We start from the raw sequence: 144,179 nt of genomic DNA on the forward strand, positions 1-144,179 counted from the left end.
CTTATTCATATACCCATCCAGATACCAGCCTCCATCACTTCATCTGGCAACTCATTCCACACACACACACCACCCTCTGCATGAAAAGGTTGCCCTTTAGGTCTCTTTTATATCTTTCCGCTCTCACCCTATACCCTCTAGTTTTGGACTCTTCGATCCCAGGGAATAGACCTTGTCTATTTATCCTATCCATGCCCCTCATGATTTTATAAACCTCTATAAGGTCATCTCTCAGCCTGTAATGCTCTGGGGAAAATTGGAGGAGAAAGTGAGGACTGCAGATGCTGGAGATTCCTGAAGAAGGGCTCATGCCCGAAACATCGATTCTCCTGTTCCTTGGATGCTGCCTGACCTGCTGCGCTTTTCTAGCAACACATTTTCAGCTCTGGGGAAAATAGCCCTAGCCTATTCAACCTCTCCCTCTAGCTCAAATCCTCCAACCCTGGCAATCTCCTTGTAAATCTTTTCTGAACTCTTTTAAGTTTCAAAACATCCTTCCAATAGGAAGGAGACCAGAATTGCATGCAAAAGTGGCCAAACCAATGTTCTGTACGGCTTCAACATGACCTCTCAACTCCTGCACTCAATACTCTGACCAATAAAGGGAATCATACCAAAGGCCGTTTTCACTATCCTATCTACCTGCGACTCTACTAACTGATGATAAAAGAGCGTTAACAAAGGTCTGAAGGTCGCTCAATGATCCTCCGGTCAGTTAAGAGGAAAAGGATGACAGACCTGACACAAGATGTGGAGGAGCCGTTAAAAATCACACAACGCCACGCTATAGTCCTGGCACAGACTGCAAAATTTGCAACAGTGATGGATAACAAAAAGGTTAAAAGTTAATGATTTTCTTGTATTTATTCATAGAATGAAGGTGCCAAGATGAACATCTATTGTCCTTCTCTCAATGCCTTTACTAAGATAACATGGTTTGAACCAATTCTGTGTTTGCAAAGACACCCTCACAGTTTTGTTAGATAGGGATTTGCAGCTGTATTTTTATTATGATTGTTATAAATAAAATGTGACAGTCCTTCTTGTGACACCACATATTTTTCACGTGAATTGAGCTTATCTTACACATGATGAACACCAATATCATGCTGGAGAAATCAGATGCAGACATTGTATCACATGTTTCCTTTTATTGTGATATCAAGTTCATAATATTTTTCATTAAGGGTGAGGAAATATTGAGATATTGTGAAACTTATGTTTATGTAAGACGGATCATGCACCATCATATCCTGGGTGGATCTTGCTGAAGGAATCACACAGCTAATAAACCTCACAGAACATCTACTCAATCTGTAATCAGAGTCTCTAACCACACAGTGGATATACTTGTAACAAACTGGATATACTTGTAATTTTGCTATGCATGAGATTGGTTAGATGGGCAACATTATCTTCCCCACATACTGCCACACTCTATTCTTCTGCTTCCCTCAACAGCTCATGGGCTCTGTGATTTTTCACATGCAGAATTTCACAATTTTGTTGTGCAATCTATTTCTTATATGTTAGCCGAAGAAAGAAACTGTTGGAAGTAATTTGCGATGTAGAGCTAATAGAAGCCAGCTGAACTTGGATGACATAGAATAACCTTATATTATCTACAAACATGGAGAAATTGTGACGCAGATACAGTCTCTTTGATCCATGGTCAACTTTCAAGCTCAATGCAAGCCTCTTCCCCTATCTCTTCATGTTTCACCCAGCTTGCTCTTTAAATGTACCTGTAATATTTGCTTCAACTGCCTCTCGTATTAGCAAGTTCTACATTCTAATGTTTGAGAAGTTTGTGTCTTCATGTTTACGCATGTGATATGCCATGATGTGACAATATAGGATATCCTGTGAATTCCTGCATATTTTGAAGATTTGCAGGCTGAGCACTGCAAACTTGCATTATTCGTTCTAACCTAAGTTGCAAAAATCAAGTTGAAACAAATTCAGGAGTAAGGAAGCTAGTGCCGAGAGTGAACACTGGCCAAAGACCAACTGAGTTTAATGCTCTTGCTCTTTGTTTAAATCCAAAGCAATTCTATAAAACTTGCCGTTTGTTAACATACTCTCCTGTGCTGTTGCAGCCATTATAATAAATTACTGTGAAGAATAATTGATTGTTTAGCCTGCTGTACTACAGCCAATGTTTACTAAATCTGTGGTGCTTATTGCATTTGTGAATCTGTATGTTTAAGTGCTATTTACAAATTTCTGTTGTGACTCACTTTAAATTCAGCAGACCTCTGAATTTAAACTGTTAGAAAACAAACCAAGGAGCATTAATGTCTGTAAAATAAATTTTTTTGATGCAAGTTCAATGCTCTGTATGTGTTGTATTATTCTCAGACTTTCATATAGCACACATTTATAGTAGGGTTCATGGCACAGTCAAACAATAATGCACTTTACTGCAAATGGTGCGATGTGGTACACATTGCATCCTGGTGTACCTGCACTGGAGTTTTTCTTCAGACTCCTCAGTGAGATAAAGAATTTTCCTTAGGTCAATATTGCAAACGTATCTGTGCAGATTTGCTGCTCTAAAAAGATTACTTATTCTCAGACCATGTTGGCAGGGGCATTGGGCAAAGGTGAGATGTGTGGAGGGAGAACTGCGATGCAAGTCAACTTGCATCTGGTTCAAGAAATGTAATAGCAAAATGGAATGTTGTCTCAAGTGAGAATTGGAAACAAGAAATAAATGACATCTGGAATCCACAGTATCAAATGATTAACTAAATGTTCTATGGGCAATCTGTCTCTAATCTGGGAACAAAACACTTTCTGTATTAATTTGACTGTTCCAGGTTCCAAACTGGTAAATACAAACTTACTGATAAATTCAAGTGAGTCACTAGGCTTGATCTCTGCCCTTTATGGAGAAGTGGTATTGCTCTTAAATTTCTGTGGGAAGATTGTGGATTTCAGTTCACCCCAGAAACCTAGGCACAAAATCTGCGGCAACCCTCCTTCATGAGAAGCAACATTGCATTACCTGTTGTCTGTCATATTAGACATTAAATCAAGGCCTTTGCCAGTCCCTCTGGTGGATGAGAAGTGTCTAAAACACTCTTTTGAAATAAAACAGGAAAGTTCTCCCTTGTTCCCTGCCCAGTCTTTACCTTTCAGTCAATATTGTTAAAGTGCCTTAAATTATTGGTAGGTTGTTTCTTGCGGGACCTGTCTTGCTCCAATTGGTTACATTTTATAATTGTGATTAAACTTCAGAGCACTTCAAACCATGTGAGGGTAGGTGAAATGGTTCTCTGTATTTTAACTGCGCTCATTTAGCTTGCAACAATGATTTAAACTTATTTTTAGATGCAGCTATATTTTGCCCTACTAAAAATCTAGTTATAGAGTCATAGAGATGTACAGCATGGAAACAGACCCTTTGGTCCAACCTGTCCATGCCGACCAGATATCCCAACCCAATCTAGTCCCACCTGCTGGTACCCGGCCCGTATCCCTCCTAACCCTTCCTATTCATATACCCATCCAAATGCCTCTTAAATGTTGCAATTGTACCAGCCTCCACCACTTCCTCTGACAGCTCATTCCATACACATACCACCCTCTGCGTGAAAAAGATGCCCCCTAGGTCTCTTTTATATCTTTCCCCTCTCACACTAAACCTATGCCCTCTAGTTCTGGACTCCCCAACCCCACAGAAAAGACTTTGCCTATTTACCCTATCCACGCCCCTCATAATTTTGTAAACTTCTATAATGTCACCCCTCAGCCTCTGACACTCCAGGGAAAACAGCCCCAGCCTGTTTGGCCTCTCCCTATAGCTCAAATCCTCCAACTCTGGCAACATCCTTGTAAATCTTTTCTGAACTCTTTCAAGTTTCACAACATCTTTCCGATAGGAAGGAGACCAGAATTGCATGCAATATTCCAACAGTGGCCTAACCAATGTCCTGTACAGCCGCAACATGACCTCCCAACTCCTGTACTCAATACTCTGGCCAATAAAGGAAAGCATACCAAACGCCTTCTTCACTATCCTATCCACCTGTGACTCCACTTTCAAGGAGCTATGAACCTGCACTTCAAGGTCTCTTTGTTTAGCAACACTCCCTAGGACCTCACCATTAAGTGTATAAGTCCTGCTAAGATTTGCTTTCCCAAAATGCAGCACCGCACATTTATCTGAATTAAACTCCTTCTGCCACGTCTCAGCCCATTGGCCTACCTGGTCAAGATCCTGTTGTAATCTGAGATAATCCTCTTCGCTGTCCACGACACCTCCAATTTTGGTGTCATCTGCAAACTTACTAACTGTACTTCTTATGCTCACATCCAAATCATTTATGTAAATGACAAAAAGTAGAGGACCCAGCACCGATCCTTGTGGCACTCCATTGGTCACAGGCCTCCAGTCTGAAAAACAACCCTCCACCACCCTCTGTCTTCTACCTTCGAGCCAGTCCTGTATCCAAATGGCTAGCTCTCCTTGTATTCCATGAGATCTAACCTTGCTAATTAGTCTCCCACTGCGAACCTTGTCGAACGCCTTACTGAAGTCTATATAGATCACATCTACTGCTCTGCCCTCATCAATCCTCTTTGTTACTTCTTCAAAAAATTCAGTCAAGTTTGTGAAGCATGATTTCTCATGCACAAAGCCATGTTGACTATCCTTGATCAGTCTTTGTCTTTCCAAATACATGTACATCCTCTCCCTCAGGATTCCCTCCAACAACTTGCCCACCACCGTCAGGCTCACCGGTTGGAATCAAAAATGTAATCTATTACAATGATATCCCTAGTTGAAAGAAAAATCAATTTTATTACTTTCTTACCACAAGAAAAATAATATGAATGTAATATCAAATACAGATAGAAACACAGATGTAAAGTTTAAAAGGGGTCAGTGTGCCTAGTACTAAAAGGAAGATAAAAGTTATGCAGCTAAAATTCTTAGAGTGTCCTTGAGGTGTTAGGTTTATAACCTGACACCATGGTTGTTAGGATTGTCTTGTATCTTCAACGCCAGTGCATATTGCAGAAGCCTATCAGTTCTTGGTGAACCTTCATTCTCTAGTAAAGGAAAGAGACTTTAGAGGAAACAAAGAGACAGAGGAAGCCTTCTTCAGTTCCAGTTATCACTTCTGCTGCTTGCCAAAACAGCTGCATGAAATACAGCACATTCAAGTGTTCCTATTTCTAGACTCGTTGTTTTGAGAGCAGGATAATTTACAAGTGACTCATCTCCAACATGTGCAATTTATCCAAAGATGTGCAAAACAAATGGGAGATACAGATCTAAATTTCAATGCCTTTTGGAAATATAAGTTTTAGCCTAGACCACCTTTGTTTGGTAAAAACAATGACTGCAGATGCTGGAAACCAAATACTGGATTAGTAGTGCTGGAAGAGCACAGCAGTTCAGGCAGCATCCAACGAGCAGCGAAATCGACGTTTCGGGCAAAAGCCCTTCATCAGGAATAAAGGCAGTGAGCCTGAAGCGTGGAGAGATAAGCTAGAGGAGGGTGGGGGTGGGGAGAGAGTAGCATAGCGTACAATTGGTGAGTGGGGGAGGAGATGAAGGTGATAGGTCAAGGAGGAGAGGGTGGAGTGGATAGGTGGAAAAGAAGATAGGCAGGTCGGACAAGTCCGGAGAAGTCAAGGAGACAGTTACTGAGCTGGTGCACATTAGTTCCATGAATTTGGGCTGAACTGTGGTTAGGTTCTGATGAAAGGTTCTGACCTGAAATATTGACTCCCCCGCTCTTCTGAAGCTGTTTGACCTGCTGTGATTTTTCCAGCTCCACACTTTGTCGACTCTGACCTGTGGTTAGCTGATAATTGCAACCATTTTCACTCAGTGCATTCCTTTACTAAAATAATTTGAGTCCACAAAGCCCCAGGTACTAAAAGGAGATGATGAAGGTTTAAATTTGATAGTCCATACCTTATCGCCATTATGATGTATTGAAATATTAATGCAACATTTATAGAATCATAGAGCCATAGAGGTTTACAGCATGAAAACAGGCCCTTTAGCCCAATGTTTCCATGTTGCCCAGTTTTCACAATTAATCTAGTCCCATTTGCCAGCATTTAGTCCATATCCCTTTATACTAATCCCCTCCATGTACCTGTCCAAGTGTTTCTTAAATGATAAAGTTGTACTCACCTCCATCACTCCCTCTGGCAGCCCATTCCAGACATTTACCACCCTCTGAGTAAAAGAATTGCCCCCGAACCCTTTTGTATCTCTTCCCTCTCACTTTCAAGCTATGCCCTCTAGTTTTAGATTTCCCTACCATGGGGAAACGCTATTGGCTACCTACCTTATCTGTGCCTCTCATGATTTCATGAACTTCCATAAGGTTTCCCCAAAACCGCCAACAAAGTTTATACCTTGAATAAACTCAACATAGAGTAGATGCTGGGGATCTGAAGTAAAAATAGAAAACACTGGGAAAAGTCAGCAGGTTTCATAACATCTGTGGAGAGAAAAATAGAGATTATGTTTCAAGTATTGCAAAGAAGAGTCACATTGGACTCAGAATGTTAACTATATTAATTTCTCCACAGGTGCTGCCAGACCTTTTGAATTTCTCCAACACTTTTTTTTCTAAATTTAAGCATATAGTTCAGGATGCAGCTCCAGTAACACTCAAGAAGGTTGACACCATCCAGGCCAAAGCAGCCCATTTGATTGGCACCACATCCACAAACGTTCAACCGATAACGACCAGTAGCAGTAGGGTGTACTATCTGCAAGATGCACTGTGGGAATTTACCTAGGATCCTTAAACAGCACTTTCCAAAACCACAACCACTCCCATATACAGAGAAATGTTACCATTTGCAAGTTCCCCGCCAAGCCACTCATAATCCTGACTCGGAAATATATTGTTTCTTCAGTGTCGCTGGATCAAAATCCTTGAACCCTCTCCCTAATGGTATTGCACATGGACTGCAGTGGTTCAAGAATGCAGCTCACCAACACCTTTTCAAGGGCATCTAAGGATGGGCGATAAACACTGGGTCAGTCTGAATCCTGTGAATGAATTTTTAAAAACTGGGATTATTAAAGGCCCCTCACCTCACATTGACCTTTGGTGTGAAAGCATGGCAACCAAATTTACTACTGTTTAGATCTCGAAACGGATACCTTTAGTTTCAGTGTCATTTTCCTACTCATTCCACATATCCATGGAATTTCTGCGAGACCTGAAATCTGTCTAAAATGTTTTCAACAATGGATCAGTAATCATAGCCCTCTGGGGCAGAGCATTTCTTGGATTCACACTTTGAGTGAAGTAATTTCTCCTCAAACTCAGTCCTAAATGATCAAGCTCCTTATTCTCAGCCTGCGCCCTCATGTTTTCGATATCTAACAAGCAGAAACAATCTCCCAGCATCGAAACTATCAGTTCCATGCAGAATCTTGTATGTCTAAATGAGATCACCAGTGATTATAGGACAATGTCCTCACCCATGGACCAATTTAGTAAACTTTTTCTGCACATTCCAATGCAGGTATATATTTTTGTAAATGTGGAGACCAAGATTGTACACACTACTTCAGACACGGTCTCACCAAGTGTCACACCAATTTAAAAAAATCTGCTTTACTATTCTTGCAATCAAAGGGTATAACTTCATATTTCATTGTGTTACGTTCCCTCTGAGATCAGGTCTGGCACTCACTAAACCTATCTCTACATCTTTGCAAACTCTCTGTGACCTCTCCATAGCTCACACTAACTAGTGTGTCATCAATAAACTGAGATACATTACTCTCTGTCTGTTCACCTGAGTCATTAACATAGATTCTGACTAGCTTAGGCCTTAACTATATTCCTTGTAAGACTTCATGATTCATAGCTGAATTCAAAATGGCTTTACGTATACCAACTCTCTCTGTAACGAATATATGAAATCAGCACCATTTACTTTATGTACTCAGTGGTTCACATTTTTAACATTCATTAAGCAAAGAAATGTCTCTTGAATGCCATGCTAGATATTTTAATGTTATCATAATCAAGAGTTTGGTGGTTCATATTAACATTGCAGGTTGTTATTTTAGTTTTGGGAGAATGACATTTATAAGGGTAAGGTAATGAAAATGCTAGATTTTAGAATTTTCCAAATCTCAAAAGATAGACTCTACTTATTTGATGAGGTGTTAATCAGAATGCAGAAAACTATGAATTTGAACAACGCATGACTCATTCTTGAGTTTTTGGTACACGCAGAAGGCCTACACCCACTTTAATAAATTATTTGTGTAATTCCCAGAAGAAAAAGAGCTAAAATCTATTCATAAGAGAGATTTCTAGGTGTGACCAGCAAGTCTGGAAAATGGCCATTAATTTTATCAGACATAAATCATTCATATGAATCACAGAATCGAAGGAGCTGTTTTGAAAGTTTAAAAAAAATGTTAATTTAAATTTCTACTTAGAGCATCCTAGACATATCACGTTGCCATGCACATAGTTTGAAGTAAACTATGCCATGCACATAGTTTGTGGGCGGCACGGTGGCACAGTGGTTAGCACTGCTGCCTCACAGCGCCAGAGACCCGGGTTCAATTCCTGCCTCAGGCGACTCTCTGTGTGGAGTTTGCACGTTCTCCCCGTGTCTGTGTGGGTTTCCTCCGGGTGCTCCGGTTTCCTCCCACATTCCAAAGATGTGCAGGTCAGGTGAATTGGCCATGCTAAATTGCCCGTAGTGTTAGGTTAGGGGTATGGGTGGGTTGCGCTTCGGCGGGGCGGTGTGGACTTGTTGGGCCGAAGGGCCTGTTTCCACACTGTAAGTAATCTAATCTAAGTAATCTAATCTAATCTAATCTAAACCGTCTTTTCTTGGAGTGTTTAGAACATAGAACAATACAATGCAGAACAGGCCCTTCAGCCCTCAATGTTGCGCCAACCTGTGAACTATTCTCAGCTTGTCCCCCTACACTATCCCATCATCATCCATGTGCTTATCCAAGGATTGTTTAAACCTCCCTAATGTGGCTGAGTTGACTACATTGGCAGGCAGGGCATTCCATGCCCTTACCACTCTCTGAGTAAAGAACCTGCCTCTGATATTTGTCTTAAATCTATCACCCCTCAATTTGTAGTCATGCCCCCTAGTACAAGCTGACGTCATCATCCTAGGAAAAAGACTTTCACTGTCTACCCTATCTAATCCTCTGATCATCTTGCATGTCTCTACCAAATCCCCTCTTAACCTTCTTCTTTCCAATGAGAACAGACCCAAGTCTCTCAGCCTTTCCTCATAAGGCCTTCCCTCCAGACCAGGCAACATCCTGGTAAATCTCCTCTGCACCTTTTCCAGTGCTTCCACATCTTTCCCGAAATATGACGACCAGAAATGTGCACAATATTCCAAGTGTGGCCGCACTAGCGTTTTGTATAGCTGCAGCATGATATTGCGGCTCCAGAACTCAATCCCTCTACCAATGAAACCTAACACACTGTATGCCTTCTTAACAGCACTATCAACCTGGGTGGCAACTTTCAGGGATCTATGTACATGGACTCAAAGATCCCTCTGCACATCCACCCTACCATGCATCTTTCCATTGACCCAGTACTCTGCCGCTTTGTTATTCTTCCCAAAGTGCATCACCTCACATTTAGCTGCATTGAACTTCATTTGCCACCTCTCAGCCCAATTCTGCAGTTTATCCAAGTCCCCCTGCAATTTGTAACATTCTTCCAAACTGTCCACAACTCAACCAACTTTAGTGTCATCTGCAAATTTATTAATCTATCCACCTATGCCTGCGTCTAAGTCATTTATAAAAATGACAAACAGCAGTGGTCCCAAAACAAATCCTTGTGGCACACCACTAGTAACCAGACTCCAGATTGAATATTTTCCATCAACCACCACTGGCTGCCTTCTTTCAGAAAGCCAGTTTCTAATCCAAACTGCTAAATCACCCTCAATTCCATGCCTCTGCATTTTCTCCCATAGCCTACCATGTGGAACCTTATCAAAGGCTTTACTGAAGTCCATGTATACCACGTCAACTGCCTGACCCTCATCTACATGCTTGGTCACCTTCTCAAAAAACTCAACAAAACCACGTTGACTATCTGAAATCAAATTATTGCCTGCTGGATGATTATAAATCTTATCTCTTATAATCCTTTCCAAAACCTTTCCTACAACAGAAGTAAGGCTCACTGGTCTATAATTACCTGGGTCATCTCTACTGCCCTTCTTGAACAAGGGCACAACATTTGCAACCCTCCAGTCCTCTGGTACTAAACTTGTAGACAATGATGACTCAAATAATAAGGCCAAAGGCTTTGGTCTTTCCTCCCTAGCTTCCCAGAGAACCTTCAGATAAATCCCATCTGGCCCAGGGGACTTGTCTACTTTCACTCCTTCCAGAATTGATAACACCTGTTCGGAACTAACCTTGAACCTTTCTAGTCTAATATCTCTTACCTCATTCTTCCCCTCTACAATATTCTCCTTTTCCTGAGTGAAAACCGATGAGAAATATTTGTTTAGCACCTCTCCGATCTCCACAGGGTCTACACTCAACTTCCCACTTCTGTCTTTGACTTTGTGTCCTCTCTTTGCTCTTCTTAACTCTCTCTTTAAATCCTTCCTAGAGGATCTGTAACTCTCCATCGCCTCATCTGAACCAACTTGCCTCATCAACACATAAGCCTCCTTCTTCTGCTTAACAAGAGATGCCATTTCTGTAGTAAACCACAGTTCCCTTACCTATCACTTCCTCCCTGCCTCATAGGGACATATCTACCATACCTATCATACCATGCAATATCTGTTTACCTTTGGTTTGACTCACAGACACAAGGGGTTCAGCTTTGGCACAAGCAGAGAGAAAGAGCTGTAAGGCAGTTGTAGACCAAAAGCAAAAAGAAATCTCTGAAACCAGCAGTATTTCTGAAATGGTGGAACTTCACATAAGTGTAATGATGCCCATGTGTCAACTTCAGTGTCTGTAATTGTGGTGGAGGGTCACTTGGCTAGAGGATGGTCAAGGAATCCCAAGAAAACTCAAATCACTGAGGAGGATCAGACTGAATTCCTGAGAACGGTGTCACCTTTTCACAGCAAGTGAAGGGAACCTCCAAGACAATGATAAGCTGCTCAACACTTTCCAGGGGGGCGGGGGGAGCTTACATAAACTCACACACCAAGGTGATAAGGGAAAGATTTAAAAGGAACCTAAGGGGCAACCTTTTCACACAGAAGGTGGTGTGTGAATGGAATGAGCTGCCAAGGAAGTGGTGGAGGTTGGTACAATTACAACATTTAAAAGGTATCTGGATGGGTATGGTCCAAATGCTGGCAAATAGGATTAGATGTATTTAGGCTATCTGGTTGGCATGGATGAATTGGACCAAAGGGTCTGTTTCCATGTTGGATAAGTCTATGACTCTATGATGTCCATCTGTCACCTCTGAGCCCATCTCTTCCTCAGAGAGAAAACAGCTCCATCTAGTTCAGCCTTATCCTCTTAAAAATAACTTCAGCTCTGACATTAAAATTTTAGTTGACTGACTCATTTCTACTCAGGATAACATATCCACGGGATCCTTCCTTCAGGCATTTTCTTTCTAACTGGAGTAATATGCTCACATTTCATAGTTTCTCATGAAGTCTGCACATATATCCAAGATCTCCTTCTCAATATGAAGTGCACTCAACATAAAATCCCAAGGTTGCTACATCAACATATTTTAGCATACTTCAGCAAAATATTCACAAATAATGTAAACAATATTCAATAACCAACTAAGTGGCTTTTTAGTTAAGAAAGAAGTTGTCCACTGACCTATTTTACATACACTTTAGAGTGTAGGAAAATTGCATTTTAACCTGTACTTTTTATACATTTGGTGGCTTAAGGATGAATCAAATCACAATCTCTTGACACATTTTGAAGATATACAACACAGAGCGTGTAGTAAATTTGAAAACAGTACAGAAAGGATGAAACAACTGCACTTATTCAGCTGGCCACCTACTTTCAAAATGAATGGGCATATCTACATTCATCCAAAGCAGTATATAATGTTGCTGTCCTGACATATGACCTATTAAATATGCCGATTAAAAAGCATCCAAGAGGTATAAAGCAATGCTTACACTGCCCTAGGATGTGACTGTTTGCCTAAGAGGTGCACGTCCGATTTCACATTCCCGTCTCGGACACATGTTGAACTTGTTCTCATTTGACCCCATATATATAAGGAGAATGCATTCACTTTGCCACCTGATCCTGATCCACATGTGGGGTTGACACTTACCAGGCCCTAGACAATGGTTTGAAATGTGCAAAATCTGGATGAAATGTCAAGTGAGACCCTTCTTGATATCAAGACAAAAAAGTCAGATTTTCCACCAATCCCAGCTGTTGAAATGGAATTCTTAACCAGTAACTTGCAAGAAGCCTCCTAACAGGGATTATAGCTCATTATCACCTTACAGCTACCTCATCTCCCCAGTTTAATATACTATCTCCTATTCCCACATCCACTACATTTCAACATGTCCCAGTGTGAAAGGTCGAGCAGGTACTTGGTGACTCCAACTCTCCTCTGAATCTTCTATTTGGACACCAGTAACCTGCATCTCAGGAGACACTTCATGACAGTGGCTTCATTCAGCCTATGTCCACAGATGTCAGCATTCATCATATACCAAAATCACTGCATCATCATGGCACATCTCTGAACCACTTACAGTGTGCTCCTCCATGTTCATGCTGCACTTTGGAGTGAACCAGCACCTTGCACTGTGATGTGGCTGCAAGGGCACTCTGTATCCTGGGTCAGGCAGCCTGCTGTCGGACTGGACCAGAGAAAATCTCAGGGCCACTCGCTGGCTTTCTTAGTGCTCACTCATTTACTTGGATACTCACAGCCTTTCTGTCTTGTCTTACATTTAAGTACTTTGCCCTCTCAACCAGAATTTAAAGACTCATAGTCGTTCTATCGTAACTTCCTGTTCAGTGCAGACAGACAGCCAGACAGCTTGTCATGGCTGTCAGCTGACAAGGGAGTTGATAACTTGCTGCACTTCACTGCCCTACACTGCAGAAAAAGGCTATTCGGCCCATTGAGCCCACGCTGACCCTCTGAGGATCCCTAGATGCTACACACATTTTAGTATGGCCAATCCATCTAACCTGCACATCTTCAGACTGTGGGAGGAATCCGCAGCAATCAGTGGAAGACCCACACAGACACAGAAAGAATGTGCAAACTCCACACAGTCAGTCACCCAAGGTGGGAATCAAAACTGGATCCCTGGCACCGTGAGGCAGCAGTGCTAACACCCTTGCTGTCCCTGAACAATGGCATGCAGCAGCAGACAAATGCACTGAGTGTGCACCAACCAAATGGCCACGTCTGAAAGTCAAAGAGGACTAGCCCTCAGTAGGTGCAGGGAGACTGCTGTCAGTCAGGATTTTCCCAAATAATCAGTCAAGGACATATTCCGCTACCAGTCCAGGGGCTTGACTGCAGTCGGTTGGCAACGTGGTTAGGATTCTCTCCTTGTAAGGGCTGAGGAGGTGAATGTCAGGCACCCCACCACTCGTTTTGGCTCCCTCTACCGTATAATGGACCAGTTTTCTTTGGAACGAGACAAAGGCAGGGACTGAATGAAACAAAGGAGACTGGGGAATTGCTGGGGAATTGGCGCACGTTCAGGAGAGGCAGTGAATTATCCCAACTGAGAGAGGGGGAGACACAGAGACTGTATTGTGGGTCAGTATTGTGAGGGAACTGGGGGGGGGGGGGGGGGGGTTGAGGCTCAATCAGGGGCCTGAGACAGTGAGATTGGTCCATGGTGAAAGGTTGGTATGGTAGCAGAAACAGCTTGAGTTAGAGGTAGCAGGGAGAAAATGGTGGCCATTCACCCTGGTGACAGTAGCTTTCTTACAGCATTGCTGTGTATTCCACTGGATGGTTAAGATTGCCATGGACTGCGATGGTAGCAGGGTCTGATTAGAATAGCAGGATCTTGATGCTGTGGTCGCCTTTGCCAGTCCTGGAGTATAACGATGGTCTTTCTCTGCACTGCCTCATTCACCAAGGTCCCAGTCAGTAAAGCAGGACACACGTTTCCCCTTAGCTACCATATCTGGGGCAAATATCTCCTCACAATTGAGCAAGTGCTGAAGTTCTCCTGGCCATTTTCTTGAACAACATTCAACCTTCACCTAAACTCCTCACTTTAAAAAACCACAGTCCTTTAATAATTCTCAGTTTGTTTTTTGATCTGGTTTGAGCATAAATGAGAACAATATGAGTAATGATTGATTAGTAATGATTAATAATATTGGGCAGCCTGCCTGACTATATGGTGAAGCAGACTTTCTTTTATCAGTATATTTTGTTCTTTGGATCAGAGATTTATCTTTATGCAGCAAGATTGTTCCTGATTTTGGTTTCACCCACAAGGATGAGAATAAAGTTTGGCAGAAATCAGGAGATTTATCATTTCTTTTCCCAATATTATGAGGGGCATGAACCCAGTAATGGACCAGAGTAAAAATATTTCATAGCAAGGAACTAGGACCATTTTGCATTTGTTGCTTTTCATTTTGCTCTCCTCAGAAAAGAAAGAATTTTTAAAATGTGTTCACTAGTTGTGGGTATCTCTGATTTGACCAGTGTTTATTGCCCAATCTTAATTGTCTAGGGGGCAATTAAGAGTCAATCACATTGCCGGATTCAAACATAGTTAGAGCCTCCTGCCTGTTTATTTTGGAGTCAAATGTCGGCAGGCCAGCTTAGGAGGCCTGATTTTTCCCAGAGACTTTTCCCCAGGGCAGGATTGACTGGTACGAGGAGTCATAGTTTGAAGATATTAGGAGGAAGGTATAAAGGAGACGTCAGAGGTAGGTTCTTTATGCAGAGAGTTGTGAATGCATTGCCAGCTGTGGTAGTGGAAGCAGAGTCATTGGGGACATTTAAGCAACTGCTGGACATACACATTGATAGCAAGGAGTTGAGGGGTGCGTAGGTTAAGTTACGATATTTTACATTAGGAATAAATCTCAGCTCAACATCATGGGCCAAAGAGCCTGTTCTGTGCTGTACTTTTCTATGTTCTATTTCCTTCCATAAAGGACATTAGTGAGCCACATAGGTTTTTACAACAATCACCAATGGTGACATGGTCTCTTTAAGGTACCTTTATCTATCAATATCCCGTGAAACAGAATCCCTAAGATGATGAGAAGAAGACAGAGGAAAATGCAGAGGACACTCAGCAAGCTGACTGGTTTTGAAACATGTTTTTGTTTGGTTATTTGTATTCGGGATTTTTTCGGACCTGCATTGTAGAAGGGAAACTAAAAAGTAGGTTAGAGAAAGTAGTTGTAACTAGTTGTTAGTTAATTATTCTCTGTTAGACTTTAAAAAATAAAGCTGTTAATTTTTACTTTAAATAGTGACTCTTGAATTTTCACAGATTACAGCACGGGGTGAATCTTTTCTGTGTAGCTGGTTTAACTTAGCAGGGGAGGTTTACCCCGTGTCGTAACAGTCTGGGGGCTTTTGTCTGAGATTTGAACAGTTTTAGACAGATTTGAATAGATTTGGGGCATGAAAAAGCCCAGTAGATCTAAACACTTGTAGGTTAGTGTCCTAGATATTTTAATAAAATGTAGGTGAGGCAATTTGTTTAATTTCAGTGATTTGTGGTTGATTAAATTAAAAGTGAGAGAAATGGCTCTTACAATTGCTAAACAGGTTCGGGGATTTGAAGTTGATTGTCAAATTTGCCAAGAAAGTTTAGAAAGAAAGAAAAAGGCCATACTTTTAGAATGAACAAAGAAGTTAGATTTGGATTTAACCAAGGATAAAAGTAAAGCTGAAATTGTCAGGGAATTACTCAAAAACTTACGTGTGTCACAGAAACAGAAAGTGCAGTAGAGGTAGAAAAACATAACTTATAATTGAGGAAAATGGAGTTAGAAGATAAACAAAGAGAGAGAGAAGAAAAGAGAGAGAGAGAGAGAGAAGGATCTTAGCTGAGCAAAGAGAGAGAAAAGAAAGGGAGAGACAAAGAGAGAGAGAATTTGAACTTGAGAAGTTGCGACTTAGTCAGCAAGGTCAAGTGAACAGGATGGAGATTAAAAGAGAAGGTAGTGATATATACAATTATGTCAAAACTCTGCCACATTTTGATGAGAAAGCTGTTGAAGCCTTCTTTATTTCATTTGAAAAATTGGCTAGGTAGGTGGAGTGGTCTGAGGATTTATGGGTAATGCTAGTTCAGACTAAACTGATAGACAGAGCTAGTGAAGTATTTGCCGCACTGTCAGATAAGGGATTAAGAGATTATGAAGAGGTTAAACAGGCTATTTTAAGTGCTTATAAATTGGCACCAGAAGCATATAGACAGTGGTTCAGAAACACAAAGAAGGAAACAGGTCAGACTTATATTGAGTTTGAAAGAATTAAACATAGTCATTTTGATAAATGAGTGCGTGCTTTAAAAATAGATAGGACCTTTGAGGCTCAAAGAGAGATTATTCTGCTGGAGAAATTTAAAAACTCACTTCCAGAGATGATAAGAATTCACGTGGAGGAACAGAAAGTTTAGGAAGTGAGAAGGGCAGCAGAATTAGCAGATGAGGACGCGCTGGTGCATAAGACAAGCTTCCGGCCAGAACTTCATCCAGTGAGGGACAGAAGTTGGGTGAAGGAGAGATCCTACACTATGAAAGAAAGAGTAGAGAACACTGGCAAGAATTTACCACAGGTTAAAAAGGAAGCCCAAGAGGGTGGAAAGGAGGTGAAAGGCCTCAGGCATTTCCACTGTGGTAAAGTAGGACAAGTAAAATCACAGTGCTGGTCGTTAAAGAAAGGTGCTGTGGGAAAAGATGTGGTAAAAGAAACTAAGCCAATGGCATTAGTCAAGGTAGTAAAGGAGACCACAAGAAGAGCTGAGGAGCTGCAGGACAGTGCATAGCATAGGCAGGGGCTGGGTATGGAGTTCTTACCTTATCTCTACAAAGAATGTGCCTCTGTGGGTAAAGTTTACTCAGAAATTCACAGGGGGAGAAGGACAAGAAGTTATGATTTTGAGATATACAGGATCTAACCAGTCACTGATATTAAGAGATGAGTGAATCTGCACTCTTTCTGATCTATTACCCAAGGATGTGGTAATTTGTGGGCTAGATGGAGAGAAATTTAGAGTTCCCCTGTGTAAGATCAGGTTGGAGTGCCAACTCAAGACTGGGGAAGTAACAGTGGGAGTAATTGACAGAGTGTTAGTTTCAGGAATTCAGTTTGTTCTTGGGAATGATTTGGCAGGATCCAAGGTGGGAGTGACACCGCTTGTTGTGGAGAAGCCCAAGGAAAACCATGAAACTGGGAGTTAAAACAGAAATATCCTGGTATTTTCCCAGGCGGTGTGGCAACCAGATCCCAATATCCTAAGTTACAGCATGAAGCAAAAACTAAAGAAAGAGATGAAGGAGTTTAAGTTCAGATAGCGGATGCCCTGTTTGACATAATAGTGCAGGAAAAACCTGAACAGGCACAAGGTCAGACAGAAGTGCTTAGTCCTCAAAGGCTAAGAGACTTGCAATGACAAGGCAAGACAATAAAAGATATATATGTGGATGCGTACTCCGAGAAGGAAACAGAAAATATTCCTGAGGGTTGTTATTTAAAGGATAGAATCCTAAGATAGAACTGGAGACCACAGAAGGTTAGTGCAGAGGAGAAATGGACTGAAAGTGCACCAGGTTGTGTTGCCGGTAGCATACAGATAGGAAGTGTTACGGGTAGCACATGAGCTATCCGTAGGAGGCCACCTAAGGATACGAAAGACTCAGGCTAAGGAACAAAAACATTTTTATTGACCTGGAATGCACAAGGATATGGCCAACTTTTGCCATACATGTCATTCATGCCAAATAGTAGGTAAGCCACAGGCAGTCATAAAACCAGGACATTTGTTGCCAATTCTCTCATTTGAAGAACCTTTCATGTGGGTTATAACTGATTGTGTAGGTCCCCTACCGAAAACTAAAAGTGGGAACCAATACTTGTTAACCATAATGGATGTGTCTGCCCGATTGCCGGAGGCAATTCCATTACGGAGTATCAAGGCAAAAAAGGTGGTTGAGGACTTAATAACTTTCTTTACACGGTATGGGCTATCCAGAAAGATTTAGTCAGACCAAGAGTCAAATTTTACTGCTAGACTGTTTGAGGAGGTTATGGATAGCTTAGGTAAACAGCACTTTAAATCCAGTGCTTTTCATTCTACATCCCAGGGAGCTTTAGAAAGGTGACATCAGACCCTGAAGACCACGTTGAGAGCATACTGTCAGGATTACCTGAATGATTGAGATAAAGATATCCCATTTGTATTGTTTGCCATTAGAGATGCCCCAAAGGAATCTACTCAGTTCACTCCCTTTGAGTTAATACTTGGGTATAAAGTGAGAGGTCCTTTGAAACTAATTAAAGAAAAATTGACAGGACCAAAATCAGAGATCTCACACTTAGATTATGTATTGGAGGTGAGGGAGAGATTAAATTAGATTAGATTACTTACAGTGTGGAAACAGGCCCTTCGGCCCAACAAGTCCACACTGCCCCGCCGAAGCACAACCCACCCATACCCTTCACTTACCCCTTACCTAACACTACGGACAATTTAGCATGGCCAATTCACCTGACCTGGCCGTCTTTGGAATGTGGGAGGAAACCGGAGCACCCGGAGGAAACCCACGCAGACACGGAGAGAACGTGCAATTGAGTAGGTGAGTTAGCTAAACAGCACCTGAAGAGGGTACAGTATGTAATGAGGCAGATTTTTTTTTTAATTTCAAAAATATACTTTATTCATAAAATACTTTAATGGTCTGTACAGTTGGACATGCCATACATATGTAAACATTCCATTTGTTTGCATACCGAAAACAGAGTAATCATTCCTATTTACAGGTCTGTATGCTTCCATTTTTAGCTGAGGCGTCAGCAGAGCCCAAATGACTGCGCGGATCCCCTGTTCTTCTTTAGGCAGGCAGATGTTACACGGTGGTCTTTCCCCACCGCGCTTTGGTGGCAGCTGCCCCAAGCTTCAGCGCGTCCCTCAACACGTAGTCCTGGACCTTGGAATGTGCCAGTCTGCAACACTCAGTTGGGGTCAACTCCTTCAGCTGGAAGATCAACAGGTTTCGGACCGCCCAGAGAGCGTCCTTCACTGAGTTGATGATCCTCCAGGCACAGTTGATGTTCGTCTCGATGTGCATCCCGGGGAACAGGCTGTAGAGCACGGAGTCCCGCGTCACGGCGCTGCTCGGGACGAACCTCGACAAACACCACTGCATTCCTCTCCAGACTTCTTCTGCGTAGGCATATTCCAGAAGGAGGTGTGTGATAGTCTCGTTCCCCCCCACAGCCGCTTCGAGGGCAGCGTGCGGTGCGGCAGAGAGTCTGGGCGTGCATAAAGGATCTCACAGGCAGAGCCCTTCTCACCACCAGCCAAGCCATGTCTTGGTGCTTGTTGGAAAGTTCTGGCGATGAAACATTCTGCCAAATGGCTTTGACAGTCTGCTCAGGGAACCGCTCAACAGGATCCGCCTCTCCTTTTCCCGAAGGGTCTCAAGGACACTACGTGCTGACCACTTCCTGATGGACTTGTGGTCAAAGGTGTTTTACTTCATAAACTTCTCCACGAAGGACAGGTGATACGGAACGGTCCTACTACTCAGAGTGTTCCGCGGCAGTGAGGCCAGGCCCATCCTTCGCAATATCAGGGACAGGTAGAACCTCAGTACGTAGTGACACTTGGTGTTTGCGTACCTGGGATCCACACACAGCTTGATGCAGGCACACACAAAGGTGGCCATCAGGGTGAGGGTGGCATTGGGTGTATTTTTTCCCCCGTTGCCCAGATCTTTGTACAGTGAATCCCGTCGGACTCGGTCCATCTTTGACCTCCATATCCACTGGAAGATGGCCCAGGTGACTGCAGCGGCACAGGCTCTGGGAATAGGCCAGACTTGCGCCACGTATAATAGCAATGACAGTGCCTCACACCTGATGACCAGGTTTTTTCCCGCGATGGAGAGCGACCGTAGCTTCCATCTGCCCAGTTTCTGCCTCACTTTGCTGATACACTCCTCCCAAGACTTGGCGCACGCCCCAGCTCCTCCGAAACAAATACCCAGCACCTTCAGGTGGTCAGTCCTGACGGTGAAGGGAATCGAGGATTGGTCGGCCCAGTTCCCGAAGAGCATGGCCTCGCTCTTGCCTCGGTTTACCTTGGCCCCCGAGGCCCGTTCGAACTGGTCACATATTCACATGAGTTTGCGCACGGACAGTGGATCTGGGCAGAAAACGGTGACATCAGGGAGGCCTTATGAGGCAGGTGGTAGATAAAAGCTCTGAGACTTAGACATTTTCCCGAGGGGATGACATGTTAGTACTGTTACCAGTGATATGAGATCCCTTCAAAGCTAGGTTTAGTGGTCCCTATTAAATTGAGCAGTGTTTACCCTTTGTTGTAACAAAGGTCCTTTCAGAAGTGGAAACTAATAAATCATCATGCACATTGATCTGTGCAGAATCTCTCAGGGTGCACAGTTTTGCTGGAACGTTCAATATCACTTCCAATTAGAAGCAGCCAAGACTCAATAGGTTCCGGATGTGAAGGGTATCTTAAGAAGAAAGATTGAGCAAAATACGTTTATGAGTTGAAAGAGGTGATATTTTTGGATATCACGTAAGATTCTGAACAGAGTTTGGCAGGGTTGGTGCCGAAAGGATGCTTCCTATTGTGGGAGGGACTGGAATTCGGGGATCCCAATTATAGAGTCATAGAGATTCCATACACACACCACCCTCTGCATGAAAAATTTGCCCTTAGGTCCCTGTTAAATTTTTCCCCTTTCACCTTAAATCCATGCTGTCTAGTTCCGTATACCCCACCCCAAGGAAGAGACTTAATCTATTTACCGTATCCATGGCCCTCATGATTTTAGAAACCTTTATAAAGTCACCCCTCTGCCTCCGACACTCCAGGGAAAACAGCACTAGTCTATTCAGCCTCTCCCTATAGCTCAAATCCTCCAACCCTGGCAACACACTTGTAAACCTTTTCTGAACACTTTCAAATTTCACAACATCCTTCTGATAGGAGGGAGACTAGAGTTGCACACAATCTCCAAAAGTGGCCTAACCAATGTCCTATACAGCTGCAACATGACCTTCCAACTCTTGTACTCTATGTTGTGACCAATATAGGAAAACATACCAAATGCTTTCTTCACTATTCTATGCACCTAAAAACTTCACCTGAAAGGAACAATGAACCTGCATTCCAAGGACTCTTTTTTCAGCAACACTCCACAACTTTACCATTAAGTATATAAGTTCTGCTCTGATTTGCTTTCCAAAATGTAGCAGCTCACATTTATCTAAATTAAACTGCATCTGCCACTTCTCAGCACATTGGCTCATCTGATCAAGAACTCATTGTACTGTGAGGTAACCTTCGTCGCTGTCCACTACACCTTCAACTTTGGTGTTATCTGTAACTAACTAACTATATTCACATCCTTATTGTTTATATAAGTGATGAAAAGCAGTGGACCCAGCACTGATCCTTGTGGCACTCCACTGGTCACAGGCCTCCAGTCTGAAAGACAACCCTCCACCACCACCTTCTGTCTTCTACCTTTGAGCCAGTTCTGTATCCAAATGGCTAGCTCTCCCTGTATTCCATATGATCTAATATTGCTAACCAATCTACCATGAGGAACCTTGTCAAATGCCTTGCTGGAATCCATATAGATCGCATCCACCACTCTGTCCTCATCAATCTTCTTCATTATGTCTTCAAAAAGCTCCATCAAGTTATGTTCTTATGGGCTATGGGACAGTCTACTTAAACAAAGATGTTTCCACGGAACATTTTAAAAGGAAGTTAGATAGGTATTTGAAAGTTATAATCTTCAGAGTTCTGGAGAGGGATGTGAGACAATGTGTAACTGCAATCTCAATAAGCCCGACACAGACTCAGTTATTAGCCTCCTTCATGCTTCAAGGTTCTGTGGTTACGCTGAGCTAGTCAGACCAATACAAGCATACTATGGGTTAAATAATTGCATGATATATATCAACAGAAATGGAAACTCAGTTGATGTGCATGATGGAAAGAAACATTGAACTTTGAAATACTTAATGGTAATTGAAACTGAAAAAAAGACAGTAAAAGTTCATAAGCTCCTGCCATTCTGTTAGTTTTGCATACTTGTAATAACTCGATAAATCAACCCTGATGAAGGGCTTTTGCCCAAAACATCAATTCGCCTGCTGCCTGACCTTCTGTGCTTTTCCAGCACCATACTCTCAACAGATAAATCAATGCAGTCAAGAAGAAAAAAACTTATTAAAAATAGGACTGTTTGTGGTTTGCAAAGCAAAGTTGGATGGTTCAAATATTGATCTGGTTACTTGGCTGAACCGGATGATGCATTTTACTTTCTGTGGGGGACATCTCAAAATGTAAATGAATTTACTTGCTCAATAAATCAAATACCTTGAACAAGCAACCCAACACAGACCAGTGGAAAATGTTTAACGTTGGCAACTGTAAAATGAATGGGCCTTTTACTTTACGTGATGTAGGTTTGTATCTGATGACCCAGTTATTGGTATTTCTGGATAATCTGATAGACTGGAGGCCAGAAAGAGTCATTATTTCACCCCCTATCAAATATGCTTGAGTTCAAGCAAGATCAGATACTTTATCATTCAGACACCTAACTTTACTCATCATCCGTGATGACTTATCAGACATGTATCTCTGCTTGATCAGTTCTGACGCTAGTACTTTTGATGTTTTCTGAACTCTTCTGTTGTATCATGTGAATTCTGTGAGATGTGTTTTTAGCAATTGAACACTGCTTTCCTGATGATTGCTTTGTATCTGGGAACTGTGAAATGAGGTGAAGTTTAATGTGCAAACCCCAAAGGAAAGTCCTCAAACCAACCTCTCCCACACCAGAGGCCAAGCAGACTGAAAAACTGGACATGGTCCAAAAATAGCTGGGGGTGGTGAAATTCACTTGCTGCCTGTCGATGTGAATTCTATGATGGAATAGGCTACACTCCTCAACAGGGGCCCATGTTTGTGAATCCAACACCTCTTAAAGTGAGTTACTGTAAATTATAAAGGGGACGTTTTTATTTTGCTGGTCACATAGGGTGTGTACCAATGTTCCCTCTGTCTACCTTTCAGGATAAGGCAGACATAAAAGAGAACTCAACAATCGCCTTCTTCAGTGGGTTTAACAGACCCCTGTCCTGTCAAACAGAGCTTAAAGCACTGGGAGCAATATGCATTGCAATCAAACAATGGATGAAATGCAGCAAAAATCTTTCAGGAGGAGAAATAGTTGAGGTGAATGCATATTCAAGTGTCATAACCTTACAGATCTTGGCATCAACACACTGCTCGAAGTGTGATACAGCTTGTTAATATACTCTCCCCAAAGCAACCTCAATATTGAATATTCATGATGTTTAGCTCACCTCAACTACCGAGCACAACTGCTGGCCTTACATTCACACCTTACAGTTTGCACACAATCACAAGAGCACACCACCTGAACAGATAGCACAATATTCAATGATGCATGTCACTGTCTCTCATGGGAAAAGATGGGCCACACCCACAGCCAACAACACCTAACTGGGAGTAACAATCTAGACTGCATACTCTCTCTACTCAGTGGGAGAGACTGGATTCCCCAGCATTGAAGCAGCCAGAGTGAGGTCATGACCCTGGTGGAGTTGAAACCCAAATCCCACTTTCCCACCGGCTCGTCCCACCATCTCTTCTGACACATAAACTGTAGATGGTCAGGCTTCTTTTTTTTTATCCAATCATGGAACCTGGATATCACTGGCTGGTCCAGCATTTATTACTTGTCCCTAGCTGTCCTTGAGAAGGTGGTAGTGAGCTTCCTTCATGAACCACTGCAGTCCATGTGCTTTGGGGAGACCCAGAATGCCATTAGGGCAGCAATTTCAGGATTTTGACCCAGTGGCAAATAAGTAATGGTGATATATTTCCAAATCAGGGTGGTGAGTAGTTCAGAGGAAAACTTACAGGTGGTGATGTTCTCATGTACCTGCAGCCCTGGTACTTCTAAATGGTAGTGGTCATGGGCTGGGAAGATATTGTTTAAGGAGCCTTGGTGACATGCTGGCTCAGTGGTTAGCACTGCTGCCTCAAAGCACTAGAGAAGTGGGTTCAATTCCAGTCTTGGGTGACTGTGTGGAGTTTGCACTTCCTCCCTGTGTCTGCATGGATTTGCTCCCAGTGCTCCACTTCCCTCCCATTGTCCAAAGCTGTGCAGGTTAGGTGGATTAGCCATGTTAAATTATACTATAGTGTCCAGGGATGTGTAGATTAGCCATGGTAAATGCAGGTTTCCCAAGAAAGGGTAGTTCTGGGTGGGATGTTCTTTGGAGGGTTAGTGCTCCAATGAGGTGAAGTTTAATGTGAAAACCCCAAAGAAAAGTCCTCAAACCAACCTCTCCCACACCAGAGTCCAAGCTGATTGAAAAACTGGACATGGTCCAAAAATAGCTGGGGGTGGTGAAATTCACTTGCTGCCTGTCGATGTGAATTCTATGATGGAATAGGCTACACTCCTCAACAAGGGTCCATGTTTGTGAATCCAACACCTCTTAAAGTGAGTTACTGTAAATTATAAAGGGGACGTTTTTATTTTGCTGGAGCAGATCTTAGAGCTGGTCACATAGAATGTGTACCAATGTTCCCTCTGTCTACCTTTCAGGATAAGGCAGACATAAAAGAGAACTCAACAATCGCCTTCTTCAGTGGGTTTAACAGACCCCTGTCCTGTCAAACAGAGCTAAAGACTTGTCAGACCATAGGACATCTTCCTGCATGGTATGTATTCTATGAGTTTCCACATGATACATGAGCATCAGTGATTGAGGGATTGGGTGCTTGTGGATGTGGTGACAATCATGCAGGCTGCTTTTTGGATGATCTCAGATTTCTTGAGTGTTGCACTCATCAAGGCATGTGAGGAGTATTCCTACACATTCTTGCCATGTACCTTACAGATGATGGACAGGTTTTGGTGAGTGAGGAGGAGTCATTTACCGCAACATTCCTAGTCTCTGACCTGGTGCTCTAGCCACTATATTTATATGGCTGACCCAGGTTCAGGTTCTGGTCAGCAGCAAACTCCAGATGTTGATAGTTGGCGATTCTGTGATGGTAATGCCCCTAAACATCACATGGTGATTATTCAGTTGTTTCTTGTCGGAAAATGTAATTGGTAGGTAATTATGTGGTGTGAATGCTATGAAGCAAAGGTATTAAGGGAGGTATGTGGAGTTAATCCACAGATCTTATTGAATTGAAGAACATGTTCAAGGGTCTGAATGGTCTGCTTCTGTTACTATGTTCCTATACCTCTGTATATATCTTCAGATCTAAGCTGTAACACTGCAGGACAAATAGTGAACCCGATGTGTATACCTTACTACTTGTCAGCTCAAGTCTGGATATTGTACATTTGGACTGTTTCTGCATCTGAAGAATCACAAATTGTGCTGAACATTGTGTAATCATCAACAAACATCCTCACTTCTTACTTCATAAGGAGTCATCATTCATGAAGCAGCTGAAGACGTTTGAGTCTCAGACACTACCTTGAGGGTCTCCTGCAGAGATGCCCTGGAGCTGGGATTATTGGCCTCCAACAACCACAACAGCTTTTCTTGGTGATAAGTATGATTCCAACCAGTTGAGAGTTTTCCCCCGATTCCCATTTACTTGAGTTTTTCCAAGATTCCCAGATGCCACACTAGATCAAACATGGCCTCAAGGTCTCCCTTCATTCCCTTGCATCTGCCTTCTCATCACCACAACCCTATCCATGCATTTCCTCTTCCAGATATCCAAGAATTGCCACAAAATAGGCATTGTATGACCAAATATTGAAATCATGCAATGCTTGTTTCTGAATCTAAAGTCTTGCTCAACCACAGACAGAAGGTGAGAAATGGGATGACTGGTTATTGGATCTCACCACATGGGTACTTGTATCGCAGGGACCCAAGGACTGCAAGACTTTATTGGAGTACTGTCTGCACATCATAAGCCAAATGCCATGGCTTGGCATCATCCATAAGTCCCTGGAGAACAAAGTGATACTTGTGGGCACCATGCTTAAAGTCCGATAAGGTCAGCGCTTTTTTTTTTATGCAGCACAGAAACAAGAAGGAAAGGACTCCGTGGTTAGAACCTGTAAGCTAATTCACCTGACAGACTTGGTAGTAAACCACTAAGCTTTAATCTATATCGTCTGTGCAGAAAGGCAGTTGGAGGGAGTAATTTCCTCCAATCTATCACGCACCGAAAAAAGTATCAAAATTACTCTTAATAAGGGAGGTCAATAGAGTCTCAAGAGGGACTGTCATTATAGTACGCAGCTTTCAGATAATTTCAAGATAAGGGGAAAGAGAAAAATTGATATCTTAAGCAGCAATTTATTTTAAGCATCTGAAATGTACTGCCTTAAAGATGTGGAAGCAGATTTGGTGGCAATTTTCAACCAAGAGATGGTTACATACTTCAAAAGGAAAATATTGTCAAACTATAAGAAATTGGTTGGAGAGTAGAAATAAATTGATAGCATTTTCAAGCCAAATAATCTTCGATTGTGCTCCATTCTGCAATTTAAAATTTTACGTTTATTAGAAATATGCATAGCACTAATTGCACTAAATATTATCTGTGATAATCATGCAACTGACAGATTGTCATATTGTCTGCGGTTGTCTGAATATTGTTTATGTGCCCTGTGTTAGTTTTTAAAACACATAGGTGAAAATGCCCATCATCTATGATACTACCCAAAGTGTGAAGTTGGTGAGAGTAGAAACAAAATGACAAAGTAAGTGATAGATTGCAGGGATAGATAAGGGAAGGTTGCTAGTTTTGAAATCCAGGGCATTTCAACAGAAGCAGAAGACAGAGCAACGAGCACTGATTTCTGCATCAAAGAAACATGAGCAAGGGGAAAGTAGAAAAGGTTGGTGTTTTGGCAGCTTACGATGTCAAGAGTATTACAAATTTCTGTGCACCATTTTGCAATGAGTCATTTAACAACATATATTTTGGTGAAGCACTGGCCAGTTAAAAGTATCACATTCAGCTGGCCTCGCAGCTGGATCTTATATTACACACAGTCCTTTTGCTTTTATAATCAGAGGGATTTAAAACAAAAGATGCCAATGTGGCACGGATGCATCGCTGGACCTCAGCACTTTAATGTGTTCAACTAGTTGTAAAGCCGAGTGTTACTTTTCATTGAAAGGGGATTTTGTTTTCGTGATTGTGGAACATATGTGGGTCTGTAGAAAATCAGTTAAAGGTTCAGATAAGCCACAAGAATCGAAGGAGCATTATCAAGGTAGGACTGTGGTGCAAAATTAAAAAACAAAAAGTTCTTTCCAAGGATAGAATATAAAATAAATTGGTTTAAACTGAAAGCAAGTTTTTGCATGTCAAGTTCAAGATTTAAGACAAGTAAAGTATATGTTCAAGGATTGATTCATACTGAACTTTTTAAAATAATCACGTTTTAATTCAAATGTAAAATTTCTAAACATATCAGCAATGATTGAGAGTAAGGAAATACAAATCCATACAAGCGACAGTCCTTACTCTGCACGCTGTTGATTCTTACAAGAAATGGTTTCATTTTTACCTTCAGATTTTAAAAAATCTGCTTTGTGCTTTTGCAGCCTACATGTTGTCTATAGTTGGCATTTTCAGGTTTGGTATGACCATCAATAGTCATTTTAAATCCCAGAGTCGTCGACTGGTTAGTTGTTTTTTTCAACTATTTTTATCATTATGTATCAGTTAGATTCACACAAGTTATTAAAAATATCATCAACTCATCTACCCTTGTTTTGCCATGCCATAAATATTTGGGAATTTTAGTTTTAAATCAAATGGTGAGGGGCTAGAACTTGGCAGGATTATCAAAGAGTCAGTCCAGGAATCATTTCGAAATGAGTTTAAAATAAAGATGCTTCTCTTCCCTTTGGTCATAGGATTCAGCTCCTCTTAGTTTGATCCAACATCTGAATTCTCTAGAGTTTAGAAGAATGCGAGGTGACCTCAGTGAAGTTGACAAAACTCATACGGGATTCGAGAGAGAATGTGCAAAAAGGATAGTTTCCCTGGCTGGCATGTCCAGAAACAATTGTCGTGGTAAAAAATTCAGGGGTGGATCATTTAGGATTGATTTGAGGAGGAATTTCTTTATTTAGAGAATGGTGAATCTTTGGAACTGTCTATCCCAGAGGTTTGTGGAAACTCCATCATTGAGTATGTCCATGGCAAATATTGATAGACTTCTACAAATTAAAGACATCAAAGGATTATGCAGGAAAATGATGTTGAGGTAAGAGAACAGTCATCTTCTAGTTGAATGGTGGAGCAGGCTCGATGAGCTGAACAGACTACTACTTCTCCTATTTCCTATGTTCTTATCTGTTACTTTATGGGGAGGCAAATGCCTAGTGGCATTATTGTTTACTGTTAATCTGGAAACCCAGATAATGCTCTGGGGGACTCAGATTCGAATCCAGCTCCAGCAGATTTTGAATTCAATTAAAACATTCTGGAAATTAAGAGTCTCCTAACTTCCATGAATCGATTTTCTGAAAAGCCCATCTGCTTACTAATGTCCTTTCAGGAAGGAAACTTTACTTGTTCTGGCCTTACTTGGTCTGGCCAACATGTGACTCCAGACCCACAGCAATGTGATTGACTCTTAACCACCCTCTGGGCAATTAGGGATGGGAAATAAATGCTGGTTTAGCCAGTGACACCCACATCCTGTGAATAAATAAAGAAAAAATTATCTTGAAGGTTTTCTTTGGTTCTGAGAATACAATAGAGTCCCTACTGTGTGGAGACAGGCCAAATGACCCAACAAGTCCACACCGAGTCTCTGAAGAGCGTCTGATCCAGGCTCATCCCCCTACCCTATCCCTGTAACCTTGCATTTCACATGGCCAACACACTTAACCCATACTTCTCGAAACACTACAGGGTAATTCAACAGGGCCAATCCACCTAACTTGCACAACTTTGGACTGTGGGAGGAAACCCATGCAGACACAGAGAGAACATGCAAACTTCACACAGGCAGTCGCCTGAGGGTGGAAATGAACCCAGGTCCCTGGCACTATGAGGCAGCAGTGCTAACCACTGAGCCAACATGCTGCCGCGCTCTGTAAAGCTCCTTGTACACAGAGTAAGCATTGTTCTCCTGTAAGATCCTGTGTCCTCCAAACATTTCAGATTGACTATTGAGTTTGTGTAAATGATTCATAGGTAAACGTAGCATTTTGCCAGCTCAACATTTAACTGCTTTCTTTCTGAATTTGTCATTTTTGTATAATGTTGTTGTATTGGCTGCTGTTCAAGTTCTGTTATGTTTCTGAAAAAGAGAAGGCACAAAGGGTAAAGGGAAACTTGTGAGAATTAGACAGACTGCTGGCAAGGGACACAGAACTGCAAACCATGGAAGAAATAGAGTATAGAAGCCATTTACAAGAATGGTCCCAGGGAATGAGAAATTTCAGTTACAAATATAGATTGAAGAAGTTGAGTTGCTGTCCTTGGAGAGAAAATGCAAAGAGGAGATTTGATCAAGGTCTTTAAAATCATAAGAGTACTGGACAGAGTAGGTAAGAATAAGCTTTTTATCAGAGCAAGAAACTGAGGCTTCTATCGGACTAAACAAAAGCGAAGCGAGGAGGAACAACAAGTAAATTTTAGCATGTTGATTCCTATTATGAAGCAGCAGTTAATGTAGTGACTGACGAGAGAACAGGATTTTAAAAATCAAAAAGTAAAAGGCAAGAAAGTTGAAAAGAAGTAGTCGCAAAAGTCTTCCGTCAAAAAAATCTGAGTGAGCATGTCCCTCCATTCAAATCATACACATGGCAGTTTATGATGACAGATGTAGTTTAGTTCAGCTGTGGAAAACATTTACATGCAAATATGTGTCACACACATCTTTAATTACATTGAATTAACAACAGAAAAATGGACTTCCTCACCCATTAGATTAACTTAATTTCTTTTTCCCATCAGCAAATCCTTCCTTCCTGACTTTGTCTTGTTAACCTACCTTCTCTTTCAATATATATCTACTCATCACTTCATTTCACATGGTAGCGAGATCCACATTCTAACCAGTATCTGGGTAAAGAAAGTTTTCTTGAATTCTACATTGAATGCATTATTAAATGTCTACCCTAACAGTGGAAAAATGTCTTCACACCAATGCCTTTCATCACCTTAAAGAGCTCTCATCAATTATTTATCAAACTTCTCTTTGCCTGTTGAAAATATCAGCAGGGAAAAACAATTTAGGTTATGCCTTGTTGAAATTTGTAATAGGTTTTAATTCACCACAGACAACATTGAGTTTTCATATCAGAATTATATACAATCCTAACTAATGTACACAGTCTAAGAAGCACAATGTGCTGTTGTGGTGTGTCTCATATCTCAGTCGTTTTTAAGAAATGATCAACAGTAATACAATGCAACCCCAATTATCTGAACATCAAATATCCGAATTTTGGATTATCCAAACAGGATATCAAGGCCCCGTAAAAATGGCACTATGTAACTCAGCATTCGGTTATCAGTTAAACGGCATTATGGTGTGCACTTCTGGATAACCGAGGCATGTTCAGATAACCGGCACTCAGAAATTACGGCTTGGTAATGATCAGATCAGTTACCGAAGAATCAGTTATCCGAACAAAATACTCCCCGCCCATCTCGCTTGGATAATCAAGGTCATTCTGCATCTGCTAATCTCTTTTATTCCTATAGAAACATACAATGGGTTCTTTAGTTCCTGTGAAGCCATGCAATAATTTGTTAGGACAGGCTGTGAAGGTACCATATGAGTAAAGGAGAAAAATGTGACTTTCTCTTGGGAAATAAGGCAGGGCAAGTGACTGAGGTGTCCGTGGGGGAGCACTTTATAGGCAGTGATCATAATTCTGTTTTAAACTAGCTATGGAAAAGGATTGACCTAATCTAAATGTTAAAACTCTAAATTGGTGTAAGATAAATTTTGACAGTACTGAGCAAGAACTTTCCAAAGTTGATTGGGAGAAGTTATTCACAAGTAAAGGGGTTTTTGGAAAGTGGGAGGCCTTCAAAGATGAGATAGTGAGAATCCAGAGGCAGTATGTTCCAATTACTGTGAAGGGAAAGGCTGGTTGGTGCAGGGAATGCTGGATGACTAGAAAAATTGAGGCTCTGGCCAAGAAAAAGAAAGAAGCACATAGCATGTATAGACAGCTGGGATCAAATGTGTCCCTCAAGGAGTATAAAGGCACTAGACGTATTCTCAAGAAGGCAAAAAGGAGGCATGGAATAGCCTTGGTAAATAGGGTTAAGGAGAATCTAAAGAGATTCCACAAATGCACATTAAGGGCCAAAGTGTAACTGGGGAGAGAATAGTGCCCCTTAAAGATCAATGAGGCCACCTATGTGTGGAACCGTAGGCAATGGGTGAGATGTTAAATGAGTATTTCACATCAGCTTTACTATGAAGAAGGATATGGAAGCTAGAGAACTTAGAGAATTAAACAATGATAACTGGAAGTGTGTCCATTTTGCAGAGGAGGTGATGCTGAACATCTTAAAATGCATAAAGGTGGATAAATCCTTGGAAACTAGTTAGGTGCATACTAGAACTTTGTGGAACGCTAAGGAAGTGATTTTTGGGCCCTTTGTTGAGATATTTGTAATATCGATAGCCATGGGTGAGATGCAGGAAGACAGGAGGTTGGCTAATGTAGTGCCATTATTTCAGAAAGGTAGTAAGGAAAAGCCAAGGAACTATAGACTGGTGAGCCTGATGTCAGTGGTGGGTAAATTGTTGGAGGGGATTCTGAGGGACAGGATTTACATGTATTTGGAAAGGTAAGGACTGTTTAGGGATAGTCATCATGGCTTTATGTGTGGGAAATCCTGTCTCATTAACGTGGTTGAGTTTTTTGAACAAGTGACTAAGAAGTTTGATGAAGGCAGAGCACTGAACATTGTCTAAAGGAACTCCGAGAAGGCATTCAAAAAGGTTTCTCATGGAAGACTGGTTAGCAAGGTTAGATCACATGGAATCCAGGGAGAACTAGCCATTGGATACAAAATTGGCTTGAAGAAAGTAGACAGAGGGTGATGGTAGAGGGTTATTTTTTGGACTGGAAGCCTATGACCAGTGGTGTCCCACAAAGACTGGCGCTGCGTCTACTGCTTTTTGTCATTTCCATAAGTGATTTGGATGAGAAAATATGAGGAATAATTAGTAAGTTTGAAGATGATACATCAATTGGTGGTGTAGTGGACCCTCCAACCACACAGCATCAATGTGGATTTCACTAGTTTCCTCATTTCCCCTCCCCCCACCTTATCCCAGATCCAACCTTCCAACTTGGCTCTGCCCTCATGCCCTGTCCTACCTGTCCATCTTTCTTCCCATCCATCTGCTCCACCCTCTTCTCTGACCGATCACCATCAACCCCACCTCCATCCACCTATCGCACCCTCAGCTACCTCACCCCCAACCCCAACCCCTTCCATTTATCTCTCCACCCTCTTGGCTCCCAAGCTCGTTCCTGATGAAGGACTTTTGCCCAAAACGTCAATTCTCCTGCTCCTTGGATGCTGCCTGACCTGCTGTGCTTTGCTAGCACCATACTCGTGACTCTAATCTGCAGTCCTCACTTTTTCCCAGTGAAGAAAGGTATCTCAGAATACAATGGGACCTTGATCAGTTGGGCTGATGAGCTGAGGAGTGACAGATGGAGTTTAATTAAGATAAATGTGAGGTGCTGAATTTTGCTAAGAGAAAACAGGGCAGGATTTATACACTTAATGGGAAGGTCCTGGGGACTGTTGCTGAACAAGGAGACCTTTGGTGCAGGTTCATCGTTGCTTGAAAGTGGAGCTGCAGGTAGACAGGGTAATGAAGAAGGTGCTTAGTACACTTGCTTTTATTGGTCAGTGCACTGAATGTGGAAGTTGGAACATCATGTTGCAATTGTACAGAGCATTAGTGAGGCCATTCTTTGAATATTGTGTTCAGTTCTGACCTGTAGGAAAGATGTTGTTAAACTTGGAAGTGTGCAGAAAATATTTACAAGGACGTTGCGGGGTTTGAAGGGTTTGTCCGACAGAGAGAGGCTAAATAGGCTGGGGCTATTTTCCCTGGAGAGTCGGAAGCTGAGAGGTGAACTCCTGAAGGTTTATAAAATCACGAGGGGGATGGATAGGGTGAATAGTCAAGGTCTTTTTTCCCCCGAGTAGGGGTGTACAAAACTAGGGGGTACAGGTTCAAGGTGAGAGGGGAAAGTTTTAAAAGAGACCTAAGTAGCAATGTTTTCAAGCAGATAGTGGTGCGTGTACAAAATAAGCTGTCAGAGGAAGTGGTGGAGGCTGGTACAATTACAAAATTTAAAAGGCATCAGGATGGGTACATGAATAGGAAGGGTTTAGAGAGATATGGGCCAAATGTTGGCAAATGGGACTAGATTAATTTAGGATATCTGGTCAGCATGGATGGGTTGTACTCTATGACTTTATTTGCCTGAAAGCAGACAGTTAGAAATGAATAAAGTTCAATTTTTAGGCCAATAAATCCTAAAAAAATTTATCCTGTAGATTTATTTTCTAAAATACTTTGTACAGACTAATTTGTGCTGTTGAATTTGTATGGTAAATGTACCATCATAACTTATAAATTGAACCAAAATCCAACTTGTACAATATGTATGATTGCACTGTCATCATTTTCCAAATATATCACACACTTTAATTTGATACTCATAATTTATAATTCTAAAACAGTGTATTATTATCCTGTTCACTGACTGTGCATACGATTAAAATATAGTATACATGTCTGTGCAGACATTATGTTGTCCAATCGAGTTGCTATTTTTCATACGTTCATGATTCATCATTTTGCATTTGTATATTTTTGTATAGTGCAAATGATCTGTCTTTTTAATACTATATGGTTCATGGTTCATATTTTTGAAAATGTATAACTTGCATATTTCCTGTTTCAAGATATATATTTCACAATGTGCAATTCCTGTTCCTTCATGAGATTTTTATGCTGTGCAGTGCAGTGTGCAAATAGTGACAAAAGATTATGATTTTTAATTATGGTTAGCCCAATATTGCATAACCTATTCATTTGAAAGTGTTCTTAAATGTACAATGTATTATCTTGATTGAGTACTTTAAGCAGTTCAATTTGTGCTGCTGAATGCCTGTGATAACCCACAATTCTTGTTTCTGAATATGTATATTTTTGTTATGCACATTTTATTTCCATGTATCTAATTCACAGAATCACAAAATTATTATGGTTCAGTAATTGGCCATTTGGCTCAGGATGTCAACATTGGTTCTCATAATGGTCTTTGTGACTTAATGTCATACGCCCACTCTTTCCCCATAATCCCACGTATTGGGTCTATTTAAATGATTATGCAAAGTCATTTTAAATGCCTCCATTGAAACTGCCCCCACACACATTGACATAGTGTATTCCACACTATAATGACTTGTTGCATGAAAATATTTCTTCATGCAGCCAATTTGCTTCTTTTGAAAATCACTTGAAATCTGAACACTTTTGGTCTTGAACCATTTACAAATGGGAACAGTTTCTGCCTGTCTCCTCCTAACCTCTCAAGAGTTAGAAAACTTTAGTCAAATCTCTACTTTGGTCTCTCCTCTCCAATCGATTGTCTTATTTGAAGTTTCTCATCCTTGGAACCATTCTTGTAGATATCTTCTGCAGTCTTTCCAACCTCACAGGCTTTCTGAAGTGTGGAACCCAAAACCTTGTACAATACTCCAGGTGAGGTCTTACTGGTATCTTATATGCATTCAGAATAACCTCTGATGCTAGAATTAATAAAAGCTAGGATACTGTACATACTAGTAACTGCACTCAACCTTCTGTTAGATAATTGTTTTTGTTTTTAATTACAACATTTGAGTTGCTATGTCTATAACATTGTATGTTGCGGTTGTTATCTTTCTCCATTTTTATTTTTATATTGTGCAATGCATGTTTCAAGACTGTTACATTGTACATCTCATTTTGGTATTGTGTTTACACAATTGCACAGTTATTGTTTTTCAATACTTCCCTGTATCGTTTTGAATTTGTATTTCTGAATATGATTTTGATATTGTATACTTAATTATAATTTACTATTGTATGTGTTTTTGGCACTTACTGAATGACAGACATTTCCCACAAGTTATATTTTATTGTAGAGGTGAAGTTCCACTGCTGGTGATAATGTGTTGAAAAGCAATTTATGATTTCCTATGCTGTAAATGCTGCAATTTAAATCATTCAATTGAAATCTAGATTCCTCAAAGTCTCAAGACTTATTACAAAGTCCATATATCAAACATAATTGGTTCAAAACAAATTTAAGTTTACTGCCATTTCTATTTTCTTTTGATAATTAGAAGTAATGCCACTAGAAAATAAGTTTGCATGAACAAATCTACTAATCATATGCAAATATGCAATAAATCCACAAACTTAAACAAAGAAAATATTTTGCAATTTCTGTTTAAAATGCACAACTAATATATTTTTTGAAAAGTAAATTAATCGTAGCACTGTTTTTTTTAAGCTTAAATTATTCCCAAAATTTAAATGAAAAAAAGATCAAGTTTTTATTAGTATCTGCATAACATTGACTGAGTTTTGCTGAGCTGTTAACAGCCTGATCTTAGTCTCTTCTCTGAAATTGGCTGCATAATCTATTTTGACATCGCTCTAACGTAATGAAGCTGAGGGAGAGTTGTTTTAGAGCGATAGAGTCAGACCGCACAGAATCAGGTCCTTCGGTCCATGCCAACTATAATCCCAAACTAAACTAGCTCCACCCTCCACCCCACCACCTCCCCCCCCCCCCCCGCCCCCCTCCACCCCACTCCGACTTGGCCCATATCCCTCCAAACCTTTCCAATGGATATTTATACCAATGGAATAAATTTTATTAATTGTTTATGGTAACATATAGTATACATTATACATGCAATATGCTATATATTATTCTCTATCCTCTTGTGGAAAAAGTTGAAGTGTCAATCAGACTCATAACCTCCTAAGTGTTGAGCTCATGCTTGCTTTAACACTATGCGACTGTGGATGCTGCTGTCTGTAATCAAATTCTCTATTCTTTACTAAACCTCTAACTACTTGTACTATCCCTCGTTAGCCATGACAGTGTTCAGCATTGCTACTTTGTGGGAAAGGGAGTTGTAAAAATCTTGGCTGCGTTTGCCAAGTTGTGGTGGTTCCATGGTAATGTGACTGGACTAGTAATCCTGGTTTCCCCAGCCCATGTTCTGGGAACAATGAGTTTGCAGTCCACCACAGCAGATGCTGCACTTTGGGTTTAATATTTTGAAAATTGGAACTAAACTTAACTATTGGCAACCAAATTGTCACCATGTTGATTGTGGTATTAAAAGAAAACCCAACAGGTTTGGCTCATGCTTTGTTAGAGAATGAATATCTGCCAACCTTGTCTGGTTTAACCCTATTCCAGGGCACAAGTGTAGGAATTAAGACTGACACTTCAGTGCAATACCGAAGGAACGCTACATTGCCAGAGGTGCTATTCTTTAAGATGAGATGTAAAAACAAGGTCACATCCTACATGGATGAATATAAAAATTCCCACAGCACAACTTTGAAGAAGAATAGAAAGGGATCTTGACTAATGTGGCAATGGGCTGAAAAATGGCAGACTGAGTTCAATCTTGATAAATGTGAGGTACTGCATTTTGGTACAACAAACAAGGATAGGATTAATACAGTAAGGCCTTGGGTAGTGTTGTAGAACAGAGACACCTAGGGGTTCAGATACATACTTTTTGAAGTTTGCTGTGGGATTTTTTACATACTATTGTGTCCAGTTCTGGTGGCCCAGTTATAGAAAGGAAATTACTAAGCTAAGAGGGTTCAGAAGAGATTTACTTGATGTCCTAAATTAATGGACAATAGGCGCAGGAGTAGGCCATTCTGCCCTTTGAGCCAGCACCACCATTCATTATGATCATGGCTGATCATTCTCAATCAGTATCCTGTTCCTGCCTTATCCCCATAACCTTTGATTCCACTAACCTTAAGAGCTCTATCCAACTCTTTCTTGAAAGTATCCAGAGACTTGGCCTCCACATCCTTCTGGGGCAGAGCATTCCATACACCCACCGCTCTCTGGGTGAAGAACTTTCTCCTCAACTCTGTGCTAAGTGGCCTACCCCTTATTTTTAAACTGTGTCCTCTGGTTTGGGACTCACCCATCAGCGGAAACATGCTTCCTGCCTCCAGAGTGTCCAATCCTTTAATAATCTTATACGTCTCAATCAGATCTCCTCTCAGCCTTCTAAGCTCAAGCGTGTACAAGCCCAGTCACTCCAATCTTTCAGCATAAGATAGTCCTGCCATTCCGGGAATTGACTTCATGAACCTACGCTGCACTCCCTCAATAGCCAGAATGTCTTTCCTCAAATTTGGAGACCAAAACTGCACACAATATTCCAGGTGCGGTCTCACCAGGGCCCTGTTCAGCTGCAGAAGGACCTCTTTGCTTCTATACTCAATCCCTCTTTTTATGAAGGCCAGCATGCTATTAGCTTTCTTCACTGCCTGCTGTACCTGCCTGCTTGCTTTCATTGACTGATGTACAAGAACACCTATATCTCGTTGTACTGCCCCTTTACCTAACTTGACTCCATTTAGGTAGTAATCTGCCTTCCTGTTCTTGCCATCAAAGTGGATAACCACACATTTATCCACATTAAACTGCATCTGCCATGCATTCGTCCACTCACCTAGCCTGTCCAGGTCACCCTGTATTCTCCTAACATCCTCCTCACATTTCACCCTGCCACCCAGCTTTGTGTCATCAGCAAATTTGCTAATATTACTTTTAATACCTTCATCTATATCACTAATGTACATTGTAAAAAGCTGCGGTCCCAGCATTGATCCCTGCAGCACACCACTGGTCACCGCCTGCCATTCCGAAAGGGAACCGTTTATCACTACACTTTGCTTCCTGTCAGCCAACCAATTTTCAATCCATGTCAGTATTTTGCCCCTAATACCATGTGCCCTAATTTTGCTCACTAACATCCTATGTGGGACTTTATCAAAGGCTTTCTGAAAGTCCAGGTATACTACATCCACTGGATCTCCCTTGTCCATCTTCAGAGTTACATACTCAAAGAATTCCAGAAGATTAGTCAAGCATGATTTCCCCTTCATAAATCCATGCTGACTTTGACCTACCCTGTTACTGCTATCCAGTTGTGTCATAATTTCGTCCTTTATAATTGACTCCAGCATTTTTCCCACCACTGAGGTCAGACTAACTGGTCCATAACTCTCTGTTTACTCTCTCCCTCCTTTCTTAAAAAGTTGGACAACATTAGCCACCCTCCGATCCACAGGAACTGATCCTGAATCTATAGAACATTGGAAAATGATCACCAACGCATCCATGATTTCTAGAGCCACCTCCTTCAGTACCCTGGGATGCAGACCATCAGGTCCCGGGGACTTATCAACTTTCAGACCTAACAGTCTCTCCAACACCATTTCCTGCCTAATATAAATTCTCTTCAGTTCAGGTCCTTCAGCCATTATTACATCTGGGAGATTGCTTGTGTCTTCCCCAGTGAAGACAGATCTAAAGTACCAATTCAACTTTTCTGCCATTTCTTTGTTCCCCATAATAAATTCACCCGTTTATATCTTCAAGGGCCCAATTTTAGTCTTAACCTTTTTTTTCTTTTCACTTACCGAAAAAAGCCTTTACTATCCTTCTTTATATTTTTGGCCAGTTTACCTTTGTACCTTATTTTTTCTTTGCGTATTTCCTTTTTAGTTATCTTCTGTTGTTCGTTAAAAGCTTCCCAGTCCTCCGAATTCCCACTCATCTTTGCTATGTTATACCCATTCAGATGCCTTTTAAATGTTGTAGGTGTACCAGCCTCCACTATGCCCTCTGGCAGCTCATTCCATACATGCACCACCTTCTGCTTGAAAAGGTTGTTCCTTAGGTCCCTTTTATATCTTTTGTCTCTCAGCTTAATCCTATTCCCTTTAGTTTTGAACTCCCCTACCCCTGGAAACAGACCATGGTTATTCAAGCTATCATGCACCTTGTGATTTTATAAAACTCTCTAAAGTCACCCCTCAGCCTCTGGTGCACCAGGGAAATAGTCCCAGCCTGGCAGCATCTGTAAGGAGAGAAAAGAGCAGACGTTTTGAGTCTAAGTGACCCTTTGTCAAAGCTGACAAAGGGTCAGTTAGACTCGAAATGTCAGCTCTTTTCTCTCCTTACAGATGCTGCCAGATCTGCTTGGATTTTCCAGCATTTTCTCTTTTGGTTTGAGATTCCAGCATCCGCAGTAATTTGCTTTTATTTTAATAGTCCCAGCCTATTCAGCCTCTCCTTGTAACGCAAACCCTCCAAATCCAGCAACATCCTTGTGAATCTTTTCTGTACCCTTTCAAGTTGGGTGAGCTTCATTCACAGCAACTCACTTGAGATTATATTGTCTTTGAACCTGTGTTCAATCTCTTTTTGAACATGTATCAACTTTAGAGGGTTAAATCTGTAAGGATGTTACTTAATTTGAATGGCATTTCCTATATTGCCATCATGCACAATTAGATTAGCACTTCACAACTTATTCCCACATATTTCCCCATGTGATTGTCATCACATTTTCAGATCAGTTTGATTTTCCTCTGGAAGGTAACTCAATAATTTATCCCAATTTTTGAGAACTTCTCATTGTCCAATTTAATTTGAGGAATATCCAATTCAGAATCATCTGAACTCGATTCTTCACCCTCTGTTGTCACCAGTGACACATTCGCCTTTTGCTTTCCTTCCCCATCAAACTTTTCAGTGTATTCAAATGATACTCAGTGTGAAATCTTACTTGATCTGGCATTCTTATTAAATATTTCATCTCGCTCAATTTCCTTTCGATTTGATAAGGCCCACTGAAAGTAACACAAACACTTTATATCTCCATTGGCAAAATATTGAACTTTTGATCTCTTGTCTGCTTCCTGTTTCATCACATGCTGTACAACTTTTAAATGCTGTCAAGCCAACTCTCCTGCTCGACTTAAGATTCCCCTAAAATTTGACACGTAGTCCAAATGTATGGTCTCTGAAATCTGACTCACCAATTTCTCCTCAATTAATTTCAGTGGTCCTCTCACCTCATGCCCAACGACTAATTCAAATGAAATTAATTTAGTTGATTCAATAGGTGCATCCATAAAGATTACAAGTGGAATTCCTTTATCACAATCCTCTGGATAGTCTTGACTGTAAGCCTCATCATGGTCTTTAAAGTTCAATGCCATCATTCTTATGCTCCCTGTGATTCTGGATTGTAAGTAGTGGATTTGAATTGTTCTATTCCTAAACTATCCATAACATTCTTGAATAACTTTGATGTAAAATTTGATGTTTGATCTGGCTGATCCATATCTAGTAAAAAAGTTTGAGTAACTCTACGACAATCCTTTTAGCTGTGAAGTTATGTAAATGAATGGCCTCTGTAAATCAAGTAGACATGTCTATTATGTTCCTAGGGTGGAAATGTCAAAGACTAGGAGGTAAAGGTTTCAGGTGAAAGGGGGATGTGCGAGGAAAGTTTTTTACACAAAGGGTTATAGGTACCTGGAACACGCTGGCAGGGGAGCTGGTTGAAGCAAATACATTAGGAAAGTTTAAGAGGCATTTAGAAAGACACACGAACAGGCAGCGAATACTGTGATACGAATCATGTGCAGGCAGATGGGATTAGTTTAGAATGGCATCATGGCCAGAACAGGCATTGTGGGCCGAAGGGCCTAATTCTGTGCTGGATAGTTCTATGTGCTAAAAATGCCCAGCAAACAGATTCTGAGAGAACCTCCAAAAAACCTGGTTGTACCTTTCGTTTCACTTTTCTCATCATTGTTTCTGAAGTTCTATTAACCAATCCTTTTGAGCATTTAGTATGTCATTTTATTTACTAATAAATCTCTTTATAACTTGAGCATAGCTTTTGTTTCAGCTCACTTGAGGGACATGGTTGCATTGGCAAGGCCAACATTTAATGCCTGCCCCTAATTTTCCGGGAGGGCAGTTAAGAGTAAATGACTTTGCTATGGGTCTGGAGTCACATGTAGAGCTAAAGGACAACACTCACCCAAATGAGTGTGCCCCCTGACAATCAGTAATATGGTTATCATTAGATGCTTAGTTCCCATGGGCCATGATGGGATTTGAACCCAGGTCCCCAGGATCTTTAGCCTCTTAGTTAGAACACCACTGGGCCTTCATCTTCCCTTGCTGGCAAGATTGATAATAATGTTATTTACAGAAAGTAAAACTTACAAAGACATGGGGTGGCACAGTGACTCAGTGGTTAGCACTGCTGCCTCACAGCACCAGGGACACAGGTTCAATTCCCACCTCGGGCAACTGTCTGTGTGAAGTTTGCACATTGTCTGCGTGGGTTTCCTCTGGGTGCTCCAGTTTCCTCCCACAGTCTAAAGATGTGCAGGTTAAGTGAATTTGCCATTCTAAATTGCCCATAGTGTTAGATGCGTTAGTCAGGGGTAAATGTAGGGTCAGTGTGGACTTGTTGCCAAAGGACATGTTTTCACACTATAGGGGAATCTGCCCAGCACCAATAAAAGGCTTGAGTGCTGTCTAGCTGTCAGCTGATAAATATCTCTTGCAATAAACTAACCAGTGAGATTAGAATGAGAAATTACTTTTTAGATTTCATAGAATGACAAAGTGCAGAGGTCATTCAGCCCATCATGACTGTGCCAGCACGTTGCTAGAGCTGTCCAGTTAGTCCTGGTCTTTTTACATTGCTCTGTGATATTTTCCCTTCAAGTATTTATCCAACTCCCTGTTGTAAACTGCCATCGAATCTGCTTCCACCATCCCTTCAGGCAGTACATTGCAGATGTGCTTCAGTTCAATGATTTGTGTGTGACCACAGGATCAAGGCAGCAATTAAACTGGCTCCTCCTAACAGATGTCTGTACAGTTTAAATGTCCTGCAGCAGTTTAATGACAGTCGTTCAATATTCAGGATCAGGAATTACACATGAACTGGAACATGCTATCCTGATTTGTAGTGTATTACCATCATAGATTAATGCTTCCTGAAGATAACAATTTGGTGGCTATTAAACAGTTACAGCATAGAGTTATAGAGATGTACCTTTCGGTCCAACTTGTTCATGCCTACCAGATATCTGTGATAAATCTAGTCTCATTTGCAGGCATTTAGTCCTTATCCCTCTAAACATTTCCTATTCATATATCCATCCAGATGCCTTTTGAGTGCTGTAACTGTACCAGTCTCCACCACTTCATCTGGCAGCTCATTCCATACAAGCATCACCCGATGCATGGAAAAAGTTGCTGCTTAGATCCCTTTGAAGTCTTGCTGCTCTCACCTTAACCAATATCTTCTAGTTTTGGACTCCCCCAACCTGGGAGAAAGACCTTGGCTAGTCACCTTATCCATGCCCCTCATGATTTTATAATGGTGAGGAGTTCAATCCATTAAACTTGGTGTTGGTTCAGGGGTGTAAAATCACGCTGTTCTTTTCTGGGTTCACCCAGACAGTTTTGAGGACAAGCAGGAACCCCCCTGGAGTTGTCAAGCAGAGTGTTCAAATCTATCATTATGCTGTGTTCTAACATATCATTATGTTGTGTTATAAGGATCTGTTCGCCGAGCTGGGAATTTGTCTTGCAAACGTTTCGTCCCCTGTCTAGGTGACATCCTCAGTGTTTGGGAGCCTCCTGTGAAGCGCTTTTTTGTGCTTCACAGGAGGCTCCCAAGCACTGAGGATGTCACCTAGACAGGGGACGAAACGTTTGCAAGACCAATTCCCAGCTCAGCGAACAGAACCACAACAACGAGCACCCGAGCTACAAATCTTCTCCCAAATTTTGTGTTATAAGGATTCTGCTTTTCACAGCAGTGACTCCCATGTCCTGTGCTATGTAGAACTTGAGTAAAGGGGAAAACAGCTTTTATGGAGCATGAAAGGGAGATACGAGTGTAAGAGTGAACTTAGCTGAGGGTAGGTAAGTGTTAGTTTAGACCAGCAATATAGGGAATGTGAAGTACCTCAAGTGAGGGAAATGGACAGAGCAACATGGTATTTAGTTAGGACCAGTGCTTTGTGGGATAATTCTGGAAATGTCAGTAAGTGGGGCTCAGCACCTGAAATTACTAAAGCATCTACTAGTGCTGCCATCCTGAGATCCCAGATGCTCAATTTCAATGTCTTTTTTCCAAGCAGGATGGCTCATCTCGGCCAGCTTTCAATTCCCTGCTGCCCAAATCCTTACTCTAGAAAAGGCAGCAGCATTCTTGGTGAAGGAGCTAAACCAGTTTCACTTGGTTAAGGGTTACATTTTCGATCATATTGTAAAAGCAAATGGCAGGCTCAGAGTTCAGGAGCTGCTCAGGAGCCAGATTGAACTGGCCTTGTGTGAAACCATGACAATGCCTGTGAAAAATGTGGGAAAACAGGAGATAATATAAAATGTATGTCATCATGTTTATTTTATATAAAGCTTGGAGCTGTTTGCCACATGGCACTGGAGAAAGCACAGCAGGTCAGGCAGCATCCGAGGAGCAAGAGAGTCAATGTTTTGAGCAGGACCCTTCTTCAGGACTGAGTCCTGATGAAGATCTCACACCCGAAATGTTGACTCTCTTGCTCCTCTGATGCTCCCTGACTTGCTGTGCAGTTTCCAGCTCCACGCTTTATCAACTCTGACTTTCCAGCATCTGCAGTTCTCACTTTTTTCCTGGATTGTCACACACCAGAGTTAGTTTTACACTTCACTGTGATATGAAATAAATGGTCATACAACTGATTCCTGACTCCTCGTATCAATTTGACCAGTTGTCCAATAACCGAGGTCACTGATTTCTCAGTGCTTGCTCCTACATTACTGTCTGGAGTCAAGGTCCAGTGCTGACTGGAGGTTAGGTTTCAGTTGGAAGGACTGATGTTCTGAACTTTTTAATTCTCTATTTTCTAATTTATTCCTATCATGTGTAATGCTGGACTTTTTATTTATTTATTTTTCTAAATTTATTTCCCCACAGAGCTAGTACTGAAGAATCTGTTCCAAGGTACCTTGTATCTAAAATAGCACTGTCAGTGGCGACCTGTAAACTTTCCACTGTACTCATTTGAGTGCATATGACAATAAAACTAACTCAGTTCATTAGTTCATTCTGGATTCTAAGTACTAAGATCAGAGGCGATTATTCAGTACTTCATGTTCATGGTGACTTTTAGAGAGTAATTCAGTCAGTCCCTATTTGTGTATCATACCCAATTAAGCACCAATGCAGAAAAGAAGTTTTTATTTATTAATTGATCACAAATTAGAATTGGTTCTAGATTCACATAAACATTTCATGTCCTTGAATTAAGCTGCATGAATATGTGCTTAGGAAATCATCACTATAAAGAGGCAAAGGTCTCACATAAAATGATGGGGAATTAGTAGAACAGACAGACCACTGGCTGCAATCTTCAAGGGATTACAATCACTAGCAAATTGTCACTCCACTGTTAAGCTCCACATTTCAAGATGAGATTCCTGATTGTAGCTACTTCTGAAATGCAGTGTAACTTCAATCAAAATCCTTCCTCATAGCATTGGACCATTATTGAGAAGCCAAACCACTCCCCTTTTTTTATTCCAATAACTGATTACTCACTACCACGAGGAAGCTTTTGGGCATTTTACACAACTTTTCAGTGCTATCCAGACAAATCATACCTTACAATATAAGTACATCAGGATAATGGAACAAAATGAAGGTGTGGGGGGGGGGGGGGGGGGTGAGGAGGGAGAGGTGCGTAAAGGGTGGCACTGGAAAAACTCAGCAGTTCAGGCAGCATCCAAGGAGCAGGACAGTCAACATTTTGGGCATAAACCCTTCATCAGGAATCAAGAACAGAATGCAGAATATAGTGTTACAGCTGTAGAGAAGGTGCAGAAAAAGATCAACTCTAATACATGATAAATCCATTCAAAAGTCTGATAACAGCATGGAAGAAGCTGTTCTTGAATCAGTTGGTACGAGTTTTCAAAATTTTGTATCTTCTGGCCAATGGAAGAGGATAGAAGAGAATATAACTAGGGTAGGAGGGGTCTTTGATTATGTTGACTGCTTTCCTGAGGCAGTGGGAAACATAGATGGAATCAATTGAAGGAAGGCTGGTTTTTGTGATGGACTGGGCTGTGTTCACAACTCTCTAGTTTCTTGTGGTCTTCAGCAGACCAGCTGCCTTATCACATTGCGATGCATCCGGATAGAATGTTTTCTGTGGTGCATCTATAAAAATAGGTAAGAGTCCTTGTGGACATGCTGAATTTCCTTAGCCTTCTGAGGAAGTAGAAGAGTTGGTGTCTTTTCACTGTCAATGTGGATGGACGAGGATAGATGGTTGGTGATATTTACTCCTAAGGTGTAGAGGATATGGTGGGTGAGTTAAATAGGTAAAGGGGTACAGTGAGTGAGATAATTAGCAAATGGGGTTGGGTTAGTGAGGTAATTAGCAAATTGGTTAGTGTGGGTAACATAAACAGGTAAAGAGGTGGGTTGGGTGAGGCAAATAGGAAAGAGGGTGGGGTGGCAGTGAATAGGGTGGGAAGTGGGAAGGGTGGCAGTTTTTGCGGTGGGTGGTCACATTGTGTGGGAAGCAGACTTTGTGGGGGGGTGGGCGATGTCAGAAGGTGGGTGGAATCAGGTGGTAGGGTCTAGTCAGATAAGGTTAGGGAGGAGTTAAGTATTCAGGGGGACTGGGAACTGTCTCAGTGATTGATTTTAGGTTATGGGAGCAAGGCAGATTGGGTCAAGTTGAGGGGGCTAATCAGAAAATCAGGGAGGAGTCTAGTGGTGGAAGCCACTCAGGTTGGATCAGGGGAATGCCAAGCTGAGTACAGGGGCATGGGGACAGTCAGGTGGGGGTATCAGGACAGGTGCTAGGAGGGTTAGTTGTATGGTTACCTAGGAATTAGACATGGTTACAATCAAAACATAGGACCATTGAGATTTACAGCACAGAAAAACGTCCTTTGGCCTTCCAAGTCTGTGCCAGTCAAAAACAACCACCTGATAATATTCCATGCCTTTTCCAACACTTAGCCCACAGCCTTGTATGCCTTGGCTTCGCAAATGTACACCTTGTTAATTGTTATCAGGATTTCTGCCTCTACCACGCTGACAGGCAGTAAGTTCAGTCATGATCTTATTGAATGATAGAGAAGGCTAAAGGGGTTGAATGGCCTTCTCATGCTCTTTATTTGTATATTTGTATGTGTTTTCAATAATGCAAAACATGATTTGAAATATGATAGTCATCCTGCTGCTGATGCTAATCTTGTGCAAATGTCGATGTGTGGGGGATGTGTAGCAAGAACAAAACAGTAGGCCAGACGGAGATTCAGCAAAGCAGGTGCTTCGCTTCTTTTCCTTTTGACATTTTTTATTAGCCCTGCTGTATTTATTTTCACGGTTTTTTTCTTAAGAGAAATTACACCTAAGGATGTTTCAATTGCCCTGCAACTTCAGCTGCCTGATTCAGAAATGACTCATGCACACCTCTCCCAGGTCACTGATCTGCTCAGCTCTGGAATCTAGTACTCATTTTTTAACCAGCATTGGTATGGTGAATTTTTTTAGAAGGACCCTTTTCTGCACTGCCTCAAATCTTATCTGACGCTTTTATTTTAAAATGGCTTTCATGTTTGCCTCATTACCATTTTTTAAGACAAATCACCACTGCTGAGCATGTTGTGTTTCTTAATGTAGATATACCACCCATACGGTAGATTAGATTAGATTCCCTACCATGTGGGAACAGACCCTTCGGCCCAACAAGTCGACATCAATCCTCTGAAGAGACCCATTTCCCTCTGACTAATGCATCTAGCATTATGGGTAATTTAACATGGCCAATTCACCTGACGAGCATGTTGTTGGACTGTGGGAGGAAACCAGAGCACCTGCGGAAACCCACACAGACTGTCACCCAAGGCTGGAATTGAACCTTGATCCCAAGTGCTGTGAGGTAGCAGTGTTAACCACTGAGCCATTGTGGTTCTCAACCTAAGCCAATGATTATCATGAATGGTGAAGTGATTGGAAAGGCCGAATGGCTTACTCCTGCTCCTATTTCCTATGTTTTAATTCTTTAACAAGCTTTGGGTTGTTGAGCTCCCATGATGGCATTGAGCAGGGTCACCACAATTTTAAGGCAGTGGCAATATATCTGCAACAGGATGGCATTCAATTTGGTCGAGAACTTGATACTGATGTTGAGCCCATGACACTGCAGCTCTTATCTTTGCAGAAGCCATTGTGGGGACCAGAGCCCTGTCAAAATAACCCTGATAAGTTGTTGTAGCGTATCCTGTTGATAAAGCATTATCTAGCCACAGTAACCAGCTAATCAATCATTAGCAAAGGGGAAACATAAAAACTAACACATTGGGCTTGAAATGTGCATTTCTGCTGAATCACAGGATTAGGAACAGTATGAATGTTAAATTCATCAATGAAGAAAATAATTTAAAAATTGCATAGTTACTACCTATCACGTTCTTCGAAAACACTTTATTCAGATATTAAATACGCTTCTTTTGGAGTATAAAGTTTTGTTCTTCAGCTTCTCTCCCTCCATAATGCTCTGCAATATATTGGAGGTCAGTTCCAACTATCACACCATCCAGGATCTTGCCCAAGTGACAGTCTTTCTTGAGGGTAAAAGTTAACCAGGAAAAGAAGGCAGATGAACTACAAGTCTGTAAATATCTGTTTGGTTTTGCCACCTGAGAAGAATTTCTCAACCCAGGTATTACCTTTGACGGAGGCTGTTACAGGTTAGCAAATCACAGGAGATTCAAAACCGAGCTTGATCTTATTCATTGCCAACTATAATGGCACCTCCTTCACATCTGAATCACAAAGTTCTGCATTCATGTTCCAACTCAGCAAATGAGCACAAAGGTTCAATGCAGCGTTGAGGGAGTGCTGCACGGTTGGAGGTGATGACCTTTTTGACTTATGAAATATTAAATCCATTCTGCCTTGCTCAGGTGATCTAAAAGGTTGACTGGCACTGTTCTGAAGAAAGGTAGGACAGTTATCCCTTGTGATCTGGCCAATTAGCAACACCAAACCATGTTCTAAAATTTGTGAGAAGATTGGTAGCTCGGGTGCTCGTTGTTGTGGTTCTGTTCGGCAAGCTGGGAATTTGTGTTGCAGATGTTTCGTCCCTTGTCTAGGTGACATCCTCAGTGCTAGGGAGCCTCCTGTGAAGTGCTTCTGTGATGTTTCCTCAAGCATTTATAGTGGTTTGCCTCTGCCGCTTCCGGATGTCAGTTCCAGCTGTCCGCTGCAGTGGCCGGTATATTGGGTCCAGGTCGATGTGTTTGTTGATTGAATCTGTGGATGAGTGCCATGCCTCTAGGAATTCCCTGGCTGTTCTCTGTTTGCTTGTCCTATAATAGTAGTGTTGTCCCAGTCGAACTCATGTTGCTTGTCATCTGCGTGTGTGGCTACTAAGAATAGCTGGTCGTGTCGTTTCGTGGCTAGTTGGTGTTCATGGATACGGATCATTAGCTGTCTTCCTGTTTGTCCGATGTAGCATTTTTTGCAGTCCTTGCATGGGATTTTTGTACACTACATTGGTTTTACTCATGCTGGGTATCGGGTCCTTCGTTCTGGTGAGTTGTTGTCTGAGAGTGGTTGTTGGTTTGTGTGCTGTTATGAGTCCTAGTGGTCGCAGTAGTCTGGCTGTCAGTTCAGAAATGCTCCTGATGTATGGTAGTGTGGCTAGTCCTTTGGGTTGTGGCATGACCTTGTTCCGTTGTCTTTCCCTTAGGCATCTGTTGATGAAATTGCGCGGGTATCCATTTTTGGCAAATACATTGTATAAGTGTTCCTCTTCCTCTTTTTGCAGTTCTGGTGTACTGCAGTGTGTTGTGGCCCTTTTGAACAGTGTCTTGGTGCAACTTCTTTTGTGTGCATTGGGGTGGTTGCTTTCATAGTTCAGGACTCGGTCTGTGTGTGTGGCTTTCCTGTAAACCTTTGTGGTGAATTCTCCATTAGGTGTTCTCTGTACCATCACGTCTAGGAATGGGAGTTGGTTGTCCTTTTCTTCCTCTCTAGTGAATCAGATTCCTGTGAGTGTGGCATTGATGATCCGGTGTGTGTTCTCTATTTCTGTGTTTTTAATGATTACAAAGGACAAACAGGAAGACAGCTAACGATCTGCATCCATGAACACCAACTAGCCACGAAACGACATGACCAGCTATTCTTAGTAGCCACACATGCAGATAACAAGCAACATGAGTTCGACTGGGATAACACTACTATTATAGGACAAGCCAAACAGAGAACAGCCAGGGAATTCCTAGAGGCATGGCACTCATCCACAGATTCAATCAATAAGCGCATCGACCTGGACCCAATATACCGACCACTGCAACGGACAGCTGGAACTGACAACCAGAAGTGGCAGAGACAAACCACTCTAAATGCCGGAGGACACATCACAGAAGCACTTCACAGGAGGCTTCCAAGCACTGAGGATGTCACCTAGACAGGGGACGAAACGTCTGCAACACAAATTCCCAGCTCGACGAACAGAACCACAACACCAAACCAGGTTATGTGGTCAGTATTACATTGATGTTTGTGACGATCTGCTGTGTGCATGTGAATACCAACAGAACATAATCTCAGGCTGAGAAGCAGACCATTTAAGACTGAGATGAGGAAGTTAAAAATCATGCAACACTAGGTTATAATCCAACAGGTTTATTTTGAAGTACTAGCTTTCGGAGTGTTTTGGAAGAATTTCTTCATTCAGAAGGTGGTGAATCTGTGGAATTCCTGAGCGGTGTGGGGACATTTGATTATTATGCAAGTTCAAGACAGAAATTGATCGATTTCTAAAGACTTATGTCTCTAAGAGATCTGGAAATACTGCGTAAAAGTGCTATTGAGCCCCTGATCAGACATGACGTAAAATGGTAAGGCAGGCTTGATCGGCTTAATGGCCTACTCCCGTTCCTAGAATCCCTACAAGATTGATCACCACATTTCCCATATGACAACAGTGACTACACTACAAAATTACTTCAGAGACCTGGTCATGAAAGATATGTAAATGCAAGTTTCCTCTATCTTTGCCTGATTGTCAATATAATTCAGGTTAAGGATATGGCGTTGGTTGGGTGGTTACTTAAGCACAAGTTAAGAGACACTAATATTATATTTCCTTTGAACAATTGAATTTTGTTACAGTGCCCATGAAGAGGGTGGTATTTTTAAATTTAGCTTCACAAAGTTTAATTTGGCTTACTTTAAAGAAACACCAACCCAGGTAGAAGATATATACCCATTATCTGTGAATAAATCTCCTATCTTTCTTCACCAGCTGGCTATCAAATGTTCCACAGTTCATAGAACATGTATTCATTTTGCAAGGATAATGAGGTACTGAAAGATGAGAACCATTGTTGATTTATATGTGCTTAACACAGTCACTCCATGCAATAAGTAACATTCCTATTGCCAAAATTAACAAGATTAATTAAAAAGAGTAAAATAAGGGAGTTAACTGTAATGATGATGGATAATCGAAAATTTTTCATAGATAATGTTACTTTCAGTGCTTTAAATACGTTGTTTTCCAAAGGATGACAGTTGCAGAAAAACTGTGGAATTAAATTCAGCGACTGTCTAGCAAAGTCCTGTCTGCTTGCTCGAAACCAATGGAATAACACTGGTGTAAAGTGCCAGGGAAATTTCAAACAGACAGACATTGAACAAAAAAAATGACAACAGGAGAACTAACTATACTATACTAACAACTCAGCAAAAAGCCACCTCTTGTAGACATGTGTCTTTCAACCTCCATGAAAACACGTAGACAGGGAATCAAAGCCAATTTCAATCTACTGGAGTGCACTAGTGGGACCAAACACTTTTATGTATACCATCGTGGGTTAGCATCATTGTGAAAGTTACTGTTGAAGAACCATAATCTAGTTGCCCTTGTGTTGCAGGTAAAGACAAAATCTTTCAAAATCAAGCATCTCAAGAAACAAACTGCTCAACCGACGTCAACCAATGATAACCTGCATTACAACAGCTGCAGTTTTCAAATATCAGCTCTTTGTAAACATTTCATACTAAGTACATCTTTGTTACCTTTAATATTTTTGGAAATAACTTGTACATCTCATATGATTACAGGTGTTTTGTTACTATTCCTTCATGTGTTTACTTAACTATTAAACTCACCCTTTTTGTTAATTCAAGCGAGCCTGGTAAAATTGCCTCCTTTTAGATTAGATTACTTACAGTGTGGAAACAGGCCCTTCGGCCCAACAAGTCTACACCGACCCGGTAAAGCGCGACCCACCCAAGACCCATTCCCCTACATTTACCCCTTTGCCTAACACTACGGACAATTTAGCATGGCCAATTCGCCTAAGCTGCACATTTTTTTTTGGACTGTAGGAGGCAACCGGTGCACCTGGAGGAAACCCACGCAGACACGGGGAGAATGTGCAAACTCCACACAGTCAGTCGCCTGAGGCGGGAATTGAACGCCGGTCTCTGGCGCTGTCAGGCAGCAGTGCGAACCACTGTGCCACCGTGCCACCCTTTTGAAACACAAGTCCATTTGGATTTGGGAGAAAGGGATCCTTTTCAAATTAAAAATATTACAAACAACTCAGTGGGTGGATGAATAAGCAAGAGGAGCCAGTTCAGCCCTCAGCAGCTTTACAGTGTGAGGTATCTTATATCTAGGGGACTGGAGTTCAAGGATGCAGCAGTTATGTTGCAGTTGTATAAAACACTGGTTAGATCTCACTTGGACTACTATGAGCAGATTTGGGCACAACACCCTAAGAAGGATACATTGAAGGAATACAAACACCTGATGAAGAAGCAGTGCTTCAAAAGCTAGTGCTTCCAATTAAGCCTGTTGGACTATAACCTGGTGTTGTGTGATTTTTAACTTTGTCCACCCCAATCCAACATCGGCATCTCCTAATCATTACAACAATTATATTGGACTTCAGGGGTTATGAGGAGAGATTACAAATTAGGTCTTTTTTCTCTAGGTTTAGAAGATTAAGGAATGATCTGATCAATGTCTTCAAGATATGAACATAAAAATACAGGGTAGACAAAGATAAGCAGTTTCCACTAGTTAGGCATTCTAGAACCAGGGGGCATAGTCTGAGAATTAGGGCCGACCTATTCAAGAAAGTTGATTGGATGCACATCTACACATAGAGGGTGGTAGAGACTTGGATTCAGCTTCCACAAAATGACAACAGATGCGGGATCAATTGTTAATTTTAAATCTGAGCGATTTTCTTTAAGTGAAGATGTTAAATGATATAGGCTACTTAATGGAAGTACTAAATGTATTTAATGGAAATGAACCTTCCAGCTCAGTGAGCAAACCTACATCCAGGACCTCAACCTGAACTCCAAATCTTGTCAAAACTCACAAGTATTTAAATTAGGTCACAGATCAACCCATGAGCCCATTGACTGGAGGAACAAGTTTGAGGGGCTGAATGGCCTGCTTCTGTTCCAATGTATCATGCCTGGAACCACAACAAATTAAAGAACATTACCCATGATCTGGTCATGATAATATCTACTAGGCAGAAGTGGGTATCGCAGATGCTGGAGATTAGAGTCAAGATTAGAGTGGTGTTGGAAAAGCACAGCAGGTCAGGCAGCATCTGAGGAGCAGGAGAATCAATGTTTCGGGCAATTCCTGATGAAGGGTTTTTGCCCGAAATATCGACTTTCCTGCTCCTCAGATGCTGCCTGACCTGCTGTGTTTTTCCAGCACCCCTCTAATCTTGACATGATAATATCTATTTGTAATGCTCAACTACTCTCTGGAGAAATGTGTTGAACCATAAGGAGAGTCATTTATTCTTTGAAAAAGCTGTTTTCTCCTGTAGAGAAAGTTAGGGTGTGGAAAGCCTTTCCATTTTGCATTTCCAATATAACTAACAGAAAATCAGACTATAAGAATTTGCCACAACAATCACAGTTAGAGCTCAATAGAGTTCTTTCTCTTTTTCCCCAAATAATTTACCTTCATCCTAATTTATATGAATGGCATCCTAATTGACTTTTACAAAAGCCTTGACTTTTGAGTGTGAAGTTGAAATAACTTCACAATGCCTGGTATTCCGTCACTAAGTCACCTTTTATTTACACGAGCACAGTGCATGGACTCTGACCACCTAGCTTGAGATCCAGTCCTCAGAGTGAGGAGACTCTCTGAGACTCCTGTTTATATCTGTCAGCCAGGATTCCATGCTTAGCCCAGTTCTGCAGCCCAATCAAGGACCTCATATTCAATGGATCCACCTGGCCAACTTCATTCCAATCACTACAGAGGTACAATGTCTTGCTAATGGAGTGTCATTTGTTATATTCCACTAACTTCATACACAACGATCATAACATTATTTGATCCAACATGACAGTCAATCAACTGGTGTCAAAGACATAGAAATTCTACATCCTTGCATCTTTCTCTTGGATGAATGGTCAATGGGAGGATAAATTTGAGGACACAGTGCCTGACATTTCATGTTAATCTGGCAGCTACCACACACACACATACACACAAACAATTGACCAATTGTTCCGGAATTTTAGCTGCTTAGTCCACAGTTGTTAAAGGTATTACAAGTGGATGTCCACAACAAACTAGGAAAATGTTTATTGCATTTCATTTATGTAGAACCAGAAGTAGCAAAAAAGCTCCTCTTCTGGCTCCATACAAATGCAGCAGGATGTTGCTATGACAAGGTTTGCCTCTTCCTTCTGGTGTTGCAGCCCATGCAAGATCTACTTCCCAGCTTGCTGAATGTCTGACTTCCTGTTAGTAACATGTATGCTAGTCATTGCAGCTCAGTTAGTGCACTTTCATCATAGTCCTCCTCCCTCCTACGACTTCATTGGATTCAATGCTTTTATTATATTCATTCTGTGGTATTCTTCACTTCTCTCTGCCTTCTCCTTCAACAATATTAATTGGTATTTCAGGTAGTAAAGTTCATGCAGGAATTATCAAGCAGCATTTGACACTGAGTCACATAAGGACATATTATTGCTAAGTGACCCAAAGCTTGTCAAATGGATTTGTTTCACAGAGCATCTAAATGGAGGGAAAAGAGGCAGAAAGGTTTAAGGATAAGTCAGCCAGAGTGTGAGATCACCCAAAGTTTGGGTGCAGCATCATTCCCAGGATGACTGGACATTTTGTGGTAACATGGTGTTTGAACATATTTCATGACATTATCACTGATGCTGGCATTGACACTAATGCACACACATAGAAAATTAAACAGATACTAGCACACACACAGGCGCATACACACAGATGTTGACCCAGTCACTGAAACATACACATAAAGGCAAAAATTAGGGCATATCATACTGCAAAGGTTAGTGACACTCTGGAGCACTGTGAGAACTTTAAACATCAACAAAACATTGTGAGAAATATAATCAAAAGAGCTAAGATGAACTATGGAAAGAAACTATCAGCAAACATAAGCACAGATACCAAAAGCTTCTATAAGTATATTAAAAAAGTTGAGAATAGTGAAAGTAAATGTCAGCCCTTTAGATGACGAAAGCAGCGAGACAATAGTGGGAAACTCAAATGGCAGAGGCACTGAAACAATATTTTGTCTTTGTCTTCGTTTCACATTGGAAGATGATTTATTTTACTCAAAAAAATTGCAGTTGCTACAGAGGAATTTGGTGAAATTACTATGTCTGGGGAGAAGACATTAAGTAAACTGATGAGATTAAAGACATGATGTGGAGCTGTTAGTGTTGGACTGGGGTGGACAAGGTAAAAACATTAGACAACACTAGATTATAGACCAGTTTTATTTGAAATTATAAACTTTTGGAGCACTACCCCTTGGTCAGGTGAAGTGCAGGGAGGCAAATCTACACAGAATTTATAGCAGAGAGATCAAAAGTTTGTACAAGTAGTGTGAATCATAAGACAGATAAGTCCCCAGTGCCTGATGGCTTGCAGGTGAAGAGGAGGCAGCAGAGATAGTGGATACATTAGTCAAGAAAACACAACTAGGTCTCTACTTCCTCAGGAGGCTAATGAATTTTGGCATGTCTGCAAGGACTCTTACCAATTTTTATAGATGTACCACAGAAAGCATTCTATCTGGATGCATCACAGTGTGGTATGGTAACTGCTACTCCACAAGAAATTACAAAAAGTTGCGTACACAAAAGTCCATTACAAAAACAAAGGTTCATTGACATCATCTATACTTCCCGTTGCTTCGGCAAAGCAACCAACATAATCAAAGACCCCTCCTACCCCAGTTATACTCTTTTCCATCCTCTTCTGTCAGACAGAAGATATTGAAGTTTGTATACACGCATGAACAGATTCAAGAATGGCTTCTTCCCTGCTATTATTGGACTTCTGAATGCACGCTCTCAAACTTCAAATTTAATGTTGATCTCGGTCTTTTCGAACCTTCTCTGCACCCGTAATATTGTATTCTTTGCAGTGATCTATTATCCTTATGAACTTTGTATGGTACGATCTGCCTGGACTACATGCAAAATTAAACTTGTCACTGTACCTAGGTACATATGATGATGATAAATCAACTCAGATTAAATTAAATCAAATATTTCAAAATTCCCTGGATTCTGGAAAGGTTCCAGTGGATTGGAAACAGGCTAAATCCTAAATCAAAATGGAGTTAGGCTAAAAATAATGAACTATAGACCAGCTAGTTTGATCTCTGTAGTGGGAAGTTGCTGGAGACAAAATTAAATGAGGAGATAACTGAACACTTAGAAAAACAAAGCTCAACTCAGCAGTGTCAGCACAGTTTCATGAAGGGCAAGTCATGCTTGTCAAGCTTCCTGGGGTTCTTTGAAGATGTAACCAGCATGGTGGATAATGAGGATCTAGTGGATGTTGTATATCTTGACTTCCAGAAGGCATTGACAAGGTGTTGCATAAAAAAACGGATCCAGAAGGTTAAATGCTGGGGGTTAGGGGTAGAGTACTGTCTTGGATAGAGGATTGGCTGACTGACAGAAAACAGTGGGGGTCAAGGTAAGGGGTCAATTCTCTGGATGGTGAACCGTAAAAAGTGGGTTGCTGCAGGTTTCAGTCTCGGCTCAACCATTTACAACCTATATAAATGATTTGCAAACAAAGACTGTTCACACCTGATGTAGAAATAGATGGGAAAACAGGCTGTGATGTGTGGTGTGAAGCTGGGCAGGATGCTCTTCAGAGGCTCGGTATGGACTCGATGGGTTGAATGGCCTGCTTCTGCACTGTAGGGATTCTATGATGAAGCGTTCACAGTGGATATTTTAAGGTCAGGAGAATGGGGCAGGATCTAGCAGATGGTGTTTAATATAGATAAGAGCAGGGTTATCTATTTTGACTACAAAAATAAAAAGGCAAGTTATTATCGCAATGGGAAGCAAATTCAAAGAGCATTGGTACAGAGGGATCTGGGTGCCTTTGTGTGTGAATTGCAAAAAGTGGGTGTACAGGTGAGCAAATAACAAGAAGGCAAATGAAAGCCTGGCATTTATTGTAAAAGGAGGAGAAAGTGAGGACTGCAGATGCTGGAGATCAGAGCTGAAAATGTATTGCTGGAAAAGCACAGCAGGTCAGGCAGCATCCAAGGAGCAGGAGAATCTTTCCTGAAGAAGGGCTCATGCCCGAAACGTCGATTCTCCTGCTCTTTGGATGCTGCCTGACCTGCTGCGCTTTTCCAGCAACACATTTTCAGCATTTATTGTAAAAGGACAGGATTATAAAATAAATTTTGTTATCATTATATAAGGTAAGATCGCAAGGTCCCGATGCTCGACTAAACCATATTATCCGGCATTCAATTATCTGGAATTTGATTAACCGAACGAAATACTGCCTGTGTCCTTCAGATAATCGAGGCTCCTCTGTAAAATACGAAAGGGATCTTTAGTAAGTTGGATGTTGCACAGATGCTCCCCCTTGTGGAATAGTCTCAAATAAAAGGTCAGCAATTTCGAGGGAAGGTAGGTTCAAAGTTGAGATGAGGATAAACTACTTCTCTCAGAGGGATGTGAATCTGTGGAACTCACTGCCCCAGAGCATAGTAGAGGCAGAATCAATCAACATGTTCAGAAAAAAATAGTTATGTTTCCGATGAAAGGTGGGATAAAGAGTTATGGAGAGCAGGCTCGAAAGTGGAGTTGAGAACCAAAGATCACTTTGGAGATGCCAGTGGTGGTCTGTGGTATACAAAGTTAAAAATTGCACAACACCAGGTTATAGTCCAACAGGTTTATTTGGAAGCACTAGCCTTTCGGAGTGCTGATCCTTCATCAGGTGGTTCAGACCAGCCATGATTATGTTAAATGGGCTCAAAGGGCTGAATTGCCTACTCCCACTCCTAACTCCTATGTTCCTCACGCACTTGCGGATAACACAGTCACTGTCAACTCTATAGATTGTAGGGTACTCAACTTTGACATTATTGTCTCCTGACAGAAGAGAACTGCATGCATAAGTTACAAAATAAGAATTTTAGCAGAAGCTACTACAATTCGAATTGAACTAAAATTATAATTAGAATTGAAAAATTCCTGCAAAGGAGTACACCAACTTAGCTTTCACATTTCATCAACATTTGTTTTGAAAGTTGGCTTCGAGACTAGAACATCTGTGGCACACAAAGTTTGCTATTACATCCTTCAGTAAACTCCTAAACCTGCATGAAAGAACATAGAAATGATTCCGCCAATTTGCTAATCAATATCACGATGACAATTTAGCTCAGAAGTGGTCAATGCACAAATTGGCTGCACAATCCTGCATTTTTCATTTTGGTGTCTTTAAGTTTTGACAAAGACAAACAAGATCTAAGTTTCGATTTCCTAACGCTATGGAGTTGCTAAAACACAATCATCAAATCATTGAACTCTAGGACGGTAGCATTAGGCCGAACTAACTCAGTCAGTTAATTCTAACTTCTGTTTGCTCCTTGTCAATATATGACAGTGCAAAGTACAAGACAGTGTAAGAATCCAGTAACTGTCCTTGCACAAAATGTCGGACAAATCCCCAGAACTGCGGGGAAGGTTTAATCACAATTATCTCAGCTATCTGCTGCTGAAACACTGCAGCAAATTTTCCTCCTGACTATTCCCAACATTACTTGCATATTGTTTGCAATTCAAAGAAATATTATCAGACGAAAATTGGCATAAGCAAGTGTAAGGGCAAACGCTTGGTCATTAAGGCAGGGTAGAAGTATCATCATAAAAGGAGAAAGATGGTGATATGTCAAAGCCTTCTTCCTCTTCTAAAGGTACTGATTGCCTCACGTCAGTTTCACAGGTACTAGGATTTCTTAGATAATTCACACAAGTGGTGGCTAATGTGTAAGCCTATTTGTGATTGCCAATAAACCCACCTGACCTTGTTTCCCAGCTGTCCTCTGATCAGAGACATTTTCCGTGGAGATCGATATGGGATTTCTGAGGTATTAGGCAGAATCCTTTTGATTTAGCACCAATCCTCATTTGCAGAAGTAAGTTCCTATACTTTTTCTGTAAACTCAAGATGGCACGTGCATTACATAACATCAACTTGACCAACATTATTCCTTATTTGCTTCTGACATATAATTGCAGATGTGTGAATATTTTATTTATTCATTCATTGGATGTGACGGGTTATTTGTTGAGGCACCATTTATTTCCAGTAATTATGGGAGAGAAGCTTAGCCAGTCTTCCATATCCAACACTTCTAACGTACCATTCTACTTGTCCTCGAGTCCCCAAGCCTGTTCCACCTTTTAATGTGATCACAGCTGATCTGTGAACTTTCTCCACTTAGCCACCTTCATTCATTTATCATAAAAAAGTTTGATTGATAAAAATCTCAATACACAATCTCAGTTTAACATTAACACTTAGAATCATAAAGATGTACAGCATGGAAACAGACCCTTCTGTCCAATTCGTCCATGCCAACCAGATATCCTAATAAATCTAGTCCCATTTGTCAGCATTTGGCCCATATCCCTCTATGCCCTTCCTATTCATATACCCATCCAGATGCTTTTAAAATTAACTGACTGAGTTAGTTTGGCCTAATGCTACCGTCCTAGAGTTCAGCCTCCACTACTTATACTGAAGCCAAACAGCAAAGGCAGCATCTGTCCAAGTTACTGTTGGGTCAAACAGCAGTGCAGGGTTCTTTCTCCATTTGAATCACTTCCTAGGTGCTCTTTACCTTTGTCTTTCTTTTTTTAAAAGTGCCTCTGCGTGAAAAAAATTGTCCTGTAGGTCTCTTTTATATCTTTCCCCTCTCATCCTAAACCTATGCCCTACAGTTCTGGACTCCTGTACCCCAGGAAAGAGACTTTGTCTATTTATCCTATCCATGCCCCTCATGACTTTATAAACCTCTCTAAGGTCACTCCTCAGCCATCGACACTCCAGGGAAAACAACCCCAGCCTATTCAACCTCTCCCTATAGCACAAATCCTGCAACCCTGGCAACGTCATTGTAAATCTTTTCTGAACCCTTTCACATTTCACAACATCTTCCTGATAGGAAGGGGACCAGAATTGCACACAATATTCCAAAAGGATCACTGGACCCAAAACATTAACTCTGCTTTCCCTTCACAGATACTGTGATTTTTGTTTCTGAATTCCAGCACGCATATTGTTAATTTTTTTTTGGGGGGGGGGGGGAGTGGGATTATTTTGAATTTCATATTCAGGTTCAAATACAATCAACTCTGAATTCAGAGCAAACTTTCTGAAGCCCACCGAAGCTGGACTCCCTTTAAGCCCCATGTCCTTCCCCATTGATCCAAACAGGACCCCCTCCCAGACCCAGGTCTTTGCCCAGGCGCCTGCGTAGTGTAGACACAAACCGCGCAGGCGCCCTTGTGGTGCCGTGGCAGGAAACGCATGCGCAGTGCGGGTTCGATGTTGCGCATGCGTCACGTGTTCCTACTTGAATCGTTTCACTTCCAGTCAGAACAGGTAAGGGAGAAGGGGGTGAAAAGGGAAAGGACAGTGGATAGGGATATAGACAGACAGACAAAGAAAGGAAAAGAAAAGTGACTAATGGAAGGGGGTAGTGGGAGGTGAGAGTGGGTTGGGGGGGGAAATGAGAGATGGAGAAGGTGAGAGTTGGGGTCAGAGAGGAAGGGATAGTGAGTTGGATGGTGAGATTGGGAGGACACTGAGGTACGAGGGGCTGAGGGTGAGATTGGAAGTGTGGGAGAGAGGGAGAGCTGGAAAAGATGAAAATATGGTCCATCTGTGTGGATTGGTGCATGTGAGAGTGAGAGAGAGAGAGAGAGAGAGACTTGTGATGGGGAGGGGGCTGCACATAATTGTGTGACTGTGAGATAGAGTCATTGGGGACTAACTGTGTGCAAGGGAATGCGATTCTGGATTAGAGTGGTGCTGGAAAAGCACAGCAGTTCAGGCAGCAACCAAGGAGCAGTAAAATCGATTTTTCGGGCAAAAGCCCTTCATCAGGAATAGCTTTTGCCCGAAACGTCGATTTTTCCTGCTCCTCGGATGCTGCCTGAACTACTGTGCTTTTCCAGCACCACTAATCCAGAATCTGGTTTCCAGCATCTGCAGTCATTGTTTTTACCTAAGAGAGTGAGTGTCAGTGGACTGTGTGTGAGAGACAGACAGTGTGTCTTGGTGATCATGTGGGACCGTTGTGTCTGTCTGTCTCTGCAGAATGATGCTTGCCTACAAACATTCATCCCCATCACTGCGATAGTCCAGTACCTACAAAATGCAATGCTGAAATTCACCAAGTTCCTTGGAAATCGCCTTCTAAACCCATGACCACTACTATCTTGGGCAGCAGTGCAGAGAACTTGAAAGTCACTCATCATCCTGACTTAAAAATATGTCACAGTTTCTTCATTATTGCTGGGTCAAATTCTGAAACTTCCTAACAGCATTGTGGGTATACCAACCACAAACAGACCGCAGTGAGTCAAGAAGATAGCTCACCATTACCTTCTCAGTGTTCACTTAAGATTGGTAATTGACAATAAGTGCTGGCTTAGCCGTGGTACCCATTGAATTTTTTTTTAAATCGTGGGTCATTATTTGAAAATCAGATAATTGCTTTAGAAGCGGTTCAGCAAAGATTCACTTGACTCATTCCTGAGATTAATAAAGGTTAAATGTTTTAGGTGATCTTATTGAAGCATGTAAGATCTCATCTCCAAACTCAGAGACCTAGGACTCTGCTCCTCACTTTGCAACTCGAGGAGGTGACAACACCTCCTCCACACCAGTGGTCCGCAAGGTTGCTCAGCCACTTACTATACTCTGTATACACTCAGACAGTGCAGCCGAATTCAGCGCTAACTCCCTTTACAAGTTTGCTGATGACACCAGCATTGTGGATTGGATCTCAAACTGATAAGGTGGAATAGATGAAAGAGATCGACAGCTTAGTGGCAACAATTTCTTCCTCAGTGTCAGTAAAATGATGGAGCTGGTCATTGACATCAAGGGAGCAGTGTGGAGGACACACCCCTGTTTGTATCAGTGGAAGTGGTCATAGAGATGTTCAGCTCAGAAACAGACCCTTCAGCCCCATTCGCCCGTGTTGACCAGAAATCCTAACATAATCTAGTCCCATTTGTCAGTACTTGGCCCATATCCCTCTAAACCTTTCCTATTCATATATCCACCCAGATGTATTTTAAATGTTGTAATTATACTAGCCTCTGCCACTTCCTCTGACACTGGATTAGTGGTGCTGGAAGAGCACAACAGTTCAGGCAGCATCCAATGAGCAGCGAAATCGACGTTTTGGGCAAAAGCCCTTCATCATTCCTGATGAAGGGCTTTTGCCCGAAACGTCAATTTCACTGCTCGTTGGATGCTGCCTGAACTGCTGTGCTCTTCCAGCACCACTAATCCAGTATTTGGTTTTCAGCATCTGCAATCATTGTTTTTACCTAGTTGATTTTCACTTCCTCTGATAGCTCATTCTCTACATGCACCACCCTCTGTATGAAACAGTTGCCCCTTAGGTCCCTTTTAAATTTTAACCTCTCACCCTAAACCTATGTCCTTCTGTTCTGGATTCTCCCACCCCAGGGAAAAGACCATGTCTATTTACTCTATCTATACCCCTCATGATTTTATACACTTCTATAAGGTCATCCCTCAGCCTCTGATGCTCCAGGGAAAACAGCCCCGAGCCGATTCATCCTCTCCTTATAGTTCAAATCTTTCAACTCTGGCAACATTCTTGTAAATCTTTTCTGAACCCTTTCAAGTTTCACAACATCCTTACAATAGGAGAGAGACCAGAATTGCACACAGTATTCCAAAAGTGGCTGAACCAATGTCCTGTACAGTTGCAAAATGACCTCCGAACTCCTCTACTCAATGGTTTGACCAATGAAGGAAAACATACCTTGTGGGCGGCACGGTGGCACAGTGGTTAGCACTGCTGCCTCACAGCGCCAGAGACCCGGGTTCAATTCCCGCCTCAGGCGACTGACTGTGTGGAGTTTGCACATTCTCCCCGTGTCTGCGTGGGTTTCCTCCGGGTGCTCCGGTTTCCTCCCACAGTCCAAAGATGTGCAGGTCAGGTGAATTGGCCATGCTAAATTGCCCATAGTGTTAGATTAGGGGAATGGGTGGGTTGCGCTTCGGTGGGTCGGTGTGGATTTGTTGGGCCGAAGGGCCTGTTTCCACACTGTAAGTAATCTAATCTAATCTAATGTAAGTAATCTAATCTAATACCAAACATCTTCTTCACTATCCAATCTAGTTGTGACTCTATTTTAAATTAGTTATGAATCTGCACGTCAAGGTCTCTCTGTTCAGCAACAGTCCCCAGGACTTTCAAGAGCTTCAAGTTCCTTGGGGTAAATATCATCAACAATCTCTCCTAGTCCGTCCACGTCGATGTTGCAGTCAAGAAAGCACACCAATGCCTCTATGGAAAATTTCCATAATGACTCTTACAAAATTTGATAGCTGCACTGTGGAAAGCATCCTATCTGGATGCAATTAGCTTGAAATGACATCTGCTTTACCAAGACCACAAGAAATTACAGAGTTGTGAACGCAGCCCAGTCCATCACGAAAGCCAGCCATTCTTCCATTGACTCTGACTACATTTCCCACTGCATTGGGAAAGCAGCCAACATAAACAAAGCCCCCTTTGATTATTTGCAGGAGGAGGTTATTCATCCCTTTGAGCCTGCTCTGCCATTTATCATGATTCTAGCTGATCATCCAGCTCAATAACCTAATCCTGCTTTCTCCCCATAACCTTTAATCCCATTTGCCTCAAGTGCTATATCTCGCCGCCTCTTGAACACATTGATTCAATGTCTTGGTCTCAACTACTTCCTGAGGTAATGAATTCCACAGGCTCACCAGTCTGGATGAAAAAAATGACTCTTCTTCATCCTCCATGGTCTATCCTGAATCCTCAGGTCATGTCCCGATGGTTCTGGACATACTCACCATTGGGTACATCCTCCTTGCATCTACACTGTCTAGTCCTAATAGATTAGAGGTTTTGAAAAGATTTGTAGCTCGGCTTGTGGGTAGGGTGATGGATTTGTTCGCCAAGCTGATGAGTTTTTCTGCAGGCATTTCATCACCTTGCTAGATGACATCATCAGTATGTCTCCAGTGAAGCGTTGGTGGTCAGTCCCATCTGCTATTTACGTGTCTCTGTTTTTTAGTTTTGTATCTGCGTGATTTCTATATGGGATCTATTTCAAAGTGTTTATTTATTGAGTAGTGGATAGAATGCCAGGTTTCAAGGAATTCTCTCGCATGCCTCTGTTTTGCCTGTGCTAAGATGGTTACGTTGTGCCAGTTGAATTTGCATCCTTCATTGTCAATGTGGGTGGAAATGAGAGTGTGCTGGTCGCGTCTGGCGGTGGCGAGATGCTGTTCATGCACTCGTACGGTCAGTTTTCTTCCTGTTTCCTGTTTAACATTTTTCACAGTCCTCACAGGGTAGCTTGTGGATTACTAGGAGAAAGAAGGGACTGTAGATGCTGGAGATCAGAGTCAAGAGTGTGGTGCTGGAAAAGAACAGCAGGTCAGGCAGCAGGAGAATTGATGTTTCGAGCATAAGCCTGATGAAGGGCTTATGCCCGAACCGTAGATTTGCATAATTCTCGAATACTGTCCGACCTACTGTGATTTTCCAGCACCATACTCTCATCTGGTAGATTACGTTCGTCCTGTTGGCTGTGGGTGTCAGATCTTTAACTTTTGTGAGGACCTGATGAAAGTTGTTTACTGGTTTGTGGGCTGCTACGATTCCTAGGGGTCTGAGTAGTTGGGTAGTCATTTCTGATATGTCGTTGACATACAGTATGGTTGCTATCATGTCTGGTCATGTAGTGTTTTCCTATTTAGGTTTGTTGCATGTGTACCAGAAGATGGTGCTCTTGGGGTACCCATTCCGTTTAAATTTCTTGAATAGGTGGTCCTGTTCTACTCTTTGGAGTTCTGGTTTGCCTATTTAAATAGTATCCTAATGCAGCTTTGTTTGTGAGTATTGGGGTGATTGCTATTATAGTTCAGTAGCTGGTCTGCACATAGGTTCATCCTATACACACTGGTCCGGAGTTCACTGGTAGGTGTGCATTCCACTTATACAACCAGGTGGGTTTTTACCCCGTTTTAACCAGGCAGGGGAGTCTGCTGTTCTCCTAATTAGTGAACTTTATTTGGTGAGGATGTTATTGATGTGGTAATGAGCTTCTTCCAGTTGTGTACGTTTAATAACGGCAAAGATATCACCTGCGTAACAGTTACCGAGTTTCGGTTGGATGGTAGGGACGGCTGTCCGTTCCGAACGTTGCATTACTGGTTCTGCTATCAGTCTTGATGTTGGGGACTCCATTGCTGTGCCATTGATTTGTCTGTATATTTGTCCATTAAATGTAAAGTGAGTTGTGAGACACAGTTCCAGTAATTTTAACATGATGTTCTTGTTGGTGCTGCTGGTGTCCAAATATCTGCTTCATTGCCCAATAATGTGGCAATGGTATTATTGGCTTGGTCAGTCTTTATAGGTGTAAAGTCCTGTTAGAATTTTATAAATCTCTGAGATTCCCCCGTCATTTGTCTGAACACCAGTGAAAACAATCCTAACCTAATCAATCTCTCCTCACAGGTCATCCCTGGAACCAACCTGGTAAACCTTTGTTATATTCCCTCGAGAGCAAAAGCATCCTTCCTCAGAAAAGGAGACCAAACCTGCACACAATATTCTAGATGTGGCCTCACCATGGCCCTGTAGAACTGCAACAACACATCCCTGCTCCTGTACTCAACACCTCTCACAGTGAAGGCCAACATACCATTTGTCTTCTTTATCATAGCTTACCTCTAGCAACTGGTACACAAGGATACCCAGGTCCTGCTACACACTCCCCTCTCCCAATTTACAACCATTCAGGTAGTAATCTGCCACCTTGTGTTTGCTTCAAAACTGAATAACCTCACATTTGTCCATATTATACTGCGTCTGCCATTCATTTGCCCACTCACCCAACCTGTCCAGATCATGCTGAAGGATCTCTGCATCCTCAACACAGTTCACTTGGTATCATTGCAAACTTTGAGATGTTACATTTTGTTCTCTCATCTGTATCCTTAATATGTATTGTGAAAAGCTGAGGTCTCAGTACTGATCCACATGGCACCCCACTAGTTACTTACTGCCAATTTGAAAAGGGCCCGTTCATTCCTACTCTTTGTTTCCTCTCTGCCAACCAGTTTTCAATCCATCTCAATACACTTCTCCAGTCCCATGTGCTTTAATCTTGCACAATAATCTGTTATGCGGGACTTTGTCAAACACTTTCTGAAAGTCCAAATATATCACATTGACTGGCTCCTCCTTGTCAACTCTACCAGTTACATCCTTATAGAATTCCAACATATTTGTCAAGCATGATTTCCCCTTCATAAATCCATTCTGACTCTATCTGATTCTGTTACTGCTTTTGAAATGCTCCACTATGAAGTCCTTGATAATGGATTCAAGAATTTTCCCCCTACCGATGTTAAGGCTTACTATTCTATAATTCCCTGTTTTCTCCCTACCTTCCTTTTTGAATATTGGAGTAAGATTAGCTACCCTCCAATCTGCAGGGACTGTTCCAGAGTCTCTAGAATCCTGGAAGATGAACACTAATATATCCACTATTTCTGGAGCCACTTCCTTAAGTCCTCCGGGATGTTGATTATCAGGTATTAGGGTTTTATCTGCCTTTGTTCCCATCAATTTTTCCAGCACCATTTCTCTACTAATATTGATCTCCCTCAGTTCTTCTCTCTCACTACATCTTGCATTCTCCAACATTTATGGTATGTGATTTGTTCCTCCTTTGTGAAGACAGAACCTTGTGGAACAAACTAAAACTAAGGGGCATACTTGAAGCATAATGTGCTTCTCTTTTAAGAGTGTTTTTATCTTGAAGGGTCATTAGTTTGGAATTTTCTTCTGCACAGGAGGCTGACTTTATTCAAGGCTGAGTTATATTTTTGCTTTATAAGGGAGGCAAGAGTTAGCTGGAGGTCAGGTGGCAAACTGGAAAGTGGAGATGAGACAGCAACTCCACGGCGGCATGGTGGCACAGTGTTTAGCACTGCTGCCTCACAGCGCCAGAGACCCGGGTTCAATTCCCGCCTCAGGCGACTGACTGTGGAGTTTGCACGTTCTCCCCGTGTCTGTGTGGGTTTCCTCCGGGTGCTCCGGTTTCCTCCCACAGTCCAAAGATGTGCAGGTCAGGTGAATTGGCCATGCTAAATTGCCCGTAGTGTTAGGTAAGGGGTAAATGTAGGGGTAAGGGTGGGTTGTGCTTCGGCGGGGCGGTGTGGACTTGTTGGGCCGAAGGGCCTGTTTCCACACTGTAAGTAATCTAATCTAATCGAAATAGATCAGTCGTGATTTTATTGAGTAACAGAGCAGGTTTCTTAGATCAAATGACATTGCCTTGCTCCTAAGTCCCGCATTTCTAATGTTCTCTTTTAATTTCTCGTAGGTAAAAGTGAGCAAATTGTAAAGTAAAATTACCTAACAATCACCATGGTGCTGAATCCAGTTATTTCCAAACTTAATGGAAAATGTGTGGTCCTAGCTAGTGCTTCTCCACGCAGGAGGGAAATTCTGAACAACGTTGTAAGTACTGGTTTAAATTATACAACAAGTCACTTGTGACTGCGCTTTATGGGCAAATAAATGAAATTTAAAGGCCTTATATTACAATATTGCTGAGAGAAATTAGAAGACTTTCACCGTGCAGTAGCACCGTAGTCATTTGCAGATACATTAATTTGACGGTGCTTTTCCAATTTGTTAGATGATTCTTTTGCTAGATTGCTTTGTTGGTCAGACATTAAATATGCTTGTTTTCAAATGAGAAATTTCGTTTTCTCTCAGGATTCGAGTTTTTGGAACTCTCTTCCCCAGAGAGTGGTGTAAGCAGGTTCATTGCACTAATTTAAAGCAGGAGTAGATTGAATCCCTCCTTAGACAACAATATGGATATTGGGGGTCGGCAGTAGTCAGGAATGTGAAGTTGAGGCCGCAATCAAATCAGCCATGATGCCATTGAATGGTAAGACAGGTTAATGGGACTGAGTGCTGTGCTGATTCCTGATGAAGGGCTCCAGCAAGAAGCACCAATTTTCCTGCTCCTCAGATGCTGCTTGACCTGCTGTGCTTTTCCAGCAACTCACATTCAACTGCTGTGCTGTTCCCAGTTCCTGCTTATATGTACAATTATATGTTCATCTTCAAAGGTCCTGAGCCAGTTTTGGGGAACCTGCGGCTTTAAGGCCGCATGCGGCCTTTTAGGACATTGTGTGTGGCCTTTTGAACGAATCCAAATTTTGCAGAACAAATCTTTTATTTTTTATTAATATGTTTTTTTCGTCCTTTATTATTTTTGTTTTAATCTTAAAATGAATGTATTTAAAATACCAGAGAGTAAAAGAAAATTCAACGAAATAATCTTATTGCCACGAATCTACATTCTCCTACTTAACCAAAATCAAGACACCCTTAAGGTGACGAATGATGGTTACCCATCCAGAGGATCAGCTAAAACTGCAGACCTCCATGCTGCAACCAAATATTCAAATGCTTTCCTGCAAAAAGCAGTCACAACAAAGTCATTAAAAGGTTAGTTAACTTTAGAATTAACATTTTTTTCATTTTTTTTAGTTAGTTAGTACATAGTAGTTAAATTTTTACAAAATAATGTGAATTTTGAAGACTGTATAATTGAAGTTTCTTGGATGTGGCCTTATTAGATTACAACTAACATAATGCAGCCTTCCAACATGAAAAGGTTCCCCACCTCTGTCCTAAGCTCCAGAATTCCCTCGGTGTACACCTCCACCTCTCTTTCTTCCTTTTAAGAAACTCCTTAAAATTTAGCCCTTTGATCAAGTGTGTGGTTGCCAGTCCGAACATGTGGCTGGGTGTGATATTTTACATTACGATGCTTCTGTGAGGAGCTATGGAAAATTTCATTAGGTTACAAGCACTCTATAAATCCAAATTGTTGATCGTCTGCATCATTAATTTGCTTGATTTGTCCATTTTTTGTACAGCTACTTTTACTTGTGATGAAACAGCCTGTGTATATTTTAATGAAATGACTTTATTTTTTTCTTTGAAACGACTTAGCTTCTGGTTTATAAAAGACACTTATCCAAATGTACAATTAAATGCAATAAGGAACATTATCAACATTTAAGAACAAAAAACAATTATCATTTTTACACCACACTTTAGGAAGGGTATATTGGCCTTGGAGGGAGTACAATGTCGATTTACAAGAATAACATTTGGACTTCAGGGATAAAGTTATGAGGAAAGACCATGCATATTTGGCCTCTTTTTCCCTAAACTTTAGAAGGTTCGTTGGTGGTCTGATCGAAGTCTTCAAGATATTAACAGAATAAAGCAGAGTAGATAAACTATTTCGACTGGTTGGGGATTCTAGAACTCGATTGCTGATAGTCAAAGAATTAGTTCAGACCATTCAGGAGAGATGTTAGGAAGTGTTTCTTCACACAAAGGGTGGATGTTTGGAATTCTCTTCCATAAATGGGTGCTGGATCAGTTTATTTAAAGTCAGAAATAGATAATATTTTTTGAAGGAAAGGTATTAAAGGATGTGGGCTAAAGGCAAGTATATGTAGTTAGGCAACAGATCAGCCTTGATCTCAATGAATAGTTGAACAGATTCAAAGGATTGAATGGACTACTTCTATTACATGAAGAGTTTTTAAAAGCCTGCATGAGAGACTGAAGTAGGATACAAATCCCTGAAAACTCTGGTAGTCCAGGTCGCCCAGACAGACTCAATATTTCCAGCTGTTTCTGCCCCACATAACTTTTTTTTTCCGATCTTGACTTGATTTTTTTTCCCTACTTGTCCAATCTCTTCCCACTTACAACTGCAATTCCTCTGATGCTTTATGTGAGTTTCAGAATTCCCAGATCACAAGCACCTTCTCTTCACCATGGAAATGCAATCCCTTTACACATCTATTTCCTGTCAGAATGATCTTGGGGGCTCTCCACTACTTCATGGAAAAAAATGGCTTGAACCATCTCCATCCACCATCACCCTCTTCATCTTGGCCAAGTTTGTCCTCACTTTGAACAACTTCTCCTTTAACTCATCTCACTTTTCTCAGATCAAAGTTGTGGCTGTGAACACAGAACATAGAATATTACAGCGCAGTACAGGCCTTCGATGTTAGGCCGACCTGTGAAGTCAATCGGAAACCCATCTAACCGGCACTATTCCATTCTCATCCATATGCCTATTCAATGACCATTTAAATGCCCTTAACATTGGAGAGTCTACTACTGTTGCAGCAATGTGTTCCACGCCCCTACTACTGAGTAAAAAAGCTATCTCTGACATCTGTCCTGTATTTATCTCCTCTCAATTTTAATCTGTCCCCTCATGCCAGCCATCACCATCCGAAGAAGAAGGCTGTCACTGTCCAACCTATCTAATAAAAGTTAATACACCATATGTCTTCTTAACAAGTCTATCAACCTGGATGGCAACTTTCAGGGATCTCTGTACCTGGACACCGAGATCTCTCTGCTCATCTACACTACCAAAAATCTTACTATTAGCCCAGTATTTTGTATTCCTGATGCTCCTTCCAAAGTGAATCACCTCACACTGTTCTGCATTAAACTCCATTTGCCACTTCTCAGTGCAGCTTATCTATGTTCCTCTGTAACCTACAACATCCTTTGTCACTATCCATAACTCTACTGACCTTAGTGCAATCTGCAAATTTACTAACCCATCCTTTGATGCCCTCATTCCAAGTCATTTATAATGACAAATAAAATGGACCCAAAACAGACCCTTGCAGTACATCACTAGTAACTGAACTCCAGGATGGATATTTCCCATCAACCACCACCTTCTTGTCTTCTTTCAGCTAGCCAATTTCTGATCCAAACCGCTAAATCACCCTCAATCCCAAGCCTCCGTATTTGGCGCATTAACCTACTGTGGGGGGCCTTATCGAATGTCTTACTGAAATCACCTATTTCGTCACCTTTTCAAAAGACTCAATAAGGTTTGTGAGGCATAACTTACCCTTCATAAAACTGTGTTGACTATCCCTAATAAACTTATTCCTTTCTAGATGATTATAAATCTTATCTCTAATAATCCTTTCCAACACTTTTACCACAACCGAAGTAAGGCTCACTGGTCTATAATTTCCAGGGTTGTCTCTGCTCCTCTTTTTGAACAAGGGGGACAACATTTGCTGTCCTCCAGTCTTCTGGCACTATTCCTGTGGACAATGACAACATAAAGATCAAAGCCAAAGTCTCGGCAATCTCCTCACTGAGAATCCTAGGGCAAATCCCAGCTGTACCAGAAGACTTATCTAATTTTGCACTTTCTAGGATTGCTAACACCACCTCCTTGTGAACCTTAATTCTATCTAGTCTAGTAGCCTGTATTTTAGTATTCTCCTCGACCACATTTTCTAGTGCGCATACTGATGAAAAGCATTCATTCAACGCTTCCCCTATCTCCTCTGACTCCACGCACAACTTCCTACTACTATCCTTTATTGGCCCTTATCTTACTCTAGTAATTCTTTTATTCCTGATATAGGTGTAGAAAGCCTTAGGGTTTTCCTTGATCCTGTTCACCAACGACGTCGCATGTATGGGTACCCACATGGGCCCCGGTATGCCTGTCTCTTTCTAGACAACATGGAATATCCCTTGTTCCAACCGTATTCAGGTCCATTCCCATAATATTTACTCTGATATATTGATGACAGTCATCAGTGCTGCTTTCCCCTCTCATCCAGAATTGGAAAAATTCATTAATTTCGCTTCCAATTTCCACCCTGCCTTCACCTTCACCTGGTCTATCTCTGACTCCAACCTTCCCTTCCTTGACATCTCTATTTCCATTTCTGGAGATAGGCTGGCCACTCATGTCCACTATAAACCCATACACTCTTACATTTAACTGGGCTACACATACTCTCACCATTCTTCCTATAAAGTCTCCATTCCATTCTTCTAGTTTCTCCATCTCTGTTGCATTTGTTCTGATGATGTTATGTTCTCAGGTGGGCCTTCAACCAAAGATTCCCCATTCACCATGGTTGACAGGGCCCTCAGCCAAATCTGACCCATCTCCTGCACTTCTGTGCTTGTCCCTTTTATTTCCTTCTACAACACTGATAGTCTGTCCCTGGTCCTCACTAGTATTCAAATGCAAAAGACTGTAAGCCGTCATTTCCGCCTCCAGTGGGATTCTGCCATCAGACATACATTCACCTCCCTTCTCTTATCAACATTGCAAAGACCATTTCTTCCCAGACACGCTGGTCCACCACTCCACAACTCCAACATCTTCCCGCACTCCCATGGCATCTTCCCATACAATCACAGGTATAATACCTAACCATTTACTTCCTCCCTCCTCACTATACAAGGTTCTAGTCACACTTTCCAGGTGAAGCAGTGAGTTACCTGCACTTCATTCAAATTAGTCTGCTGTATTTGCTGCTAACTATGTGGTCTCTTCTACACTGAGGAGAAGAAACACTGACTTCTTTATGGAAGACCTACATTCTGACCACAAAAAATGACCCCAAGCTTCCAGTTGCCTGCCACTTCCAGACACTGCCCTATTCTCTGGCCAACATTTCTGTCTCGGCCTACTGCCATGCTCCAGTGAGGTTCAGCACAAGTTTGGAAGAACAACATCTCGTTTCCTGCCAGGGGAGTCTACAGCTTTCAGGATTGAGTTTGATAATTTTAGGACCTGCATACCACCTTCCGTGTCTTTTAGCCACAGCACAGGCCCTTGTCATCACATGGGCCTGTGCTTTCAGCACTGCCAACCCTTTTTCACTATTTCATGCCATTATCTATCCTTTTGTTTGGGTATCTTTCTTTCTGTTCATCTAGGCTCTGTCCCCACCTCACCTATCCTCCTGTTATTTTATTAAATTAGACTAGATTAGATTACTTACAGTGTTATCCCCTACACCACGGCACGGTGGCACAGTGGTTAGCACTGCTGCCTCACAGTGCCAGAGACCTGGGTTCAATTCCCGACTCAGGCGACTGACTGTGTGGAGTTTGCACGTTCTCCCCTTGTCTGCATGGGTTTCCTCCGGGTGCTCCGGTTTCCTCCCACAGTCCAAAGATGTGCAGGTCAGGTGAATTGGCCATGCTAAATTGCCCGTAGTGTTAGGTAAGGGGTAGATGTAGATATAGATGTAGATGTCGGGGTAGGGGTATGGGTGGGTTACGCTTCGGCGGGGCGGTGTGGACTTGTTGGGCCGAAGGGCCTGTTTCCACACTGTAAGTAATCTAATCTAATCTAATCTAAACCACCTTCTCCTGGCTACTTGTTTGAATGGGGAGTCGGTGCACCTGAAGCATTGACTCTGCTTTCTCTCAATAGGTGCTGCCAGACCTCCAGAGTTTCTCCAGCAATTTCTGTTTCAGGTTTGAGTTCAGATTTATTGAATGCCATGACCTTGTTTGTCACCTCAATTAACTCAAACATCATTAGAAACAATTAGAAGCATTGTGTATTCCATCCTTTGAAAGAGTACTGATTCATAGAAATCCCTATAGTGTGGAAGCAGGCCATTCAGCCCATCAAGTCCACACTGACTCTCCAAAAGGCTTCTCATCCAGACCCACTATCCAATCTCTGCATTACTCGTGGCTAATCTACCCCGACTACACGTGCGTGGGCACAGTGGGCAATTTAACATGGTTAATCCCCCTGGCCTGCATATCTTTGGGCAGTGGGACGAAGCTAGAGTGCAAGGAGGAAACCCACGCAAACACGGGGAGAACGTACAAACTCCCACACAGACTGTTTCCAGAAGGTGAAATCAAATCCGGGTCCCTGACATTGTGAGGCAGCAGTGCTAACCACTGAACCTCTGTGCATAGTTGGTCAGGTGACGAGCAGAATAATGTCATCAGCCAGGGTTCAATTCCTGTTCCAACTGAGGGACAGTTTCAACTGCCTCTTACCCTGACAGTGGAAGGTAATGCCAAACCGCTCTGATAAAAGCTGCCACAAAACAGTTCAGGGCACAGCACACATGACAAGATTTATTTAGACTCCACATGGAAAAATTATAAAATCTAATACATTTTGCTACATTCTCTGAGTGGTTTTAACAAATGATGCAATAACTGGATGCATGATGGCTTTTTAACGGTTCTTGCTAAGTTACATATCACTTAGTGAAACTTGTATTTAGTGAATTGATTTTCAAATGAGTGCATGTCTCTTTTTATGGACGTTTTGCAAACTTTCTTACTCGTATTCTATCCTCCTTCAAAATGTGCCCTGGATTTTCTGATTATTTTTAGACCAGCTGCAATCCTTTTGCGTCAGTGGAATATCACCTCAATTAATGCAGTACAATAAAAGGAATTCCAGATTTTGACCTCTTGCTAAGGTGTCATGCCATGCATACTGCTCTTCCTGTGATCTTTCCAACTAGTTCTTAATTTATGAATCTTGTCCTTTAGCTTCGGTGGGATACTTGGTATCAGCCTAGTCTCAGATATAATACTGTGCTCTGGGAATTTATTCAACGTGTCTACTTTGGAATGAGATGTTAAACTCTCTTCCTCCTCTGAGATAATAAAAGGTCCGTGACACTGTTCAAAGGAGAGCAAGTGCTTCCCTGGTATTCAGCAACTCTGAATCTTCAACAGGCAATCTTGTTGTTTGTTTGATTGCTCTTTTTTGGATCTCACAGTGCTCAAGTTAGTTGTGTGTTTCTTAGATTTTTAAATTTTATTTATTAGATTCCTTAAGAGTGTGGAAACAGGCCCTTCGGCCGAACCAGTCCGCACTGACCCTCCGAAGTGTAACCCACCCGGGCCCATTTCCCTCTGACTAATGCACCTAACACAATGGACAATTTAGTATGGCCAATTCACCTGACCTGCACATCTTTGGACTGTGGGAGGAAACTGGAGCACCTGGAGGAAACCCATGCAGACACAGGAAGAATGTGAAAACTCCACACAGACAGTCACCCGAGGTTGGAATCGAACCTGGAATCCTGGTGCTGTGAGGCAGTAGTGCTAACCACTGAGCCACCGTGCCACCCCAGGCTACAATCAAAATCGCACTTAGAATTGTACAGCAACAAAGGAAACCATTCAGGCCATTATGCATTTGTCTCTTTGCATGAGCAATCCAGTTCACCTAATTTCCCCATCCTTTCTTCATAACCCTGTAAATTTACCCCCTCATGTTTCCCCTGTGATTAACACAGAAATGAAGGACTGAACCAGCTCCTTTTATGTTTAATACTCCTAAGTCTTTGTTTTTGAAAATTATTTTTAAGTCTGGTTTCTTGATCTTTTCAGGAAGTGCACAGAACCTGCTGTGTGGAAAAAAGCTAAGTTTTTTCATGGTCTTTTTTCAATTTTCTTATCCTTCATTGGTTTATAGACATCCTGCTGCTTTTTGAGGATCTTGCTAGTAGTAGAGACAAAAGAGAACCAGTGGATGTGGTATGTTTGGATTTGTAGAAGGTTTTTGATAAAGTTGCACACGTAAGGCTAGTTAGTAAAATCAGAGTACGTGGGATTGGAGTATACTAATATGGATTGTGAATTGGTTAACATACAGAAAACAAAGTGGACATCCTAAATAGATGATTAGTCTTTGGTCCACAACTGTCATGGTCTGTATATAAATGATTTGGAGGTGGGGACCAATTGTAATATTTCAGTGGTAGTATCATTAAACAGGTAATTTCCTGGGCACTCACTATGGCAAATGGTTCAATTTGAATTCAATTTTTAAAAATAGTCTGGAATTGAAATTTATAAAAATCATTGTTGATTGTCACAAATGTCCTTTAGGGAATACAACTGCAATCCTTGCCTGGTCTGGCCTGCATGTGACTCCATACCCACAGAAGTATGGTTGACTCTCAGCAGCCCTCTGGACAATTAGGGATAGCAATAAATGCTGGCCTACCAGTGATGACTTGGTGGTTATGGTGGTGACTGAAGAACATGATCTCAGCACAAAACCACTTATGACTGAGATGAGGGATTTCTTCACACATTGTGATGAATCTTTGGAATCCTCTAGTCCGGGGCTGTGGAAGATAAATCATTTAATAGATCAAGATAGAAATTGATAGGTTTCTTGAGACTAATGATATTAAGGGATATGGAAACAGCATACAAACAGATCAGCCATGATCCTAATTATGATAAGTAAGCTTGACAGGCTGAATGGCCTACTTCTAATCCATATGTTTATATGTATGTATGTAAGGGGAATGGGGTAGCATTGGGGTAATATTAGTGTGCCAGTATTCTGTATCTCAAGGTTAATGCTCCAGAGACATGAGTTCAAATTCAACCGTGACAGCTGAGGGAGATAAAATTCATTATTAATTGAAATGAAATGCTCACCTCATTAATAATGAAGATGAAATTACCTGATTAATGTAAAAATCGATCTGGGTGAAAGTTCTGGAAGTCCCTCCCTAAGGGCATGTGACAACCTACAACACATGGACTGCATGTTTCAAGAAGACAGCTCACCAGCATCTTCTCAAGCAACTCGTGATGGGCAAAAGAATGCTGACCAGCTGGCGATGCCCACGTACACAAGTGAATAAAAACAAAATATAGTTCAACAATGTAACTTAGAGAACAAATGCTGCTGTCATTACCCATCTGACCTACATGTGATTCTAACTGCTTCTTTAAGTGTTTTAGAAAGCATTTCATTCTGTGTACATTTAGAGATAGTCAGTAAATGCTGACCTTGTCAACGTCCTCTCATTCTAAGAATAAATTTGTAGAAATTTACCTTCGGGGCCCCTGGAGGTGGTCCTGCCAGGATCTGCCATTCCCAGTGAACAAAGACACTTGCAAACATGGAATATTGCTGTACTGTGAGACATTTGTTGAAGCTTTTTAATTTTCTTCTCCTGAAATGCATTCAAGTCTTGTGCTGTTTAGGCTTGGGGAGTCATTGGTTTCCATTGCTTGCTTTGTGGCAATGCCTTGGTCAATCAGAGTGGGTTGTGAATAAATCAGCATCCTTTTTCTGCTATAATGAAATTTGCTATTCTTGTGTTTGTCTTGATGTGTGCAAGACAAAAGCTTGTTTTTTTTCAGGTAAAATTTAAAGGTACTATGTGTTCTGGTATAACAGTTGCAGTTCCTCAGCAATCTCTCACGAGAGAAAATTGTGCTATGGAAAGCCACTGTAGAAGATTGCTATATTCGTTCAGTAGAGAGTTCACATTGTCCAAACAGTGTCCACGATTTGTCAACCGCATTATAGCCAATTCACATTGACGAGATGTGCATTATACCAGAACTACCAGGAAATAGATGCAGTATGTTAAAACTTTAATGGAATTGCACTATTAAACTTAAATTTAGCATGAAAATAAAATAGATTTTATCGAGGAAATTTTTCCACTTCCCTATCCTGTTTTAGTACTTTAACTTCAATTTATCTCTTTTCTAATGTAGTCTGTTCCACTTGATCCAACTTAATTCTCGAAATTTTTTAATTCAAATCTCCCTCTCCCTCACCCCTGCTTTAGAAATGGGAACAATTTTACTTGCAGTGGCTTCAAAGAATAGCTCTTCAGTCTATCAAATGGCCACAGCCTGCACATTGACCAGATTATTTCTTAGACGCAATGCTGATTTTTAGTTAGCTTTAGCATTAAAGTCAAATAGCCTTCAAAAGAATGTCTGCAGTAATTTGTTCATGTTATTTAAAGGGTTAGTTACAATTAACAGCACAGTAACCCGGCCTGGCCAGTCTGCTATTCAGTTGGAAAAATTGCCTATCCATATCTTAACTTCTCTGTCTTATCTGGCTCTGTAATCATTAATATTCTTGCCTAACAAAATGTTATTCAGGTGTTTTTTTTACAAAAACTCTGCTGTGTGAAAGCAGGCCATTCGGCCCATTGAGTCCACACCCACCTCCAAAGAGTATCACACCCAGACCCAATGCCCTACCCTCACCCTGTAACCCCACATTACCCATAGCTAACCCACCCAGCATGCACATCTTTGAACTGTGGGAGGAAACCGGAGCACCCGGAGGAGACCCACACAGACACAGGGAGAATGTGCAAACTCCACACAGACAGTCACCCAAGGGTGGAATCAAGCCCGGGTCCCTGGTGCTGTGAGGCAGTAGTGTTAACCTTTGAACAGGCCAATATGGTTCTCTATTCCAGCATATTCTTTTCAGTTAGCACTTGAAAAGAAATCTGCCTCATTCAGATAAATTTATTTTCGTCTAACTGCAAGAATAGTTCACCACTTATTTTGTGTGTGTTTTATAATCTCCCTCTAATTCTTTAAAATTAAAATTTAGCTTAAACTCAACAGCTTTTTGGGATCAGAGTTCCAGATCTGTACCAGCAGTTTAAAAAAAAAGTCACCCCTGAATGACTTAGATCTTATTTTAAGGTTATGGTCCGAGCAACTTGATCTTTATTATTTATCTGATCAGTTCCTTGTAATCGTTCTAAACATCTCAATTAGATCACTCATTAATATTCTGTTAGAGGGAATGTTAGTCTATTCTTTGTAACAGGTCTTTCTAATTTAACCTGTTTGACTAGTTTTGTTTTAATATGGTTTCCACCAGAGTTTTCTCATTTCTTCTTCTTCACACTGCAGGGTCTTAGGTTTGAAGTGGTGCCTTCCTGGTTTAATGAGACACTTGACAAATCTTCTTTTGAAATGCCATACAATTACGCAATAGAGACTGCAAAGGAAAAAGCCTTGGAGGTGGCAAAGAGGATGCACTTGGTATGCAATAAAACTTGATAAAATTATGAACCAAAAGATCTGCAGTTGCCCGTTTCTACTGCATCGTGATGCTAATGCAATTGTTTTGGTTTACAATGTGGCTGTGATATTTTTCCTGTAGGAAATTAGGTTTTGAGTACTTTAAAACAGATTGTTTACCTACATCTTCTAAGTAGGTAGAGGGATAAATTTAAAGCTAAGATGTTATGGTGAACATTCATAAAACACTGGTTTCAGTCTCAACCTTTGGGTTCTGTGTTATGGAAATGTGCATGTTGCTGTGCAGTGGATTGAAAATTCTGGTTAGAAGTCTAATCTTGAACAGTAAGGAAGAAACAAAAGAGAGCTCATTACTACCAACCGTAATGACTTTCTGACTAGGAAGTCAATAAATTCTTAGTTTTATTCAACCCTTTGTTACCATTCAGTTTTAAAAAAAGCAATTAAAATGTCTTCTCTTCTTATTTTTTATTAAAACATACGTGCAGCAAACTTTGTTTTAAAGTGCACACAATGAATCGGCACTCTTGATAAATCAGCAAAGATCACATACTTCAAATACCTGTAATTTACTGTATTATTCTGTCCAGTTATTGATAGAGTTTTTAACATTTATTTGCCTCAATGTAAATATACTTGTTCAATGAAACGGACACGTGAAATCTCAACAGTTGATTTAATTTCTGATTTCCTGCAATGTCCAGAAAGTTAGTTCAGGAAGTGAGTGAGCAGGCTCTCTGCTGCTAAGTTTTATTTAAGGCAAAATTTCATTATTGTTTCAGTGATTTAAGCTGTAAATAAAGTATAACAATGATACGTATACACTTTGCATTATATCTCTGTTACATAATCTGTGTTTTTACATTGATTATTTGGGTCTGTTGGTTATCCAGAATATTTGATCAACAGACACACTCCTGGTCCCTTAGGTATCAGTAAATAAAAAGTTTTCTGTACCTACAAACTGCTGAAAGTACAGTTTGAATCAACTGATCAGAAAAATGGCACTAAGAGAATTTGAATTTTTCTTCTCTAACAGAAACACTTCAGGACTCCAGATATCGTCATTGGAGCAGACACTATTGTGGTAAGCAAAAGTAGAGTGTAGAATTTAAAGATGAACTCTTGATTTTTCCATTTGAATTCTTACTTTGAATTTTAAAGTTAATATGTATGCCAAGAAATTGTGTATAGAAAATCACTATTCTCCTTATTGGTTTCAAGGAATTGTTACCTAAATGTGAAACACTGCAGAAAATTAAAGTTAAGTATAATGATGTACGAACTCACAGGATTCATCATATCCTGTTAGTGTTGCTGATGTCCATTTGAGAAGGAAATCTCTTGCTTTTATCTAGTCTGTACTATCTAGGACTCCAGTCTCACAGCAGTGTGACTGATTCTTAACTGCCCCCTGAAATATCCCCAAACAAGCAGTTCAAGGGCAGTTTGGGATGAGCTTCAACTTCTGGCCCTGTCAGCTATGTCCACATCCCATGAAAGAGCAAAGGATAATAGAATTTGACCAGCTACTCTGTCAGGGGAGCAGTTAAAACTGATTGCTCCAAATGCAGCAGTAAGCTATTCCTAGAAGATGCAAGGTTTCAGATTTTTTTCTGATTCGTATGTTCGTACAAAGAGAGCATTCATACAGTCAAAAATGTTGCTCCCTTGCAGTGGTGTTAGAACATAGAAAAATACAGCGCAGTACAGGCCCTTTGGCCCTCGATGTTGCGCTGATCCAAGCCCACCTAACCTCCACTAGCCCACTATCCTCCATATGCCTATCCAATGCCCGTTTAAATGCCCATAAAGAGGGAGAGTCCACCACTGCTCCTGGCAGGGCATTCCATGAACTCACGACTCGCTGAGTAAAGAATCTACCCCTAACATCTGTCCTATACCTACCACCCCTTAGTTTAAAGCTATGCTCCCTCGTAATAGCTGACTCCATACGTGGAAAAAGGTTCTCATGGTCAACCCAATCTAAACCCCTAATCATCTTGTACACCTCTGTCAAGTCACCCCTAAACCTTCCTTTCTCCAATGAAAACAGCCCCAAGTGCCTCAGTCTTTCCTCATACCATCTTCCTACCATACCAGGCAACATCCGGTAAACCTCCTCTGCACCCGTTCCAGTGCCTCCACATCCTTCCTATAGTTTGGCGACCAAAACTGCACACAATACTCCAGATGTGGCCGCACCAGAGTCTTATACAACTGCAACATGACCTCAGGACTCCGGAACTCAATTCCTCTACCAATAAAAGCCAGTACGCCATATGCCTTCTTCACCGCACTATTTACCTGGGTGGCAACTTTCAGAGATCTGTGTACATGGACACCAAGATCCCTCTGCTCATCCACACTACCAAGTATCCGACCATTAGCCCAGTACCCCATCTTTTTGTTACTCATACCAAAGTGAATCACCTCACACTTACCCACATTGAACTCCATTTGCCACCTTTCTGCCCAGCTCTGCAGCTTATCTATATCCCGCTGTAACCTCCCACATCCTTCCTCACTGTCAACAACTCCACTGACTTTTGTATCATCCGCAAACTTGCTCACCCAACCTTCTAGCCCCTCCTCCAGGGGTTATAAAAATGACAAACAGCAATGGTCCCAAAACAGATCCTTGCGGAACACCGCTAGTAACTGCACTCCAAGATGAAACTTTACCATCAACTACTACCCTCTTGTCTTCTTCCAGCCAGCCAATTCCTAATCCAAACCTCCAATTCACCCTCAATGCCATACCTCCGTATTTTTTGCAGTAGCCTACCATGGGGAACCTTATCAAACGCCTTACTAAAATCCATATACACCACATCTACCGCTTTACCCTCGTCCACCTTCTTAGTCACCTTCTCAAAGAATTCAATAAGGTTTGTGAGGCACGATCTGCCCTTCACAAAACCATGATGACTATCCTTGATCACATTATTCCTATCCAGATGTTTATAAATCTATCCCTTACAATTCTCTCCAAGACTTTGCCCACAACAGAAGTGAGGCTCACCGGCCTATAGTTACTAGGGTTATCCCTACTCCCCTTCTTGAACAAGGGAACCACATTTGCTATCCTCCAGTCTTCTGGCACTATTCCTGTTGACAACAAGGACATAAAAATCAAGGCCAATGGCTCTGCAATCTCCTCCCTTGCTTCCCAGAGAATCCTAGGTGTTCTTGAGAATGTCCTGATCAGTGTAAGATGAAAAGCTTGAAGAAAGTGTCTTTTTTCCAGAAATTCTGTATTACCAAACAACTCTTAAAAGTACAAAGTATTCATCTTTCAGAAGTATGTTTAAAAATGTGACAGTTTAAATGAAAATTAACTAGTTTAGGGGCAAAGTACAAATGTGATAGCCATCTGTCATCACAGTGAAAGTTTAATATTTTCAAATGAGTATCAGCAAGCACAGCAAATTATGTCTGATTGGTTATTGTTCAGGTTAATAACTTTGGCAGAATGTAAATCAAGCAAAGTACTGTATAAAAATTAGCCAAAAATTCTCAAAAGTTGAAAATTGGACATAAAAAGTAATATTACTGAAAATATACAGCAGTATAGCCTACATTTGTAAAGAGAAATATATCCTGCTTTGACCTTTTACAAATATTGAAACAAAGAAGATAGGAGCAGGATTGACCATTTGGCCATTCGAGCCTGCTCTGTCCTTGAACATGATCATAGCTAATCATCCAATTTAGTGTCACGTTACCACTTTGTCCACATACCTTCAGATTTTAGTGAAAGCATTCAATGTTTTGTCCACAAACGCTTTCTGTGGAAGAGAGTTGTACAGGCTCAGCATACTCTGGTGAACGAATTTCTCCTTACCTCTGTTTTAAGTGGCCTGTCCTTAGAATACTTAGAACTTAGAATACCTACAGTGTGGAAACAGGCCCTTTGGCCCAACAAGTCTACACCAACTCTCCGAAGAGCAACCCACCCAGACCCATTCCCCTACACTATTTACCTATATTTACCCCTGACTAATGCACGTAACCTACACATCCCTGAACACTATGGGCAATTTAGCATGGCTAATTCACCTAACCTGCACATCTTTGGATTGTGGGAGGAAACAGGAGCACCCAGAGGAAACCATTCAGATGTGGAGAGAATGTGCAAACTCCACACAGACAGTCACCTGAGCTTGGAATTGAACCCAGTCCCTGGCCCTGTGAGGCAGCAGTGCTAACCACTGCACCTGTCCTATATCCTTAAACTGTGGCCCTGGGTTATAGATTCCCTGTTCACCAGGAATACCCTTTCTTTATTTCCCCTGTCTAGTTCTTTTAAAATGTTATAGGTTTCTGTGTGATTTCCCCTCATTCTTCAATACTAAGTGATTGTAATTCTCACTGATCCTTTCTCTTTACATGTCTATTCTACCAACCTTGAAATCAGTTTGATCTACCTTTGTTACACTTGTTCCATAATCAGAACATCACCTCAGATAAAAAGACCAACATTGCACACAGAACTCCTGGTGTGGTTTTCCAAAGTACTATACAATTGCAGGAAGACACCTTTGCTCCTGTACTCAAAGCTTCTCACTATGAAGGCTGTCACACTGTTTGCTTTCTTCAACTGTTTGTTGCACCTGAATGCTTGTTTGCTGGTGCATGAGGACACCCAGCTATTGCGTAACCCCAGACTTTCTTGGTTCAGATAATAATCTGCCTTCCTGTTTTTGCTATCAAAGTGCATAACCTCACATTACACTTCATCTGCCCACTCACTCAACTTGTCCAAATTGCACTGAAGCATAGTTCACCATCCCACCCAACTTTGTGTCACCTGCACATTTAGTTTCTTTATCTAAGTCGTTAATGTATAGTGTGAATATCTCAGGTTCAAGCACTGAACCCTGCAGTACCCCACTAGAAATTGCCTGTTGTTGGAAAGTGACCCATTTATTCCTTGTCTTTCCTGTCCACCAACCAGTTCTCCTGCCATCTCAGTACAACTAGCCTTATTACCATGTGCTTTAATTTTACATACCAGTCTCAGTGTTTGATAAGGTCCCAAATATCTGAAGGTCCATGTTAAACTGCATCCATTGACTCCCCCTTATCAACTTTACATGTTACATCCTCAAAATTTCAGTAGATTTGTTAAACATGATTTCTATTTCATAAATCCATGCTTACTCTGACCCTGGAAGAAGTGAGGACTGCAGATGCTGGAGATCAGGATCAAGAGTGTGGTGCTGGAGAATTGATGTTTCAGTTGTAAGCCCATCATCAGCCCTTTCTGATGAAGGGCTTATGCCTGAAACATCGATTCTGCTGCACCTCACACGCTGCTTTACTCTGACCCTGTCACCTTTTCAAGTGCTCTGCTATTAAATCTTTTAAAATGAACTCTTAATATTTTCTCCAATATCAACATCAGGCTAACTCATTTATAATTCTGTTTTCACTCTACATCTTCAAATAGTGGGATTACATTAGCTATCCTGCAATGCATAGGAGCTGTTCCAGACTTTACAGAACCTAGAAGAATGATCACCAATGCCTACACTATTTCTAAGGCCACTTCCTTTAGTCATTTGAGATGTAGATTGTCAGGCTCTGAGGATTTATGGGCCTTTAATCCCATCAATATCCCCAAAACCATTTCTTGACTATTATTAATTTATCTCTGTTCCACCCTCTCACTAGACCCTTCCTTGCCCAACATTTTTGGAATGTTGCTTGTCTTTCTTTATGAAAGTAGAACCAAAATATGTGTTTATTTGATCTGCCTTCTCTTTGCTGCCCTTTGTAATGTAACTTATTTCTGATTGTAAGGGACCTACTTTTGTGCTAATTTTTTTTATTTAAATAAATGACAAGCAAACTGCTCTTTAAGATAACTTACTTGTTGTTATTTTCAGGAGTTAGTGGACAAATATTGAAAAAGAGGCAAATGCGAGATTATCTGTGGAGGGCAGGCCAGACCTACTAATTTTGGATTACCCTCCTATATTATAAATCTCCTTTGCCCTGTGTATCCCTGTGTATTTTCGTTGGTGGTAGATGTATTTCTTAGCTTGTATGCCTTTGCTTAGGGAATAATTATAATTTTTGAATTAAGGTTTTCACACAATTATACGCATAGTTTTTGTTTTTGAATTATTCAAGCTTTTTAATATATAAGCATCATTGAAATCCTTATTTTCTATTCTGAAAAATTATTCCCTGTAAGTTTCTAAATCATGATTTTTGCTTTTGAGTTGTCATTTAGAAACTAGGAGCTTAATTGTTCAGAATATGAATGCTTTAATCTTCCTACCATGAAATGGCAAAATAATCAGGTAACTTTGGCATGAAAGGGGGCTGGATCCAATTGTGATATTTCCCTATTTTAATTTTGCCCCTTCCAAGAGCAAGCTGAATTATAAACACAAGTCATACAGTGTGGGCTTGGGATTTCTGGGCCATAGAACTGTCTCATTGAGATGTTCTAGGACAATCAAGGGAGTTGTTAGGTACGTTGTAGAGAAACAGTTTCTTCTTGGGGGAATGTCCAGAACAAAGGGAATGTTACCTCAGTAGCTAGACTATTCAAAGACCTAGCTGTTTGCATAAAAGTTAATGACAATCTGGCATTGTTTCTTGCACATTATACCCTGCCTCTTCCTGCATCACACCCTCAAAGCCCTCCCCAAGAAAACCTGTTGATGCTAGGTCAATGGAATATTTGAAAACCGAGATTGTATGTTTTTTTCAGTCGAGTGTTTTAAGACCATTGAGACCAAGGTGAAGAGAAAGTTAACTTCTGGATCAACCGTCATCTAATTGCATAGTGGTTCAGGCTTAAGATGATTGAACGACCTTCTCTTCTTTCATTGTGCTTAAAGTTTTAAATGTGATAACATGCCTAATGGCAGTTCTTTTGAGTATCAGCAAGCTGCTCAATTGTACGAGGAGGAACTTCACTAGTCCTCATGTATCCTTACCCAACAAACAGCTTCCCCTCCTTACCACATTGACCTCGCTTCACAAGCAACAGTACAAACTAAAGTTTTCAAGTGCATAGTTATGGTATAAACAGTTCTCTTGAAGCTGTGAATTATTGATTAATATAGAGGTTACTTTATCAGATATCTTATAATTATTTTCCATTTTTCAGTCCATTGACGGTGACATTCTCGAGAAGCCTGTAGATAAACAACATGCACACGCAATGCTATCAAGGTTTGTTATTTCTCTTCACCCACATCTGACTGAATAGCCCACTTATGTAACGCTTGGAAGAAACTTTCTAAGGTGCTTCACAGATCCTTTGTTAGGAATTGATCTAAACTTCATCTGGGTGAAAATTGGGGAAGGGTTTGCTGAAAGACATAGTAGTAAGGGTGGAGGCGAGGTGCAGGGTGTTGGGCAGGGAATACCAGGCTTAAGGCTAGATACTGAAAAGGTCAGAGTTACAGGGGAGGTAGGAAGGAGCAAGTCTGTGAATGGATTTAAAGGATCAGTATTCTAATATAGGAAGTGGGAACCAAAATAGATCAACAACTACGATAGGAACTTAATGCTGTCTAAGATCCAGATAGTTATGGATAAGCTGTCCCCACTTGAGTTTGCAGCACAGAACATTTGGAAAAATTGTGTAAGATGTTGACAAAATAAAGTCTGAATGAAATTTTCAGAAGAAGGTGGACTGAATTTGAATGGGGTGTGTTAATTTGTCTGGGACATTAATTAGGCTTGAGGGATATGTGATTCAAGGTCAGATTCAAATTGAACGTGAGAAATAGGTGCTTTTTTTTAACCTGCTTCACCACTGAACAAGATGTCAGATCTCCTGTCTGAAATACTCCTTCTCCAGTATCTTCACATCCCTTGGTACCCAGAAATTTATCAATTTTTGCCTCGAATATACTCGGCAACTCAAGACTGAAGATTCACAATTCTTTGGGTGAAGTGATTTCTCCTCACTGGAGCCCAAATGGCTTTAGAACATAGAACAGTACACCACAGTACACTTTTCCTGCTCTCATTTGAAACCTGTGCTCTCTCGGAATTGATATTTGCACCATAGGAAAGAGATGCCGACTATTTACCCATATCCACGCGTTTCGTAATTTTATATATTTTTATGAGATCACCCTTCAGCCGCCACTATATCTTTGATCACATGTTCCTCATTCCCCAATCAGGCAAATATTCTCTCAGCTTTCTCTACTCTGTTGAACACCTAAAGAATTTTATGTTTCATTTCGATAACAACTCATTTGTTTAAACTGCAGAGAATGTAGAGTAAATCTACTCAATCTCTTCTCATTATATAATATCTTCATTCCAAGAAACAATCTAGTGAACCTTTGTTGCAACCACTTTAGGATAAGCATGGTTTTCCTGAGCTACAGAGACCAATATTATAGATAGTAGACCAGGTACGGCCTCACAGGGGTCTTTTTAATTGTCGTAAGATTTCATTCCTCTTGTACTCAATCCATTTCCAATATAGAAAATCATTTAATTTTCTAATTTCTAAGCAGATAAAGTGTGACATGGGAAAAAGCACAGCAGGTCAGGCAGCATCGGAGGAGCAGGAGAGTCAACATTTCGGGCAGGGAGAAGACTCCTGCCCGAAACGTCAATTCTCCTGCTCCTCAGATGCTGCCTGACCTACTGTGTCTTTTCCCATGCCACAGTCTATCTACTCTAACTCTGCAGCATCTACAGTCCTCATTATCGCCTCATTACTTTATACGTACCAGGTTAGCAGGTCCTTCTGAATTTAATTTTTTTCCCTAGTGTCTTTTTTTTTTAATTTTTCTACCAGGGCAGATAGTTTTATACTTAGAACATTGTATTCCATTTGCCATGTTCTTGTCCATTCTCCCAACTTGTGTTTACACCTCTTTGCATCCACTTTACCACTTACTCTTCCAACAGTGTATCATCATCAAACTTTGATATGTTACGCTCAGACCCCTCAACTGCATTGAAGGCAGATAAGAGAAGGTTCACTAAGTTAATTCCAGAGATAAAAGATTTGTCTTATGAAGAAAGATTGAGCAGTTAAGGTCTATACTTGTTAATTATGGAGAATTAGGGGAGATCTAATTGATGTGGAAAGGATGCTGAAGGGGATTGACGGAGTAGATACAAGGCAAATGCTTCTTCTTGAGGAGTGATCTTGAATAAGAGGTCATAGTTTTAGGCTGAAAGGGTAGCAGGTTTCAAATAATTGAGGAGGAATGACTTCTCTCAAAGGGTTGTGTATCTGGAATTCACTAATCTAGAGTGTATGGGGGCACTCAATGAATGCCAGGAGGAGATATACAGATTTGAATTTGTAATGGTTTAAAGCAGATCAAGTGAGAAAGTGGAGTTGAGACTGAGACAGAATCAGTTGTGATTGTATTAAATGGCAGATCAAACTCAATTGCTTACTCCGACTCTTCCTAGTTCTTATGTTTTTCTGTTAAGGCATTAATATTGATTATAAGTATCTGAGGCTTAAGTAATGACACTTACAGTTGTAACCTACCAAGCTTAAAATTTATTTCTGCTCTGTTTTGTGTGCAATGCCTCATCCTTGCTACTATATTACCCCAAAACCATGCTCATATGTTGTGTACTAACCTCTTGTGTGGCCCATTATCAAACATGTTTTGCAAATCCAAATAAACTACTTACACTGGTTTTGCTTTTTACATTATCACAATTAACCCTCAAAAGAACAATAACAGATTTGTGAAAAGCTATTTCTAATTCATGAATCCGTGTTGCTCTGCTAAATTGTGGAATGATGGCTTGGCTTCCTTCTGTGCCATAACCATTCAGGCTGCTGTATCTGTGCCACCCTGTGAAAGAGCAAGTCACCTAGTGCTCGTCCTTTGCCTTGTCTCGGTAGACTGACCTCAGCATCCAGGTGAAGAATAAGAGGGGACCAAATAATAGGACTGTGAGAAACTCTGGCGGCCATGATGCCACAGTGGTAAGGAAAGGCAGTGCTCACTGTATGTGGCTGCAAGTGAGAATGGCACGGGGAGCCAAGCAAGGGTAACCCTAATGAGCTGAACAATAGATAAGAAGCATTGGAGGATGATGGCGTCATTGACTGTCAAAGACTGCAGAGGAGTTGAGGAGAGAGAACAACGCAGGATAACATTTAGGAAATATTTAGCAATTCTGGCAGCATCCGTGATGAGGGAAATAAAGTTAAATTATTGACTCTTGTCACCTTTCATCAACAGTGAAGACATCAGTGACTTGAAATGTTGATTTTGTTTCTCTCCCGACAGATGTTCTCAACTGCTAAGCATTACAGCATTTTCTGCTCTAATTTTGGATAGTCAGCATCTGCAGTATTTTGCTTTTGTATAATTTGTAAGCATTTTAAAAATTTCTTTAATTTGCAAGCTGTTGCCACTTATGGTAAATTTGTGTTTTTCCCTTTGCTGTTGTTTAGACTGAGTAATAAAGAGCATAGTGTCTTCACTGGGGTTGCTGTTGTCCTTTGCAGCTGCAAAATTGGTAATGTATTTCAATGTTTACTTGTTCCCTATTTGATTATGTTAAACTGACGTGCATTTTTTTAAAAAAACCTGTAAATTGAATTTTGATTTATGTCTTTAATTACCATTTATTTAAATAACTGGCTTTAACAAAATTCAAAGCAAAGAAATTGCCATGCACTTGAATAACATGAAATTTAGTTTAAGCACTTGAACTTGTCCTGCAATGTAATTAGATGACGGTTGATCTATAGGTCACTTCCATTCACTTCTCTTTGTTCCACAACAGAGATGCATGTTTCCAATAATCTTTTAGTATATATGGACATGTGAATTAGGAGCAGCAGTAACATTTCGCTTGACCCTGCTCTGCCATTCTGTAAGATTGTGGCTGTTCTGATTGCTGGCATGTCCACCTACCTTGAATAATCTTTTACCTCCTCGTTTATCAAGAATCTATCTGTCTTGTCTTCAAAGTATTCAAGAACTCTGCATCTATTGTCTTATAGATAGGGATATAGACAGATTAATTGAGTGAGCAAAAGCTTGGTAGATGGGATATGATGTGGGAAAATGTGAGTTAATGGTACTTTGGCAGGAAAAATCAAGGAGCTGAATTTCATTTAAATAGAGAATGACTGCAGAAAGCTACACAACCGAGGGGTTTTGAAGTCCTCATCCTTGAATCACAAAAGGCTAGCATAAAATTTAGCAGGTCTTTGAAAAGGCAAAATGGCTATTGGCCTTTATTTCAAAAGGAATGGTGTATTGAAGTGAGGAGGTTTTGCCAAATCTTAGCCGTTATCTGAGGAAAGATACACTGGCATTGGGGGCAGTCCAGAAAAGATTCACTAGGCTGATACCAGATAGAGAGGGGCTATTTTATGAGAAGTTGAGTAGACTGGGCATGTGCTCATTAGAATGAAGAAGAATGAGAGATGATCTTATTGAAGCATATAAGATTCTCTGGGGATGTGGCAGGATAGATGCAAAGAGATTGTTTCCCCTTGTGGGTAAGTCTAGGACCAGAGAGTAAAACCTTAGAATAAGAGGTCATTTGTTTAAGATCATGAGGAGGAATTTCTGCTGAGTGTGGTGAATCTGTTCTATTCTTCACTACAGAGGATTGAGGTTGGGTTGTTAAGTACATTCAAAGCTGGGATAGAGTCTGAATCAGTAAGGGAATCAAAGGTTATGAGAAAAGATAGGAAAGTGGAGAGAAGGATTAACAGATCAGCCACGATCTCATTGAATGGTGGAAACAGTCTTGATGGACAGAATGGCCTACCTCTCTGTCTTATGATCTGAGAGTTTCAAAGATAGTTGTCTGTGAGAAAAAAAAGCCTCTCTGTATCTGTTTCAAATGGACATTCTCTTCTTTTGAAATAGTGACCCTAATTTTACAGTTTTCCACAAGCAAGTCACTTTTCCAAATGCATCCTATCAAGACCCTTCTCGCTCTTTTATGTTTCATTAAAGTCACCTCTTCCTTTTCCAAACACAACAGAATCAAGCCTGGCCAAGCTTTACAGATCTCAATTCTTGCCATATTCATGACTTTTGGAAAAGTAAAAATAGCCTCACTCTAACTTTTGAGTATGAGCCCTTTTATTTTAATGTTGAGAGTGTGTGCTGGAAAAGCACAGGAGGTTAGGGAGCATTCGAGGAGCAGGAAAATCTAAGTTTTGAGCCGGAGCCCTTCATCAGGAATGTCAGGCCTGTCTCCTTTTTTTTAAATGCCTACAATCAACCAGTTCACATATTTATTTTTCTCCAACTTGTTTTGGTTTCTTGATTAGATCACACCTCAACTTATTAAACTCAAGGAAATGCGAATTGTTTAAACCTTACATGATCATAATTCAGCCCTGACACATTTTCTGAAGATCTTTATAGTCCTTCTCCAGCACAGGTGCTGCCAGTGACACTACCGTGTGGTTGTGCCCTCCAAATATTCTCCAGTATTGAAGAAGATAGAAATCAGGCAAAATATTACATTTTTGGGAGTTCTTTGACTATAGGTAGATACAGTCCATCACCAAAATTCGGCCATTCTTGAAATCCTGCTGTTACTTCTGCTGCAGAACGCTCTGAGCTCAACCTGCAAAAGAATTCTAGTCCAAAGCCTCATGCTATATGACAGCAGCTCCAACCTCACATTTGTGGGTTCAATGTCATGATTGGAACTTTAGATGTCCTGAGATCACAATTGATGGAACCAAGCTGGGCGGTTCCCTTATGCACAGTCAGTCACTCTTGCAAAGGTTTTAACTCGCTGTCCACACAGAACCCTATTTCAAACTGCATCCATTGTGCTCAGAGGAAGTTTGTAGAGCAAAAATTATGTGTGGTTTGAATATCTTCAGTGCTTATTTTGAGAGAATGGGCCTAATTTTTAACTAAACTCAAATCTACATATTTTGCTATCAATCAGTATGCTGCTACTATACAGGGTATTAACATAATACTTAATCCCATGTGCAAGAAGTAGAGAAACTGAAAATGGTAATGTCAACCAACATTATTGTTCCAGATAACCAACTGGAGACCAAAATTACTGTTTTTCACGAAGAAACAAAAGTAAAATTTTCAGATCTATCTGAGGAACTTCTCTGGGAGTACATACACAGTGGTGAGCCAATGTATGTGCAGATGCTTTACTAATTCACACATGAAACACACTAAAGGTGCACAATATTGTAAAGCGTTTTCCATCTTAGAACATAGTGTATTTCATAAAGCAAAACCTTTATGCCCCACTGATAGCCTTATTAAAATGTTGCGGGATCTATCCTAGCTGCTGCTTCTAAGAGATGAACAGCCATAGATATAATTCCCTGTAAAAGGGAATGCTTCGTTTTCACCAGTTCCTCAGCTCGACCCAGTGAAATTCTAGGAGATATTATCACAGATTGTTGAGAGGAAAAGAGACCTGCTCTTGAGCTTTTCATATGTGATCATTAGGACAGGTGCATGAAGAGTAAATTTCAGAGTGCTCAGCAATTTATACTGCATTAGAATAAGATTGCTGATTGTTTGGCATGTTGATTTTTGGTTGGTCAAGAAATTGTTACGGAAAATGCCCTATGTAGCAGTTAACCTCAAGTTTCCATTTAAATTTTAAATAAGTCAACTAGTTGAGGCATTGTGATGGGTAATGGACTGTTCCCCGGTTAATTCTGAATGGCAGTGTCTCAACAGATCAATAAAGACTGCCACAAGTAGTACCAGGCCTTCCTAAAAGTGAGGTATCAACCTGGTGAAGTTCAAAACACAGGAGTACTTGCATGCCAGACAGCAAAAAATGATGGGCAGAGCTAAGTAATTCTACAACCAACAAATTAGATCCAAGTTGTATAGTCTTGCCATTCCTTCATATTGCATGAATTCCCTCCCTGCTACTTCTGTGAGTATACCTTCTCCAGGTAGATCGCAGTGGTTCTATCAGGCAGCTTACCACTATCTTCTCAAGTCAACTAGGGATAGGCAATAAATGCCAGTCCAGCCAATGAAGACTATGTACCCTGAATGAAATTTTAAAAAATATTTAAAATCGGCAGATAATAGGGAAGGCAGATAGAATGTTGGTCTTTATTTCAAAGAGAATGGAGTATAAAAGTAAGGAAATTTTGCTAAAACTATACAAGGTACTAATCAGACCATGCTAGAATACAATGACCAGTTTATGGCCTTTATCTAAGGAAAGACATACTGGCATTGGATACATATTGGACACAAGTATTGGAGTTAGTTCATCGGGCTGATACCATGCATGGAGGGCTGCCTCATGAGGAGAGGTTTCTTAGATTAGACATGCACTCGTTAAAATATAAAAGAACGAGAGGCAATGTTATTGAAGCATAAAAGGACAGATGCGGAAAGGTTGTAGGAGAGTCTAGAGCCAGAGGGCAAAATCTCAGAACAAACGATTGCACTTTTAAGACAGAGCTGAGAAGGAATATCTTCTCTAAAAGGGTGGTGAATCTAGGGAATTCTTTACTGCAGATGACTGTTGAAGACTAAACGTAATCAAGCCAGAAATAGACAGATTCTTAGTAAGGGAATCAAGTGCTATGAGGAAAGTGGAGTTGGAGATTATCAGATCAGCCGTGATCTCATTGAGTGGCAGAACAACTCGATGGGCTGAATAACCTTCTTCTGCTGTGATATCTTATGGTCTTATGATTTTACTTGCCAATCAGTCAGCATTCTTTTTCAAATGCAGCATAAATTGTTGTTCTGCTTAAAATTGTGTATTCTTGTGTCTGTCTTGATGAGTACGAAATGAAGAGCTTTGACAGCATGTCTTTGCTTTTAGTCAGCAATAGTCAAACTCTGCAGTAGCAAGTGATTAGATTATCACGTACAGAACAATGAGCAAAACATTTCATCGCACCAGGGTGTCACAAAGTGCTTTATAACTAATAATGTGCTTTTGAAGTCTGTCACCATTGCTATAATACAGGAAAACGGTAGCAAGCAGTTTTCAAGTTCTACAATCATCAATGTGATAATCAGTTTGAACATTGTTGGTTGTAAGATATATATTGACAGGTCACTGAGTGGATCCCTGTGATCTTCTTTCAAATAGTGAAATGAGAATGTTTCTATTCACCCAAGAGAGAAATGGAACTTTAGTTCAAGATGTCAAACAAAAGGCAGTGCTTCCAACTGTGCAGCACATCTTTAATACTGCCCAGGCATGTCAGAGTGGATCTTGTGCTCGAGTATCTGGATTGGAAGTTGAACTCACATTCCTTTGATTTGGGGCAAGGATGCTACCCACTGAGTGATAGCTAGTATCTCATTAAAATTTTATTCTAAACGTTATTCTTAAATGGCCAATGTTGCTTCAAGCTGGAGGAACAGTATCTCATTTTCTGCTTGGAGATCTTGCAGCCCTCAGGGCTCAATGTAGAAATCAATCATTTTAAAACCTGAGCACCATATTCCATGTCCTTTACCCACCCCCTCACCCCAAGTCCTGTCATGACATGGGTTGTTTTAGTACAGTCCATCCATTTTTAACCAATCATAGGCCCCGTTCGCACCTATCTCGCTTTTCTTCAGCAAAAATATAAATTGTAGGAGAAACTCATGTCTGACAACATCTGTGAAGGGAAAGCAGAATTAATGTTTCAAGTTCAGTGACCTTTCAAAACTCCTTTTCTTATTCTCTGGCTTATTATCAACAGTGTTCCTTTCCCTGGACTTTGTTTCCACCAGTCAGCTCACTCCTTTTATCCCCCACCTTTTCTCATCACGATGAAAACCACTTTTTTGCACTTGCTATCAGTTCTGAAGAAGGGTCATTGGAATGGAAGTGTTACTCTGTTTTCTCTTCACAGATGCTAGTAGGCCTGCTGAGTTTCTCAAGCAACTTCTGGTTTTCTTCAGATTTCTAGCATTCATGATTCTTTATTTTAGTGTTTCACTCGCTTCCACTTCTAGGTATGTCTACCTTGAAAAAGTTATGCTCCTGTCTCTATTCTGACTAAGTTTCTGTTTTATCTTTCCTCTTGTTTCCCATCATTTGTTTTATTATAGTGTTGTGTTATGTTTTAGTAATATTTGAGTTTGTGCAGAAATTTATATTTGGGAATGCTTTCTGGGAACATGCAAACCACAAACTTTATAAATATTAATGTATGTTGCCAAATTAATTTCGTAAAACTTAATCCTTTCTCCTTGAGGACATGCTTAGTTTCTTGGACCTTCAGTAAGTTTTATCCTAGCTTTGTTGAAATTAAGGAGGATTTGTTTTATGAATCATCTTAAAAGAAAGTTTTACTGGTGTTGGGTGGGGCGGGTTGACTCCCAGGTCATCAACTATCTGCGTCCTTGCTCTAGAATGTCCTCCTAAAACATTTCTGCTTTTCTTTCTCTTTTTATGTTGAGATTTTCAAATATCCACTCCTAATCAAGATTTGATTGCACATTATACACCTCTATTAGTACAAGTGGAATAGGTCTCCATGGATAATTATAGATGTGGATGCAAGTCCTGTAGTTCTGTGTCAGCTGAAGAATTAGAGTTTTTTAAAAATTTATTCATTTTTGTGGGATGTGGGTGTCATTGGCTGGCATTTATTGCCCCATCCCTAGCTGCCCTTGAGGAGGTGGGGGGGGGGGGGGGGGTGACCTGCCTTCTTGAACCACTGCAGTCCACCTGCTGTGGGTTGACCCACATTACCATTAGGGAAGGAATTACAGGATTTGGACCCAGCGACAGTGAAGGAACGCCGATTATATTTTCGGGTCAGGACGGTGAGTGGTTTGAAGGGCAACATGAAGGTTGTGGTGTTCTCTATATCTGCTGCCCTTGTCCCTCTAAATGGAAGTGGTCTTGGGTTTGGAAGGTGCTGCCCAAGGATCTTTGGTGAATTTCTGCAGTGCATATTTTAGAGACTACACACTGAGCATTAGACGTGGAGGGAGTGGATGCTTTGGGTGCAATGCCAATCAAACTGTTTTGTCCTGGATCATGTCAAGCTTCTTGTGTTGTCGTGAGTCAGGACATGAGTTACTTGCTGCAGTATTCCAAGCTGCTGACTTGTTCTTATAGCCACTACTATAGTTCAGTTGAGTTTCTTATCAATGATAACTCCTAGGATGTTGATAGTGGAAGATTCAGTAATGGTAACACCGTTGAATATTAAGGGATGGCGGTTGAATTGTCTCTCATTGGTGATGGTCATAGCCTGGCATTTGTGTGGTGCAGATGTTACTTGCCACTTGTCAGCCCAAGCCTGGATGTTGTCCAAATCTTGTTACATTTGGACACGAATGCTTCAGTGTCTGAGGAGTCGCAAATTGTACTGAACATGGTGAAATCATGGAGAACATCGACAGTTTGGCCCTTATGATGCAGAGGAGGTCCATCGACGAAACAGCTGAAGATGGTTGGGGCACTACCCTGAGGAACTCCTGCAGAGATGTCCTGGAGCTGAGATGACTGACCTCCAAAAACCACAACCATCTTCCTGTATGGCAGGTATAGCTCTAACCATTGGAGAGTTTGCTTCCTCATACCAAATGCTTCCCGTTTTGCTAGGGCTACTTGATGCCACAGTTGGTCGAATGCAGCCTTGATGTCAAGGGCTGTTACCCTTACCTCACCTCTGGAATTCAGCTCTTGTGTTCATGTTTGAACCAAGGCTGTAATGAGGTCCGGAGCTGAGTGTCCCTGGCAGAACCCAAACTGGGTGTCACTGCTTGATAGCAATGGTGATAACTCCTCCTGTCACTTAACTCATAATAGACAGTAGACTGGTGGGGCAATAATTGGCTGGGTTGGATTTGTCCTTTATTTTTGTATACAGAACATACCTGGGCAATTTTCTGCATTGTCGGGTAGATACCAGTGTTGTAACTGTACTGAAACAATTTGGCTCGGGGAGCAGCAGGTTTTGGAGCACAAGTCTTCAGGACTATCGCCAGAATGTTGCCAGGGCCTGTAGCTTTGGCAGTATCCAGTGCCTCCAGCTAGTTCTTGATATCATGTGGAGTGAACAAATCAGTTGAAGATTGGTATCTGTAATACTAGGGACCTCTGGAAGACACCAACATGGATCATCTACTCAACACTTTTGGCTGAAGGTTGCTGTGAAGGCTTCAGTTTTCTTTTGCATTGATGTGCTGGTCTCTTCCCTCATTGAAAATGGGGATATTTGTGGAGCCTCCTCCTCCTCCAGTGAATTGTTTAATTGTGCACTACCATTCACGATAGGATGTATCAGGACTGCAGTGCTTAGATCTGACCCATTGGTTGTGGGATCACTTGGCTGTGTCTATAACTGGCATGAAAGTAGTCCTGTTTGGTGGCTTCACCAGTTGACACCTCATCTTCCGGTATGCCTGGTGCTACTCCTGGGATGCTCTCTCGCAGTCTCCCTTGAACCAAGGTTGGTTCGATGGCTTGATGGTAATGGTCGAGTGAGGGATATGCTGGGCCAATAAACTACAGGTTGTGCTGGAATACAGTTCTGTTGCTGTTGATGGCCCACAGTGCCTTAACAATGCCCAGTCTTGAGTTGCTAAATCTGTTCAAAGTCTGTCCCATTTAGCATGGTGATAGTGCCACACAACACGATGGAGGTTATTCTCAGTGTGAAGGCAGGACTTCACTTCCACAAGGACTGTGTGGTGGTCACTCTTACTGACGTTGTTATGGACAGATGCATCTGGATGAGACTTAAATATGTTTTTCCCTCTTATTGGTTTCCCCACTACCTGCCGAAAACCCAGTCGGGCAACTATGTCCTTTAGGACCCAGCCAGCTCAATCAGTAGTATTGCTGCTGAGCTACTCTTGATAGAGGGCATTGAAATCCTCCACCTAGAGTACATTTTGTGCCCTAACCATCTTCAGTGCTTCTTCTAAGTGTTGCTCAACATGGAGGAGTCCAGAATCATCAGCCGAGGGAGGATGGTACGTGGAGGAAGTTTCCTTGCCCATATTTAACCTGAAGCCATGAGACTTCATTGGATCTGGAGTCAATGTTGAGGACTCCTAGGTCAACTCCCTTCTGACTGTATACCACTGTGCCATCATCTTTGATGGGTCTGTCCTACAGGTGGGACAGGACATACATCTGGTGTCTGGGGCATTGTCTGTAAGGAATGATTCTGTGAGCAGAGTTGCAGGCTAAGGATTAATCATTACTGTGCTTAACATTCAGGTGGAGATATTGTGTGAGAGTGCTGATAATGTCTGGGAATTCCCATCTGCTAATAGGTTAACAGCACATCAAACAGACTTTTAGATACTCACGTCATAGTGATTTCAGCCATTGTCATTTTTGTTCTGACATTCAGAACTTATTCCTTTGTATTTCAATGTTTCTGAATAACTATGTACGATATATTGGACATACGTTTCTTCATGTACTGTTTGTTCCTTTGCTTCCAGGGACAAGGCGGGTGGATATGGAATTCAGGCGCTTGGTGGAATGCTGGTTGAGTATGTTCGTGGGGACTTTTTAAATGTTGTGGGATTCCCTTTGAATCACTTCTGCAAAACGCTGGGTGAGATCTACGGCCCACCTGTAAGTTATTGCGTTGCAGGTCATGCTGTTGCAAGTTTGGAAGGCACCCATGATCTTCAGCAGGGCTCTGCAAACCACAGGGGAAATGAAATAGCTGGAAAGAAACCGAATTCTGACCAAACTGCAGTGTCAGAAAAAGTGGCAAATAGGCCAAGCACCGAGAAGCCGAACGGTATTCCCGAGGTGAAAGGCCCAGCAGTACTTCACCACAACGTAACGAATACATCTACCGAGACTGAGGCGAATGTTGCCTGGCTTCGTAAAATCGCAGACCTAGTGAATGGTTTTAAAGCATCAAAGGTAAGGATGTAGGGAGTAAATTAGAATACAGTTGTTTCAAAGTTATTAAAGGAATTTGAGTTATGGTCATAAAGTAATAGGAAACAGCCCCTTCGGCCCACAATGTCAATGCCAACCAGCCAACACCAAACTAAACTAATCCCATTTACCTGCACTTGGTCCACAAGCTACTGTGCCCTGCTGTTTTAAGTGCCCATCCAGATGTTTTTAAATGTTGTGAGAGTATCTTCCCCCACCAGCCTCTCAGGCAGCGTATTGCATATTTCTGCCGCCCTCAGAGTGAAAAATCTTTTTCTCAGATTTCCTCTAAAGTCCTCACCTTAAACTTGTGTCTTCTGGTCTGAAATGCATCTGGTGTGGGGAGAAAATTCTCACAATTTACTGTGTCTATGCCTTTCACAATTTTGTCTGAATCAGATCCCCCCTCAACTTCCTCTGCTTCAAGTAAAACAAACCCAGTCTATCCAGTCTCTCCTCATAACTGTGGTGGGGAGGTGATGGCCTAGTAGTATTATCACTGGAGTATTAATCCAGAGTCTAGTGGGTAATGTCCTGGGATGTAGGTTCAAATCATGCCATGGCAAATGGTGAAATTTGAATTCAATAAAAGAGAAAAAGAAAATCTGGTTTTAAAAGTGTCGTGATGACCATGACACTTTTGCCCAATTGTTGGAAAAACCTATCTGATTCACTAATATCCTTTATGGGATGAAGCCAGTATCCTTACCTGGTCTATCTATATGTGACTCAAGACTCTCAGCAAAGTGTTTGACTCTCAGCTGACCTCTGGGCAAATAGGGATGGGCAATAAATGGTAGTCTGGCTAGTGACAACTGTGAATGAATATAGATTTTTAAAAAACTTAACCAACGCTGGCAAATTTTCTCTGCACCCTCTCCAGTGCAATCATGTATTTCCGATAGTGTGGCAACCAGGGCTGCATGCAGTATTCCACCTGTGGCCTAACCAATGTTTTATACAGTCATAAAGTTTGACTTCTTTGCTCCTATATTCTACTGTCCAGCAAATAAAAGCAAGCATCCCATATGCTGCCTTCACCACCCTGTCAACTTGTGCTGACACCTTCAGGGATCTGTGGACTTATATGCCGAGGTCCCTTTGTTCCTCTGTACTCTCTGGGAACCTATCATTCATTGTAGTCTCAAGTAAAAGGATTGCCCAGTTGGAATGTTCATATATGTAGGCTAAAAGGTTTTTCATCAACTAGGCAAAAGTGAGGACTGCAGATGCTGGAGATTAGAGTTGAGAGTGTGGCACTGGAAAAGCCTTCCTGATGAAGGGCTTTTGCCCGAAACGTTGATTTTCCTGTTCCTCAGTTGCTACCTGACCTGCTGTGCGTTTCCAGCACCACACATTCAACACTAAAAGGTTTTTAAAGTTTGCTTTGCGGTCAGTGAGCTGTGGCAGCAGATGGACTGCTCTAATAGGTCTTTGATCATCTGGCCTTGATAGGGCAGAACAACAGCTGACACTTCTCTCTGATTGCAATCCAAAAGATCCTGCTGAGAGTGAGAGTATGTGCACCCAAGGTAAACTCTGGACTGACCTTGCCGATGGTCACCAGCCCACACAAGAGCAGACAGTCTGCTGTGTAAGTTCTTCATGCTTTCGGGACACTGGCAGCATCTCTGGGGCTGTGCAAGGATCACACTTTGGTAGAAAGAGCAATGTAAAATGTCTATTACAGTGAAAAATACAGCATTTTGTTATGACCCAACGTTAAATACTGTGGATCATGGGCCAATGACTTTTTTTGTTACTGGTGCTGAAATGTACTTTGAAATTTTTAAAGTGAGTTGGAAACATTCCAGATTAAAGTGCTTTGTATATTCGTTTTGAATTTGCCCCTTACCCAACATTTACTTCATCATTTAGACTATGTGATGGTTTAACTGAACTTAGATTTATCATGTTATACTTGCTTACTGGAGAAGAGGTGTTCCTCGCCAGTCTCCTTCACTTTTTTTCCAGCTCTATTTTCTGTTTGGACCTAAGAGTAATTTTCTAATTTTCTACAGGTCTTATTCACAGCTTCAAAACTCAAAGTATTTGATGCATTGAGTACACAGGATGGCTTAGAAATCTCAGAAATTTCTCAGAGATTAGAGACCACATTGGATGGAACCAAATGCCTCTTAGATGCCTGTATTACCCTTAACTTGCTTGAAAAAGCCCCAGGCACATTGCAGCGTGAGTAAATCTTGTTCTTGAAGTAAATCTGTGCTTTGTTCAAATGGGGGTCAGTGTAATTATCATCCTTATTGGTCCCTTTGTTACTCTCCTGTTCTTCTATGCAGCTTTGACCAAGTGTGTGCTGAAGACATAATTTTTTTTTATCAAGCTTTATGTGCGATAAATTTTTTGAGGTGCTTTATTGTGTGTAATAGCTAGGAATTAGTTGGCAGAGGGAGGTGATGGCTTAATGGTATTATTGCTGGACTGTTAATCCATAGATCCAATAATGTTCTGTGGACTCAGATTCAAATCTTGCCATAGCCAATGGTGTAATTCAGTGAAATATTTAGAATTAGGAGTCTAATGATGACCATGATCCATTGCCGATTGTCAGAAAAAAACCCCATCAGGTTTGCTAATGTCCTTTAGGGAATGAAACTGCCATCCTTACCTGGTCTGGGCAAGTGTGACTCCAGATCCGCAGCAATGTAGTTGACTCTTAACTGCCCTCTGGGTAATTAGGGATGGGCATTAAATACTGGCCCTCATCCCATGAATGAATTTCAAAAAAATTGAAGGAATTTGGTCTGCCTTGTTATCTGCTTTGCTATCGCTCAAAGGGTTGTGAACCTGTGGAATTCATTACTTCAGAGGGTTGTAGATGCTCAGTCATTGAATATGTTCAGGATTGAGATCATTAGTTTTGTAGATTTTAAGAGGATTAAGAGAAATTAGATAATGTAAGAATATGGAGTTGGGGTAGTATATCAACCATATTCCTTTAGACTGGGGCAGCAAATTTCCTGCTTTCTTATGTTCGTATTCTGTGCTTCTGTCAATTTAAGTGTCTCATAATGTTTAGCATTGTCCTATCAAATCTGTATTGGAATGTTTACATGTCTAAAATAAATATCCTTTCTAGAATAGTTTGCAAATCAGCACAGAATGTTGAATTGCGGTTTGAGTGTTTTCTAGCAAGAAATAACTTGTAGTCAGCTACAATATAACAATAGTCATGAAGAAGCTGAAAAAACATAATTGAGTATAATGTTATGCCAAAACTGTACAAAAGATCAAGTAACTCATACATTGTTTTCTTTCTTTTCATTTTACTTTTGCAGTATACAAGAATACACAACTAGCCAACACATATCTGGTGTCAAGCAGTGAAAACTCTCTACATGACTATATCGTTTATGCTAATGACCATACTTGGCCATATTTCACTCATCTTGCTTCAGTTATTAAAGAAGGTGCTCACAGAACAAAGGCTGATGACTTAGTTCAGGTAAAAATGTCTAGATTTCTTTGTCACTAAAGCTACAGGTCTAGTCAAGCAAACGTTTTCTAGTATTAGTCTTGGGGTATCATTGTGATATAATAGTGACTTCTGTTAGTATAGTGTCTTTAACATAGTAAAATGTCAAGAGATATTAACTACAGAATGTAATTTGTGGTTGAAATCCTGGAACGCTCATCCCAACAACACTAATTGTATGTGCATCGCATGTATTTTGTCAATTGAAGAATGCAACTCAGCAATATCTTCTAAAGTGAGTTAGGGATAAAAAACAAATGCTGGCCTTTCCAGTCAATCACCCATTCCAAGAACAAATTTGCAAAAAGCTAGCAAACTTCATTTATGCTCACTAGAGCTTAGTGAAAAAGTTCGCTATGTATGCCAGAATGCTCCAAAAGAGATGATCCTTACCATTAAGATGGCCTGTCTAATGGCATTAAAAGGCATCAACTGCAATTGTGACCAAATCCAGCTTCTTCCAGGTTTCAATTCATAAGAAATTCTACTTTATGTGAGTTCAGTGTTTGTCGATCTTTTGAAAAAGGAGCCATGACTAGCCTGTTTGATTTTGGTTGATTCTGCGGTGCAGTAGAGTCCGTAAAGTGTTCTACTGAGACTGTGTCTGGCCTGCTAAACAAAATAGATCACAGCACTATTTTGAAGAACAGTGACAGATCTGGACTAATGCTTGTACCTCAACAAGTGAAAAGAGATTCAAAAGCACCTGAGGAAGTGGTGGATTTGTGCACAGTAACAACATTTAAAATACACTGAGAATATGAACTCATGGGTAGGAAAGGTGTGGAGGGATATGAGCCAGGAGCAGGCAGGTGGGACTAGTTTTGTTTGGGATTATGCTTGACATTGACTGGTTGGATCAAAGGGCTTGTTTCCATGCTGAATAATTCTGACTTTGAGTCGAAGTGCCACAGATTCCGAAAGTCTGAAATAAAAACACAAAATCCTGGGAGAGCGCTAGTCACGTAGCAACTAAGAAGAGAGAAGCAAAGCTGACATTTAGTTTGAAGTGTAAAAGAATGCATGAAGTCAGAGTAGAGAGAGAATTACACCCACATCTAAAGTCTTTCACTGTATTTGGTTATATGTGACAATAAATCAAATCAATCAATCACCATTCTCTTCCATTATCACTCTACCCTTCGAGATTGCACTAATGCTAGACTCTCTGTCAATATATTTATTGCTTTGATACACTTTGTACTGACATTTCATAATTGGCCTAAATTATCTCCAAAGTCACCTATTTTTTAAGTGTTACTTAACGTCATGGTTTTCTATCAACAGAATTCTGAACAAACACCAACTTTTATATCTGCAGTTAACTGCCTTATCAAAGTGACAGGAAATGACATTGTCTTGGCGTTTGATCTTTCATCATTTAAAACAGCTTGTGATTTAGGTATGAATTTTTAAGAATGTAATTACGCAGCATTTTCTTTTCCTCCCTACAAGCGATATAATTTGTTGTACAGCAGTCTCTAAAGGGGGTTCGTCATAAGGGGTAAGCACAGGAGTAGGCCACTGGGCTCTTTGAACTCCTAAAGTTTATTTGTAATACAAAAATAAGATGTGGCACCAGAGTTTCAGTCTCGTTTTATTTTGTTGCTTTTGGGATGTATGTGGCACCAGCAGTGCCATAAAATATTGTTCTTCAGCAGGTTAGTGTGGACCTAATGGCTCAAATGGCCTGCTTCCAAATCTGTATGGATTCTATGTAATTATTTACTGAAAAGGAGTGTGCAATCAGACCAGGTGTGCCTATAGGGGAAAATAAAAAGGTAGACCTGGATCTGACCTCTTTAATCTGTTGGTAATGAAGAGTGAGTGTATAGCAAGGCAGCTGGGCAGCTTCGAGGGAATGCTGCATTTGGTCATTTGCACTTGCAGAATCAAAACTGCCAGCTGAGCTGCCAGCCCAAGCAGTAGAAGTGAGCATTGAATCAGCAATGAGCATTTGAGTAAGCAGAATCTGAGTAGAGAAGCAAAGGTTTGAAGAAATTAATCTGAAGGCCAGAGGGATAGTATTGGAATGGAAGCTACACTGCTTGGGGGTGACTTTGAAGTGAGTGGTAAGGTATTATAGCAATTAAGAGAGAAACATTTAAAGGCCTCAGTTTGAACTCTTGCTACAGCTGGCTTGCTCGGAAACGTGAATGGATCTCAGGCTCGGATTCTAAAGTTTTTGCTTTATTATTTCTCTTCCTAAGTTAGCATTGGATGCAATAGACAGTATAGACAATAGGTGCAGGAGTAGGCCATTCTGCCCTTCGAGCCTGCACCACCATTCAATATGATCATGGCTGATCACCCTTAATCAGTATCCTGTTCCTGCCTTATCTCCATAACCCTTGATTCCACAATCCTTGAGAGCTCTATGCAACTCTTTCTTAAATGAATCCAGACACTGGGCCTCCACTGCCCTCTGGGGCAGAGCATTCTACACAGCCACCACTCTCTGGGTGAAGAAGTTTCTCCTCATCTCTGTCCTAAATGGTGTACCCCGTATTTTTAAGCTGTGTCCTCTGGTTCGGCACTCACCCATCAGCGGAAACATGTCTCCTGCCTCCAGAGTGTCCAATCCTTTAATAATCTCAATCAGATTATGTCTCAATCAGATCCCCTCTCAGTCTTCTAAACTCAAGGGTATACAAGCCCAGTTGCTCCAGACTTTCAGTGTAAGGTAATCCTGCCATTCCAGGAATTGACCTCGTGAACCTAGCTGCACTCCCTCAATAGCCAGAATGTCTTTCCTCAAATTTGGAGACCAGAACTGCACACAATACTCCAGGTGTGGTCTCACCAGTGCCCTGTACAGCTGCAGAAGAACCTCTTTGCTTCTACACTCAATCCCTCTTGTAATGAAGGCCAGCATGCTATTAGCCTTCTTGACTACCTGCTGTACCTGCATGCTTACCTTCATTGACTGGTGTACAAGAACACCCAGATCTCTCTGTACTGCCCCTTTACCTAAATTGATTTCATTTAGGTAGTAATCTGCCTTCCTGTTCTTGCCACCAAAGTGGATAAGCATACGTTTATCCACATTAAACTGCATCTGCCATGCATCTGACCACTCACCTAACTTGTCCAGGTCATCCTGTAATCTCCTAACATCCTCATCACATTTCATCCTGCCACCCAGCTTAGTATCATCAGCAAATTTGCTAATGTTATTATTAATACCATCTTCTATATCATTAACATATATTGTAAAAAGCTGCGGTCCCAGTACTGATCCCTGCGGTACCCCACTGGTCACTGCCTGCCATTCCGAAATGGAGCCGTATATCACTACTCTTTGTTTCCTATCAACCAACCAACTTTCAATCCAAGTTAGTACTTTGCCCCCAATACCATGAGCCCTAATTTTGCTCACTAACCTCCTTTGTGGGACTTTATCAAAAGCTTTCTGAAAGTCCAGGTACACTACAGCTACTGGATCTCCCTTGTCCATCTTCAGAGGAACATACTCAAAAAATTCCAGAAGATTAGTCAAGCATGATTTCCACTTCATAAATCCATGCTGACTCTGATCTATCCTGTTACTAGTATCCAGATGTGTCGTAATTTCATCCTTTATAATAGACTCCAGCATCTTTCCCACCACTGAGATCAGACTAACTGGTCTATAATTTCCTGCTTTCTCTCTCCCACCTTTCTTAAAAAGTGGTACAACATAAGCCACCCTCCAATCTGCAGGAACTGATCCTGAATCTATTGAACTCTGGAAAATAATCACCAACGCATCCACGATTTCTCGAGCCACCTCCTTCAGTACCCTGGGATGTAGACCATCAGGCCCCAGGGACTTATCAACCTTCAGACCTAACAGTCTCTCCAACACCAAATCCTGGCAAATATAAACTCCCTTAAGTTCAGGTCCTTCAGCCACTGTTACCTCTGGGAGATTGCTTGTATCTTCCCCAGTGAACACAGATCTGAAGTACCAATTCAATTCTTCTGCCATTTCTTTGTTCCCCGTAATATATTCTCCTGTTTCTGTCTTCAAGGGCCCAATTTTAGTCTTAACTATTTTTTTGCCTTTCACATACCTAAAAAAACTTTTACTATCCTCCTTTATATTATTGGCCAGTTTACCTTCGTATCTCATTTTTTTATCTGCGTATTTCCTTCTTAGTAATCCTCTGTTCTTTAAAAGCTTCCCAGTCCTCCGTTTTCCCACTTATCTTTGCTATGTTATAATTTTTCTCTTTTAACTTTATGTGTTTCTTAACTTCCCTCGTCAGCCACGGCCACCCATACCTCCTCCTAGGATCTTTCTTCCTTTTTGGAATGGACTGACCCTGCAACTTCTGCATTATATACAGAAATATCCATCATTGTTCCTCCACTGTCATCCCTGCTAAGGTATTGCACCATTGAACTTTGGCCAACTCCTCCCTCATAGCTCCATAGTTCCCTTTATTCAACAGCAATATTGCCACTTCCGATTGTACCCTCTCCCTCTCAAATTGCAGATTGAAGCTTATTGTATTATGGTCACTACTTCCCAATGGCTCCCTCACTTCGAGGTCCCTGACCAGTTCTGGTTCGTTGCACAATACCAAATCCAGAATTGCCTTCTCCCTGGTTGGCTCCAGCACCAGCTGTTCTAAGAATCCATCTCTGAGGCACTCCACAAAGTCTCTTTCTTGAGGTCCAATACCATCCTGATTCTCCCAGCCTACCTGCATGTTGAAATCCCCCATAACAACTGTAGTAACATCTTTGCGACAGGCCAATTTCAGCTCCTGATTCAACTTACATCCGACATCCAGACTACTGTTTGGGAGCCTGTAGATAACTCCCAAGAGGGTCTTTTTACCCTTAGTATTTCTCAGCTCTATCCACACTGACTCTACATCCCCTGATGCATGGTACAGAAACAAATCCTTTTGGCCCAGCCAGTCCATGCCAGTGTTAGTTGTCAGATCAAGCCTGTTTCCATTTTTCTTCATCTAAGTTCACCTTCTTAAACCACTTTTGTCTTCTCCGTTATATTCTTAGCTTACTTTTCCTTGAATGCATTAATACTGTTTGCTTTAACCATGTCTTGTGGTCATGAGTTTTGGATTTTCACCAGAGTAATGATGTCAATTCTGGACACTTTTTTGATGATCTTCTATTGGTAAATTTTTAGGTTCTTCCATAGAAGAAGAAATATTCTCTCTCCATCCACTGTATCAAAATATTTACAAACTTAAAAACCTGTATTAGGTCACCCCTCAGTGTGCTATTATCAAGTGAGCATCCATAATGTTTAGCCAGTCTGGTGCATCTTTTCAAATGGTCGATAGATGCATCTTCAGTCAGTGCAAAGTATAATAACATAGATCCTAAGCAAGTTGATTTCTCTTTGCTCATTTTGATATTAAGCACATTGTCAGCAACTATGACTGAAATTACTTTTTTTTCTTGCAGGATGCACTGGAGCTTTATCGTATGAAATGGCAAATGCATATCAAGATATGACATTTGTAGTGTTTGCTCAGCCACAAATGTTAGAAAGGATTAAGCGATTCCAGCCGCAAGGCCAGAATCTATGTCAAATTAGTTTCCGAGAAGGTAACTATTAACAACACTACTTACATTTGCTTTATTGTTGGTTCAACTGTCAGTCTTTAACCTTTTTTCTCATGTTTAGCTTACACCTTAGAAATAAATTAATAAACCTTGATAGAAGGTTCAACCATCTGAATTGAAGATGATTGCAGTTCAATTGAATAAGGTTTTGGCAATGGCCAGTTGCAAACAGCAAAAGGGGTATGCAGTTTGATGTGACTTGTCAGTATCTGAGATGTTCAGCCTATGCGTCAGCATCACACCAGTTTTAAAATTCACCAAACCAAACCATTCACTTGTGTGATGTCTCTTTGGCATGATAGTAACATCCTGTTAATGGCGAATACCACTTGTGTCACTACTGCACAGTAGCAACATGAAACCGAAAGCCTCATTGCCCTGTTTTCTCTCATGGGGACATTAGAACTAGAGGACATAGCCCAAAAATCAGAGCTCTCCCTCTGAAAACAAATGCAGACAAATTTTTTTCCAGAGCGTGCTCAGTATGGAATTCCTCCCCCAAAGTTTGGCTCATTGAGTTATTCAAGTCTGAGGTAAATATTTGATAGGAGGGGAGTCTAGCGTTATGGGTGCAAACGTGAAAGTGGTGGTGAGACAATAACTAGAGCAGCTATGATCTGATTGAGTGACAGAATAGGCTCAAAGGGCCAAATAGCCTATTCCTGCTCCCAAATTTTATAACCCTACATTCCTTTCTTGCAAACTGATTGGCTGTCTGACCCATTTGACTGTTTTTGATAATAGTGGTTGAGGAACAAGTGTTGACAGGAGACCAGAAGATTTTCAAATAAACATGAGTAGTGAGAGATTTGGCCAACCCTGTCTGGACAAAGTAGAGAGGCCAGATCCCTCACCAGAAATAATGAAGTCTTAAAACTTTTACATTGTTTTGGGTTGATCTCTCACCGTTTTCACTTTATGGTGTGCCATTTCACTAATTCTGGTCAGAGTCCAGCACCTCACTGTGTTGAAGTGTGCTCGGCACAGTGGGTTGGAAAACATTAAGTCAATGTGTATGATTCAAATCCAAGGTCAATGCTGCTTCCATCTAATGTAAACCTGTTGCTTAAAATCTGGCACCCAGAGGATATTCCTGAGTGACAATCTAAGATCCAAAGGTACAAGACACTGAGCAAATCTACTGTGAGGTCTGAACCTATCCATCCACTTTATATATATTCATTTTATTCCTTCAGCAATATGTTGGGAGTTTTGATTTTCTTCCTTCAGTGAAGACTTTGAGAATGAGTTAATAATTGTCCCTTATGTTTTGAATTAAATCTAGAAACAGCAGACTACAGCTGAGTCACAGAGTTCATTTGTCAGAGGACCCATTTATCAAGCATGTGTATCAAGGCTGGCCACGCCAACGTGTAAATTGTCACAGTTCATTGTAAACATAGAATCGGGTGGCTCACTCCAAGCTCATTAAGTGAAAATGCAGGTACCTGTTCATCTTGGGAAGGCAGCAAGAGGCTTCTTGTAATGCAGGCACCGGTGAAAAAAGAAAACACTTTAATAACAGGGCTTCTGAAGACGTGCTAAACAAAAAGAGGGAGGGCCCTTACATTTGTTGAGAGCATGTAGTAAAAGCCATGGGTAGTAAGCCAGGTCTTAAAAAAGTAGATTGCAGTATTTGACATCATCTGCAGCTGTAAGTTCCAGTAAGACATTAAATTGGCCTGCAAAAGGGGAAATGCAATGGATACTGGAAATGTGAAATTACAACATTGTGTTGGAGAAACTCAGTAACTGTGGAAACAGACTTGGCATTTCAAGTCTAATTAGACTCTTTGGAATTGAATCGTCATAATGGGTTGCACAGTGGTTAGCACTGCTGCTTCACAGTGCCAGAGACCCGGGTTCAATTCCCGCCTCAGGCGACTGTCTGTGTGGAGTTTGCTAATTCACCCCGTGTCTGCGTGGGTTTCCTCCGGGTGCTCCGGTTTCCTCCCACAGTCCAAAAATATGTAGGTTAGGTGAATTGGCCATGCTAAATTGCCCGTAGTGTTAGGTGAAGGGGTAAATGAAAGGGAATGGGTTGTTCTTTGGAGGGTCAGTGTGGACTTGTTGGGCCGAAGGGCCTGTTTCCACACTGTGACTAATCTAATCTAAAAAATTACATGATATCCTCAAGTAATAGTGGCTGTCATGTAAATGTCGATCCCTTATTTTTGGCCAAATAACCTGGAATTTTCCATATATCTCATGTATAAAATCAACTCTAGTTCTTTACAGATAACAGGTTAATGTTTATGAGTCAGTGTGCCGGCCGTCACGTCCCACTCTAGCTTTCAGGTTGTTCCACATCGCTCCCGGTCTTCTAGTCCACTCGCTGTTGTGTTTCACTCCGGGTTTTCAGAATTACCATAAGTCATTTTTATTTCTGTTTTTGTTTAGAGATCAATTGGGCTTTTGCTAATGGTACGGTGTGAATTTTGACAGGCATGAATTTCAGCCCCTCAAAGGTAGTATCCATGTAATAGTCAACCCCATGAATTTAACCTTAAAAAGTAGTCGAAAAAGTTCAACTATTACTTGAGTATATACAGTAACTCTGCTGCCAAACCTGTGATATTGCAAAGACTAACAGGTATCCTCGGTCATTTGTTAGATTTTTCCCCCTAGGTCAGGGGACAGTGAGTTCTAGGTTTGCATAGTAAAATTTATTTCAATATAAAACAAAAACATGATACTGTGAACGTTGGAATTCTGAAGTAACAACGGCAGCTGCTGGAAATACCGGACAGGCCAAGTAATATTTTGGCTGACCCAGTTTGTTCTGTTTATTTAAAGGAGACATCTTCAAAGATGATCTGCCAGAGGCAGATCTTTACATTCTCTCAAATATTCTACATTACTGGAATGAAGACGAATTTGACCTCATCTTAAGTAAACTCTCTGAGAAGTGCAAGCCAGGTAATAGAATCCTCCAGTGTATATCCTCTACAGCATAGTTTTTTGTTTTTATTCTTCCATCCTCTTGAGAAAATACTCTGCCTACATTTGAATGTTTTATAAAGCAGTTGGCAGTAAGGGTATCAAGTGAGCTGACCCTTGCACCTTCCCAGTTATCCTTTTATTTTTCCGTCAGTGAAGTTGATTAGAGCCCCTTTATTCGCAGCACCACTGGCACACTGGCTGCAGTGCAAGCCATCTGCATTGCCGCAACTTAAGAACAGGCGAAGGAGTAGGACATTCAGCCTGTCGAGCCTCTCTTCATGGCTGATTGAATACTTCAATGTCTCTTACGGACCCCTTGCCAAGGGTTCTTTGACAATGCCATCTTTACCACCTAGAGCAACAGGCTGCAGACACAGGGAGCACACCGCTGGCCCTCATTCTCTTCTGAACCATGCACCATTCTGTCGTGGGGGTACTTCACTGTTGTTGCTGAGGACACTCATTTAAAATGAGTCAGCTAAGATTCAGCAAGAAAATGAGGAAAAACTTAGCAAATGATTCGGATCTGGAATGTATTGCCTGACAGCTTGGTGAGCGCAGAGTCACTTGTGGTTTTCAACTGAAAAGTGGATCTATATTTGAAACGAAAAATATTCAGGGACAACTGGGAAAACAGTGGAGGAGGAGAGCTAGCTGATCTGCATCATGGAAACAGCCAACATAAATATGATGGGTTGAATGGCCTTTTTTCTACACAGTAGCATTCCCTGATTAAAAGTTAGTCAGTTTCAGTTTACGATATACTGTCCAAAGTATCTTGTTGCAGCGCCAAGGTTGGAATTCAAAGTGTGTACATGCTTCATAAAGTAAAAGGAGGTCTTATTTTGGAAAAAGTAAGACCATTGAATGTTGTTTTGAGAGTACTGAAAAATAAAATGTATAAAATCTGGCACAAAAGGGAGACCATTCAGTTCATCATGCTTGTGCCGTCCACTCAAATCGCATTTCTCTATTCTTAATTCATAGCTCTGTAAATTGCAGCACTCTAATTCCAAAGTTTTATTTTAAAATATCAAATGTAATTAGATTTTCTGTCTCTGCTATTCACTCAGCTAGTGAATTCCTGACACCCACACAATGGAAGTATTTTCTCTGAAGCTCCCATCGGATCTTTTTCCCATTCACTTTTAAATTGTGTTCCCAGTTATTGAAACTCTTGTTCCTTTCTACTCTGTAAATGGCCCTCATTATTGTAAGTACCCCTTATTAAACTGCCCCCCCCCTCCCCATTCGTCTATGTTCTAAAGAAAATGAACTCAGCCAGTTGGGTTTTCCTATTAACCAAAGTCCTTTGTTTTGCAAATATTCCCGCTGCTTATGATGTACTTTTTTTTTAACGAGTAGCTCCTGCTTTTATTTTAGTGAAGGTCAGCTTGTTTATAATTAGTTCTTATTCATAGTCTCTGCGGCAAAGAAAGAGATTGTTGACTGTTATGTCTAAGCCAGACAAACATTTGTCAAACAGTTGTAGTTTTGGTGTCAACAGTGTGGACAGGAGTTTTTTTTAAATTTCAGCTTTATTAACCAAATTTAAATTCTTCAGCTACCATGGTTGGATTTGAACCTTTCTCCAAATCATTAGCCCAAAGCACAAGATTCATTGTCTAATGAATTAACTGCTATGCTACCATACCTTACCTCACCTCCATCCCTGTTCATTCACAGATCTACCACTTTGCGGGAAATTGAACTTGCTTTCAATTATTGAAGACAGAGATTTGAGTCATTGCAGACTCTATACATAAGCACATTTTGCTGAACCTTTTCATCTTATTCTCAACAAGACATTTTGTAATAATCCAAATTCAGGTGGAAAACCAATAGTTATGCTCCACAGGATAGATGTCAGACATTCGCTGTCTCATTTAATCGGGCAATGCTCTGCCTAGTCACAGTCAAACTGCTTGATTTAAAGTTTAATCAAAGCCTGGCTGTTAACTGTTAGTCGGCATTAATGAGTACATTCGCCATGGAAATGCCTCAACCAATCAGAGCCAGCCAATTATCATTTTCCTCCCTTTCACTGTAAATTCTGTTTTTTCTTCTCTTGAATTTGTATTTTTTGAAATGTTCTGATGAGTACACGATGAAATATTTTGACAACATGTCTTATTTTAGCAATACTCAAATTCTGAACAAAGAAATGATCCATTGACATGTTCTTGTAATGAATTCAGTCATTGCATTCCAAATCCAGGACAAAAGTTATATTTTATTCTGAACAATGAAATGATTCATTGACATGTTCTTGTAATGAATTCAGTCATTGCATTCCAAATCCAGGACAAAAATTATATTTTAAAGTTGGTTCAAACTGGTGGTATATTGTAGAAACGTTTTCTTTTTAAAGTGACATTATGTACAATCCTTTTGCACAGCATGGAAAGATTTACCAGATAATTGAATCTCCTCTGAAGTACATACTGTCTGGGTTCTGCCTACCTGCTCCATCTCCTACAAGGGTGGCTTAATGGTTAGCACTGCTGCCTCATAGCATTCAATTCCAGCTTCAGTCAACTGTCTGTGTGCAATTTGCAAGTTCTCCCCATGTCTGTGCGGGCTTCCTCCCACAGTCCAAAGATGTGCAGATTGACCATGTTAAATTTTCCATAGTGTCCAGGGATGTGTAGGTTAGGTGGGAAATTAACCATGGGTAATGCAAGGTTACAGGGATGGGGTAGGGAAGGGAATCTGGGTGGAATGCTCTTTGGAGAGTCGGTTGGGCTGAATGGCCAATTCTACACTGTAGAGATTCTAGGAAAGCATTTATGGACTCACTTCTGGCATCATAGATTAGATTCCCTACAGTGTGGAAACAGGTCCTTTGGCCCAACCAGTCCACACCGACCCTCCAAAGAGTAACCAACCCAGACCGATTTTCCTCTGACTAATGCACCTAACATTATGGGCAATTTACCATGGCCAATTCACCTGACCTGCGCATCTTTGGACTGTGGGATGAAACCGGAGCACCACGCGGACACGGGGAGAATGTGCACAGTCCACACAGACAGTCACCCGAGGCTGGAATTGAACCTGGGACCCTGGGTGCTGTGAGGCAGCAGTGCTAACCACTGAGCCACCATGCCGCCCCACTTATACTTACACGTACTATTTTAATTGTTTGCCTTGGTAATTTCATACCCTGAATATTCCTTAAATCATTCCTTAATCTCTGTCTCTCTGACTTTACCGAACAGCCACATTTTTAACCAGATTCTTTATTCTCTGATGTTACATGGCCATTGCTGGCATTGTCAGCATTTGTTGCCCATCCCTAATTGCCCTTGGAATTAATGGCTTGCTAGTCTATTTCAAAGGGTAGTTACAAGTTACCCACATTGCAGCAGATCGCCATTAGCACAACCTGGATAAAAATGGCAGACTTCCTTCCGTAAAGGGCAAGTAACAATAGTAAATGGTTACCACTACTGAGGCCAGTTTTCAATTCCAGATTGTATTAACTGAATTTAACTTCAATGTCGAGTTAAATTTTGGAGCCATGTCTCCAGAGCATTTGATTGACTATCTAGATCAGTGTTTCTCAGTGGGGGTAGAAGTGCCCACTGAGGGGCATTTGCATTCCTTCAGTGGGCATTGAATTTAAAGGGGGCAGCAAGGGGGCACTGAACGACTTTGTAGAGAGCTTACCAATCACTTGGAAGACTGCCGTGACCTTGAAGGACATTGTTTTGTGCAGATGGATAGTTTCATAACACGAATGATAACATTTATTTTTTGTTGTATATAAAACATATTTCACAAACGTTTTCCCTTTTCAGCACTGCAGTATATTGCAGTTATATGTGCAAAAACATACTTTGGTGATTTGGGGATGTTGCATGATTTCGAGGATAAGAAGGGGGCGTTGAATATGGGAAGGTTGAGAAACACTGATCTAGATTACTAGCTGCCACTGTACTGCCATCTTCTTCATTTTCACCTACTTTAACTATTTTGTCTTTTTCCTGTACATCTCATTCATTGGAAAATCATTACATTATTCTGTTCTCATTCTGTTTATTGCTCATACATTTTAAAGTATCTTTGCGTGTGAAATTATTTTCTTCACGTGTTGCAATGTGATTTTGTTTTTGTTGGTTAAAGTGTTCTGAAAGTTTTCTGATTGATCAAATAGTTCTGTAAGTTTAACTGTTGAGTTAAGTTGTTCTGGTTTTTTTTTAGGATGTGGTCTTCTACTGCTTGAGCTTGTGCTGTATGACCAGAAGACCAAGTCCAGTCGAGCAGTGCTGCAGGCCCTCAGCACGTTGGTGCAGAGCAACAGAAGAGAAAGGAGTGAGTCACAGTGCAGGAACCTCCTGCATAACCATGGCTTTATAAATATACAAATGAAGCACACTGAACCATTTCTGGATGCCATTTTGTGTATTAAGCAGTAATTTTCTCCCTGCAATTTTCCAATAGACATTGATCCTTTTTCAAATGAGGGGCAAAATTAATTGGTTGATATACATATATAGACGTGCATTTCCACTAATGAAGATGGACAGTGATGTTTGTTATTAACATTGTAGTTTCTGTAAATGAACTTTAATGTTAAAATGATAGGTTCATGTTTATAAATATAGATTTTAAATTGTATGCAATTTGAATGCTATATGAAAATTGAGGAAACTATGTATTAATATGTATAAATAATTACTGTCACCTTGAGTTGCACGGAGTTCTTCATTTTTGATTTTAGCATTAAGTTGACTGCCTTGTTTGCTCACTTGCCTCTGCATCAGAAAGTGTTTGAAGAGTGTAAATAATGTTGAGATTGCGAAGGTGGAATGCTTCTTGATGGGAAATGCTTTCCTTTGGGTGTGGCACTATACAGCAACTCCAGCCCTATCGTTACAGGTGGACAGTTTCTTCGAGTTGGTATCAAAACAGGAAGTGCTAGAGCAAGCAGCCTTAATAGCATGTTTGGAGAAAGCAATAGTGTTAATATTTCATGTCCAATGTGACTTCTTCGGGAACGAAGAGAGGTGGTAATTGTATTAATGGTTTAGTGAAAGGATTGGGCAAATGCAACAAAAGGTGGTGGCATAATGCTAGCGTCACTGGTCTAGCAATCCTCCCCTGTCACGGAATCAAAATCTTGGAATAGTGGGTCAGCCTCCAGTCTGTGCATTGTGGTGATTCGAGAAGGCAGTTCACCAGCATCACCTCAAGGGCAACTAAGCACAGGCAATAACTGCTGGCCAGCCAGTAACACCATGTCCCACAAATGAAATAAAAATAAACTGATGCGGATTTGAATCCCACCTTGGCAGATGTGTAGACTTTATTTGGTTCAAGTTTAGAGTTAAAATCTAACCTAAAAAGACAATGAAACCGTAGTCAATTGTTGTAAAAACCCATCCCATGAATAAATTAATTTATAAAGGGAACTTTATGGAGAGGTTCGCAGGAGGGAGTGATTAAATACTAAGGTGTCATGGAGAAGGATATTATATATAAATGTGTTACGAAACAAAAGGCAAACTGAGATAAATGTGGGGTGTTGCATTTAGGTAAGGCAAACTAGGGCAGAACCTATACAGTTTTGGTGAAGTCCTGGGGAGTGTTGCCAAACAAGGAGACCTAGGGGTGCAGGTGCATAGTTTTGTGAAAGTGGTGTTGCAGGTAGGCAGGAATAGTGAAGGTGGTGTTTGGCATGCTTGCCTTTATTGGTCAGTGCATTGGCTTATGAGTTGGGATGTCATGTTGCGCTTTAGCGTACATTGGTGAGGCCACTTAAGAATACTGTGCACAATTCTCTCACACTTCTATAGGAAGGATGTTGTTAAACATAAAAGATTGACAAGGATGTTGATGGGACTGGAGGGTTGGAGTTATAGAGTGAGGCTGAGGGGTGACTTTCTAGAAGTTTATAAAATGATGAGAGGCATACGTAGGGTGAATAGCCAAAGTGTTGTTCGTAGGACGGGGGAGTCCAAAACTAGAAGGCATCAGTTTAAGGTGAGAGTAGCATGATTTTAAAAGCACCTGAGGGGCACCTTTTTCATGCTGAGGGCAATGTGTCTATGGAACAAGCTGCCAGAGGAGATGGGTTGAATTATAACATCTAAAAGGCATCTAGGAAGGGTCTAGAGGGATATGGACCAAATGCTGCCAAATGGAGCTCAGTCTGATTGGGATGTCTGATCGGCACGGACGTGTTGGACCAAAGGGTCTGTTTCTGTGCTATATAACTGAGTGATAATGGTTGTAGTGAAGAAGCACAAAGAATAGTTAGCGAGTTTTGAGCAGATTTGTAGCTCAGGTTGAGGTGCTGGATATAGGTTTACTCACTGAGCTAGAAGGTTCATTTTCAGATGTTTTGTCACCATATTAGGTAACATCATCATTGAGCCTCTAGATGAAGCACTGGTGGTATGGCCCACTTTTTATTTATGTGTTTAGGTTTCCTTGGGTCAGTGACATCATTTCCGGTGATGTCATTTCCTGTTCTTTTTCCCTGAGAACTGTTGGTTGAAGACAAAAGAATGAATGCATGTTGGAAACACCATTGTGGAAGGTAGCATCGTATGAATAATGATGGCGGATAGAATGGAGGTGTTGAATCCTTCCAAAAAGCTGGCTCTGTGGGGAAGTGTTTTCAAGGTGACAGAGTCGGTGACCGTGCAATGAATATTAGTCGACCGTTTCCCTAGAAATTGAGGCATGGCAGTTGGAGAAGGGAAGAGTCCGAAATGGATCAGGTGAAGTTGAGAGAAGGATGGAAATTGGAAGTACAGTTGACTAATTTTAGAAGTTCGGAATGCAAGTAGGAAGCAACACTGACACAATCATTGACGTTGAGTTCAGGAGTTTAGGAGAGGACCCAATTGGGACTGGAGAAAAGGAGGGACAGGACTGACTGGCACCTGAACGTTCCCAAGTATAGCATCTTCAGGCTGGACAGAAAAACGTGCAAAATATGTGATTGTGTTGAATTATTAATTAAGGAATAATTTACTGCTGTAAAGGGAGACAATATCTTGGAAGGTTTTTCAAGTGAAACTTTGTGGACAGAGCTTAGGAGCAGGGGGCAGTCGCCCTGCTGTGAGAATAGTATAGACCCCAAACACGAGCAATAGAGAAACAGAGATGTAGACAATTCACTGAAGTGTGTATAAAAATATTAGGGGATTTCACCTCGCCCAACATTTTTTCCGATACTCGGTGTGTTAAAGGGTTTAGAGGAGGAAGATTTCTTGAAATGTATTCAGGCATGCTTTTTATATCAGAATGTAAAAAGTCCAATATGTGACGCTGCATTTCTACACTGAATTCTTGGGAATGAAGCCAGATGGGCTTGAGGTGATAGTGGGAGAGCATTTTCGTGATAGCAATTACAACACTGTTTGGTCATGGAGTCAAACAGCACAGAATCAGACCCTTTTGTCTCAACCAGTCCACGCCGACCATAATCCCAAACTGAACTAGTACCACCTGCCTGCGCTTGGTCCATATCCCTCCAAACATTTCTTCTTCGTGTATTTATCTAAGTGTCTTTTAAATGTTGTAACTGTACCCGCATTCACCACATCCTCTGGAAGTTCATTCCACACAGGAAACACTCTCCGTGTAAAAAAAATAATCTTTTTTAAATTTCCCCTTCCTTTAAAACTATGCTCCCTGGTCTTGAAATCCCCCACCCTCGGGAAAAGCCACTTGCCATTCACCTTTTCAAGCCCCTCATGATTTTATAAACCTCTATATGGTCACTTCTCAACCTCGCATACGTCAGTGAAAAATGACCCAGTCTATCCAGCCTCTCCTCATAACTCAAATCCTCCATTGTACCGAGGCACTGTCGAATCAAGGTGTGTAAAAGTCCCAAGGTATGACTTTCAAGGAGAGCAGCGGAGTTCCTCAGCATCTATCCCACAATAAAGACCAATACTTATGGCCAATATTTATCCCACAAGCAAATTTAGATTTTGAGAGCTAGTTGTGGGAAAACTGGGCATTTGTATTTCCTACATTACAACAGTGACTGCACTTTAACATGCTTTAAAACATTTGGGAGTCATTTGGCAAGACACTTTATGAATACATGTATAAGTCTAAGTCAGCCTTACTTTTCACTAATATTGTAAAGCCTTATTTGAACGGCATCATGGTCAGCACCGACATGATGGGCCAGTGAACCTGTTCCTGTACTGTACTGTTCTGTGTTCTACCAATTATGAACGATTCAATGTCATTTTCCTATCTAATATTGGATGAAATATTTTGCAAGAGTAAAGCTGATGAGTTTTAATTGACTCCATGCAGCACTTACAAAAGTTGGAATTTCAGCTGAGCTAATATAGGGAGGGAAGAGGGGAATGAATTTCAGGGGGTTTCCCTTGAGTGGGTGAGAGATGAAGTTTGGAGAAACTCTTCAAACTATTCTTTTTGAAACCCCCAGGTGACTAAGTCTTTCAGGTGTACAACACAGCCCTTTGATCTGTCGTGTCTCAAAAACATCCACCTAACTTTTCAACTCTCACTTTCCAGCACTTGGTCTGTGTGCTTGTACACCTAGACATCACCATTGCACATCTAACTACTTTAATATTGTGAGGGTTTCTGCCTCCACCACCCTTGCACACAGTCAGTTCCAGTTTCTCACCACTCTCTGGGTTTAAATCTCTAAATCTTCTGCCCCTTGCCTTAAATCTATGCCTCAGACATTGATCCTTCTTTGAAAGGGGAACAGTTCCTCCTATATACTCTCTCTCTGCTCCTCATAATTTTATCCATCTCAATCATGTCCGTTCTCAATCTCCTCTGCTCTAAGGAAGACAACCCCAGTTTATCCAATCTTTCTTCATGACTGGTATTCTCCAGGCGAGGCAACATCCTGGTTAATCTCCTCTGCGCCCTTTCCAGTGCAATCACATCCCTTTTATAATGTGGATTCCAGACTGACCTTCAGCGATTTCAAGTCTTTTAGTGCAGGAAATTCATCATTTTTACTTTGTCTGGGTTGATGTGTGAGTCCCAGATCAGCAGCTATAACATTGATGATTAACTGTCTCCTGAAATGGCCGAGCGAAAGAGTCAATTCAAAGACACTTCAGGGTGAGCAACAGATGCTAATGTTGCCAATACTGCTGACATTGCAAGATAAAATAACATTTAAAAAGATTAATATGGTACTCGGCAGATGGAAGTTACTTCGGGTAAGTGTGAGGTGCTGCACTTCAGGAGATCAAAGTATTAAGGAAAAATATGAAGTTAATGGCAGGACTCTGAACAGCATTGACGTACAGAGAGATCTTGGGGTTCAAGTTCAGAGTGACCTGAAAGTGGCCTAGCAAGTAGATAGGGTAGTAAAGAAAGTAGTAAAGATTGGTCAGGGAATTGAGTACAAGAGTCAGGATGTCATGTTGCAGCTTTAAGACTTTGATTAGGCCGCACTTAGAGTATTGTGTTCAATTCTGGTCGCCACATTACAGTAAGGATGTAAAGGCTTTGGAGAGAGGGCTGAAGAGGTTGATCAGGATGTTGCCTCCAGTTGTTTTCTCTGGAGTGGCGGAAGCTGAGGGGAGACTTGTTTGAAATCTATAAAGTTATGAGATACATAGATAGGGTTGACAGTCTTTTTCCTTGAGTTGAAATGTCTAATACTAAGGGGTATGTATTTAAGATGAGAGGAGAAAGTTCAAAGGAGACATGAGGGGCAAGTTTTTTTACACTGAGTGATAGGAGTTGTGGCACATGCTGCCAGGGATGGTAGTGGAGGCAGATCCAATAGGGGCATTTACAGAACTTCTAGATAAACCCATGAAAATGCAAGAAATGGAGTGATATGGACCAAGGGCAGGCGGAAGGGGTTAGTTTCATTTGGCGTCATGTTCTGCACCACATCATGGGCTGAAGGGCTCGTTCTTGTGCTGTACTGTTCTATGTTCCACATTTCTCTCTGGATTCCATTGTGTTTCTTTCACAAAGTGAAACCATCACCCACACCAGTACCTGCTGCTGTTTATTTAACCTATTACTTGTGATTCCTACATCTGAATTTTCTGTTCCACTGTAAGGGAAGCAATCAGACAGTTCATTCCAGAGTACAACTAGAAAGTATCTGGTACTTTGACACATACCAGCTTTTCTTCCCTTCTGTTCAGGAACACCTCAGCTTTGGGCAGCACAGTGGCTCAGTGGTTAGCACTGCTGCCCCACAGCACCAGGCACCCAGGTTTGATTCCACCCTCCAGTGACTGTTTGTGTGGATTTTGCACATTCTCCCCGTGTCTGTGTGGGTTTCCTCCAGGTGCTCTGGTTTCTTCCCACAGTTCAAAGGTGTGCAGGTTAGGGGGATGGATCATGCCAAGTTATCCATAGTGTCCAGGGATGTTCAGGCTAGGTGGGTTAGCCATGGGAAATGCAAGGTCACAGGGATGATCTTCAGAGGATTGGTGTGGACCGGAAAGACTGAATGGCCTGCTTCCACACTGTAAGGATTCTGTGATTCTTTCACTCCATGCCAAAGTTAATATTTCAACATCCAGGTGTTTACATTGTGCCAGGTATATCCCACTGTTAAGCCTTTTCCAATGTATTCATGGGATGTCAGCACTTATTACCCATCCTTAATGGCCCAGGCAGTTGTTGACTAGAAATGAATTCCTTTCCCTCAACACATTGAATCCCTCCCAAGAAATATCCTTTACAAAAGTATTTCCAAACTTATCAGAGTACAGGAAGTGGCAGCAAATATTGACCGTCCTCAAACATGCTGACTTAGCTTCAGAGCGACAGGGTCAACTGCGGTCACAAAGTCAATACCATCATGGATTAAACACTTTTTTTTGCAGTCGGTTCTTCTATAATGCGATGGTTGTGTTCTTGTGCAAACCTGTGTTACAGAACAATTGCTCTTTAGGTGTTGATGCTGGAATCGCATCACAGCCAACACACATTCTAAAATTTCGCACTTTACAATACCGTCCCCAATTCGTCAATCGCATTACAGCAAATTTGCGTTGAGGAAGTGGACGTTATAGCAGAATGACCTGTATTTGTGAAGAGCTGCAAAGCTACTGAATATTTCCAGCATTTTCTGTTTGTAAAGTCATGTCAACAAATACAGAAATAGAGTGCTCTATAAAATATGAACTTCCAAAGATACACCATGCCAAAGTCTCAGGTGGAGAAAAATGTGAAGGTGTCAGATAAGTTGCAGATGGTTTTCTTGAAACTTGGTTTATAAATATGTTGTACAGCATCAGGTCAGCACTTGGCAAAGTGAGTTATGATAACATCAAAAAAAAAGTGTAGTTGGGAGCTGGTGGAGTGACAAGTACAAACTGCACACCATTTGGCACGTATATATTATGCATTATTTAACAACTTACCCTCGAGTGGAATACTTACTGGAATCAAACTGTTTCTTTTTTAGCATTTATGACTGGCACTTTGCAAAAAGAAACATGAGCTTCTAGCATGTCAACATCTTTCTAAAGAAGCTCTTGTATGGGAAAGCGATGGATTTGTAATGTGGGAATTTAATTACGTCCCGAGGGATGATAAGCTTCTGAAACCTTCTGGTAAGACGGTAATCCGAATCCAGTGAGGGCTTGACAGAAATGCTGCTGTAAATGCAGCAAGGCATGTTTTTATTTCTCTAATCTCCACCTATTTGTTAAGCATTCCTCATTTTTCAAAAAACAAGGTCATGGGATTGACAGCATATTTGGAGTAGCCATGCTACTGTGGCAACATGTCTTCACCCTGCGAGGTTACACTAAGGGCACAATGGTTAGCACTGCTGCCTCACAGCGCCAGAGACCCGGCTTCAGTTCCCGGCTCGGGAAACCGTCTGTGTGGAGTTTGCACATTCTCCCCGTGTCCGCATGGGTTTCCTATGGGTGCTCCGGTTTTCTCCCACAGTCCAAAGATGTGCAGGTCAGGGTGGATTGACCATGCTAATTTGCCCCATAGTGTTAGGTGAAAGAGTAAATGTAGTGGAATGGGTCTGGGTGGGTTGCTCTTCAGAGGGTCGGTGTGGACTTGTTGGGCCGAAGGGCCAGTTTCCACACTGTAAGGAATCTAATCTAAGGCAGGTGTTATCAAAGTGAATTTTTGCTGAATTTTTTTTGTATTCAAAACCTTGACTTATAGTGCTAGTATTGCTTCAGATCCACTGACATTTTCATTTCTATTTTAATTCTCTCAAATATTCTGTTATGCAACTCTTGAGCAGCTTAGCTTGAATCTTGCTCTCTCCAACCATTCGCCTCTGATAATCTACTCTGCATTGTCTGCCCTTTGAAGTTGAGTATGGGTGACCTGTGTCTAAGCTGTCATCAGAACTAGGAATTGTCTGCGCACTATAGACAAGCAAAATGGGGGAAATCTTTTTCCACTGAATTCTGTTGTTGGGGTTTAAGTGTTCTTTATTCTTCTTTTTCAGTCCATTCCCTGCAGGCAGTTCCACGGAAAAGAATCCATTTCCTAAACCAATCTCTTTTGTAATTTTTTTATTCTGTTTCATCCATTACACAGCTGGATTTTCAAACAGTCATGTGGAAAACAAATGTGACTCTGCATTCCAGGCTCTCTGTGACTGTCTCCGGGCTCTCTGTGACTGTCTCCGGGCTCTCTGTGACTGTCTCTGCGCTCTCTGTGACTGTCTCTGGGCTCTCTGTGACTGTCTCCGGGCTCTCTGTGACTGTCTCTGGGCTCTCTGTGACTGTCTCCGGGCTCTCTATAATGGTCTCCGGGCTCTCTGTGACTGTCTCTGGGCTCTCTGTGACTGTCTCTGGGCTCTCTGTGACTGTCTCCGGGCTCTCTGTGACTCTCCGGGCTCTCTGTGACTGTCTCCGGGCTCTATATAATGGTCTCTGGGCTCTCTGTGACTGTCTCCGGGCTCTCTGTGACTGTCTCCGGGCTCTCTGTGACTGTCTCCGGGCTCTCTGTGACTGTCTCCGGGCTCTCTGTGACTGTCTCCGGGCTCTCTGTGACTGTCTCCGGGCTCTCTGTGACTGTCTCCGCGCTCTCTGTGACTGTCTCCGGGCTCTCTGTGACTGTCTCTGGGCTCTCTGTGACTGTCTCCGGGCTCTCTGTGACTGTCTCTGGGCTCTCTGTGACTGTCTCCGGGCTCTATATAATGGTCTCTGGGCTCTCTGTGACTGTCTCCGGGCTCTCTGTGACTGTCTCCGGGCTCTCTGTGACTGTCTCCGGGCTCTCTGTGACTGTCTCCGGGCTCTCTGTGACTGTCTCTGGGCTCTCTGTAACTGTCTCCGGGCTCTCTATAATGGTCTCTGGGCTCTCTGTGACTGTCTCTGGGCTCTCTGTGACTGTCTCCGGGCTCTATATAATGGTCTCTGGGCTCTCTGTGACTGTCTCTGGGCTCTCTGTGACTGTCTCCGGGCTCTCTATAATGGTCTCCGGGCTCTCTATAATGGTCTCTGGGCTCTCTGTGACTGTCTCCGGGCTCTCTGTGACTGTCTCCGGGCTCTCTGTGACTGTCTCCGGGCTCTCTGTGACTGTGTCCGGGCTCTCTGTGACTGTCTCTGCGCTCTCTGTGACTGTCTCCGGGCTTTCTGTGACTGTCTCTGGGCTCTCTGTGACTGTCTCCGGGCTCTCTGTGACTGTCTCCGGGCTCTCTGTGACTGTCTCCTGGCTCTCAGGCCTCCACCGCATCCATAGTTGCGGCTGCTACGTCTGCAGTGGAGCAATGGGCCTGGGGCATGTGGGTCCATAGCTCCTGTTGCCCATCCAACGGTACCACTGGTCGTTGGGCATCAGGGTCCTCTGTCGTCCCTTTGGCCGATGATTCCACTCAATCAGGTGCTCGTGCCTGACCAGAGACCTGGAACCTCAGCTCAGCTTGCGAGCTAATGAATTTGGAGATGTGTATCAGAAGTAAACTGAGTTATCACTGTGACCCTCTGTCATCATGAGTTAGTGTCCTGCGAACAAACTGAACCAGTTGGAGCATGCTGATCATTAGCCTTGGAAAAGCAAAGCGCTGCAGTTGTTGGAAATTAGAAACAAACACAGAGAATGCTGGGAAAGTTTAGCAAAGGAAATTCTGAAGAAAAGTCATGTCAGACTCAAAACATGAACTCTATTTCCAACTCCAGAGATGCTATTAGACCTGCTGAGTTTCTCCAGCGTTCTCTGTGGTGCTTAGCCTTAACTTTTGATGGTAAACTTAGTTTAATTGTTACTAAGCAGTTTGACCTGGGCATCCTGATGAATCTATGAATCAATCAAACAGCCCCATTTTATCACTTCATCATTGGTAACCAGACTTTCAGAGCCTTTAGCTCGGGACAAAACCCCTCAACCTCTCTCTTTTACTTTTTAGGTCATTCATGGAATGAGTGGCTCAGCCCGCATTTATCACCACCCCTAATTGTCTTTGAGAAGCTGATGGTGAGCTATGTTCTTGAACTGCTGCAGTCCTTGTGGTGCACATACACCCACAGGGCTGTTAAAGAAAGAGTTCATGAATGTTGACCCCATGGCAGTGAAGGAACAGTGATGTGGTTCCATGTGAGGATGCTGGGTGGTTTGAGGAAGAGCATTTAGCTGGCAGTCTGCCCATACAGCTGCTGTCCTTGTGTTTCTAAATGGTAGAAAAAACAGGTTTGGCAGGTTCTGTTGAAGGAATATTGAGGAATTGTACCTTGCAGATGGTGTCGCCTTTATGTGCTGCAGGTGGAGGGAATAGATGTCTAATGTTATGAGCAGGGTGTCAGTAATACAGGCTGACTTGTCTTGGTTGGTATCGAACTTCTAAACTATTATTAGACTTGCACCCATTCCATTCTCCAACAATGGACTATTCCATTGTACTCCTAACTTAGAACATAGAACATTACAACACAGTACAGGCCCTTCGTCCCTCGATGTTGTGCCAACCTGTGGAACCAATCTGATGCCTATCTATCCTGGACTATTCCATTTTCATCCATATATTTATCCAATGACCATTTAAATGCCCTTAAATTTAGCGAGTCTACTAATGTTGCGGGCAGGGCATTCCACGCCCCTACTACTCTCTGAGTAAAAAAACTTCCTCTGACATCTGTCCTATATTTATCGCCCCTCAATTTAAGGTTAGTTCTACCTTCTGGATGGTGAACAAGCTTTGGGGAGTCAGGAGGGGAGGGATGTCTAACCTCTGACTTGTTCATGTAACCAATGTACTTATTTGATTAGTTCAGTTCAGTTTCTGGTCAATGGTAACTCCCAGGATGTTGATAGTGGGGGATTCAGTGACAGTAATACCTTTAAATATCAAGGCGTGATGGTTAGCTTCAATCTTCTTGGAGATGGTCATTACATGGTCACAAATTTAGTTGCATGTATATAGCTCGTCCAGTTCCATTTCTGGTCAATGATAAACCCCAGGTCATTGATAAGAAACAATCCTCTCCTCAATTAAGACATCCTAGAACTGTCTTTTGATCACTTGTCTTAATTTTATTTGTAACTCTGTGCCAATATTTGCTTCATAATACTCCTCTGAAGTACCTTGGGATGTTTCACAATCTTTAAGGCACTATTTGAATGCAACTGATTGCCATCAATAGGAAAAGTCTATATTGTCCAATGGAATAATCAGTACTGAGATAATTTTCCATTCAAAGCTGTCACGAAGAATGTGAGCAGGATGACTGAAGGAAAATTCTTTTGCAGTTTTAGAGTTTTGAATATTCTGCCACAGGAAGTAAAAAATATTTGCATTTTGTAAAGACAAAACTGGGTACGTTATAAAATTTGAAAAAAAAATCCTCCAGAATCCATGAAATTTCGCATTTGCGAGGTTGCTTTAAATTCTGGAGTTAAAATTGATTTTTGCTGGTTATCTTCACATCTGGCTCACATTAAAACCAGGAAATAAAAAGCCTGGTTTTCTGAGGAGTGGCAAATTGTCTCTCAACTGCTTTTTTATGCAACAGTGTAGCTCTGCATTTTTGATCAGAGATCTTGGTCAGGGATCCTTCAGAAATGCTGGGGTGTGCTTCTAGTTGTAGAGTAAATGTGTCAGCGGAAGGCAAATCACGTGCCTCCTTTTTCACAGCATTCAACTAGTATATTCTGGAATTTAGACACCCCAGAATCACATACAGCCTCATTGACAGCTGCAGTCCAACAGTACGTGCATAAGGTGACAGTGAGACAATGGTGCTGGGCAGGTATGGTGCCAGGCTGTAAGGTGCCAAGTATGGAATGTGCCAGGCTGGTAGAGGATGCCAGAGTAAGAGGGAATTGGCAGGTGAGTAATAGACAGCTTAGTGTATCTGGGTGCGTGTGGGAGATATCAAGTGCAAGTTGGGTGGGTTGCATGGAGTTTGTTGGGTAGATAGTAGTGTTTGGGTCCGCATGGGAGGGCAGTTTGGAGCGGGTCAGTCTGATGGTAGAGGAGTTGGTGTTGTGTCATGGTCAAAGCGAGAGTATATTACACCTATTGGTACACGTGGCATTGGGTCAAGTATGAGTCATCTCAGGAAGAGGAGGAGGAGGTGTCAGATCAGGGTCTCGGGGCTGCTAGGAGTCTTGGGATGATGTCATTGGGGGTGTATGAGGTAAGTTGAGGGTCAGATAAATATTAGTCAGAAGCTAGATGAGATATTGAATAACCTAATGTTTCCCGGTTAACTATTCACTTAACCTCTGAAGAACTCTCTGAAATATCAGATTTAGGACCTTTGGAGGATTCTAAGTCTAAGCAGAGTTGCCCAGCAGAATCTTCAATATTCCAGGCAATTTGTTTGGAGTCAGTTATGATGGGGAGTCCTCAGGGTTCCAACGTGTGACTTCCATCAGAAATAAATATCTGGCCATCAGAAAATCTGGGCCAAGGTGACAAAGAACTGTCAGGGGAAAGCTGCCCTGACCATCTTATTTTCTGTTTGGAAGTGAAAACCCAGAACCCTAAGAGTGAATAAAGAGATTAATATTGGAATAAAAAGAATGTGGGAATGTAATAAATTTATTCAAAAATAATTCAAAGCGTAAGATGATACTATGAGATCATTAGCACACCTAAGTGTCTTTGAGAAAATGGTTGATAACTTTTAGTTTAGACATTTCACCCCACCACTTTCGTGAAGTCTTAAAACCAAACATGAAATGGATGACCACTTCAGAGCACCAGCTAACTGATTTACATAAGAACATACGAACATAAGAATTAGGAGCAGAAGTAGGCTATCTGGCCCCTCAAGCCTGCTCCTCCATTCAGTAAGATCATGACTGATCTTGTTGTGGACTCAGCTCCACTTACCCATCCTCTCACCATAACTCTTAATTCCTTCATTGTTCAAAAATGTATTTTGCCTTAAAAACATTCAATAAGGTAGCCTCAGTTGCTTCACTGGGCATGGAATTCAACATATTCACAACACTTTGGGTGAAGACATTCCTCCTTAACTCAGCCCTAAATCTGCTCCCCCTTACTTTGAGGCTCTGCCCTAGTTCTAGTTTCAGCCCCCAGTGGAAACAACTTCCCTGCTTCAATATTATCTATTCTCGTCATAATTTTATATGTTTCTATTGGATCCCTCCCTCATTCTTCCAACTTCCAATGAGTATAGTCCCAGTCTACTCAATCCTTCTTCATAAGCCAAACTTCTCCACGATAGAATCAACCGAATGAATCTCCTCTGCACCCCCTCCAGTCCCAGTACACCCTTTCTCAAGTAAGGAGACCAAGACTGCACACAGTACTCCAAGTGTGGCCTCACCAGCACCCTGTACAGTTTCAGCTTAACCTCCCTGTTTTTCAACTCCATCCCTGGAGCAATGAAGGACAATAATCCATTTGTCTTCTTAATTGCCTGCTACACTTGCAAATCCACTTTTTGTGATTCATGAACAAGGACACCCAGGTCCCCCTGCACAGCAGCATGCTGCAGTTTTTCTCCATTTAAATAATAGTCCAGTTTGCTGTTATTCCTACCAAAATAGATTACCTCACATTTACCAACATTGTACTCCATCTGTCAGACTCACCCACTCACTTAACCTATTTATATCCCTCTGCAAACTTTCAATGCCATTTGCACACTTTGCTCTACCAGTCATCTTAGTGTCATCTGAAAACTTGGTCCCCAACTCCAAATCATCTGTATAAATTCTAAGCGATTGTGGTCCCAGAACTGATCCCTGAGGCACACCACTACCCTCTGATCTCCAAGCAGAAAAGCACCCATTTATCCCCACACTGCTTTCTGTTAGTTAAACATTCCTGTATCAGTTCCAATGCAATACCCATAATGCTTTATCTTATGCAGCAGCCATTTGTGTGGCACCATGTCAAATACCTTGTGGAAATCCAGATGCGCCTCATCTACCAGTTCCCCGTTGTCCATTGCACTCGTAACGTACTCAAAGAATTCTAGTAAATTAGTTAAGCATGATCTGTCTTTCAATTGCAATTATCAGCAGGCTGTCTTTCATGAACCCAAGCCGTGTCAATCCAGATGTCTCAATATTTCTTCCTTAATGATAGGTTCAAGCATTTTTCCTACTACAGAAGTTAAGCCTTTAGTCTAACTCATTTTTTAAACTGTGGCATCACAATGACTGTTTTCCAAGCTGCTGGAACCACCTCAGAGTCCAGCAAACTTTGGTAAATGACCACAAACTCATTTACAACAATGGATAATGGAAAGGTCAGTTAACAGATGGGAGACAGCAAACCACATATTTTGAGCAAAAACTCCCATCAGTTTTAATTCTTAAAGTAACCGAACAGTCAAATGGGTGTTGCATGTTATTGACCCTTAGGTATACAGGTATTGAGATAGCCATGGGAAATGGCATGGATTTAATCTGAGGATGACTTGTGAGCTACATAAATTTCGTAAACTTTTCAGTAGAATAGACTTAAAATTAGACTCAAAATTACAATTATCAGCAGGCTGTTTGAGTCTTCTTACACATCTATGCCTAAAGACATTTTGTTTACTGTGGTTATCCTGTTTATAGGGCCTTCATATGGGAGCTGGTTGTTGACTGTTGCTGTCAATTTTGGAATGTGCTGCGGTATCTAATGCATTGTCCAGGGGATTGACCTTTAATTCCCAGAGATACCTGGAATAATTCCAAAAAGTTGGAAGTTTTATACTCTGCCCGCTAGAGTACTCAAAGAGAAGACAGCTGAATTAGACAGTTTGGATTCCACAAGGTTTCAGTGCTAGAATCAGAGAAATTGGTTTATGTGGACCCTGCTCTCAAGAACATAGAAATTCAGTTGCGCTGGAAAGGTTAGACTTATACCTGTCATCCTGGAGCAACAGCAATACCTTTCTTGAAGAGGTTAGAAGTGATGCTGAAAAATCAGGGCTGACACTTTGTGGAAGATGTATCTTGTGGCAGTGGCTGTGGTATTGGAGATAATGCACCAGTGGTCTGTATTAATAACCCAATGTTTTTTTTATATGTTCATTTATGGGAAATGAGTTTTGCTGTCTGGGCCAACACTTATTGTCCGTTCCTAGCTGCCCTTGAGAAGTTAGTGGTGAGCTAGTATCTTGAACTGCTGCAGTCCATGTGCTGTATGTAGACTCAAGATGCCCTAAGGAAGGGAATTTCATGAATTCAACCCTGCAACTGTGAATGAACAGTAATATAATTCCCAAGTCAGGATGGTAAGTGGCTTAGAGCGGAACTTGCAGGTGATAGTGTTCTCATGTATCTGCTACCCCTGTCCTTAGATTGAAGTGGTCAGGAGTTTGGAAGGTGCTGTCTCAAGATCTTTGGTGACTTTCTGCAGCGCATCTTGTAGATAGTGCACACCGCTACTACTGAGAGACATTGATTGACGGAGTAATGCTTGTGGATGTGGTGTCAATCAAATGGGCTGCTTTCTCCTATATGGTGTCAAGTTTCTTGAATGTTATTAGACCTCCACCTATCCAGGCAAGTGGAGAGAATTCCATTATACTCTTAACTTGTACTTGTGCATTGTGGACAGGATTTGGAGAGTCAGGAGCTGAGTTACTCACTGCAAGATTCCTTACCTCTGACCTGCACTTCTAGCCAATGAATTATATGATTGATACAGTTGAGTTTTTGATCAATGGTATTCCCCAGGATATTGATAATGGGGGACTATTTGATGTTAAGTCCATGGATGTCAAGGGGAGGGAGTTAGTTTCATTTTTACTGGAGAAGGTCCTGGCACTTGTGTGGACAAATGTTAATTGTCACGTGTCAGCTCAAGCCTGGATAATGTTCAGGTCTTGAAGGGTCACTGAACTCAAAACTTTAACTCTGTATCTCGCTCCATGGATGTTATTTAAAACTAGGTTATAGTCCAACAGGTTTAGTTGGAAGCACTAGCTTTCGGAGTGCTGCTCCTTCAACAGGAGCTGAGGAGCAATATCATAAGACACAGAATTTATAGCAAAAGATCACAGTGTCATGCATACAACTGATATGATATATTGAACAAGCCTAGGTTGCTATTAAGTCTTTCATCTTTTAGAATGGGTTTCAGCTTTTGATTCATTAATATGTAATGCAAGAACTTCTTTCAAATCACATTCTCGAGATAACGTAAGGTTTTATAAAAAGAGGTGCTCAGACAATGTATTAAGGGTATGGGGTTAGAGTCTGCCTGTATCCCAATCTTGAGTCAGACTGGTTCTATTTCCAAAGTAAGAATTTATAAAATGTTATATGGACTGACTGCCAGCATTGACTGCCTGCAGATTGTGTGTTTTTTGAACAAAATAGAATGTATCTGCAATTACAAATCTGCAAATGCAAATTCACCTCATAGACTAATATGTATGTGTACGTATGTGAAGGGGAGAAAGAGAAAGAAAGAGAGAGTGAGTATGTGTTTGCATGTGTGCACCTCTCAGACGGTGTATGTGTGTGTATCTGAGAGACAGCATGTTTATGAGAGAGGGTCTGTGTGACTATGTGAATATGTAAGAGTGTGTGTGTGTGTGAGAGTATATAGTGTAATGGGGTCACCTGCAGTGTGACATGAATCCAAGATCCTGGTTGAGGCTATCCCCACGAGTACTGAACTTCATTATCAGCCTCTGCTTGGCTGCTCTGTGTTGTTGTATATCCTGAAGTCCATCTTGGAGGATGGTCACCCAAAGATCCGAGGCCAAATGTCCCTAATCGTTAAAGTGTTCCCCGACTGGGAGGGAACATCCCTGTCTGGCGATTGTTGCGCGGTTTCCATTCATCCATTGTCGTAGTATCTGCTTGGTTGCACCAATGTACCCTGCTACGGGCATCCTTGCCTGCAATGTATGAGATAGACAATGTTGGCCGAGTCACAGGAGTACCTGTCATGTACATTGTACATGATGTCCCCATGTATTATGGTGCTATCCATATCGACACTGACAGACCTTGCAGTGGTTGCCATGACGGTTGTATGGTGTTGTGGTCGATGTTGTCCTGAAGGCTGAGCAGTTTGTTGTGAACGATTGTGAACAAAGCGAGAAGTAGAGGCATAGGGAAGATCTGGCAAGGGCTTATCCTTATTGATAATGTGTTGCAGGCTGTGAAGACCCTGGCGTAGTTTCTCTGCTCCTGGGAAGTACTGGACAACGAAGGGTACCCTATCGGTCATATCCTGTGTCTGTCTCCTGAGGAGGTCATAATGGTTTCTCGCTGTGGCATGTCAGAACTGGCGATCGATGAGTTGGGCATCAGATCCTGTTCTTATGAGGGCATCCTTCAGCACCTTCCGGTGTCCATCATGTTCCTCTCAGCTGAACAGATCCGGTGTATGTATAGGGCTTGTCCATAGGGGATGACTGCTTTAATATATTTAGGATAGAATAGATGCTGTAAACCTGCTGAGTTTCTTGAGTAATTTCTATTTTTGTTCTAAATCTTCAAATCTGCAGTTCTTTGTTTTCTGTTTCACTCGTGGGACCTGCATGTCACTGCCTGGCCAGTATTTGTTGCCTGTCCCTAGTTGCCCTTGAGAAGGTGGTGGTGAGCTGCCTTTTTGAACTCCTACAATCTATGCCCTTTAGATAGATCCACAATACACTTAGGGGAGGAATTCCAGGATTTTGATACAGAGACATTGAAGGAACAGCAATATATTTCCAAGTCAGAATGGTGAGTGCCTTGGATGGGAACTTGCAGGTAATGGTGTTCCCATGTATCTGCTGCCCTTGACCTTTTAGATGGAAGTTGTCATAAGTTTGGAAGGTGCTGTCTAAGGCTCTTTGGTGAAGTTCTGCTGTACATCTTGTAGCTGCTGAGTATTGGTGGTGGAGTGAGTGGATGCTTGTGGATGTCGTCCCAATCAGGAGGGCTGCCTTGTCCTGGATAGTGTCGAGCTTCTTGAAAAGGTGGCAAGTGGAGAGCATTCCATCACACTCCTGGCTTGTGCCTTGTAGATGGTTGACAAGCTTTGGGGACTCAGAAGGTAAATTACTTGCTGCAGTTTTCCTAGCATCTGACCTGCTCTTGTAGCCGCTGTGGGATAAGTCCAGTTGAGTATCTGGCCAGTGGTAACCGAGGATGTTGACAGTGTGGGGCTCAGTGATGATAATACCATTGACTATCAAGGGGCAATTATTGGTAATGATCATTGCATGACAGTTATGTGGCATGAATGTTACTTGCCACTTGACAGGACAAGTCTGGACATTTCCAGATCTTGTTGCATTTGAGCATTGGGCTGCTTCAGTGTCTGAGGAGTTACGAATGGTGGTGAACATTATGCAAACATCAGTGAACATCCATAGTTCTGACGTTATGATGGAGGAAAGGTCATTGATGAAGTAGTTACAGAGGGTTAGGTCGAGGACACCACCCTGAGGAACTCCTGCAGTGATTTCCTGAAGCTGAGCTGACCGGTATCCAACAACCCTGGGCGGCATGGTGGCACAGTGGTTAGCACTGCTGCCTCACAGCACCAGAGACCCGGGTTCAATTCCCACCTCAGGCAACTGTCTGTGTGGAGTTTGCACATTCTCCCCGTGTCTGCATGGGTTTCCTCCGGGTGCTTCACCTTCCTCCCACAGTCCAAAAAAATGTGCAGGTCAGGTGAATTGGCCATGCTAAATTGCCCATAGTGTTAGGTGAAGAGGTAAATGTAGGGGATTGGGTTTGGGTGGGTTGCTCTTCGGCGGGTCGGTGTGGACTTGTTGGGCCGAAGGGCCTGTTTCCACACTGTAAGTAATCTAATCTAATCAAACCACGGCCACCTCCCTATCTGCCACGTATGACTCCAACCACTAATGGCCTGAATTCATACCTCACAGTGAAGCTGGAATATTTAAGTTCAGTAAAATTAGGTAAAATGTGCAAAGTTATTGAATGGTCAAACAATGTATCTGGATTACCAACGTCCTTGAGAGAAATCTGTTGTCTCCAGACAAGTCCAGAAATGACTCCAGATGCAACTGCCCCTTAAAATGGCTAGCATGCCGCACAGATGTCTAAACAAAAACAGGAATTGCTGGAGAAACTCAACAGGTCGAGCAATGTCTGTGGAGACTCAGAATCATAGAATCTTACAGTGTATTCCCTACCTCCATACCTCCAAAAATATACTCCTACATAAACTAGTCCCACTTTTCCGCACTTGGCCATAGCTTTGAGCATTGCGACACTTCTGGCATTCATCCAATTAGATTTTAAAGATTGTGTGGTTTCCTGCCTCTCCTGTCCCCCCCAGATAGTGCTTTGTAGACACCCCACCATCCCCTGGGTGGAAATATTTTCCTTAAATGCCCTCTAAACTCTGCATTTCACTTTAAAATTATGCCCACTTCTTGCTGAGGCTTCAACTAAAAGGAACCTTGATTTCTATCCATCTGTCTATGCCCCACATTACCTTACACACCTCTACAAGCTCCACCTCAGCCTTCTCAGCTGTAAAGTAAACAACACGAGCTTAACCATCCTCTCTTCTGAACTGAAATACTCCTTTCTAGGCCTCATGTCCTGTAGTGTGGTGACTAGAATTCATGCAATATTCCAGCTGTAGCTTAAACAAAGTTTTGCACAGCTCCCAAGTTGACATCCCTGCTCTAATAAACTGTGCTACGACTGATATAGCCAAGCATGCCTTCTTAACTACCTTATGAATCTGTCCTGCCACCTTCAGGGGTCTGTGGGCAAGGACCCTAATATTCCTCTGTGCTTCCTAGAGTCCTACCATTCATTATGTACTCCCTTGTCTTGTTAGTTCTTCTAAAGTGAACCCCGTCTCATTTATCAGGCTTGAATTCCATCTATCATTGATCTGCCCAATTGACCAATCCATTGATATCCTCCTGTAGGTATTTTTAATTAACCTCTTCAGAGATGTTATTACATATTTCTGGAGCAGGTGGGGCTTGAACTTTAAACCTTCTGATTCAAAGATAGGGACACTACCACTGTACCACATCCATCTATAACCTAATACCTTACTCCTCAGTGTCAACAAACCAGCCAATTTTTGTGTCAATCTTTGAGAAAAAGATAAGAGTTAACCTTTCAAGTCCAGGGACTTTCTTTAGAACTGATAATATCTTGGAAAGGGAGGCATTGATGTTGATGATGTTCGGGGGAAGAAGTGAGTGTGTATGTGGTGGAAGAGCCCAGAGAGAAAGAGAAAAATAAAAGGTAAACAGACAAAGGGATTGTTGATAATAAGCCAGGGGAAAAGAGAAGCTCGATAGGTGATAATAGGGGCAATGAGTTGTTGAAATGTGTTGGCTGTGCTGAGTGGTAGGACTTGGGGTATTGAGGTGAGTGGTGTTCATGCTTTCAAATAGTTACATTTGAACATGGACTGCTTCAGTGTCTGAGGAATTGCGAATAGCACTGAACATTGTGCAATCATCGGCGAACATCCCTACCTCTGACCTTATGAGAGGGCAAGGTCATTGATGTAGCAACTGAAGATGTTTGGGTATCTATTATTCAGTATGTATTGTGACAATACTATGGCTTTAAGAGATGTATTTTGGCCTTTTTTAAATAAAGAAAGGTTGAGACAGAGGTCTCGAGCAGTCTACTTCAAGCCAATAAAGTTAACAGCTTGTGGGGCCTTGTTTTTTTTTACAGTTGGAACAGTAGAAGCAGCCTGAATGGGTGAGGTCAAGCTCCAGCAGAACCAGGATTTTAGTTTAGCTTTCAGTAGCTGTTGAGGTTTGGAGGCTACAATACATCTCTCCCTGCTCCAACAGAATGCTTGAGTTCTCTCTCTCTCTCAGAGTTTTTCTGTTCTATTGTTTTTTCTCAAACTGAAGAATTGCATGTGAGACATTCCATGGGGTGGCATGGTGGCTGAGTGTTTTGCAGTGCTGCCTCACAGCACCAGGGATCCAGGTTCGATTCCAGCCTTGTCTAGTGTGGGTTTCCTCTGGGTCCTCCGGTTTCGTCCCACAGTCTAAAGATGTGCAGGAGAGGTGAATTAGCCACTCTAAATTGCCTACAGTGTTAGATGCTTTAGTCAGAGGGAAGTAGGTCTGGGTGGGTTTCTCTTCGGGGGGGATCGGTGTGGACTTGTTGGGCCGAAGGGCCTGTTTCCACACAGTAGGGAATCTAATCTATTTTACTGAAGTTGCCTTTGCCAAGGGTGTGTTAATAGGATGTTACTAGATTAGATTACTTAAGTGTGGAAACAGGCCCTTCGGCCCAACAAGTCCACACTGACCCTCCGCAGAGAAACCCACCCGGACCTATTCCCCTACATTTACCCCTTCACCTAACGCTATGGGCAATTTAGCATGGCCAATTCACCTAACCTGCACATTTTTGGACTGTGGGAGGAAACCGGAGCACCCGGAGGAAACCCACACAGACATGGAGAGAATGTGCAGACTCCACACAGACAGTTGGCTGAGGCGGGAATTGAACCCGGGTCTCTGGTGCTGTGAGGCAGCAGTGCTAACTACTATGCCACCGTGCCGCCCACTGCACAGAACAGTTACTGTTTAGTAATTAAATAATCTATCATTCTGTTAAGTTTTCCAGTGGAATTAAGTTATTCCAATCCTTCTTTCCTTTGTTTGTATTTTAATGTTTAGCTTCAAGTCTAGTAATTTGACCAATCAAATTGCATCTGGAATGTCTTTAAAATAGGAAAAGGCTTTTGCCTTTAAAACAAATAAAAGTTGAGTTCTAGGCTCTCTCCTAGATATGTTTGGAGGGGATTTGGTTTTGTCCACAACACTATTATTCCATTTCTTTGTCCCTGCCTAGCCCTAAACTTGCATCTTTCTAATTTCTCTCCTCACTCCCTAACGAGCCCTGACTGAGCTCATCTCATCCTGTTTCCTTCACCCTAATCCCACTAATTTGCTGATTACTCAGTTACTCCTTTTGACCATCAAGTTAGGTGATGTATTGAACAACAATCTGGGTGTGATTCTTCTCTCCCATAAATTCTCCAAGGTGAGCTTCAGAGCATGTATTCATACTATCAATAAAACCACTTTTTCAACGATATAACATCACCTACCGAATTTGTCCCTCTGTCAACTCACCTATAATTGAAAACACTATCTATGGCTTCATTAGTTCTATGCTTGACTATTCCAACAGACTAGGCAAAAGTGAGGACTGCCGATGCTGGAAACCAGAGATAACATCAGAGTGGTGCTGGAAAAGCACAACAGGTCAGGCAGCATCCGAGGAGCAGGAAAATCGACGTTTTGGGCAAAAGCCCTTCATCAGAAATAGAGTATTCTATCCTCTTTGTGAACTTGGAGGTCATCCACAATCTGAATATTTTCTAGTCAATCTGATCAGAAATGTTATCCACACTTTTGCAGCAGTTGGAACATGAACTTATGTCTCCTGATTCAGAGATCAGGACGCTACCACTGTGCCACTAAAGGCCTCTCTTCCGGTACTCCGCTGTCCATGTCGTAACCCATACTTAGTCCCATTTCATATTAGCCCTGTGCTCACTCACTGACATTGACTCCTGCCTAAAAAGCCTTGTGTTTTTTTAAAGTCCTCATCCTTGTTTTCTAATCCATCAATTTCCTTTTCCCAGCTTAACTCTGTGATCTCTGCCATTACCAGTTTTGATTCATCCCAACGTCATTAACTGGAGATTCAGTTGCTTTACCTCTCTGTCTCTTTCTTTCCAACTTTCTATCCTTCTTGAAAGCACTTCTTAAAACCTATCTCATTGACAAAGTATTTTGCTTCTTTTTTTTTCAGATCTATTCTTGCTTTATGTTGTTCAGAGTCATAACAGTTTTAAAATGCTCCCGTAAAGTGCATTGTGAATGCTCCCATGAAGTGCATCGTGAATGCTCCCATGAAGTGTTATGTTAAAGGTGCTGTATAGATACAAGCTGTTGCTGTCCTCAAGGAAGATGAGAAATGAGAAATAAACTCCTGAGGAAGGGTCACTCAACCCGAAACATTAATCTGATTTCGTCCTACAGATGCTACCAGACCCACTGAGCTTTTCCAGCAATTTCTGCTTTGATTTCTGATTTACAGCCTCCGCAGCTCTTTGAGGTAATAAACTTGTCATTGAAATTCAGATACCATGAATGAATTTAAACAAAGCCTACTTAAGAGTTAACAAAACACCAAAAAACAGTGTGGAGTACAAAAGGGTATGTATTTGGAGACTGAACCCAGAGATTGCCATTACATAATATACTATCATCTTCAGTTTGTAAATGTTTGTATAAGGGTAAAATTTCAATAATGACATTAGGTTATGTAAATAAATGGTTGGAAATTGGAAACCTGGTTTCAAAATAATAATTCTCCCTTTGTGAATAAAGAGCACATCCTGAGAATGTCCATGGTGGGTGGAGAAGGATGAATTCCACTTTAATCGAACGGGAAGAGGGAGATTTGTAAGGAATATAGCAGCTGCAGTTGGAAGGCTATTTAAATCAGGGGTGTGGGGTTAAAATCCTGGAACGTTCTCCTCAATGACGTCTAACTTCATCAAATGGACTGCAAAGGTTCCAGAAGGTAGCTCATCACCACACTCTCAAAGGCAACAGGAAGCTTCCCATGTTCGGGAAGGAGCAATCACATCAGGAATAAGACAGAGCCTGAGTGAGTATTCAGACTGGGACTCCAGAGGCTGTGTGGGATTTTGGTGCAGTTGGTGCTTTTCGGTGCTGTTTTGGCTTGTAGTTTGTAAAGTTTTTTGTAACAGGATAAACTGAAGGCCAGGATCAGGGCCTGGAACAGAATAAAGAATGACATCATCGGAAAGCCATAACCTTGTTGGTTTGTAATGGCTGCTAATTTGACTATCTATTATAGAATTGAAGTAGGAAAAATATTTTCAGATAGCAATCTAGAAGACCTGTAGGAAATATTTTTAAAAAAACAAATTCAGAATGAAGCAAGTAAAATGGAGATGCAGGGCAGGGTGATTTTCTGTGTCTATATCATGTGGGAACTGGTGGGTCCTTAGGAATTTCAACTCAGAGTTGGTGGGTTGGAGTCTGAGCTTTGAACACTGCAACGCACCATGGAAGGGAAGCGTAAACTAGACAGTGTGTTTCAGGAAGCAGTAACACCCCTTGGATTAACTTCCTGAAATTCAGTCAGGGTATGACTATGAGTGAGACAGGGAGCGCTTGAGCAAGTCTAACAGGTTTGAGATACTTGTGCCCTGTGTGGATGGGAGCAGAGGCTGTAGGGAGAATAAGCAAATTGACAAAGCACCATAGTACAGGGAGCCATTCAATTGGGTGGAGGAAAGAAATGTAGCTGTAATCACGGATAGTATAGTCAGGGAAATCGATACTGTTCTTTGTGACCAGGATTGAGAGCCCCAAACGCTGCTTTGCCTGCCTGGGTGCCCAGGTTCAGGATATCAGTGATGAAGAGGCTTCTATAATCTGTGACTTGGAACTGGTAACAAGCTACCAAATCAGCTTGCTTGTTTGAAAACTTTTCAGTGATACACTTCAATTCGTTGTAAAATATATATATATTATATATTATAAAATGAACGCTTATGTTTTTTAATGTCATTCACAACTTTGGAAGGCAAGTGAAACATTACTTTATTACAAGGTTTAGTTTCCAAAAGGTATTGAGAACTGAAAAATGGCCAGTCAGTTTCCTTGGATATTTGCAAATTAAACCAGCTGGCTTATTTGTTCTAACTCCATTTCTGTTAACTCCATCGTAATTTAGTTAAAATTACAATGTTTTGAAGGACAAATTCAGCAGTTCTAAATTATGAAACCAATAACATCCTTTTTGTTTAGTTCCAACATGGTTAGAATGTTGACAAATAGAATTTATATCCACCCACCACAGAATCTGTTGTTGTTTATGCATAGAAAAGTCACTCATTTCTATAAAGGAGAAACATATGTTATAGAGCCGTGGACCTGGTTTCTTGTGGATTCAAAAACATTTTATTGTGTTATAGAGTTTTAAAGATGTACAGCACAGAAACAGACCCTTCGGTTCAACTCGCCCATGCCGACCAGATATCCCAACCTAATCTAGTCCCATTTGCCAGCATTTGGCCCATATCCCTCTAAGCCCTTCCTATTCATATACCCATTCAGATGCCTTTTAAATGTTGTAATTGTACCAGCCTCTTCTACTTCAGCCGGCAGCTCATTCTATACATGCACCACCCTCTGCGTGAAAAAGTTGTCCCTTAGGACCATTTTAAATCTTTTCCCTCTCATCCTAAACCTATGCCCCCTAGTTATGGACTCACCTACCCCAGGAAAATTACTTTGGCTATTCACCCTATCCATGCACCTCATGATTTTATAAACCTCTATAAGGTCACTTCCTCAGCCTCCGATGCTCCAGGAAAAAACAGCCCCAGCCAATTCAGCCTCTCCCTATAGCTCGAACCGTCCAACCCCATCAATATCCCTGTAAATCTTTTCTGAGCCCTTTCAAGTTTTGCAACATCCATCCTTGAGCAGGGAAACCAGAATTGAACGCAGTATTCCAAAAGTGGCCTAACAAATTTCCTGTAGAGCCACAACCTGACCTCCTAACTCCAATACTCAATGCACTTACCAATAAAGGTAAGTATATTAAAGCCTTCTTCACTACCCTGTCTACTTGCAACTCCACCTTCAAGGAACTATGTGAAGGAAAATTTGCCCATTTCATTACCTCAGGATGTTCCAAACCACTATATACACTAATAAAGTACTTTTGGAGTGCAGACACTCTTGCAACATATGGCAGTCAATTTGCTCAAAGCAAGCTCCCTCAAACAACAGATGACTATTGTTTTCAGATCTGTTGAAGAAACATTCACCAGGATGTCAAGCCACTCATCAATTTCCCTACTTTTCGTCAAAATGGGGCAGACCAGACACATAGCATCATCCAAGCAATGGTAACTCTGATAATGCAGTACTTTCTCTGTAGTGCACTGATTCATCAGATAAAATATTGTACTCAGTTGCCTGGATTGACACCTGAACAACGTTCAATGCTGTCTGACTAAAGAACTGACCAAGTTGCTATTGTGCTCAAGTTCAGCACTTCAGACCACAAAGAACATTTGCTTAGTACCTGGGGTAGACAGCATACATTCAAGTAGAACATTGTGAGAATTATTTAAATTGACCACTTCAAATAAGGGTACAGAAATGCAAGATGAAAGTCCTGAAATAATTCAAAATCTTCCCTTCCACTACACTAGGAACCCATTCCAAATACTGTTCACTCTTGGTGATTTGAATCTTTGTTCTCTAGTGCTAGCCTTGCAAATTCATTTGGAATAGTGTATGGGGAGAAAGTGAAAATGTGGCGTTCAGATAGAGGATCAGCCATGATCGTTTTTATGATCTGAATGCCTACTCCCATTATAGTTGGAATTTTTCAATTCTTTTACCAGCATTAACATGCTGGTACAAACACCCTTCAAATGAAAAATGTAGATTTATTCCCTCTGTCCTTTCAAAAGTCTTTCAAAAGTCACTGGAGTCAGGGAAAGTCCTGGATGATTGGAAGATCGCTGTTGTAACCCCATTGTTCAAGAAAGGATCAAGACAAAAGATGGAAAATTATAGGCCAATTAGCCTAACCTCAGTTGTTGGTAAAATTCTAGAATCCATCGTTAAGGATGAGGTTTCTAAATTCTTGGAAAAGCAGGGTTGGATTAGAACAAGTCAGCATGGATTTAGTAAGGGGAGGTCATGCCTGACAAACCTGTTCGAATTCTTTGAAGAGGTGACAAGTAGGTTAGACCAGGGAAACCCAGTGGATGTGGTATATCTAGACTTCCAAAAGGCCTTTGATAAAGTGCTATACGGGAGGCTGCTGAGTAAGGTGAGGGCCCATGGTGTTCGAGGTGAGCTACTGGCATGGATTGAGGATTGGCTCTCTGACAGAAGGCAGAGAGTTGGGATAAGAGGCTCTTTTTCGGAATGGCAGCTGGCGACAAGTGGTTTCCCACAGAGGTCAGTGTTGGGGCGCAGCTGTTCACGTTATATATTAATGATCTGGATGAAGGAACTGGGGCATTCTAGCGAAGTTTGCCGATGATACGAAGATAGGTGGACAGGCAGGTAGTACTGAGGAAGTGAGGAGGCTGCAGAAGGATCTAGACAGTTTGGGAGAGTGGTCCAGGAAATGGCTGATGAAGTTCAATGTGAGCAAATGCGAGGTCTTGCACTTTGGAAAAAAGAATACAAGCATGGACTACTTTCTAAACGGTGAGAAAATTCATAAAGCCAAAGTACAGAGGGATCTGGGAGTGCTAGTCGAGGATTCTCTAAAGGTAAACATGCAGGTTGAGTCCGTGATTAAGAAAGCGAATGCGAAGTTGTCATTTATCTCAAGAGGGTTGGAATATAAAAGCAGCGATGTACTACTGATACTTTATAAAGCTCTGGATAGGCCCCATTTGGAGTACTGTGTCCAGTTATGGGCCCCACACCTCAGGAGGGACATACTGGCACTGGAGCATGTCCAGCGGAGATTCACACAGATGATCCCTGGAATGGCAGGTCTAATATACGAGGAACGGCTGAGGATCCTGGGATTGTATTCATTGGAGTTTAGAAGGTTAAGGGGAGATCTAATAGAGACTTACAAGATAATGCATGGCTTGGAAAGGGTGCACACTAAGAAATTGTTTCCGTTAGGCGGCGAGACTAGGACCCGTGGGCACAGCCTTAAAATTAGAGGGGGTTAATTCAGAACAGAAATGGAGACATTTCTTCAGCCAGAGAGTAGTGGGCCTGTGGAATTCATTGCCGCGGAGTGCAGTGGAGGCCGGGACGCTAAATGTCTTCAAGGTAGAGATTGATAAATTCTTGATGTCATAAGGAATTAAGGGCTACGGGGAGAATGCGGGTAAGTGGAGTTGAAATGCCCATCAGCCATGATTGAATGGCGCAGTGGACTCGATGGGCCGAATGGCCTTACTTCCACTCCTATGTCTTATGGTCCACATTGACCGTTGTGATTAATGACAGCACTGTCTGAAATGCATGTTTTTCATCTATTCCTAACCTGACATTTTAATTTAAAGAGTTACCATGGAATTACTAATTCTGTGGAAAGTATGCTTTCATGTCTTTGTATGAGGTTTAGTGGTCATGTCCAGGTATTAATAAGGATGATCATTTATAGAGTTTGAAGTTTGTTGACTACTAATTTATATTTTGTCATAATTATTTTTTGTTTGATACCATAAAAGTCTTAAAAGTTGAAATCTTCCTTTAGGTTGGCCACAGGGAATTCAAACACCTTGAACCTAAGCTCACAAGTTAGATGGCCTTATAGCATTATTGTGAGACCTATTAATCCAGAAACCAAGGTAATGTTCTGAGGACCTGGGTTTAAATACTGCAGTGGCCAGATGGTGGAATTTGAATTCAATAAAAATCTGGAAATAAGAACCTCATGAATTGATTGTTGGAAAACTCATCTGTTGATTTTTAGGGAAGGAAATTGCTGTCTTTACTTGGTCTGACCACAATGTGACTACAGCCTCAGAGCACTGTGGTTGACTCTTAATTTAATGCCCAGCGATGCTCACTTGCAAAATGTAGTCTATCCCTCTTACTGAGACCCCACGTTCTAGACTCTCCAACCAGGGGAAACATCCTTCCTGTACCACATCTATCTATCCCTGTTAGAATCTTATATGTTTTGATCAGATCTCCTCTCATTTTTCTATGACGTAGAGGTGCCAGTGTTGGGCTGAGGTGGACATACCTAAAATGCATTAAGTTAAAAATCACATAACACCAGGTTATAGTCCAGCAGGTCTATTTGGAAGTACTAGCCTTTGGAGCACTGCTCCTTCATCAGGTGGTTGTGGAGTGTAAGATCATAAGACACAGAATTTATAGCAAACAAATTACAACCTATTCTAAAAAATGAAATATTTAACAATCCAGGTTTGTTCAATATATCATTTCAGTTGCATGACTCTGTAATCTTTTGCTATATATTCTGTGTCTTATGACCTTATACTCTACAGCCACTTGATGACTAGCTGTAAAAGCTAGTGCTTCTAAATAACGTGCTGGACTATAACCTGGAGTTGAGTGATTTTTAACTTTGTCCACCCTAGTCCAGCACCGGCTCCTCCACATTGTAGCTAAAATGCATTGTCTGACCTAAGGTGTCACCTTTGTTTTGGT

At 41.5% G+C, this 144,179-nt stretch overlaps 2 protein-coding genes across 4 annotated transcripts in view; both read left to right on the plus strand.

The window, feature by feature from the left end:
• The window catches only part of LOC140481156 (P2Y purinoceptor 8-like), an 18,568-nt gene extending 16,270 nt beyond the window's left edge, over positions 1-2,298 (plus strand). For both annotated transcript variants that reach the window (XM_072576914.1, XM_072576913.1), the window contains exon 2: positions 1-2,298. This exon is cut by the window's left edge and continues 2,774 nt beyond it. The gene's annotated coding sequence lies outside the window, so the exon portion shown is untranslated.
• Positions 2,299-60,309: 58,011 nt separating this feature from the next.
• Positions 60,310-115,308, plus strand: asmtl (acetylserotonin O-methyltransferase-like). 2 transcript variants are annotated; one of them, XM_072576915.1, is made up of 14 exons: positions 60,310-60,394; positions 67,435-67,571; positions 78,648-78,779; positions 79,819-79,866; positions 85,912-85,976; positions 89,206-89,270; positions 91,785-91,893; positions 98,162-98,597; positions 100,637-100,808; positions 101,915-102,081; positions 103,399-103,513; positions 107,536-107,679; positions 110,494-110,616; positions 114,847-115,308. In XM_072576915.1, the coding sequence occupies exons 2-14, from the start codon at positions 67,479-67,481 to the stop codon at positions 115,059-115,061; spliced, it is 1,884 nt and encodes a 627-aa protein (XP_072433016.1). In that variant the 5' UTR covers positions 60,310-60,394; positions 67,435-67,478; the 3' UTR covers positions 115,062-115,308. The 2 variants fall into 2 exon arrangements, with proteins under 2 accessions (XP_072433016.1, XP_072433017.1); XM_072576916.1 differs by lacking the exons at positions 60,310-60,394; positions 67,435-67,571 and adding an exon at positions 68,397-68,576.
• The last annotated feature ends 28,871 nt before the right edge of the window (positions 115,309-144,179 follow it).

The sequence above is a fragment of the Chiloscyllium punctatum genome, chromosome 9 (genome assembly GCF_047496795.1).
Source record: "Chiloscyllium punctatum isolate Juve2018m chromosome 9, sChiPun1.3, whole genome shotgun sequence".
NCBI classification, from domain to species: domain Eukaryota; kingdom Metazoa; phylum Chordata; class Chondrichthyes; order Orectolobiformes; family Hemiscylliidae; genus Chiloscyllium; species Chiloscyllium punctatum.

Excerpts from the sequence above, each read along its gene's own strand:
- asmtl (XM_072576915.1), top strand. The coding sequence starts at position 67,479 with ATGGTGCTGAATCCAGTTATTTCCAAACTTAATGGAAAATGTGTGGTC. Across the intron at positions 78,780-79,818 it reads TGGCAAAGAGGATGCACTTG|AAACACTTCAGGACTCCAGA; the intron begins GTATGCAATAAA and ends CTTCTCTAACAG. Across the intron at positions 103,514-107,535 it reads TAAAACAGCTTGTGATTTAG|GATGCACTGGAGCTTTATCG; the intron begins GTATGAATTTTT and ends TTTTTCTTGCAG.